Source organism: Phyllopteryx taeniolatus, chromosome 17, assembly GCF_024500385.1.
Source record: "Phyllopteryx taeniolatus isolate TA_2022b chromosome 17, UOR_Ptae_1.2, whole genome shotgun sequence".
Lineage (NCBI taxonomy): Eukaryota > Metazoa > Chordata > Actinopteri > Syngnathiformes > Syngnathidae > Phyllopteryx > Phyllopteryx taeniolatus.
The window spans coordinates 5,119,994-5,263,430 of record NC_084518.1 but is presented as its reverse complement, the minus strand read 5'-3'; the positions used below and the strand labels follow the sequence as shown (position 1 = coordinate 5,263,430).

Genomic DNA, 143,437 nt, shown 5'->3' with positions numbered 1-143,437 from the left:
CAGTGATGACGGAGAGCAGGGGGTTTAAATCTTTAAGGGAGCGAAGTAGCCTTAAGTGCAGCGTTATTGATCTGTTTGTATGAGTGCTGGTAATAATAGAGAATTCAGGAGGCCCTGCAATCACACGCAGATGAAAGTAAAAAAAGGTAAAAAAGGTGTGCAGTCAAAGGTGAGTTGCAGTCTGACTCCTATTTGACCCTTTTACCGCCACCAAGTGGAGAGGGAGGTTGGCTGGTTTTAGTTGGTTTGATTTAGTTTACACAGCTCTTTATGCAAGGCCGTTTTCTATTAAAAGATTTATATACATTATTTTGTAATCATGGCCTTAGTTAGCAAAATTATTATGTGATTGTTTTCCATTAACACACTGAACAGGAATGATGGCAGATTTTTGGTACACATTGAAAATAGTGAATAGAATTTGAATGTAACTTTGTAGAGAGTTCATTATTATTACATCTTGGTGAGGATATGTTCTTTTCTACCCTTTTACAATTTTACTATAGTAACCGTTTGCTTTACTACAAAGTTGTTACAGTGCTGTGTAGACTCTACGTCAGGGGTGTCAAACTCATTTTGTCGCGGGCCACATTGGAGTTACGGTTTCCCTTAGTGGGCCGTTATGACTGTGAAACCATAAATATCTTTCATCACCTCATCATTTTTTTGGGTCCTGTTCGGCTGTAACAGCCCTAACAGCCGAATCGCCTCCTCATATTATTACACCCGAAATTTATAAACTAGTTTTGGAATCAGAAATCAAGGGTAATTGTTTTTTTTGTTTTTTTGTTTTTTTGTTTTTTTTTGTGGGGTGAGTAAAGAGGTATTTTTCATCCCTGATCTGCTTGGAAATGGTGAGGGTTTGACAATTGTAAATGTTTCAGATGTTACAAAATCAGTATTTTAAATTTACTTATTCTTTTAAGTCACACCTTCTTGTCTGTTCACTCATCTCGTTATCAGCTTCAGCTGGTTTTGCTTATTCAAACCGCAGTCTTTAAATTTGGCGGAGGTCTGTGCTCTACTGAATGCCTTTCTACTTTCTGGATTATTTTTCGCCAGGTCACTTTAAGGTGAACCCATATCATATGAACACCTGTGTGATATGGGAGATTAGCGTTGACAATGATATCACTCATGTTTTGTATGACACATTACAGTCAGCGGCCAAAAGTGTTGGTACACCTTGACAATGTAGTGAGATCCAAAACAAGGGCTAATAGTGTGTATAATACATGTTAAAACTAGTTTGTATGCAATATATTTGACCTGTTTCATCATTGGTCACAATTTTCATTACTCTTCAAATTGTGACACAAATTTAGATTTCCTAAATTATTCATATTACAGTAATATTAATATCGAGTACAGGGATAGCCAGTGTTCTAAATTCATAGTTAATTGGAACGATTTTCTAGCTTCTGCTACAAATTTCAAGGATCCTTGGTGGTGTAAATATTTTCCATCCATCCATCCATTTTCTGTACCGCTTAAACTTGGAGGCTATCCCATCTGACTTTGGGGCGAGAGGCAGTGCGCCCCTTGGACTGGTTACCAGCCAATTGCAGACTAAAGATTTTCTTTGGTTTTTGCTGCATCTTGCGATGCACTCAAACACTACATCGGTGATGTATCATGGGATCACTGGGTGTTTCGGGTTTAAAACATAATACACCCCGTCGACATGTGTCTCAGTAGCACTCCACTGTTCATTCCTCCTTTGCCACACCCACCTTGAGGGCTTTTCTCATAAGATATAATATATGAAGATTAAAAGAAAAATAAATAAATAAAAAACTGAAAATTGTAAATATCTGTCATTAATAAAATCACTTTAACTTGGACTTATGCCAGGGTATTAATGATCTAAATCACTACACATTTGAATTAATATAATGGAAATTATAATAAAAGTACTGGTGTAATTTGTACTACCAAGAATGTCAGATATCCCACTAAAGACAGTTATAATTTGAGAAGAGCACGGTTAAGACAGTGGCACTGTAGAGCTGATGAAAACATTATGATCCAAAATTAAAACAGGGGAGAGTGAGTCAAAATGGCAAGTTAAATCTTCCAGAACATTAGCATGATCTACGATTCAACTGGAGAAGGTACCTGTACATTTTCTCTGAATGAATAGATGTGTTGAGTGTATTAATGACTTTCTATTCTCGACCTTTTTCTCTATTATCGGATATGCCCGACGCCATTCATTACCTGCCTGATTCCAATCTTATAAATCACTGTTCTCATCCACATCTTTTCTCCAACATTGCAATACGCTCAATGCTACCAATCTTGTTTGCTAAATCCAGATGAAGTCATTCCATCATTGTAGCTATAGAATTTATGAGGATTAATGGCTACTTTCATTATATATTAACATTAGAGTGCCCTTATGCTCTCTATTTGTGCTTGAAGGTGATACTCCCTACCCCAAGTTGTGCACAAATAAGCACAACACTAATAAACCAATATATATGATAGTCAGTTTGAAGATGTTGGCAGCTGATTGGACTTTGCGTACAGACAATGACACACACCTTTGGGGATGTCTCCTGTAGGACTCCCCCACACACATGACTTGAGAGGTCACGAGTGCAGATTCACTGAGGCGTAGCAAGGTAGAAGTCAGGGTAAAGTAGCCACGGGAGCTCATTTGCAACAGGACAAGTCTATTGTAACAGCAAATAAAACAATATTGATTTTCTTTTTTCTTTTTTTTTTTTGCAAGTGGCAATGGGTCTGTGCATCTTATTGATTAGGATCAAGCACTTATCACTCTCCAGACCTGGAGTTTGCCAATTTAAGCACAGGTCTCAGGTCTTAATTATTACTGTGGCCTGTACATGGTTCCGTGCCGTATGATGCTGAAGCAATCCACTTGCATTTGACCTTCTCTATTGGCTGGCTGGCTGGAAAAGAATGTTGACCCTCTAGCAAAGGATAATACTTTATTGTTCAATTATTTTATAGCAATGATTGACTGATAATGTTACGCTCTTGTCTTATGAAATCATCTTCTTCCTTGTTGCATTTGCAACGTTGGGCCCCATGACTCTTGTTGGTAAAGATCCAGTATGTGAACAAGAAAGGTGTCAGAATGACCTTGTGAACTTATGCTACTGCTATGTTAATGTTAATGGGAACCTACTGCTTGTGTGACACACTTCACGCTTCTTACGGCCATGTGCTCTACTCAAGTGTTGCATGTTATGTGACAAAACAAATATTGGAGGACAAAATATATCTTAGAAGAAGTACCAAAAATTCTAAGATACAATTGGCTTAATTTGGCCTGATTGTCAGTACGTGTGTAACCTGCTTAAGAACGACATCATTTATATAATGAACATAGATTAGTTCTGGTAAGGTCTTTTAAAGTTGGATTTCACAGTGTAAATGAAGCTTGTTTCAAGCATGATGTCAGAGTTGGCCGTCTCATCTTAAATCAGACAATTTCAAGTCTTTATTAGTTGTGCAACGTACAGAAGGAACGAGCAACATTTGTAGTTCCTGACTGGTTGTATGAATGCCGGGTGACACATTTCTGTGCTTCTTTCTTCACAGGCACACACTTTTTCAGCACAGATCACGGCACACACGCATGTTGATCTGTTGTTGTTCTTGTTTTTAGCCATTTTGACCACATTTTAGTTTCCAAAATGAGGGTGCTTGCGGGTGTGGGTGATATAAGTGTGTGACCACAATGTCAAAGCAGCACAAAACAAATAACTTCTCAACATCTTATTATGCCTAATTTATAACTGACTGTTTGCACATAATCTCTCAATCAAACGAAACCACTTTTTTGATTTAAATTAATACTGGCTTTAATTTCAAATTTAATTAAGGTCTTCCTGAAAATATGTATTGGTGAAATAACGTTAGTCTTTCTATGCAATAATTGTCTAACACATAAATAACTCATATATATATTTCTGCTTTTTTTGGGGGGGGGGGGGGGGGGGGGTCGTACGAACCTTGGAACCTTCCCACTGAAATGATTGGATTGGACAGTTGTGTTTACATTGTTTTAATCAGTGTGTAGTGAAAAATAAATACCGTACAATCTAGAAATATGGAGAAGCACTTTTTATTATGATGAAATAACAAAGTGTGTTCGCTAGCAAATCACTGTGAAATATCATAACCTTTTCGCATGCAGTACTATAGCCTCACTAACACTATCACCAGGTTGTGTTTTGTCTTTTTTCATTTATCTACATCAGCATGGGTTGTTCGCTGCACCGTGACTGAAAATGCAATCTGGGCAGTGTTTCACCTATTTCAGTGCGGTTAGCCCTTACTGGGTGAAACTACTCCCGACTTGAGCCAGCTCGCTTGCTACTGACTACCGCCCTTCAGCTTGTCTTCCCTTCTCTTCTCTTCAGCCTCTGCGGGTCTCATCGCCTCGCCATTGGTACTTCCTCCTTGTTATCTGTCCTGCAAACACCCATCCATCCATTTTCTGAGCCGCTTCTCCTCACTAGGGTCGCAGGCGTGCTGGAGCCTATCCCAGCTGTCATCGGGCAGGAGGTACACCCTGAACTGGTTGCCAGTCAATCGCAGGGCACATAGAAACAAACAACCATTCGCACTCACAGTCACGCCTACGGGCAATTTAGAGTCTCCAATTTATGCATGTTTTTGGGATGTGGAAGGAAACCGGAGTGCCCGGAGAAAACCCACGCAGGCACGGGGAGAACATGCAAACTCCACACAGGCGGGACCGGGGATTGAACCCCGCTCCTCAGAACTGTGAGGCTGACGCTCTAACCAGTCGTCCACTGTGCCACCCCTGCAAAAATGTTTTTTTTTTTTTTTTTTTTTTTACTTGTCCAGTTGTTTGTGTACACCTATGTAAAGCATCTTTGAGTGTTGTGAAAAGTGCTGTACAAATTTGATGAGATCACAAAGATGAACACCTTTCTCATATGTAGCTGTTATTTCCTTTTTTCAACAGTAGTCCTTATAAAATAAGGCTTCCTCATAAGTAATAGCACTATGCCTAGCAGTTTTCAATTTCCTTGGAGTCATACTGAGGGCTAATTTAAAGGGGGGAAAAAAGGATGCAAATTTCCGTTTTACACTATATGCTTGCTGTGGCTTGTGGCGCCAGACCAGCTGTGTGCTTAATCGACCAAGCAGTTCACATACAAACTCAGCATACATGAGCTATACTAGTGGTTTAAAGGAGTTTAAAGGTCCAATATTTTGGCTATTTAGACCTCCACAGAGTGACTCTAGCATGGACTTAGTATAAAAGTGTCAATTTCATTAAAAAAAAACACCTTGGTTTTGTCATATGAGTGTCCAAAAAACGCCCCTCTGAGCTACTTCTGTTTGATCTTAATTCCTATTTCACATGTTTATTGAGGCACCATAGAGACAATATTACATCCCAAATAGTAAAAATATTCAGTCTGGCAAAATATGTTTTCTTTAAGGATTGTGGTTTCGATTGTAAGACGATTGAGTCATGCTGTCTGGAAGGTGCCTGTGTTATTCAAAGATATCTTCCAAAGACAACACACCACCTTAATAAAGCTGAATATAACCATGCAAGAATGACTAAGACATCAAATTTGTTCTTACAACTATATTCAGTGTGACAGTGGCCACAAGCACAATCCATTTTTTTGCATGTCTCATCGTGTTTGGCTTGGAAAAGATTTGGCCTCTCTCTGTAAGGATTTATAAAACCATTGTCCCTGAATATACCGGGGCTCCGCCTCTCGCCCGAAGATAGCTGGGATAGGCTCCAGCACACCCGCGACCCTAGTGAGGATAAGCGGTACAGAAAATGGATGGATTTTGGTCATAGATTAACAGGCTAAAAGGGAGCCTTGCCACACAAGGTTCTGCTGTCAATCGATGAATCTTGGTACGTGGTCAATCAATGGTTCCCCTCAGTGCTCCCCCTCACTTGTTCTCTCTTTCCAGTGATCTTCTCAGATCAGCAGAGGAGGGACAAAAATCAATGAAGTAAAGTAATCACTTGGCGGAAGATACAGCAAAGACCCGAGGCCTGCCCAGCTACCTGAGTTCCATTTCACGCATCAGCAGCTACAGCACAAACACACAGCGCTTGCTTGGACTCCCAGCTTTAACAACATGAGCAGCCCCTGAACTCCACACCCCTTTGTGACCTATTCCTACGCAGAGGAAGCTCCCAGATTGCACTGCGGCACACTACACCGTCTACAGACTAGCGGGCTATTGATCTGCAGTCTAAGACCTGGCACAATTGGCCATACCACATTTCCAAAATGTCAATTGGCCACACCGCCACTGACATCATGTCTATATAGCTCCTGATTATTGATTATTCTGTGTAATAAGCCATTTTAAGAATTAAACTATATAAATCCTTTAGTCAAAGGCAGACAATATTCTGTACCGGTCAGCTAGTCAACCAGAAGGCAATTGTGAATAGGGGACTGGGTTGGAACTGATCCTACACCATCTTTGTGAAAGTCAGCTATGTGAACCACTACACTACCACACGAGTTTGTTTTAAGACAGTTTTTCTATCATTGCAATAGCAACCCTGGATCACTTGGTCTGATACAACCTGTACATTCATTGACTCAGGCAATTTGATAATGACAATGTCCAACCCATTTCCGTTTCCTTAATTTAAAATGGATTTTTTTGGTACATACTAACCAAATTAATAATTCGGTAAACTGTAAAATAAAGGTTTTGTGCCCTGAGAATTTCTATTAAAGGTATGTGAAGGTTTGCTTGTGGAACATTACCGACAATGGACTTGAGATCAGTGAGTATAACTGTTTTGCTTTGATTTGGGAAATTTTGTTTAACTTTTTTAATTATTTTTTTTTAATGATACTCATTCCATACTCATTGGCTGGTTTGGGGGGGAGGGGGGAGTATGGGATCGGGAGAGTGTGGGTGTCGGATCGGGTTTCAGCACATCTCAGCTGTTTCGCAAGCCGTGCAGGTTGGGGGGAGGCGTTTGGCTCTCCTGGGTGGGGGGGGCGTGCGGAGCAGTGGGTGGGGAGGAGGGTGGTTGGCTGGGGGGCTGGCATTGGGTCCCTGCGGCCCCCACCGGGTTGCCAGTTGTCGGGGCGCCTCGGTGGGGCCGGTGGACCGCCCTGGGTCCCTCGGTGTGGGATGTGTCCCATCCACTGGGCTACTCTCGGATAGACCCCGGGATCCGATCCTGCCCCTCGATTGATTGGGTGGGGTCCTCAGCCTCTGCGGTGCGGGCACAGCAATTACAGGACACTTCTGTCAGTCTTTGTGCATGTAAAACGATGTCATTTCACTTGCATGTGTCCGCAGACACCCATCCCTGGGACTCATTCACTGGGTGTGGGGACACGCACTTATTGCGACAAATAACTCATGAATATGCAAATCGCTTGTGTATTCCCTCCCTCATACTCTCGTCCTATAGACTTTTATAATTTACATAGTCAATCCCATCCCACTTCAGCTGTACAGCCGGATTCACGACCCTTGTCTTGCATGCTTCTTCTCCTGTCCTTGTCCTGTCCTTCCCTCAAGCGGTGTAGCACTACAGCCCCATGCAACACTCATATTTAATGTTTCATTGTTGTAGATAATGTTATGACTTACTTTTATCATCCTATTTACAATTAGTGCTTTGTCTTTTGTCTTCATTTCTCTCTCCCCTCTAGACATTTGTTCTGTTCGACTCTGATTCTCAATAAACTTCAACTATAATACTAAGAAACCACAGCGGAAGCTTAAAATCTCCACTGCGAACATGAAACATGAATTCTCACATTTGGAGCAGCCCAAACCACGCCACCTCCTCCCATTCATACAGTTCCTTACACCTTACCTCCGGGTGGCTTCAGAGAAGAGTGGGTGGAGGATCACAGTGGCCAGCAGGGAGAATAGCCATGGGTGGGTATTTGCTTTACGATTCTAAAATTCAAATTACTTTATAAACTGAGGAACTGCTGTACTAACAAAGGGCCTGAGGGAGAGGTCAATAATGATTCATAGAGGTCAGGTTAAGAAAGGGATGGCCGCTGCATTAAATCCTATCCAGACATATTTCAACATGTACTTAGGTCTCGGCAGCCATATGGGGTCAATATGGGCGAGTCATTTGGGGTGTGGTTATCAATTAATGCTGCACTTGCTCTGCTTTACGAGTTTACACACAAGCTGAGGGGAAGATATGGGGACTGTTCTACTGCATGAACTGTACTTTTTTTTTTTTTTTTTTTAAATGAGTCTCTTTTGTTATCAGACTCCATAAAATACAAGGCAGTAATGTTAAACAGGTACTCTTGGAAGTAGAATAAAAATGTTAACTGAATTCCAATAACTTGTGAGGTCCAGTAGAAGATGTTGAGTACTGTGTTAGGCTTTTAGTACATATGTTACAGAATGGTCTCCACACATGTTCGCTTTGGGTCGAAATTTAACAGTTTCTGGACCTGCTGACCTGACCCATATTGAAAAAAGGAAAGTAGAAAAGCAAGCAAATGGGGACGATGTATGCTGGAGAGACACCACTTTGCTTCCGGAACTGAGGTCCCTTTGAGCAAGACACAGAGCCTTCAATTGCTCAGGGTGTGACGCTTGCCTTCACTCTTCACTTCATCCATCTTGTGTGTGCACACAAGGCCTAATCAAACTGTATGTAGCATGTCAAAAAAAAAAAAAAAAAAATGTAAATTGATTTTGTGTTTTGGGGTATGATTTAAGTCTGATATTGCTTCAAGGTACCACCATGCATACAGTATGTGGCCTGTGCCTTTCAGACAGAACTCCTCCAAGCAGGATATAGCTGTTTCTGGCCATTCTTTCACACAGCTGATGTGTCTACGCTAAAACATATACAGCGGCTGAAATAAGCCATCTATACAAAGAAAGTAGATCAAACAAGCTCAGAAATTAAGTTGTGTGAAAAAATGTGAAATGACACAAGGAAAAAGTATTGAACACATGAAGAAAGGGAAGTGCAAAAAGGCATGGAAAGCCAAGACAACACCTAAAATCTATCAATAATCAAACAGCAATCCAGCCCCTTGTCAGTGCAAATGAATATCAGCTGGTTCAGTCCTAACTGATGGCCTACAAAAAGGTCTCATTGCCAAGGTGTGAGTCAAGACACATCTCATGATGGGTAAGATCGGAGAAGTGTCTCAAGACCATCGCAAACTAATTGTTGCAAAACATACCAATGGCATTGGTGACAGGCACATATCTAAGCTTCTGAATGTTCCAGTGAGCACGGTTGGGGAAAGCCAATTGTACCACCAAAAATTTGCCTCAATCAGGTGCTCCTCGCAGGATTTCTGACAGTGGAGTGCAAAGAATAATCAGAAGAGTCATGGACCACCTACGGAGAGTTTCAAAAAGACCTGGAATTAGTAGGTACTGTTGTCACAAGGAAAACATTGTGTAATGTACTCTGCCGCTACGGCCTGTACGCAAGCTCACCACGCAAGACCCCGTTGCTGAAAAAAAGCTCATTTAAAGTTTGCTGAACAACATTTGGACAAGCCATTTAAATACTGGGAGAATATAGTCTGGTCGGATGAGAGCAAAGTTGAACTGTTTGGATGCCATAACGCACACCACGTCTGGAGGAGAAATGGCACTGCACGACACCCTAAAAACACCATACCAACAGTGAAGTTTGGAGGTGGGAACATGATGGTATGGGGCTGCTTTTCAGCAAATCGTACTGGTAAACATCACAATATTGATGAAAGGATGAATGAGCAATTGTACCGAGACATTTTTGACAAAAATCTGCTGCCGTCTATGAGGATGATGAAAATGAAACGAGGGTGGACATTTCAGCTGGATAATGATCCGAAACATACTGCCAAGGAAACTTTCAATTGGTTAAAAAAAATAAAAATAAAGCTCCTAGAATGGCCAGCCAATCACCTGACTTGAATCCAATCGAAAATCTATGGAAAGAACTGAAACTCAAGGGCCAAAAGAAATGCCCACGCAACCGTCAAGATTTGAAGACTGCTTGTGTGGAGGAATGGGCCAAAATCACAACAGAGCAATGCAGGCAATTAGTTTCTCCATCCAGGCAGCATCTTGAACCTGTAATTGCAAACAATGGCTTTTGTACAAAGTATAAAATAAATGGCGTGAACAGTTGGCGTGTTCAATACTTTTTCCCTGTGTCATTTCACATTATTACACACTACTTAATTTCTGAGCTTATTCGTTCTACTTTCTTTGTATGTATGGCTTCCTTGGGTTGTTCCCAACATCTGGTGAAATTTTCAGGTCAATAGCACCTTTGAAATTATATTTAGTGAGAAAAACTCTGACGTGTTAAATAATTATTTCAGAAGAGCAACATGGGGAAAAAGTTGACTTTGACGGACATTATGAAAGTTGCTTGAGCACCTCTGAGTGCATTGGGGCACCTATCATGTCAGGATTGTAGTTGCATGATATTTTAGTTTGCGTGCAGACATGGATGAGAGTGAGTAGCGGTTCTCAACCAATTTTAGTAGGGGATGGGGAGTGGGTGGCGGTTTTGATTGAATGTTATGCCAAACAATACCAGTCGCAAAACAACTTGGGTGGTATATTTTTCATTTTTTTGGGGGGGAGCACAATGTTAAGTGGGCACTGCCCCTCCCCTGCCCCCCCCAGAACCGCCACTGATGAGAGAAATGTGCATTAAACATTTATTTTGATTTACTGAAACTCGACTAACCATTTCGCCCAAACATGCTCGAACCATGCCAGGTTTTTTTATTTCCGAGCAATGCGGCTCTACGACAACACGGCCAATGTCAAGGTTGAGTGACGTTAACAGAGGGGCAGATAACTCTGTCGCAAGCTGTTGAGTTTTCCTTTAGCTTATAGGCAGAACATGTTCCTGAGTGGCACAGGGTCACCCTGATCTCAGATGACTCCTGTCCTCCTCCCTCCTTTTCCCTCTCCTTGTCTCTCTTGTGCGTATGCGTGTGTGTGTGTGTGTGTTTTGTGATGTTATCTTAAACTTTCCTCCCACTCACTGCTGTTCCCTGAAGCTGTCTCAGGGATGAACGCCTCATTGTTTTTGTCCTAGCAGTGCTTTCTAAATCTGTATAACTGAATGTGGTTGCAGAAGCTTCACACTCTAGTTGACCTTTTTTTTTTTTTTTTTTTTTTTTTTTTTAAATATAAAAAGGACTTGGTTGTGATGTCTGGGCCAATTACGCTTAATGCAATTACACATCCAAAGTCAGTCTTTCATGTTATACCCACTTGTCCCAGTTTATACAGTATAATGATGTGTTCATGTATTACATGTTAACTTATAGCAGGGGTTCTCAAAGGTTTTACACCAAGTACCACCTCAAAAAATACTTTCTCTCCAAATATCACCATAATGACCAACATTAAAATATAGTAGCGTAGCATGTTCATAAAAAAAATAAATAAACGAGGCAGAGGCTTTATTCCTAAAAAGAATGTTTAATGTTTTTGTGAGCTACTGTAACATTATGCAGTTTGAACATCAATACTGCAATTAAATAGAGGAAAATAAAAAAAAACTGTACTCAATGATTCAATAAAATGTATTGCATATAAAGGGGAAATAAAAAACTTAAAAACTAACATCTGTAAATCACGAGATGTAAATGTATTAAAAGTTAAATACAGCTGAACTTTTCTTAACAAATGTGTACTGTACTGGATTCAAAAAAAGTTGAATCCACTGTAAAATTCTGCGCAGTTTGAACATTTAATTCAGTGATTCTTTTGCATATCACGAGAGCGATCTTGCATACCGCTTGTCATCTTGAACCACACTTGGAGAATCACTGTCTTACAGCTTCCAAGACTACCGACCTGTACTGTTACTTTTACAAAGAACAAAAAGTTTGACCCTCTTTTGTGACAATGGCCTTGCTTCCAACTGTCTGCCTTCCTATTGCTACACATTCTGGTGTCACATGTTGAGGTCCTATCCATCTGCCCCCCCCCTCCCCCCCCCCCCCCCCCCCCCCCCCTCCCTCCTGTTCGGTCTGTTTATTTTCTATTCTGATCATGCAGGGTACTAGGTTTCACACAAATCAAGTGCACCTTCAGATGTCGTTTCTCCGCAGGGGGCTAGTGATCGAGGAGAATATGTGGCGCCTCCTCACGAGGGCTCCAAAATTGATGTGCCCTTTTGGCTCTGGAGAGGGTGACCTTAAAAAAAATCAAAAACACTCAGCAAGCGACGCAGCCACTGTCTCACTGCTGATCAATCTCAATCTTAATCTTGCACTCAGCCTCCCTCAATGCTATTCAGACTCAGGAAGCTGTCAAAGACCAAGTGCTCTAGGGTTTAAATTCTTGATATGTGCGGGCAGGTAGAATGAATGCCACAGAGCTCTGCAGGCAGATAAAGTGCAATTCGTTGAATATTGAGAGAATGTCTAGTGCATAACTACATTTGAGTTAGATAGTGAGACAGCCCTGATGGAGAAAGAAAGCTATTAGAGAGGTATGAAGTGGTAGAACCCTCCAGAATTCAAATGCAGGCGAAATGTCTGACAAGCTAGTGGCATCTCATTTCACTTTTTATTTATTTTTGGCTTTTCAGGTGGCAAAGACACTGCAAAGAGATTCAAAAATAATAATTAAATGTATGACTGCCTCTTAAAGCCCTCTAAAACCCTCACTGTTCTTATAAGTTTGTTTTATATGTGAGTTATGTTATTAGCTTTATGTGTTTATAAACTCAATTTAGAGGTTTTATTTCTTAAACTATTTGTGGAATAGTGATTAGAATATCTCACTCTTTTCCTCGGGGTACATGTTCCCCAATAAACATGCGTGTTAGATGAATTGGAGACTAAAATGTCTGTAGGTGTAAATGTGAGTTTAAATGATTGGTTGTTTATATGTGGCCTGCGATTGGCTGGCGATCAATCTTGGGTGTACTCGGTCTCTTGTCCAAAGTCCGCCGGTATAGGCTCCAGCTCACCAGCAAACCTAATGAGAACAAGCACCCCAGAAAATTTATTAATGGATTTCAACTATACAAGATATCTATATATTTTTTTGCAATGGCATAAGGAAAACTTGTGAGCGAGGGTTCCTTTTAAGTGTTTCGACTAGGGGCTCTATTTTCATAGATGGCATAAATCTGGCGCGACGCGTGGTACAACTGCGCAGAGACGGGTTCGTTCCATCCATCTATCCATCCATTTTCTGAGGCGCTTCTCCTCACTAGGGTCGCGGCCGTGCTGGAGCCTATCCCAGCCATCATCGGGCAGGAGGCGGGGTACACCCCGAACTGGTTGCCAGCCAATCGCAGGGCACATACAAACAAACAACCATTCGCACTCACAGTCACACCTACGGGCAATTTAGAGTCTCCAATTAATGCATGTTTTTAGGATGTGGGAGAAAACCGGAGTGTCCGGAGAAAACCCACGCAGGCACGGGGAGAACATGCAAACTCCACACAGGCGGGGCTGGGGATTGAACCCCGCTCCTCAGAACTGTGAGGCTGACGCTCTAACCAGTCGTCCACCGTGCCGCCACGGGTTCGTTCCGGTGTTGGTAATTTCGTGGTCCAGTGCACCCTGGCGCAGAGACTGTGCTGACATCTGCATTGCTGTGGGCTTGATCACAGCTGACTTCAATCCTGTCCAATCAAAGCGGCTCCTCTCATTCCCTTTAAATGCTCGCAAAGTACGCAGACCTCCACGGGTGGACGATATGAAGTTGGCTCGGGAGGAGATTACAGACCTGCGCCGTGAAGTGGCCATTTGGATCCCCATCAAAGACCCCCTCCATCCAAACAACAGAAGGATTCTGTGCATCAGGTCGAACATATGTACATGGTTCCTATAGTCCATGACCTCAACCTGCATGCCTCTCCGCCTCAGCTTCCCCCTGTGACCCTGTCATCCTGTCCCCCTTTTACCAACTCATTACCTACTCTCCAACTACCTGCCACTGCTCACCATCCCTCCACCACTTCTTTCCCCTCATTCCATCTTCGCTCCTTCCCTGCAGCTCGGCTCCCCGATGATGTCAAGGTGGGCTGCGTGGTGAGTAATTCTCCCGGTGACACCGAATCCTGACCTTTCATTGCACCTTAAGGAAAGAAGGATTTTTCGCCCCTCTCACCAGCGTAACTCCTCATCGGCTGTCACGGCTCCCGGCGCATTCTGGGGCTTCAGCCTGGCCCTGGACCGGCAAGAATGAGTCGAGCGGGGCGTCGAGGGGGCTTGTGCTGTCAAGGCGCAGAGTGTCATGCCTGACCCCCAGGTGGCCCGCAGGCTGACAGGAGACAGAACTGCTATTTGTTGTCTGAAACACCTTTGAGGAAGATGTCAGGGAGCATCTTTGTGGCACATCGCCTGCCCCCGAGACCCCGCAACGCACTTCACCTTCACTTTTATGAACAGCCTCCATCCAAACAATGTACAAATGATATACTGTATATCACATCCATTTTGTCCACAGGCCTCAGAGCAGTGCACTTACTGGTTGTACAAGACATAGCTGATACAGCGTCTACAAACTCCTTCCCAGAATGCCGAACACTGAGATGATTTTCCACGTGACTGTGGTCATACATTCAGGTTGTTTGTATGACATTTTGTTTATAGAGAAAATATAATGATTGGGTTACTCTAACTGAAAAGACTCCCACATCCAAAATCAATTGTTGCAATAAAATTTTACAGTTCAAGTACAAATATTTTCTGGAAAGTAGGCATTAGAAGTCATACAAAAGCTTGGAGGTCAAACCGTCAACATACGAGATGTGACTCATAGAGTTCAGCAAAGACTTTAGCTCAGTGAGCATATGAAAGGATTAACTCCACAAGAGTGCATTTCCTTCTGGTTAAGGTTTGTAATCACCTTAAACATACATCACCTAAAAGTGAATTTTCAAATTAAGACTAGCAAGATTCCGTATTTAATTTTGGAAATCAAACTGCATTTTTAACTACTCTCTGGGAGAAATTGCAATTGAAATTCAGTCAGGCCAATGTGTCGAAGGGGTGGGAAAAAAAGAAGAAAACATTTTTACATGCCAAATTTCATGTATACACCCAAAAATTACATTCTCATCTCAAAGGTTATTTATATCAAACAACAAAGCTAACAGAAGTAGTGAAGCCACCCCGGACGGATATGGTACCCTAAGGTGAAATGATTTACTTTTTTCGTCATTGTGATCAAATATTTACTGCAGATTTTCCAATTTTGCACAGTAGCTAGTAAGATTAATGTGTAATGGTTGACCACAAAACATTCCCCCCACCCCCCGACTAAATCGTATTTAACAGTCTCTTCTATCTGGAGCAGACATCCAAAAGCTGCACAAATGTTCTGGGCTTGAAGGTTTGGAATTTGAGAAGTAAAAGCGGGATCGTGTTGGTGACAAGTGACAGATCCTTTCTTTCATTGTATTTATTTTTTATTTGGAATGTGTAGGTTGGTGCACAAGCGAGAGGAGTCCTACTTTCCACACGGCCTCACAATGACAAACCAGTGACAGGAGCTTTGTAGAGATTCACATGCCTATGGAGGGATTTTTTTAATTGACATTATCCAGAACAAGGGACCATGCTAGGGGACAGAAGTGGGTCACAAACGTATTATCTATTTTATGTTTTTGACAACACTTTTATTATATTCTATCTTTAGATGCAAAGGAAGCGTTTCATTATTTGTGCCTTTGATAAAGTGGTGGCTGCTTATGCAGCTGCCAAACACAGGACTGCTTTAAGTCATAACATAAAAAACATTTGTCTTGTTGTGCAAGTGAAGTACAGTAAAAGAAAAACTGGGACAAATCTTGTAAGCCAGGAACCATACTGCCTAAAGATACAGAATTAAACATATTAGAAAAACTTTATGCATGGAGAATGTGTTTGTTTTAAACTGTCGTATTTGTAGGACATTGTTTAACATTAATTTCAACCGTTAATATACCACAAACTTCCAAACGTATAAATGGCTTATAGCTAAGCACGTACGTACAATACAGCGTATGTACAGTACATTCCTCTCAACTTTATTACGATACTGTGATGAGAAGTTAAAAATTACGTTGCAATCAGTTGATGATGATGAATTAATGGTAAAGTCTGATACGGTACTCTCATTCATTCATACTGTTGCGCAACCTTTTCATTCTTTGAGCATATTTTAAACAAGAAAACTACGTACTGTATCGAGATTGATATTTTTCTGCATTTTTTTTTTCCCCCCCAATTTTATGTTCCATGATTAGAGAATTCGTAAACGATAATACAGTAGCGCCTTGAGATACGAGTGACCTGACTTACGGGGTTTTTCGGGATACATGCCGTCATTTAGCGCAAACGAGATACAAACACACACTTTACAATTGGCAGTAAAGTGACAAATAGTGAACAAGTCATCAAAAAAAGATGCTTCAAGCTCTGTAATGCCGCTCCGAGTTGAAGTTTACTTTCAAAATAAACAGAACACGAAGAGAAGTGTATTTGGAACAACCCCAGCTTGGCCAAAGGAAAGTCCGCTTAGCCTAATGCTAACAAAACAATACAAAACGCTATTGTCATGCTCACCGCTAGCATCGATATTGGCGGTTAATAATTGTGTGGACACGCACGGTGGTGCAGCACATGTAGACAGATAATATAACAATACTTGCATGCATATATTCTTTATCCTCTATGAAAAATGACAATAATACAGCATCTTACTCAGTCACTTACAGTAGTAATAGAAGAAGTTGAACTATTCTTCATTTGTATCTGCATGGCTGTGGCGACACTAGGAGGAGTGGCACAATAAATTGGATTGCAGAATTAAGTCATGCACAAACTGTTTAATTCTTTACATTTTATTTAATTATGTTATTATTTTATATTTCTATGAAGTACAATATTATAAAGGGCCATTTTTTTGTATTAAAAAATATATATTTTTTTGGGGTGATTTGCTGGAATGCATTAATGGAAATTCGCCACACCAGTGGTAATGAAAGCACGGATCGCGAACTCTGGGTCACGCTAGACCAAAGGCCATTCAGGACCAACAGTAGAAGCTGTGATCACATCACCATCAAGTGTGCACGGAGGGTCTCACAATCCAGCCGTGATCACACGCCCGCTGAGCCTCGTTACATTTCTCAGTGTGTCTATACATTTAACGGCCTACAGTGACACCATGAATTAGCTCAAAGAGGAGTAAACAAAGAGCAAGTGATGAGGCCTGACCATGAGTGTTTGTATAACCAATGGGGTCCCAGTACCATGAAGCCCCCCCCCCCAAAAAAAACAAAAAAAACAAAACAGGATGATGTATAACCAAATAAATACTTTATTAAAGCTACCGGGTCATCAATTTTCAACAAATGTTTGTCCTTTTTTTCAGCTTTGCGAGATAATTTGGGTTGAAAAAGCCCAGGATGCCCTTTTTCACTCGCTCTTCCAGCAGATGTGAAAGCTCATGTTTATGGACTCATCCTGTACAAAATGTGCTCGAACACAACACAATTCTGGTTCCAAGATGCTTAGGAATTTCTCCCCAACTAAGTTTGGCAGGCGATGCAAAGCTTTGCACAAGACGCAGCCGCGTTGCTGTTCAACCATTTTTTTTTCTGGGATGGATGAATGGGCGTGTACCGACCATGAAGTTGTCAGGTACTTGAATGATGAGTGTCAATTCTGCGTCACAATGACGGCGAATTCAAATCTTCCCCGTTTGACAAGTGGTTTGGTATTCAAAAACTATTGCGTTCAATCGACAAACTGCATCGATGTCAAACTGCATAAAACAGTTGAAAAAAATTGGATTTTGATGGAATAGGACTTTTAAAGAATCAATATAAACAGATCCAACTTAAAATCAACAAGCCCGCTGGTAGGGGGCCCCATTATGGAGATTCAGGAAACCCAACATGTCATGATTGCACTGTCCGCGGGGTTTCCAGTTGTATCGATGATATGGACCGATATGGAGGAATTGCCTGGGTTGCCCGCCCCGTTGCGGCATCTCTGGGTCTGAGTGCCATCTCCGCTTTGTGACATTACTCTAACCTCACGGTTGAAGGGTGAATATGGCCCCTGGGACACAACGCAGTAGAAGGCAACTGGCGTTTTGAGAGTGACATTTAGGATAGAAATGACTTGAAGAGTGACACTGCTGGGGCCTGTGGAAAGCCACCACATGGAGGCAATGTCAGCGTGATCTAACTTAGCCCTAAAATGCTGAGGACCCTACCCATCATTCACACTCACACATACACACGAATACCCACTAAAATCTTATACGTCAACCGGATCGCATGTCAAGTGACAGTTAACAAGAACTGCCACCCCACACATGTAAATGTGCCGTGTTTACCCCCAGGGCAGATTTAGCTGATGATGGTTTGTCTATTTTTAGGTATTTTTGTGGAGATATTTGTTTGGGAGCCATTTACAAGACACATTCACACTCCCACTTGGCATTTGAGGTCTAGTTGATTCGAACAACACGAGAGCACTAAGTTGATCCTAATCATTTGACAATTTAAAAACAATACAAAAGTAGTGAATATAATGTCGAAACACTTCTTACAGTCTTCTGCGTCTTTCTTTTTATTTCCAGCCAAAAGATCAAGATCAATGAAAAAAAAATACAAAATTCCCAGGGTATGAATATCCATCCATCCATTTTCTTGACCGCTTCTCAGGTTGAGAAGAGATGCAGTATGTATTTACAGTATCTTTGTATCTTATAAGCAGTGCTCCAGGAAATAGTATTCGTATGATATAGGTCATAACGGCCCTCAGTAGCAGTGTGCCACAAAATCCAATTATCTTACTCATACATGACATGCTGACCTTTGACTTAACATTCAGATGGTCGATTTTGGCGGTGCTCGTCGAGCTGCATGAAAAATAGAAATTTCCTTTTCCTATAAGCTTATCTTGAACCGGAGCTCTATTTATATAAGCTTTGTGTCGTGTCCTTCATCACTCATCGCAACTTCAAGTCCCAAGGAGAATGGAGATCAGATAGGGAGGTCCAGCATCAAGGAGAGGGAAGCCATTTAAAGGTGACATTTTAGTCAACACAGCAGATGCTGCCAATCTGTCTTTCCTTGGCTCCGTCTTCTGCACTGCTATCACTTTCTCTCTCTGCCTTCCCATCGCTCTTTCTCCTGCTTTGGCTCTCCTCCTCTTTCTCATTCCACTTCCCCTCCAACCTGCCCATTCCCTCCGTTCACCATCCCCCCCACCCTGGGCTGTGCTGACAAGGCAGAGAGGAACCGGCGTAATAAAAGGAAGCACTAATGAAAGGTTAGCGGGGTCATCCTACTCGCATACCTTTGACGGACAAGGGGACAAAAGGTCATTTACTGTATTCCAAGGGGACAGACTGTTTCACTTTTGACTGGGGGTGTGGAGAGTGTCAAAAGTTCAAAAGGTTGCAAGAAAGGTCACTAGGTCACCACCTCTGGGCTGAGATTCTGTACATCGCTGGGGTCACAGGTCAACACAGGAATGCCAGGGTAAACTAAAGGTTGGACACAAGGTCAGAGGTGTTGTCTCCATCCCCTATATGGAAGAAATGTCGGCATTTGGACTCAAACTAGAGGTCAAACTCTTAACTGCAGCAGGTATAGACCGAAGGTGTGACTGTGATTTAATATTATAATTTCACACATTGGAGGATCATATTTCATTCAGACTGTCGAAAAAAAGGAATTCCAGTGTTTAATTAAGCTTCTCAAGAATGACCGAATGAAATTTATGCAAGTAATATACAGCAAGATCCCATGGCAGCCATTCTTGCCAACACTCAAAAGTACAGTGCATTAGAAGTCATGGGCTGTAATAAAAAAAAACAATTAAAAAAAAGTTGAAATAAACACATTTAGAGCCTTGAGTAACCAAATAGATTAAAATTGCTGAACCGCATTACTTAAAAAGAGACACTAAAGCATTCATTTAACTCAATTGAATCTTGGAGTCAATCGTGAGAGATTGTGGAAATTCAAAAGGGGTGACACTGCCATCTCCAGGAGCAACGTAGAAATATGTAGAAATAAGACATTACTGTACTCACTGTACAGTATTTTTTGGTTTTTAGGTTAATTGAAGACTGTCAGTAGGTGTGAATATGAGTGTAAATGATTGTTTGTCTATGTGCCCTGTGATTGGCTGGGGACCAGTTCAGGGTTGATCCTGCCTCTCAAGCAATGTCACCAGGGATAGGTTGTTGCTTCCATCCTATTTTCTGTACGCTTGACCTCATTAGGGTCACGAGAGCCCACGCTGGTATGAAACATTCAGTTCAAATGGAAGGGGCTTCTTTAGACTGAGTAGATGTTTTAGGAGGATTTTAAGGGCAGTGAAGACAATGCAAACATTGTTAAAATCATTTCAAAATTAACTGGTTAGGGTTAGCTAACCCTAACCTGCTGCAAATGCTAGTTTTTTTTTTTAATTGTCTCTTTTTTAATTGTCTGACTGTATTTTTCTGTTCTGTTGATGTAAATTTTTTCCCCCACACAGGAATACAAGCTTCTACGATCCACTTTAGTCACCTTACTATGAGTTACTGAGGGCTTTATTGAGAGCAAATGAACTGAATATTAGACTACACAGATCTAATGGCTGGATTTCAGGGCAATTATATCATGCTTTTCCCATATTGGAGACAAACGGTGAACGTAGTAAGACCCACAAGCGAGCAAATGTGGCTACAATGAAGGCCTGGCAAAGCATTTCCATGTAGAAAACATTGGGCGGCATGACCTACAGCGTAAGCGTACGCCCTGCAACCAGAGGGTTGACAGCCGTGTCTCTGCCCGAGCACATGCCATCGTTGTGTTCCTCTACCACACTGCCTATGAATTCATTTGGTTGGACGGTCGGTGGTGGTCGGAGGGGCCATAGGTGCAGAATGGCAGCCACGCTTCCGACATTTGAAATAAAACTGCTTTAATTCCTGAATGGAAAATGCCATATTTTGTGCACATCTTTAGATGTGTCACATCTTTATTAGCTCATCTCAAATGGTGTGTAGAGGCAAAATCCACAAAAAAATACTTCCCACTCCAAATACTTCTGGACCTATGGGTCGCCATACCTTTACTGTCATGTTTAAGTCAATAAATCTGATAAATCTGACACAAACACACTTGACCTCATTGGGTATCTATGAAAAACAATGGAAAGCTCATTCCCAAATGCGTCGCGCTCCTCGTAAACACAGTCGCCCAAACTTGAACCTCGCTCGGAGATTTCTTGACCACCGTCATTGTAATTATTTCGGACACACGCCAAACAAAAGCCCATCTGCATGGTTGTTTATTGTCTTGTTGCAACGGGTGGCCTTGCCTGTGTTGGACAGTGACGGCTCACTGCATCTATTGGATTAGGAAAGGATTTTGAACCGGGATTAGGCTATTGGGCTGCAGGCAGCATGGTGCATGTGTGAGCCTTTACATCACTGGGGTGTGTGAGGGTGTGTGTCTGTGTGTGAAAGTAGTCGGACACCACAGTGTTTTTTTGTTTTTTTGTTTTTTTTTGTGCACTTGGCTTTACCGTCTTTGGCACAGAGCTTCAAACATGAACCTGTTTTGCTTCACTCTGGTAAGACCCATTTCTGCTCTTTGTGGCACACATGGTATAATTTAATAATAATCCATCCAGCAATATAACGGAGGTGCAGCATTGTTGTTGACGAGGATCTTTCGTTGCTTGATGTATTCGTTTTTTGTACGCGTATTAATCCAAATACAAAGACTGGGTGGAACATTATGATCACTTGCATAATCAAATGGGATCCAAAACGAGAGCATGTATCACATATTCTGTCTTTACAATAATACCCGTAATGCTCAGTTTTTCTTGTTTTATTTGGATGCATGAGAGAGCCAACATAATAGAAACACTTTCCGTATAATGCAATGCAGTTCCGCCCCACTGCAAATAAAACAAAAAAACCCCAATGTGAAACACATTGATAAGTACTTGTAGCGCCATTAAAAAATGGAGTATAATTATCTTTGCCAGGGCAGAATCTTTGAAACATCTCTTGTATTTGATCTCATTTGATTGTGTAAGGTGTCATAATGTTATGTGTGTGTTGTTGAAACGCATGAATGATCACGTTAAAATACAATGTAGCAAACTAGGGATGAGAGAGTATCGATACCAGGTATCTGTATCGGGGCGATATTGACCTTATTTCAAGGTATCATGTACTCGTGAAGGCAAAAAGAAATGACATCGAGTAGGTCCTCCTCGCCAGTAGTTGGCGCTACACTGCGGTGGTTTGACACATCGGCGAATCATCATGTGCCCCAGAAAGGAAGAAAGGTCTTTCTTCACAATTATGTCTTGGTGTTAACTGAAATTTTATGTATCAGTGCTCAGTATCGCTGACAGGTCTCTGTGAAATATATATTATCTCCTCATCTTGTTAGTTGGATACAATTTGCCCATGGTTTGAGATCGGGAAGTAGGGAAATTATTTAAGCTTCTAGAATTCTCCAAAGCATTTACCGATCATTTTTAAGTGAGTGTTTTAGCCATCGTTGCCAAAGTTTTCTGCGTGAATACTATTCCAAACAAACAAACTCACTTAAAAATGTGGTCAAACGTAACGCCAGGACAGAGGCCACGTAGTCATTTCAATGTTCAAAACTTCAACAATTCTCATAGCAGAATCGATGAATTGTTCTACAATGTATGAGAGTAATTGCCTAGAAAATGGATGGAGGGATAGTGTGAGAGTAACAATAAAATGTAAGTGTATGTAATACCTTACAAAACTCTTTGGCCAAGCCTCGCTTTGAAGTTGTGTCGTTAATTAGCTTTTTCGCAGCAGCCAGTTTGACAAGAACGCAGCCAATTCTAAGGAAGATACAATGAGAAGGATTATTCCAAAAACATAAACCAAAACTCTCATCAGTGCTTGTTACGCTGTGTTATTATGCTCGTTATTTCTAGTTGTATACGATCTTATAATACTGCTCAAACAACAAATTTAACATTTGCCAAAGATGTTTCCACAGAACTGAACATTAATCCACTGACTGTTTATTTACTGGTCATTCGTCTATATATATATATATATATATATATATATATTTGTATTTGTAGTGTTTGAAAATGTTTTCAATACCGTCACTTCCCTAGCACACGAACATGCATTTTGATGCAAGCAATGCCATCATTACAGCAGGCTAACCTATGGTGCGTATCCAAGTATGCTTGCTATTGATTAAACATACTGTATACAGTATAAGGGAGATTTTGCTCATGCAGCATAACTTTAGAACCAAATGATTTGTGTTTTTTTTCATAGATTTTTTGTCACACCGATGACTGGTTCCTCTTTGATGAACACTGACAACCTGCTTCCGTTTCAATTTGGAGTTGAGTTGATCATGAATGTGGTTTTTTGTTCTTTTTTTTTTCTTCTCATGTTTGGATCCAGCAGGATGGCTCCTCAGAGAGCATATATGAACCACCCAACGGCTCGTCACTGAAGGATGTGTTACCAAAATACCACTGCAGCCCTCTTCTAAGGCAGAGACCTCAATGGACTGGCTCAGATCCAAACCTTAGTTATGTAAGTTTATAATATTATTCACAAGTAAGCAAATCAAACATGACTATTGCACAGTAAGGGCAGATTCTAAACAGTCACATCAGTCGTAGCTAGTTAATAAATATTGTGTATTATTACTGTATATATCTAGATCAGCTAGCGCCAATCATCTTTATGGTAATATTTCATTGTTTAATCACTTTGTTTCTTTTCTTTTTATATTTAAAGTTCAGATTTATCTGTTTTTATTTTCCCAAGGTCCAAACACCAAATAATTTAAGATTAAAAAGAAACAATAGAAGGTATGTGCATCTTCTTATTTGGGTAAATACAAATTATTGTTCCGGGTAATACAATGATTTCTTTTTTCAGTTTTCTTTCTGATTTATTTATGTAAACAAATGTAATACTCTTTGTGATACAAAACATTATGATCATTATATGAGTATTTTCGGTGTCGCTCAATTTGCTTTGTCTGCCAGTTTTGCAGTCGCTTTGACATCTGAGCTGCGGCATGAAGAAACATGTGTCAAAGCATCCATCTCAACTGCATGAACTATGCAATTCATAGTTCATTATTCTATAATGGCTGAAAAAAAAAATGCCTACTACGCTCAGTGGTAAATTGCCCTTAACTAATTCACTGCAATATGAGTCGAATCATTACAAAACTCTGACGATATCTTCAGACCATTTCCAAAGCATTTTGAGGTCAACCCATATTGTACGGAGTGCCTTAAGTGCCAAAATTATCCATCCATCTGTCCATGCATCATCATTCAATCCATCCATCCATCATTCCATCCATTTTCGGCAGCTTATCATGTATTCATTCAATGGCGGGGTTTACCTAAGGCTACTCGCCAGTGAGTCCCAGCGCTAATACAAAAAGACAGCCTTAACATTTGAATTTAATCTTCCAATAGCCTATCATGCAGTCTGAAAACAAACCAAAAAAAACATGCAATTATTGTGAGAGCAGGCAAGCAAGTGTCAGTAGCTCATCCGTAAGGAAGTTGATGGTTTAAGTCTTGCTGTTGTAATTTCCAAAACAATTTACCATGATGATGAAAAAAAAAACGACGATATTTCTTGACACTTTTTTAGGTCTTGTATCCCAGTTTCAGCGATTGAAAAGGAAACATCAGGTTAGTGTAAGATTATCCTGATTTCAACACTTTCTATTATTCTCATTAATAATGTTTCTCATCTCAATCACTTGTTACATTTCAATGCGGCAGCGTCTTCTCTTCCAGAAACAGATTATACATGTTGGACAGCATCAGGTCTCAGGAAGGACATACATCAAGAGACAGAACTGAACATTGGTCAGTAAAATATTAAAATGCACTTACTGCAATTACACCAGCCTTGGTTACAACATTTAAGGAGATAAAAGAACTCGCAAAATACTGCAGAAAATGTTGACTCTGGATTTATATTTGTATTTTTTTTTGGCAGTATCCAAATTAGTGCCATTCTTACCTGGTTTTACAGGAACGTCAGAAGCAGCCTGTCATGACAACACAGAAGATCAAATGAAGGAGCTGAACACTGCAAAGACAAAAAATGGACCGCGAGTTCAAGTAAACCACATTGGCTTTTTGCTCTCATCTGGTTTAACTGCAGCAACAATATTTTATGATGGATTCATATTTACATTCCCCTAGTTTTATGATACATGAATATTCATGAAATAAAATGAAGACTACTACATGGATATATGTTGATTTTAGCCTTTACTGGGGCTAAGAAAGATATTTGGTAACTTTGGTAAAAGGAGAATCTTGTGATTTCTATAAACCAATCAGCATAGAAAGGTGTCAACGATAATTAAAATAGAAAAAATAAAAAAATAAAATAAAAATAAATAAATAAATATATATATATATATATATATATATATAATGTATCAAATACAATGAAAGAAGACTATTTTAGTATAAAGTTATTGTAAAGCGTAGTGTTTATCACATCTATCAGTTGAGAGGTTCTTGAGTTCTCCCCTTGTTTTAGTTTTTTTTTTTTTTTTTTCCCCCCTGGGTAAATATACACAATATATTGTATAGGGACATCACTTCTATCAAATAGTCACCATGCTACACTAGCAATTAAGACATGAGGTTTTACTTCAAATGTCATTTCAGTTTCTGAATGTTCTTTATCATTTGGATACTTTTTAATCCCACTATGTCCCAGAATTGAGTATAGTACTGTCATTTTCAAATTGTGGGGAGAAGATAAAAGTCCATTTTTCTAAAGACATTCAGTGTAGGCATTAGTACTTGAAGACAACAAATCACAATTATTTGCTTGGCTGAGGAGAGTTTAGCCTTCTGTAATCCTGTGCCCACATGACATTGTGTGCCAAGCATGCAGGCGGCATGCGTGCGTGGATGTCAGCGCACATGTCGGTGCACGTGTGTGCCCATGACCCTGGTTGTTTGTCTTTGTCCCATCCTCCGCGCATCAGAGTATTAGAAAAGAGCGCCCCCAAATTTGACTTTGCCGTCATTAATCTCATGATGTTTGGACACAACTGAGGCTACACGGGGTAAAGGCAGCATGTGAGTGATCGTCGGTTGTACTGTATGTCAGCCAAATCAGGTCCACTGTTCGCTTTAATCTGCTTTATTATCTTTAATCTTCTTTAATGGACCCTTTACACCTGCACCTAACACTGTTTCACATGGCCAACAGTCTTGAGGAAAATATAACGAGGCAATATTGTCCCATACGTCCCAATTGCTGCTTTTAAAAAAAAAAAAAGAAAAATGGCGGCGCAGTGGCTGGTGCTCAGGGAAATATCGATAATTTGCAATTACATTCCTGAATCACTTTAATATTTGTGGACCAGCCTGGACACCCATCACATTTTGTTAGCACTACCACCAGTGCTAAAATGTAAATTCTAAACTTTTTTTTTTTTTTTTTTTTTGTAAAGGTTTATAAGTGACTCTTTTGACCAATTTATATTTTCTGAAAAACTTGAATCAACTTTTTTTTTTTTTTTTTTTAATGCTCAGAAGTCAAAACAGTTATTCTAACAATGAAATGAATTCACAGGTGTTTCAGTACTGTGTATAATAGTTTCAGTAGTGTCCAACCAAGATAATAGTTAATAACTTTAGCTCTGCCTCACAGTTCTGAGGTTTAGTGTTTAGTTCGAACGTTCTCCCTGTGTTTGTCTGTTGGGTTAATTGCAGACTCAAAATTGTCCATTGGTGTGAATGTGAGTGTGTGAATGATGGCTTCTATATATAGTATGTGCCCTGCGTTTGACTGGTGAACAGTCCAGGGCGTACCCCACCTCTTACACAAAGTCAACTTGGATAAGCTCAAGCTCCTCTGTGAACCTGGAGGCTTTAGAGAACGTGTCTCTTTTGTATACAGTACATGAAAATAATAATGCAAAGTGCAGTAATGCTTTCTGGATTCTGTGCAATTGTGGGGTCCATTTGGTCAAGTAAGAACGTTATCATATTTTCAGAGTCGTAAAGATGTCGATGAGAACGATGGAGTGATGACTTCAACAGCAAGAAGACTGAAGATGTTACATGATTTTGTGCAAGCCAAAAAAGGACATCAGAGTTTTTCTGGAAAAGGAAAGAACCAGCCTAATAATTGCAGTGAGTATTGTGGTGATATACTTTCTATCTTCATTGCGAGGTGTACAGTACTGTGCAAAGGTATTTAATGACCCAGTGATTCTCAAATTGTGGTATGGGTACCACAAGTAAGCACGCTCCCTCTGGTGGTACGTGAAAGAATCACTGCCTAAGTACAGTTAAATCCGATCTACGCGGGACGTCGCGTGACCAATGCGCAACACGGAATAGCTGACTTCCTGTGTATGCTATGCTAACGATCATAACTAGGACTGATTACATGATTGTTTAAAGCCGAACTTGCTAAAATGAGTTTTCTTTATGACTGGTGTCTTGGGACAAAAGGGAAATACATGTCTTTTTGATATGGTATGATATCATACCTGTAAACATGAACGAAGACCGAACACCGTCTATTGTCATCTTTTGTCTCTGTGGTGATAGAGTCAATGTTCAAACTATGCATAATGTTACAGTGGCTTACAAGGATATTAAATTTCTTGTACTTCTTTTTGATAAACACTTCGGCTTTCTGCATTACTGTATTTACTGGATTACCGGATGATGATGTGAGATACTATTTCCAATTACTAGGCAGGGTTCTTTGGGGGCGTAAGCCACCGCTGGCTTTCCCTAGGTCAAGCAGAATCATAATTGCAGCATCATTCTAACAATTGTAACAATTGAAGCCACGGGTACATGACTGGACATTTTTCAAAGAAACACACATGCCACCATTAGCTTACCATATTGCCTGAGTGCTGATGCAGCATTATTATACTCCGCAGTCTCCATTTTGTTCCAGTCAATTTTCTTTAGCACCAATGGCTCAACTGTCATCCTCTATGAACCAGAAAGTAGCCTGCTAAAGCAACAAACAGAAGATTGTCTTTACTGAGCGATGTTGTACTTTGATATGGTCATTATACCATTCATAAACATATCTAAAGTCAGTTACTTTTGCACAGTACAGTATATTCAAGTCATTGTTGTTGTTTGTTACAAAAAAAAACTCATCAGATGTGTTAAGTAACAGCAACCCAGTGTTGACCTGCATCGGTCTCGGCAAAAGAACAGAGAAGACGACTTCTCGAACTGAACAGCAGCTGCAGCACGAAGAAGTAAAAAACCTCAATGAGGATTCAAAGAGGGAAGGTGTTTGGAGCCCAATTGACTGTTCTCAGCCCTGTTCGCCCTTCTATCACACTTGCCGCCAACCTGGACATGAGCTGTGGGTCTGCGGGGGCAACTTGTTGCTTCCTCGGGCTACAGAATGGGATCGCTTTGAGAGTCTGATTCAGGAACTGGACAGAAAAGAATCTGATCTTCCTCCTACCACAATTACAGACTCTGCCACATATATCCAATCCACAGAAGACAAAGTAAGAGTTCATGCTTCTCTGTTTCGGTTACATTAGATTCAATTTGACTGGCATTACACGTTACATATAGGATACACAGTATGCAAGGCAAGATATGATATATATGTTAACATGGGTTTTTCTTTTCTATAGGTATGTGTAGGCTGTAAACGGGCTGTAACTATGATTATAAGTGCTATAGTGTGTTCACAATAATGTATGTTACTGCAATTGACTGGCAAGCGGTCCAGAGTGTCCAGGGCATTTAGACCAAAGTCAGCTGGGATCGGCTCCAGCTCACCCACGACGCTAATGAGGACAAGTGCTAGAGAAAATGGCTCAGTGGACGAAAACTAGTGTCCGAACCGTCTAGGTCTGGTCTCTCTAACGACCCCCCCTCCCCCAAACATCTAACCAAGGCTGTTCCGCTGATGAGCTCATTTCTAATCCTATCCAACCTGGTCACTCCAAAAAACAATGGCTACCCTCATCAATGTCTTATAAACTTTGCCCTTCATCGTACCAGGAACTCTTTCTACCCTTGAACATACCTGACATCTTCCTTCACCCGTTCCAACCTGCTTTGATCCATTTCTTCTCCCTCCTTTCCACACGCCCATTGCTTTGGACTGTTGACCATTAGTATCTAAAGGCCTCCACCCCTGCTATCTGTTCTTCTTGTAGCCTCCCCCCCTCATTCATGCACATATATTCTTAGTCTTACTTCGGCTAATCTTCATTCCTCTCCTTCCCAGTGTGCATGCCTCGACCTATATAGCTTTTTCATAATCACCAAGTGAACAAACTCCCAAGCTTCATATGTTATGTTCCCAATATTCAAAGTCCCTACTTTCAGTTTTAGACTCAGTGCTTTCCTCTTATCTTTTTGTCTAAGGACACGCTTTTCTCTTCTCATTCATCTTTGACCCACAGTAGCAGAATTTCCACCGCCGCCCTGTAGGTGAACAACACCGATGGTGGTGGTTGTTTACCCGGTTCGCAACTGACTATTGTCAAAACAAAATAACGGCTCAATTCTGTAACCTATTTTGGGGGTACTAAGCACCATGAAACGGTACCCAAGGGTTTGATTTTGTTGTGCGTTTGGTATGGCACTATTATGTGAAGTCTGGGATCGAACAGGCTGAGACCACAATGGCATGTATACACGAGTAGTCAGACAGTGAGGTGTTAGGTCACTAACAGTCTGTGCTAGTAAATAAGCAAAAGGCCAAGAAAAACAGCAGTAGAAGACCATTAAACTGAAACCAATAGTCCTTTCAGAAGGGAGAGGCTGGTGCTTTCATAACACTTGTATAATTGGTGCTTAATGGTAGCGATGCAGGGAGATTTGGAAAAAGAGTCACACAATCGTAATCACTGGTGTCATTAACATATGGCATGGAGTTCGGACTGAAGTAATACACTTAATCTAAGAACTGCATGGCTTTTGGAGGTTGACCTAGTTTCATAACAGAAATAATAATAATAATAATAATATAAACACCAACTGTTAATGATATGTGGAGTCGCTAGAGGAATACAGCTTCTTGCCAGCTGTTGTCCATCTGTCATCATATAGCATTTTAATCTCCCTTTTACCCCGCAGTTGACCAATTTTGGAAAATCAGGCACCCCCACGGAGTTGTCGCCATTTATAAGACCACAGCATAATACAAGCTCTCTGGTAAGAGTTTAACCATCTTGACATTGTGCATTGTGACAATGAGCTCTCCTTTACAGTGTGCCTTGTGTTTAAAGCTGGAACAGAGTGGATCCAAACCTAGGCAGCGGGAGACTGAGGACTCACCACAGGCTGACACCAAGCCCATTGAAACCACAGCAGAGAAAAAGGTCGCAGCTGTCATTGTATGTCCACAAAGCTTGCTGCAATTGGAGCAATTGTAAAGATAGTCAGTAATATGTTGGCATCTTTACTTTTATTTTTTTTGATGGTACACTGGCTTTTATTATTATGAGGGAGTATTAGGGCCCAATACAAAAGTAATACCGCAAAAATAAATAGTGTACATACAATTATGCAAGCAAAGTCATAGAAGAATATAGTAAGAAAATTACAAGTATGAGGTTATAATTTTACGAGCATTAATGTATGCCTATATGTTTGGGCTGTGTACAGTTGAATATTTAGTTAAGTATACATTTGATTGTTGAAACATCTGTTCCCGAGAAAAGAACCACCCAGTGTGAAGTCACCTCTTTTGTGCTTAGTTTGTTTTTTCATTAATATTATAATAATACTATATAGCTTGAGGTATGGCAGGTTATTACAGGGAAACTGCTGGTCTGGATTGTTGTGTTTGCATGGGGATTTTGTCAATCACGACTTTATTTTTTTCTCTCGAAAAAATTATATTTTACTGCCGTAGCATTTCTTTCTTTAATTTTGATGTGGCTCTATTAACCTTTCATACAGTAATGGCAAAAGTGTCTCTGTAATTGCCAGACTGAGTGCAGGCACAAGTGAAAGGGGAGCGAGAGGTTATTCTGCAGAAATACTTAGCCTAAAGTCCGCTGCACACTGAGTGATGTGACCCAACGCAACTGAACTGCTAAGTCACGTCTTGCAGTGTTTGTGGTTCTGCAAGTAATTTTCATTAGTTGTTGACCACGTACAACCAGTTTGGCTGACGATTTCACTTCAAATCGCATGAAGTCAGTGTGCGAAGCACTACGCCACAATAGCAACAGCAACAGCACAGATGTTTGTAGCTAAACAAAATGCCATGTTATGTCACACGATCTTTCACAACAAAAATGGTGAACTGGACAAGAGAAAGCGAGGAAGAGTTGATGGAATGATGGGATGCACAGCCGTGTTTGTATGACTGTAGTACCGAGGCGTAGTCAGAGTAATGAAAAGCAATGTGATGGTGGAAATATTGTCATGTCTTCTTGGAGTCTGGTTGACCACTGCAGGATCAGGATTGTCTGCAAGTGTGCCAGGGTCAGTCGCGAACTGTGATTTTTTTTTTCAAGATTGTCCAGTTCCATCTCGTTCAGTCGCATCGCTCGATGTATGGCAGGTTTTTCACTTCTGTACAGTAATGGACGATTGAGAATTATGACTCTTGGTCCCCATTATTGGGCAAACCAGACAAAAGAGCTTGCATTACATGCTAAATGAACTACTTATTTGAAATACTGAATGCATTTAAATGTTTTTCATTGCAGACCAAGATACTACTATGCTTTAGGAGAATTACAGTATTTTAAGATCACACTGTACTACAAGACAAACAATCTAAAATGCATAAAGAAAATACATAATGCCAAGTAAGCCTGCTGGTCAAATGAGGAAGTTTAAAAAAAAGATGCGCATTATCCTGAGTGCACACCTCATAGGTCTCAGCTATATAAAGCAAGTAAAATCTTACAGGATTAAGTATTTGTCCTACATGACTTTACATAAACTTGGATGCTGCGATACTGTATTTCATCGCTCTAGAAGTCTAATACGGCAGCTTTGCGTCGTGATTTAGTTTTGTGACAGGCTCGTTTTATCTTCACTTCATGACATGACAAAAAGGGTGTTTCCTTTCATTGCAGTGTGTTGACAATCAAAATCGAGAAGCAAAGAAGAGGGAGTCTGGTGTCATGAGGATACTCACTGAAGGACGCAAGCTCTCCAGTACTTCAATGGAAAGCCTCTACAGCCTCAACAGTAGACAAAGTTCCTCAAGTAAGAACCGAAATGATAAGCCAATTTAAACTAGTGGCAATAAAAAAGTATAATGGGAACATAAACGTTATGAAAATCAAGTCATGCACCCATTTGCTATAGATCTCTTTCTCATTGTGGTCATTGGCGAGCTGCATCAGATCCCAGTTGAATTTGGGCGAGAGGCACGGTACACAATGGACTTGTCGCCAGCCAATTGCAGGGCACATATACTGTAGACAAACAAGCGTAAACACTCACGTTCACACCTCGTAGAAAGTTAAAAAACAAAAGGGATATTCAGAGAACAGAGAAAATGGGACAGACTCACCACCACGGGCGACATGACACGACACGACCGATGACAATGCAAAAAGGAAGAGTTAACGAAAAAAAGGAAAATAAATACAGACAGACTATAACGAAGCACACCTGGGCAAGACACGAGTGTCTGGAGACAGCTGATTGGAGGAGGCAAGGAGCAGAGCTGACGAGACCAGGTGGAGGCAATGAATTTAAAAAAAAACAGGAGAGTTTGTACAACACACTCAGTTTAAAACAATATAATGTTATTGTAATGTATTGATGTGTCTATTATTTATTTTGGAAGTTCCACCAGCTAATGTTGATCTCGTATGGTACGTTGTAATTATACATTCAATCGTAAACAATTTTAAAATTCCTATAGAGCAGTGTTTCTCAACCAGGGGGCTGTGGACCCTCTAGTGGTCTGTGGTGTGATTGTATGGGGTCCATGAAAATAAAATATCTTTTTAAAAATCCTATGACATTTACAGAAATAGGATATATATTTTTTTTTTACTCAGATATGACTGAGACCTTTATCTACTCATACTACAGAGGGTACCATGACTTCCCCCCCCCCCCCCCCCACCCTAATTTCATCAATTTCACTAGTGTAATTCATTGTATTTTAATAAGCGATCTTGCCCCTATTTGCATTGTTAAAGTTACTGCATGACGCTGTTTATACAACTTTAACACGATCTGCATTCTTTTTAAAATGATGAGCCCCTAGCGTTTCAGTGGGCATACACCATTTATTTCCTGATAATGCTTTTATAGTGAAATGCCAATAAGCTGCTGCACAGGTTTGTTGTTGTTGTTATGGAAGTTAAACCTGAAAGCTCATATTTGCCTCAGGCAGCTATTAAAAGCCATAATGCAATTTAAAATGCAGTTTGCCGCTTCCATCAAATTGCACCTAACTTTATTGCATGATAATTTCCACTGGCCACCGTCTCTCACAACAAAATAACAATTTTAGTCCAGCACGGACAGTTTGAGACTTGCATAATCACATTAAAGTACTCTTACGGATGATGGTCAACTTTATTCTCACTGTATTACATTTTATTTCTGTAGACCTTATTCTCAGAGTAAAGTAAAACTATAAGTGGTCTCCAATTTGGGGAACTAGGAGTTGAGTGAAAGAGAAAACACTTCAATAGATTCATTGTTTTGTCTTGTGTTTGCCAGGTGGAGTCACCAGTGATTGTTCCAGTAACAGAGGCAGTCTGAGGCTGGATGATGATGTCTTTTGCACAAGACACTTCTGCGGTCGAGCAAGAGTCCATACAGAGTTTATGCCGAGTCCATATGACACAGAATCTCTCAAACTCAAGGTATTCAACTCTGGGAAGTGCTATACTTGAACAAGAGTCAACTATTTCTTTAACATAATACGATTACATCAGTGGATCCGTGCCAACATTATCAAAGAGATTCCTTTTTTGTTCTGTGATTATGCAGTGGGTAAATAGTAATCATGTCAAAGAAAGAAAGAAAGAAATGGACCTTCCCCAAAACCTTTCCCACAAAACTGAAATAATTGAATTGACCTTAATATCTTTGTGTGTTGAGAAATCACTAGGAACTCAAGGGGTTACAGCCAGAGGCATGATGAATACAAGTATAAATAGGACAGTAGCTACTGTATAAAATTGCCAATATATAAAGAAATAAATGACTATATTATTTACTAGTGCAATATAAATATTATAGTGTGGTATGATAAATCAGTAGCGCAAGCGTGTGCAATGATAAACATTGTGATATAGATACAAAGGTGTCTAATTAATTAATGGGTAATGAAAATGTCAATATTCCTAATTGAATGACCACGTCATATTAAACCGCGTCATATTACAGAGTCATTATGTTTTTGTTGGCAATAAATATATCAGTAATTTCTATTCACACAACGTCACTTCTTATTCAGGTTGGTGACGTGATTGACATCATCCACAAGCGTCCTATGGGAATATGGACTGGGATGTTGAACAACAAAGTAGGCAACTTTAAATTCGTCTATGTGGATGAGCTTACAGAGGCAGGTCCTGAGACATGCAAGGAAGTGCAAAACCACAGAGCAAGCCAAAAATGTAGATCGACTGTCCATGAAGTATTGAGGCGCCTCAGTTTGGAGGTATTCGTTTGTTTTTTTTCTTAATGCCGAAAACATCGCCATTTTATATCACAGGGTTCTTTGCTGACTCGAACTTCTGTGCTTGTATTGCCAGGAATACTCAAGCTCTCTGCAGCAGAACGGTTACCAAACAGTAGATGACTTGATGAGGCTGAGGGAGCATCACCTGACAAAACTGAAAGTGACTGATCCAGAACACAGGCGTCGTCTCCTCGCTGCTGTCGAGTCCTTGCAACAACTGGGCTGTGAGTATTGGGAAACTCAGAAAAGCTCAGAAAGACAATGACTTTCATACATTTTGCGACCTGATTAGCTATAGAAAGACGATTCAAAATTTGATATGGCTTTTGAAATCTTTTTTCATGGGGTCTTGAATCTCTGGTGGGACCCCCGAGAGTTTTCAATTTGGCCTTTAGCTTTTTTGAGTTCTCTCTTGCGACCTCTGAAGGTCCAACTATACATTATTTCAGGTTCATTAAAAGGTCTAAATTGCCCATAGACATGGTGGCAATTAACCGTTAGAGGCAAGGGCGAGTGACGTATTTGTAGAGTTTATATTAAAAGTCAACACACCCCTGTTCAAATGCCAGGTTTATGTGATATGAAAAAAAGAGACAAGATAAATAATTTCCAAAATGTTTCCACATTTAATGTGGCTCATAACCTCATAACCTACTTACCGTGCAGCATGGTGGTGCTAACATCATGATTTGGGGTGGGTGGGGGGTTGGGTTGGTAAAAATCCCCCATAGTCATCAAGGATAGGTACAGGTTAACAAGTATGTATAGATTAAATGGGTGGCTGGATGATGGATAAGACATGGGAGAATTAATGGGGACATAGTGTCTAAAAATAGAATACAAAAAGACAGACAGAAAGACAGACATACTCAAGTCTTGACTCATTAACTCCCATGGACATTTATATTCGTCAATTGGAATACAACCGTTCACTACCACCACCACGAGTGTAAAGACGTCAAAGACGTTTTTCAATGGCGACGCGTGGAGTTGGACCTCGCCCAGTTTGTCAGTCAATGTCAAGTTTGTAAACCGCTGACGAACAGATGCCTCTAGATGGCAGCGTTGCATCGCTTTGGATTTGAGGTGAGCACAGCCTTTGAGTCGAACGTAATGATAGGGTGTGATATCGGCTTTTCCCAATGGTTATGGGAGGAAACATCCATCCATCCATCCATTTTCTGAGCCGCTTATCCTCACTAGGTTTGCGCGCGTGCTGGAGCCCATCCCAGCTGTCATCGGGCAGGAGGCGGGGTACACCCTGAACTGGTTGCCAGCCAATCACAGGGCACATACAAACAGACAACCATTCGCACTCACAATCACACCTACGGGCAATTTAGAGTCTCCAATTAATGCATGTTTTTGGGATGTGGGAGGAAACCGGAGTGCCCGGAGAAAACCCACGCAGGCACGGGGAGAACATGCAAACTCCACACAGTCGGGGTCGGGGATTGAATCCGGGACCTCAGAACTGTGAGGCTGACGCTCTAACCAGTCGGCCACCGTGCCGCTGGGAGGAAACAAATGCAGACAATTGCAGACAGTGCCTAACCTTACATTCAAACAGTAGAAAGTGTGTGAGAAAAGATAACACAGTTCATGGATTGAACGGCGAATGCGACGTAAAAATGGCCACTGACGTTGAGTCAGCCTCACTCAAGACACTTTTCATAGTTATCAAAAGCCCTTTCTTAGTCTCGTTTTTGTTGTTTCGCAGTTTAAGGTGTCAAAAAAGCAGAAAAAAAAAATTTGGGTCAAAGTCACAGTTCTGCTTGACGTGTTTTTTTTTTAGTTCGTTTTCTCCATTTGTTGGCCAAAAGCAGGTGTTTTGGGGGAAACCAATCAGGTTCTCCAGCTGATTTCGAAAGAACGAAAAAAGGTAGATACAAGCTTTTTTTCCCGGCAAAAGAAGAGAGTCTACTCTTTCTTTTGGTGCTTCTATTGTCGCAAAACACAATATTCTATGGGTTTTGAAAGATCAGTCAAAATGCTCTAATATCGGGAACTGCTTTGAACACAGCTGGTGGTGAATCAGTTGAACAGAGGAAGAAAAAAAGAATCACTTGCTCAGTTTAGCAACTGTTTGACTGACAGTTTGCAACACGCGCCCTTCTCTTCACCACAGCTAATTGTCACTTGGAGAAGGAGCCCAATCAAGAGGCCGAGACCCCCAGCGAGAACACGAATAACTGCCCGAGAGACTCAGGCTGCCACATGCCATCTGACAGCACCGACATCACTGGAGAGGACACAGACCTTCATTTTCCTTACCAACCCCCTCAACCTTCTAAGATGATGGCTTCATGAAATGATATTTGGCTTTTTAAGTGTTCCGTGGCCCAAATCAAATGTTTATGAGTCATTTTCATAGAATTTGATCAATAACAGTAAAGACTTACCCCACTGAATTTCCTTTTGGAATTGAATTCATTTGACAGGTATGAGCATTAAAACTAAAAAGTAAGTGCATTCCTTTACCGTTATTACAGTTGTATGAAGACAAAAGTGTAATGGGTTTAATGAGTAGTCAGGATCATTTAGGCACTTGTATTCGCAGAGTTGAAAGGGCATCCCATGTAAATTGTGCAACTCCTGGCATTTTTCACATTTTAAATCATACATAAGTTTAAAAAAAATAGGACTAAGCATGGTTGTTTCAGCATGGGAGACATTGATATCTGCACTATTGTCTCCGTTATTGATCAAATTATGTGAAAATGACCCTTAAATTATTTGGATCAACACAATTTTAAACATTGTACAGGGGGCATGCTCATGTTGAGCGTTGACTCGCAACACTAACAGTTTACTCTAGCAAATGTAAGATGTTTTTGGCTGAAATAAAATATGTATGTGGAAGTGATGGAGAACTATTAGTTTGTGAAAATTGCAAGAAAAATGCAAAATATGTATCCATCCATCCATTTTCTGTACCGCTTATCCTCACGAGACCACGAGGTCTGCTGGACCCTATCCCAGCTATCTTTGGGCGGGAGGCGGGGTACACCCTGAACCGGTCGCCAGCCAATCGCAGGGCACAGAGTCTTCAATCAACCTACCATGCATGTTTTTGGGATGTGGGAGGAAAGCGGTGTGCCCGGAGAAAACCCACGCAAGCACGGGATAAACTGCAAAGCCCACACAGGCGGGGCCGGGATTTGAACCCCGGTCCTCAGAACTGTGAGGCAGACGTGCTAACCAGTCGGGCAACGTGGCGGCGTAAAATATCTAAATAAGGAATAACATGAATTTAAGATACAGTCAAAGATAAGGAATCCACTTGACTTTCAATTAATAAAAAGTCTCTTTGTTGGTCTGATTGTTAGGGAAAACGTTTAGACATTGGAGTCATAATATATTTTGGGTTTATGTCTGTTATATATTGGAAGACTTTCCGCTCCAACCAGTCCTCGAGGTAGTCGTATTTAATTATTTTAATGAAATTTTATTTAATTTTCTTTTATTTTCACAAAATCTGCACAATTTCCAAATAATCATTTTTATTAATGAATATGCAGCTTAAAGTGACATAGGTGAAAATACAATCCCTTATTATTATACTGACAAAAATCCTTCCTCAATATTTGACTCATTTATCAGTTTCATAATAAGGCAGCCACGTGAAAGATTTCACTACTCAACATCTTGAAAACATTGTGGTATGGCAGAAACGATGCAGTAACTGCCACTGATAGTTTAGCGACTGTCAAAACTGTGCAAATGCTTGTCCTCGATATTTTCTGTAAAGTATTTCTAAACGATCTATTACAAGCGCAATGGACGAAAACAAAATCTCACACACTAAAAAGCATTTCACAATGGCAAAATATTTGAAATAAGTCCTATATACATCAGTGTATAATACACATATACATAGTCCATTTCTTAAAACATAGAAGATTATGAAAAAGACTTACAGTATAATACATTCAGCCTTAAATATGCGGTTTTTTTTTGTTTGTTTGTCTTGTTTTTGGCCTATTAAATAACATAATTTTGCTTGCATACATGCATACTGTCAATTTGAAAAAATTATTTCCAAGAGGTGTGCAATATACTGTATGTGTATTTGGTATTTGGTTGTATTTGGACTTTTCATTCAATATAAGCCATGAACAGTAATAGAAAAACACTTCCAGAAAAAAAAAATATATATATATATATCTACAATACAGTAGTCATCTAACATCCCATTTGTTCCGTGTGAAATGACGGTCTCATGTCTCCGTGAGAGTATCTTGCGTTGCCGTTCTCGGGATACAGTGACAGCTCCTCTGTACTGCTCAGCCCATTGTTGAGTTCTGGAAAACAGACACACATTATTGTTGATGATGCTTGAGATCATGGCAACCATGTCAACTATGAAATTACTAAATTTGTTTCCCTCTCAGAGTGATGTCTAAATTATATACAGAATGGAAACAGTGCTTGACAAATTTATTAGACCACCTGTCATGAAAACGATATCATGAAGCATCATGAATTTCTTGCGGATGCTTTCAATTTCAGTGATTTCGCTCATGTTTTACTATTTTTTTTTACAGAAATTGGCAATTTCCAACAGATTTCACGTTTTTAAAACCAAATTTCAGCCGGCACACTGACATTCTCTGAGAAGTCAGAAATTAATTAAGCACTGAAACTATTTTGGGGGGTTTTCAGGAACGCATGAAAAATACTGTAATTTGACATCTTAATCAAGAAATAGAACTTTTTTTTTTTCACATGAAAATTCATTGATAAAGATATTATTTTTCAACCAAAACTATAATTTTGGCTATAATTCTTTTTTTTTTTACGGAGCCACTAAAGGGACATGGAAAAAAATAGAAGAAAGTTGTTTCTCATTGTAACGAGAAACACGTTTCTTCCCCCCCCCCCCATGTCCCTTTAGGGGGTCCGTAGTTTTCAAATAAATGACTGTAAATTATTCTATGAGGTTGAGTCAGGAAACAGACGCTATTCGAGAAAATTCTGCACATAACCTGTAAAAAAAAATCTCAATCTTTATTTCCAGGTGTGAATGTGGTCAAAGTTGCACCTGACACAATGAGCTTCTCCTTCATGATGTTGACATCCCGATTAGATCGATGCGGCACAGCACTCAGCATGATCTGTTCAGGGTTACAGTTCTGCATCCCACTCATCCTCCACCTGTTCCATGTTTAAATAACACATAATTCAAGCACATCGCGGCAGTTCACCGAGCTGTGACATTCAAGCAAGTCACATGGAAATTGTGTAAGCCTGCTTTTAAATGTGCTGATGCACGCAGAATTCGTATCTATATTAAAGTACGGTAGATGCATAAGCAGGAGGTAAAACTGTTTAGCGAAAGACAGAAAGGAAACAACCTTGGGGTTCCAGGCAGAAAAAGCACAAGGAGGACAAACGAGGAGAAAGAAACAAAGGCTAAGGCAGCTGCAGCGGTTACCTGATCATATGATAGCTGACAGATGCCAGGGGGGCAGCGGAGGAAGGTTGCATGCAGATCAGACAGAGCACCAGACAAAATAAGGACATCAGAGGAGAAAGACAGACAGAGAGAGGACAAGGGGAAGAAGAGGTTAGAGCGCAGAGGTGAAACATAAAAACGGTGAGAGGATAAAAGAGGGGGAAAGTGAAGAAAGAAAAACAGCAGAGTGAACTAACAGTCAGTTTTGAAGCAGATAGTGTCTTCTCAAGTTCTTATCTTTTTCAATGAAATACGCTCAGTGGAGTCAGTTAGAAACAATATAGGAAGATACGGTTAGACTGAAAAAAAATGAAGATCAAGTCAGACATTCCTTCCAAAATCAAGGTTATTTGTGGATTGATTGATTCATTGATTGAAGTTTGGGAAATGCATTCCAGAAAACAAGAAGTGAAAAAAAAAAAAAATCGACACTATCAATTAAACATCATGTACTGCAAGCCCAAAAAGGAGCATGACGAGGTTAAACTTATTTAGATCCTACCCCTTCACCATTACCTAAAATAAATTAATAACCAAGAATTGCAGTCAGTCCAAAATACATACAAACATCCATACCCAAAATAAATACACACATATATCACATAAACATTTTTACATACATGTGAAATTTATACTTACACCCCCCCCCCCCCCCACATACCCAATTGTTTTCCCCTATTTACATAATTGTACATATAGAAACTGTACATCTATCCTCCCTATTAATAATGCATTTCCGCTAAGAGGATTTAACTTTGCAGAATAAAATATTCACTCTATGCTGATTAAGGTCCAATTAAATTCAAATTTAAAAAAATACTTGGATTGTACAACATCATCATCATGCCTTTTGTGTTTGTTTATTAATATTGAATTTTGTCATGTGTGTTACTGATCTTGAAGGAAGAATAGACAAAACTCGAGTTCAGCATATTCAACTGGCAGCCCGCGGGCCACATTCAGCCCGCAAAAGCTCTTCATCTGGCCAGCCAAACATCACCCAAATCTTCTTCTTTTCCTTTCGGCTTGTCCCGTTAGGGGTCATCCTTTTCCATGTAAACCTATCTCCTGCATTCTCCTCTCTACCACCAACTGCCCTCATGTCTTCCCTCACTACATCTATCAACCTTCTCTTTGGTCCTCCTCTAGCTTTCTTTCCTGGCAGCTCCATCCTCTTGCACTTCCTTACCACACTCACCACTTTTGACTCCCATGTATTTAAAGTCCTCCACTCTCGCTATCTCTGATCCCTGTAGCCTCACTCTTCCCCCTCCACCCCTCTCATTCATGCACATATATTCTGTTTTACTATGGCTAATCTTCATTCCTCTCCTTTCCAGTACATGCCTCCACCTTTCTAACTGTTCCTCCATCTGCTTCCTGCTTTTACTGCAGATCACAATGTCATCTCCATACATCATGGTCCACGGGGACCATGATGATGGGATCTATCCATCACCACTGCAAACAGGAAGGGGCTCAGGGTTGATTTGTGTTCCTCATTTTAAGTGCCTTTCTACCCCCCCCCTTAATAATCATTGCTACTTACCAGTCCACCACACTTGCCTCTTCTACTCTTCCTTCACTGTCATTTTCCTCATTCATCAACTCCTCAAAGTATTCTTTCCATCTATCCAGCACAACACATTTCCATCTCCATCCTTAATCACCCTAACCGGCTGCACATCTTTCCCAACTCTATCCTTGTGTCTGGCCAACCTGTATAGATTTTTTTCTCTCCTTCTTTAGTGTCCAACCTGGCATACATGTCATCATATGCCTCTTGTTTGGCTTTTGCCACCTCTACCTTTGCCCCACGTCGCATCTCCATGTATTCCTTCCTCCTCTCCTCAGTCCTCTCAGTGTCCCACTTCTTCTTAGTTAACCTCTTTCCTTGTATGAGTTATTGTACTTTGAGGTTGCACCACCAAGTCTCCTCCCTTTTCCTACCAGAAGATACACCAACTACTCTCCTGTCTGTCTCTCTGATAACCTTTGCTGTAGTGGTGCAGGCTTCTGAAAGCTCCTCCTGTCCACCGAGACCCTGTCTCACCTCTTCACAAAAAGCCCCACAACACTTGCTGCTCTTATGAAACCTACTTGCACTTTATATTTACTTGAAATGCTGCTGTGATGCAACTCATTTTTTTTAAAAATGCACGTTTAAGTACTGCTGTGAAACTAAAACAGCTTTGTTTAAATCGCCTAGTTCAATATCTAAGGGTGTGCTACAATGTATAAAAGTAGTGTAAAATAAAAGCTTTCAAAATGTGTCAAGTGAGTATAATGGGACAGCATTTGTCCGCCCTTGGGCCCTTACAATTTAAAAAAAATGTGGCCCTCTTCATTACGTAGTTGAATAGCTTTGCTCTAGTCTCTCAAAATGTACAGAAAAACTATTCCAATACTCTCATAAGTACACAGAAAATAATAATAGCATTATGCAGATTATGGTCATTTAGCATTGCTATAACAATAACATTACACAGTGCTGTATTTAAGCAATGGAGATGATTTTATTTACATCCGTGATTTTTGGCACTATCTCTACTTACTTCTGAAAACTGAAGATTCCTATGACTACAGCAAGTGAGACGAGATCTGAGGCGATCCAGATGAAGCTATAAGCATTCTGACTCTGAAAGAGAAGCAAAACAAAAAGCGGTTAACAGAAAACACCACTGGAGGGAGACGTCAACAAGCGGCTCTCGCGCACAAGCTGTCACCAGCTCCTATGAGTGCCGTTGTGTCAAGCTGCCACACTCCGCAGCTCTGCTGTCCCTCAGCACCATGCTGAGCTCAAGTCAGCTGCTGCGCTCCCACATATTTTCTCTACGTCCTTACTCCGACATGTTGCTGGGCCCTTGTCAGTCTCTGTCCTCTCCTGCTGTCTTCTCGCCTCAGTGTGTGACCTTGCTTTTGTATCAGTTTGTTTTGCATGTGGTGTCAGATCAGAGAAAGGCAGCGATGAGAGTTGTTTACCATGAGCCAGATGGGGTAAGGCACCTTTCGGAGGACCTGGGCGGCATCAGAGGACACGGAAGGCACCCCACTACACCACAGAACTGAGTAGAGCCACGGCTCATTCACTGGGTAGACTGTCACGCTCACATTGTTGGCCAGATACTCCCTGGGGGAAGGAAAATACATGTCTGCGAACACTGCAAAACATATTGCTTGATTTTTGACTATCATGTCAAGTGACTGGAAGACGGTCCTTAAAAACCCATCCATGAATTCATCCATTTTTCATGAATTAATGTACATGGGGTCCTCAGTTTACAATGGTAGCAGCACATGACGTTTCAAGGTTTTGAAATACAGTGGGTACGGAAAGTATTCAGACCCCCTTAAATTTTCACTCTTTTGTTTTATATATTGCAGCCATTTGCTAAAATCATTTAAGTTCATTCTTTCCTCATTAATGTACACACAGCACTCCATATTGAAAAAAAGGGAATTGTCGAAATTTTTGCAGATTTATTAAAAAAGGAAAACTGAAATATCACACAGCCATAAGTATTCTTCAGACCCTTTGCTGAGTATGTGGCACAAGCACCCTTTTGAGCTAATACAGCCATGAGTCTTTTTGGGAATGATGATGCAAGTTTTTCACACCTGGATTTGGGGATCCTCTGCCATTCCTCCTTGCAGATCCTTTCCAGTTCTGTCAGGTTGGATGGTGAACGTTGGTGGGCAGCCATTTTCAGGTCTTTCCAGAGATGCTCAATTGGGTTTAAGTCAGGGCTCTGGCTGGGCCATTCAAAAACCGTCACAGAGTTGTTCTGAAGCCACACCTTTGGTATTTTAGCTGCGTGCTTAGGGTCGTTGTCTTGTTTGAAGGTGAACCTTGGGCCCAGTCTGAGGTCCTGAGCACTCTGGAGAACGTTTTCATCCAGGATATTTGGCCGCATTCATCTTTCCTTTGATTGCAACCAGTCGTTGCACTGGGCTTTCATGTGTCTTGCACTGAGGAGAGGCTTCCGTAGGGTCAGTCTGCCATAAAGCCCCGACTGGTGGAGGGCTGCAGTGATGGTTGACTTTCTAGAACTTTCTCCCATCTCCCGACTGCATCTCTGGAGCTCAGCCACAGTGATCTGAGGCCAGCTCTATGAAGGGTTCTGGTCGTCCCAAACGTCTTCCATTTAAGGATTATGGAGGCCACTGTGCGCTTAGGAACCTTAAGTGCAGCAGAATTTTTCTTGTAACCTTGGCCAGATCTGTGCCTTGCCACAATTCTGTCTCTGAGCTCTTCAGGCAGTTCCTTTGAGCTCATGATTCTCATTTGCTCTGACATGCACTGTGAGCTGTCAGGTCTTATATAGACAGGGGTGTGGCTTTCCTAATCGAGTCCAATCAGTATTATCAAACACAGCTGGACTCCAATGAAGGTGGAGAACCATCTCATGGATGATCAGAAGAAATGGACAGCACCCGAGTTAAATATATGAGTGTCACGGAAAAGGGTCTGAATACTTATGGCTGTGGGATATTTCAGTTTTTCTTTTTTAATAAATCAGCAAAAATTTCAAGGATTCCGTTTTTTTTCTTCTGTCAATATGGGGTGCTGTGCGTACATGAATGAGTAAAAAAATGAACTTAAATGATTTTAACAAATGGCTGCAATATAACCAATAGGGAAAATTTTAAAGGGGTTCTGAAAACATTCCGTACCCACTGTAGTTTTCGCAGAGGCTAAAGAATACCTCATGCTGCACAAGAAGACATGTCCAGTTACTGTTTTAGATTTATTACTTATTTATTTTAATTATGACTTTACTACTGCGTTAGAGAAGGTTAGTGATAGACTACAGTGTGTGACAGCTTAAAGTACAAACGTTAAACTTAGTCGTAAACTGAAGACACCCTGTATCTATCCATGCACCTATCTAAAATGCATCTATACATTGTCAAAGAATCTGTCCAGCCATGCATCTATGGATCGAAAACTTCCTTGTCCTTCTCCTGTCTTTTTTTCCTTGCAATCATGTAACCATTAAGGAATCAATGTGTCTTTCGATCCAAAAATTCATCCAATCATCCACCCAAGCCGTCCAATGCCTTCCGAAAAGCATATTCCTGCCTAATTATTACATTCATAATCATTGTCATTGTTTCTTGATTGTGTGTTACATAATATTCTAGTTTCTAGAGGTAGTGAATTTGGGGTTTACGTTTGCTGTAAGCTATAATCATCAAAATTATACGTATATGAAAACTATCATGAAATATTTCACTCTGAATGTGTGTGGTGCATCTCTATAATATGAGTTTCACTTTTTGAATTGAACTACCTAACTAAATTCAGCTTTTGTCAGTTTTTGATTTTAAGGATCTGCCGATAAAGAGTACTCAGAGTCCGCTACTTCAGTAATGCATTAAAAAAGAGTGTCCATCCAAATGTTCTCAAATTAATATACATACATATGTGCATGTAGAGTATATAGTTAGACATAGATATACACATGCAAAAATAAAAATGGAAAAAAATGGGCCATTCATACACACAAGTGCTATCTTTTTTTTAGCTCTAAATTTGATGATACAGTTCACATATTGAACTACTCGATGTGTATTGGCCCAACTCAGGCAACTTAATTATAATAAACAAAAAAATAGGTTTTTCACATAATATTGACAAATATATGAAATATAACCAAATGATATTTATGTAATGGTTAACACTAAGCAACTACCTATGGATTATTTTGTCACTTTGTAATGTTTAAAGTTTCAGAAAATGGATAAAACTGATATTTTTCACCCAATCTCAATCATCTGAACATCGCTTCACTTCACCGGTGAAGAAAGCGGGAACTTAATACAAATTGATAAGACAAGACAGCTGGAAAAGAAACAAGATACAAGAACTGAGAGAACTGATTGGGTGACACGGGGAACAGGGCCGACGAGACCAGGTGAAAACAATTACTTGACGACCAGACGAGGAAGGCACAAACAGGACACAGGAAGACACGGAAGTCGTCCAGATAACACCAAACAAAACAAAACACAATGCATAGCAAATGCAAAAAGGTCAAAAACACTGTTCATGACACTTAAGCATCCATCCATCTGTGCATCATTGATCCATTTGTCTGTCTATCTACCCGTGCATCAAACACATCCACCTTTGCACAGCCCTTGTCTTATCCACGCATCACTCCTCCTACTATGAAATCAATACATCAATCTATCCAAACACAGATGCATACAGTACATCAGTACATCATCCAATTATTCATGCAGCCATCTCTCTATCTACAATGCATTCATTCATCTCTCCATTTTCACACATCTGTCCATCCATACAACCATCTGAGTCAAGGTGACCTGCAGCCCATTCCGACTGACTATAATTCAATCTGCAGGGTTGACAAAGACAGCCCTTCAAAATCACAGCTACATTATTTGGTCATGACCCCAAAGTCCCTAAAACAACCTAACATTTTATTATCCTGCTTTTCAACTCCTTTTTGACTAAATAAACATTTCTGTCAGTGTTACTGTAGAAACACGTCTTACTGTATATCTTTGTGGCTGGCCTTGCTGTAGTGAAGGGTCAGGCTCGTAATGCCCCTCTTCCTTATCTCTGCCACTGACAATTTCTCATTTGTGGTCTGCTGAAACCCCCGAACCCTCCCCCTGTCTGTGTCGGGGGTCCATGTCACCTGGCACAAACACATGTGAGACAGAACGAGACTAATCAGATGGAGTACATTGTTATTCGGAGTGAATGCAGTGATTGCACAGAAGAAAATGTTAACATGATGGAAATTAAGTACAGTACATATATATTGTAGATTTGATAGATTAGTGTAAGAGGGACCTCCAGTCCTCACCCTCTTCTGGGAAATCCCTGCTTTCTGCACAGCCCAGATCGTGTCCGTGAACCAACTTCGGTAGCGAGGGTGGCCTGCAGGGGGCCTGCGGACATTGAGCAGTGCGGAGCTGTTGGCTCTCACTACCAGACGAAGCATTTCCAACAGACTGCAAACCGTCTGGTTGCTTATTCTGCTCCGATCCCTCCCGGTCAATGTCTCTACTGTCCAGTAGGGATTCCTCTGGGAACAAAAGAAAGCAACAGATGCTGAGATGCTTTAGCCCCTCATGCTCATATGATGCTACCTGAGCAGGATGAAGGTGATCAGGGGCCTCCAGGCTCCATTGTCCGTGGGGCCCTGTAAAAGTGCCCCATAACTGTAATGATTTCATTAACTTGCCCTCTATCCTATATTTTTTTCGTACCCATGGCACCCAATCATCGAATGATAGCTTTATTGAAGATATATTCACACTAGTTCAATTGTTTCATATTGTGTGGTGGTCATTCCTCTGTCCACATCTTCAGAGGCGGCAGAACCGGGGGGGGGGGGGGGCGTTAGCTTTTTTTAAATCACATTTTCACACCTCTTATTTACTGTATTGCACTGAGTGTTTCCTATCTGAGCATGGTTAGTATGTTGCCTATCAGTAGAAGGCAACATATTTTCTGCTCATGAGTTTTCATGACCTGGTTGAAGTCAATGATATAGAATTGTTCTTCTCAATAGTTATGTACAATATAATGAAACCCATCCATTTTTGTTGGTGCTATATTTAGTTGTACCTGCTACATTTTGCTAATGGATTAAAGCATTCCTATCTTTGAAATCAATGATGTGTATTTAATTTTTGAGCATTGTTACCTTCTTTGTTGGAAGTGTCCCCTAAGCAATGTGCCCCCGTCACTCCATCAATTCTTCCGCCGCCTCAGTGAGTCTTGTTGCTTCACTCATCTGTGTTTCAGCAGACACTGCATTACTGCATTTTTCATAGTTTTGTGGCTTATTTTGAGCCGCATTATTTCTGTTATGCAAGGTGGTTATCAATAACCACTCGCAGGGAGAATGATATGGCTTTATTAGCTCAAAAGGGTGCTTCTACTAAATACTGAGCAAAGGGTCTGAATACTTATGTGTGATATTTCAGTTTTTCTTTTTTAATAAAACTGCAAAGATGTCAACAATTCTGTTCTTTTGTCTGTCAATATGGAGTGCTGTGTGTACATCAATGTGGAAAAGCATGAACTTAAATGATTTTATCAAATGGCTGCAAAAAAAAAAAAAAAAGTGAAAAATTGAAAGGGGTCTGAATACTTTCCGTACTCACTGATGGTGTACTGATACACTCGCCTGTCTTTGGTGCTGGTAGCGTGGGTTCAGTTCCCACTCAGTGATAGTGTGAATGGTTGTCTATGTCTATATGTGCCCTGTGACTGACTGGTTCGGAGTGTAGTCTGCCTTTCACCCGAAGTCAGCTGAGATGGGCTCCAGCGCCCTGCGACCCTACCCAGGATGAGCAGTATTGGGAATGGATGGATGGATGATTTTTTACGTCTTTATTTTGTGCTTGTGCACACACACGTGTATAAGCAACCATACTGCGAGCTTGACTAATATATAAACTGACAGTATTTCGAGTCAGTCTGATTGTATCACTTATGCAACATGGCTGTTATTAATAATTGGCGTGAGGAATGATCACATTGATTAAACAGCACAATAATGTTGCGTGTGCTTGAGTACTACGCAATCTGACCTCTTCCAGTTAAATACAGTATACCCTGTTTGGGCACACACTATAGACAATCGAACTGGGTTTTTGCGGTGAAGCATGCCTAAGTCCAGTGCACGTGATCGAGTCTCGGTGTGCTTTTATTTCGGGGCTCTGCAATATATGTGAGAGCAGAGGTCTCATGCATGGTAGGTTAATGGAAGACTAAAATTGCCCAAAGGTGTGAATGAGAGTGCAAATGGTTGTTTGCTTATATGTGCCCTGAGATTGCCTGGCGACCAGATCAGGGTCTACCCTGCCTCTCGCCCCAAGTCAGCAGATATAGGCGCCAGCACACCTGCAACCCTAGTGAGGACAAGTGGTTCAGAAAATTGATGGACATCTGAGACATGTCTGAGACCATTTAACATCAAAAAATACATTAATTCAAACTCTTTCAAATTCAGTGAACTCTCAACGTGGAATGAGTAATTTGAAACTGAATACCGTAATTTTTCGTGTATAATGCGCACCCCCAAAGTTGACCTCAAAATTCTGGAAAACCCTTCTGCCTATGTATAATGCATTCTTACAATGCATGATTTTGCTTCTACCCATATGATCAAACCACGAAGTATTATCTGTATTTTGTTCGGTTTTTTTCAAAGAATTATTCTGAAGTTAAGCACTTTATTTAAACACGTAATCCTTTTTTTTTTTAAATTTACTTGCTCTTATTTTGAAATTCACAGCTGTACTTTTATTTTCTAGATTAGAAAACACACAGTTGTGTTCATATGTTTGATTACCCAGGCAGAATTTGTAAGCTGGGCACAATTCTTTAAAGAAAACATAAAGGACCAGGTGAAACACATTTAATTTTATTTTAATTGGAGTCAAATAAAACGGTCAAGCATTTCAGAAAAGCATTATCATTAAACAAATCATAGTCATGAAGAAATTAACGATGGTTGTTCAGCCATCAGTGATATTTAAAAGAAAAACTATTTCACAAATTCTGCCAGGGTATGTAAACTTGTGAGCACAACTGTGCATATATGCAGTCACACGTACCCCTGTCGGCGGCACGGTGGTAGACTGTTTAGAGCGTCAGCCTCACAGTTCTGAGGACCGGGGTTCTGTGTGTGTGTGGAGTTTGCATGTTCTCCCCGTGCCTGCGTGGATTTTCTCCAGGCCCTCCGGTTTCCTCCCACATCCCAAAAACATGCATGAATTGGAGATTCTAAATTGCCCGTAGGTGTGAATGTGAGTGTGAATGGTTGTTTGTTTGTATGTGCCCTGCGATTGGCTGGCAACAAGTTCAGGGTGTACCCTGCCTCCTGCCCGATGATAGCTGGGATAGGCTCCAGCACGCCCGTGACCCTAGTGAGGAGAAGCGGCTCAGAAAATGGATGGATGGCCGTACCCCTGTCATATTGGAATGAAAGTGTAGGCTACACTTTTTTTTTATAACCACTCGGTGTCGGTGGCATTTTGGAACAGCTTTTTCATAACCACTAGATGGCGGCATAAATGTACCTATGTATAATGCTCACTATTGACTTTTGACATTTTTTTTTTTGGGGGGGGGGGAGGATTCCGCATTATACACGAGAAATTACAGTACACCTTTTAATACCCAATATTGAGCCGGCTTTCTGGGCTTGTATGAGGAGTCCGAAATTAAGTCGTACAGTAATTAACTTTACTTTCATATTATGTTCAAGTAATAATATTGTGATACTGCACACACAAAAATGAACAGCGATGTATAATGATTTTAGTAATACAGTAAAATAATCTCTTTTAGACTGGAAGTCATTATTTTTAAAGCAAATTCATAGTTTACTGCACTACTTGACCAGCATTTTGCAACTTAGCTAAAGGATTACCTGTTACAGATATACATATGTTATTAATTATCAGAATGGATTAGTGTAACATGGGTTTCTTTACCTCCAGAAACCAGCGACCTGCGTTGAGCGAACGTAACTCTGTCCAGTTGAAGAAAGCGGCATTGTCATGCTGTCTGTCAGGAAAAACCGTGCTAACATCTGTGGTTCGTCTCAAGGTTCGATCTCGCATGAGGAATGGAACCCCGTCCACACTAGAGATAGAAACGGAAACATATAGTTTATCTGTCAGATCTAAGGTACTGCTCATATGGAACTGGATTCATTAATTATGAACAAGCCTTGATGAAAATGTCAGAAATGGGTGGTTAATAACCTTAGAGTGACATCAGCCTCCAGGGAGCTGGCTCCATGGTGTAGGGCTCTGTTGAAGGACACCATGGTGTTTTCTGGGGCCAGCTGTAACAGAGGGAGCGTGAAATTAATGTCATTCACTGGCAACATTTCAATAAACAGACAACACACTGATTTCTTTAGATTTAGTTGACACTTTCAGAAAGATAAGTCCTTTTATTCTGCTAATTTAGACAGTGGCACTGGCAGGTTATTTACAGGGTTGCACTTAATCATTATTTGGATCTCACACTTCCAAGTGCATCACTGTACCTTTAGGGTTGGTGTTAGCCAAACCTCGGCATGTGGCTTAACCAATGACATGCCAGATGGTTTAAGGTAGTTGGCTACCTCCACCACTTGCTGTGATGGGTTTCTGACTGCATTTTACTGACTTCAGGTGGGAAAACCATCTGTAGTGTAACAATTGAATCCTGAAGCTCAGTTTTATTGTCATTGGCGCGCTTGTTAAGAGCAGTGTGCATTGTACAATCTGAATGATACATACTGTATACTGTAATTTTATACCATCCATCCAGCCATTTTCCGGACCACTTTTCCTCACTAGGGTCATGGGCATGCTGGAGCCTATCACAACTGACTATGGGCAAGAGGCAGGTACACACGGAACTGGTCGCCAGTTCCCAGAACTGTGAGGGAGATGTGCTAACCAGTCGCCCACCATGCCACCTTTGATACCAGAGGTAGTTAAACAAATATTAGTCCGGAGATTGACTTGGCCAGTCTACAAATATGCACTTCTTGCACCAGATAAACTCCTTTGTTGTTTTAACGCTGTTTTTCGGGTCATTATCTTGCAGATGATGAAGTCACTGAAGGAATAAATTTGGTTTCATCTATGTTTAAATTGGAAGATAAAATGTTTCTGTAGAAATCTGAGCTCATTTTTGCTGCTGCCATCATGTATTACATCAACGAAGATTAGTGAGCCTGTCACAGAAGATGCCACACGAGCCCGAGTGATGACATTACCTCCACCGTTTCATAGATGAACTTGTATGTTTGGGAACATGAGCAGATCCTTTCTTTATCCACATTTTAGCCTTTCCACCATTCTGGTAACGTTTGCCTCCTCAGTACATAAAACTTGGTACCAGAATTAAGTAATTTTTTTTGTCGCTGTTATTTTTAATGTGTGACATTTACAGTAGATCTGGCAGAGCGGAAGTCTTTGTGTGTGTAAGAGAAAGTGAGAGAGTGAGTGGAAGATTGGCAGTTTATCTGCCCCCCCATTAACAAAGAATTTGTGGAAAGAAATCTCTGATCACACCTTGTGTGTGCCCATGTGTATGATGGCTCTTTGCAGGAACAGAGTAAAAATGGTGGCTCTTAACCTCTGACTGGTTGGCCACCCCCGATATAGTGGGCTATTCAAAACTAGGTGGTGAGTTACTAGTAACTCACTAATTAACCATCAGAGACTCTTACTTCTGAGTACAATAGCTTGCCACTCGGGTGATACCCTCCAAGGTGCTTTTGTGCCAAGGAGATTTGAGAGAGCATTTGCCCAGCTCTGAGATGACACAGTACAGTGTAGACTCTAGTGCTCACAAACACACGTGTACTTCCCCATTGAGTCACTTGGACACTTTACTGGATTAGACAGTAAGGGCTGCCAATAGACCAACTCACCATAGGAGCTCCTCGTCGACCAATGACGTCTGGTCGAGGCTTGAGGCTGCGACTGTCCATTACGCAGGGGCAGGAGAATGAGAGCGGTGCCAAGTAAAGGGCCATGAGGATGATTATGTAGGTGATTAACACCATCATCTGGAAATCTAAGACAGAGAGTGAGCTTCAGCAACTGAACAAATGGATTTACTGGAGAGTTTTAGCATGTGTTGGCTGCAGGCATTGTCAATCTGTTGAATCCTACTGGAGTACAATTGTGGAGTTAACAGTGGATATGAAAGGTGAACACACACTTGTTGAAAGTTTTCTGATGTGAAAAAGAAAAAAAAAACATAATTATTTGATATAATTTAGTTTTAATAAACTAATGTGACCTTAACCCATATAACTCAAAATGTGAATTGCGTAGAATTGTTTGATGGATTATTTACAACCATCCATTATTTATACTGCTTGTCCTTATTAGGGTTGATGGCGAGCTGGAACCAGCCAATCGCAGGACAAGATTATTCACAGTAGGATGTCATTTCTGACTTCCACAATTTTGAAGAGGGGTGGTGCAGGGGCCAAGGAAGGACCCATCAAATTTTAACCTATATTTAATTGAATACACTACAAACATATTTAAGATATTTAATGTTCGAACTGATAAACTTGATTGATTTTCGCAAATAATAATTAACGTTGAATTTTATGGCTGCAACAAATTCCAAAAAAGCTGGGACAGGGTCATGTTTCCCACTGTGTTACATCACCTTTTCTTTTAACAACATTCAATAAACGTTTGGGAACTGAGGACACGAATTGTTGAAGCTTTGTAGGTAGAATTCTGTCCCATTCTTGCTCGATGTACAGCTTCAGCTGTTCAACAGTCCGGGGTCTCCGTTGTCGTATTTTACACTTCATAATGCGCCACACATTTTCAATGGGAGACAGGTCTGGATTGCAGGCAAGCCAGTATAGTACCCGTAGTCTTTTACGACGAAGCCACGCTGTTGTAAAACGTGCATAATGTTGTTTGGCATTGTCTTGCTGAAATAAGCAGGGGCGTCCATGAAAAAGACATCGCTTGGATGGCAGCATATGTTTCTCCAAAACCTGTATGTACCTTTTAGCATTAATGGTGCCTTCACAGATGTGTAAGTTACCCCTGCCATTGGTACTAACACAGCCTCATACCATCCCAGATGCTGGCTTTTCCTCTTTGGCCCAGAGGACATGACATCCACAATTTCCAAAAACAATTTGAAATGTGGACTCGTCGGACCACAGAACACTTTTCCACTTTGCATCAGTCCATCTTAGATGAGCTCGGGCCCAGACAAGACGGCGGCGTTTCTGGGTGTTGTTGAAAAATGGCTTTTGCTTTGCATAGTAGAGTTTCAAGTTGCACTTACGGGTGTAGCGCGGAACTGTATTTACTGACATTGGTTTTCTGAAGTGTCCCTGAGCCCACGTGGTGATATCCTTTACACATTGATGTCGGTTTTTGATGCAGTGCCGCCTGAGGGATCTAAGGTCACGGGCATTCAATGTTGGTTTTTGGCCTTGGCGCTTACATGCAGTGATTTCTCCAGATTCTCTGAAACTTTTGATGATATTATGGACCGTAGATGATGAAATCCCTAAATTCCTTGAAATTGTACGTTGAGGAACATTGTCCTTAAACTGTTCGAAGATTTTCTCACGCACTTGTTCACAAAGAGGTGAACCTCGCCCCATCTTTGCTTGTGAATGACTGAGCAATTCAGGGAAGCTCCTTTTCTACCCAATCATGGCACCCACCTCTTCCCAATTAGCCTGTTCACCTGTGGGATGTTCCAAACAGGTGTTTGATGAGCATTCCTCATCTTTCTCAGTCTTCTTTGCCACCTGTCCCACCTTTTTGTGGAACGTGTTGCAGCCATAAAATTCTAAGTTAATGATTATTTGCTAAAAACAATAAAGTTTATCAGTTTGAACATTAAATATCTCTGTAGTGTATTCAATTAAATATAAGTTGAACATGATTTGCAAATCATTGTATTGTGGTTTTATTTATGTTTAACACAACGTCCCAACTCCATTGGAATTGGGGTTGTACAATAGGAAGATATAAAGCTGTACAAGTACAACTAAAACTAAAGGCAGGTTCTATTGTATCGTTGTACTATTGAGGAATTGACAGCAGAGCAGTGATGGTGAAATTGAAGAGGACGCTTACTGGATCTCTCTCTGCGGACCACATAACCAGCGACCAGCCAGCTAAGAGCTGTGATTGTTGTCAGAGCGCCAATATGCAGGAATGGTGCTGTGGACTAACATTAGAACACAAATATAAAATGAGTGACAGTTATCTTCTTGTGGCCATAATAAATCATTCTGTTGACAATTAATATAAAAACTATTTATGAGTATGATAGGTGAAAATAAGTTCACAGGAAACAAAAAGATTTTTGTTGATCATTATTAGCCTCCTTGACTTGAAGTGCAAATTTGAAAACAGTGATGTACTGGTAAGCCCCCTATCCAACAAGGTGAAGGGTTAAAAATATGCTATTTGAGTTCAAGGGTTTAAGTGTGTATAATCTAACAGTGTTGTAGTTGGGGTATAAACAAACCTGCAGGGACACAAACACGACATCCCATTCATCTGCCCATATGTCATCGACAGAGACCACACCAGAGATAGTAGTAAGGAGCGTAGCCAGTACGCCGACCTGTGAAAATGAGATGTATCATGATGGCGTCGTTGGACAAACTTGCAAGAAGCAAAACTAAAGCAAAGCTGCAACTCACTGCACCTTGTGGAGCCAGTAGAGATTAAGCTGTTGTCCCAAGGATATGTGGAAACATGCCAAGATCTGATGGAGAATATGCAGTATGTACTTTTTAAAGGATCTTTTATTCAGTCTTAAACAGCACTCTTACCATCAAGACTGAAACGTAGCTGAATCCCACGGTGGTGCTTGCAAGGATGGGAATGGTCTCGTCCCTCCATTCTCCAGAGCGGTTATACACTGACCTGGAGTTGGAACAGGTTAACGGTTGATGCATCCAGATGCTGCTCATAAGACTAAAAGGGAACAATCATCACAGTGTAACTACAAATCAATCACACTCGGATCACAAACAGTAAATTGCAAAACAATTGTGAATCCGTTTCACATGTTGTTGTTCAAATGTGATAGATTAAACGTGGAAAGGCAAGACCACCGATACGGGAATGGTTTTGCAGGTGGTGGCCACAGATCCCTTTTTCCCCCTTGTCATCATGCTTTCTGAACTGATCCCTGACTAGTTTCTAACTTTTCCAGGGCCCCGCCACTGGTGGTAACCTGATGGACAACAAGTTATATTTTCAAACGACAAGAGGATCACACTGGCGGTCCAGAGAGGCACATCGTTGGAGGGCTGCACAGACAACGGGATGAAATCCTCAGACCTACTGTCAGACCATTTGCCAGCACAGTCGGCCGAGGGTTCCTTCTGGAGCATGTCAATGCCCAGCCTCATGTGGCTGGAGTATGTCAGCAGTTCCTGGATGACAAAGGAGGCCATTCGTCATCTCTGCAGTGTGTGGAGGCAACTGAGCCTTATTTCGAGTTGTCTTGAGATGTTGGATCATCCTATGATGTATTTCTTTTCCTTGGTCATACCAGCTTCCTCCCACATTCCAAATACACGCATGCTTGGTTAATTGAAGAGTAAGGCTCTCTTCAGATTCTTCAATCTCCTAACCTTTATTCCACCTTTCCTTAACCTTTTCTTTGGAATACATCATCAGGTCAAGGAGATGAAAAGGTGCCTCCTTTCGAACACAGGAAAGGACAGCCGTGTTTCAAATGAATTCGACTCCACTTTTCCTAACTGACGTCATCACGCGACGGCGAGTATTGCTGATGTGATGTCTCAAGCTTGCGGACTTTACCTGCTAAATGTTTTGCGCAGTAATAAAATAAAACGTCTAAAATGTCTTTTACCACAAGATGTCAGCACAGAGCAACCAAAAAAAATGCTACATTTAGGCTTTATTTGTGTTTACAGAATTATATCCTATTTATGAATGATATACATTTATTTTACGTTTTCGCAAAATATTTGCTGACTAATAAAATATTTTTAAATACTTCTCAGATTGTACCTATGTAAAGTGTTTCTACAATGATTAAAAATACTGTATATAGATACTAAAATTAAGTCAAACAATACATTAGGATCATTAAACACTGCAAAAGCTATTCAAACTTTCTGTTAATTTTTTTGCAGTACAATAATCTCCCTTTTTGCCACTGATTGTCACAATGGCAATTGTGTTTATATGTATATATTTATGAATACATATTAATGAAAAAAGGTCTCTAGCTTGCTTGCTTTTTTAATGTTCTTTTTCTCTCTCACATTGAAGTTTTATCCCTCATGCATGTCTCTGTATTTTATATTTTGGGTTTACAGTTGTTGTTTTTCTGTGTGGACAGTAATGTTAGTCTTACATTTCATACATACTTCTATCTCAAATTTTTATGTTTACATTTAATTATTTAATCATTATATTTGCATATTTGCCTTACTATCAATAGTCTCAACAATGTATAGGTCTCGACCTCAGATGAAAATAGTGTTGTCTTAATGCTCACCAGATGTACCATTAAAAGGTTGACTCACCAGTTGAAGTCGTCAAAATCATTTTGAGCCACCAACCAGAAGTAGGCCCAAAAAAGAAGCAGGAGAAAAGAGCTACACAAGATGATAAACCACGAACACTCCCACTGTAAAAAACAAAACAAAACAGAAGCGATAATTCACATAAATGCCATACATGAAGAGCTTTGTGCACACCCATTAAGAAAAACTCGGCAAAGCCTCGAAAAAGATTGCCAAATTCTTATTATTTGAAGATCAAAAGCGAATCATACACACTCATTAACATGTGGCTTCTTGTAATTTGGGTTGTCATGTTTTTGTTTGCAAGCAGGTCTTCTAAATCGACATGTGGGGCAAACGTATGAAGGAGAGCTTGTGCAACGCTCAAGGTCTCTCTCTCCCTCAGTAGTTAACAGGATCAGGAAATAATTCCACGTGACAGGAGACCAAGGCAATGATAGGCCACTCAACACATCGTGTTGACCATTGATCAGCTTTGGCACCTCACCATGCTTTGGATCACCATTTCCAGCAGCTTATATAAGAGGCTGGGAGATAATTAGAAGTGAGTGCAGGAAAAGAATAAAAGACAAGTTTATCAATGTTTGTGAAAGGTTTTGCCAAGGTGGTGTGCTGGTGGTGCTGTTGTGTGGCCTTGCAAACACAAAAACCTCAGGAAGACAATATAGAGTAAACAATCTTAGTTTAGCAGCTGACTCACAAGTCAGGTGACAGTGGTGGAGTCACTTACACCGGGTGATTGAAAAGTAACTCCTTGTAATTTATTTCTGAACTATAATTCTTACGAGACATGAACGTGTATTGGATGGCGTTTTATTTCAAATTGGATATGGGCGCCAGCATGAGCCAGCAGTTTCTCAGGCCGCCTGGGAACCGCATGAACTGATTTCACAAGGAACTCTTGTGGAATGCAAGATATAACTTCTCGGGTTCGCCCTTCAAGGTTTTCCAAAGTCGTTGGCTTGGTAGAATAGACTTGCTCCTTTAACTAGTTTCTTAAAATTTTTATATTTGAGAAACTTAAATTTCATTGCATCTTTAATGTAAGTTGCATGTTTAATTTCCCTTTCCGAGTTGTAGCTAATTTAAAATCCATCTGCATTACTGAAGTGTAAAGATCTGTGGTTAACATACATATAGTGTAAAAATGGGAAAATACATAAATAATGTAGAGAATGTATTTATTTTTCTAATTTTATTCATTTTTTGGCAGATGCGAGCGACTTTTAACAGAAGCAAACATGAATATAAAATCAACTGTGTCCATGACGCTGTGATCACAACATTATAATTTTAGACTTCAATCCTGTTCTTCTCTCTCATCTACTAACAACTTTACACAACATGTAGACTGTGCAACAAGAGGGAATAAAACTGGAACTCCTGTGGGCCAATGTGAAGGGATCATACCGCTCTTCTTCTCTCCCTCCACTAGGCAATCGGACCACAACTTCATACACCCTTGAGACCACCAACAGGCCATTGGTGGAACAACAGGCAGCTAACGTCAGCACTGTGACGCGGTGGAGGCGCTGCAGGAGTGGTTTTATGTTTTTAAAAGAGGTACATTTTTAACAAAAATTTATTATTATTATTATCCGCGACTCTAGTGAGGAGAAGCGGTACAGAAAATGGATGGATGGATATTATTATTATTAGCTAAATGCTGACAGCAAAAAAATTATTCATGAATTATTCTAAATAGAAACAGCTGCCTTGCCTTCAAAACATACAGTACATGCTTGTCGCTTACAATATCTCTGAAAATATTTGATTTTTAATGAAGTCTTTTAAAAGGGGGAAAATGGCACTCGGAACCTATTTATACCAGTAAACATGATTAGAATCACTTAAATAATACATTTATGAGCTGAAAAGAGAATGTACTAGGCGGTGTGGTCATTGGTGATAGAATCCTCCGTGGGCTTTTTAATCACATTAAACAGTCACTTGATTCAGTAATATGAAAATGTTCCATGTATTAGTGGAGGTTTAATTTGATATTCATGTACACAATCATTCTCTTGGATTAATGAAATGAACTTTGCTCTGAGACGCAATGGCAACTTCCCAAAGTGGCAAGAGGAGAAAGGCAGGGGCATGGAACACATCCATCCATCCAATAATTTTCTATACCGCTAATCCTCTTTAGGGTCACAGGTGAGCTTGAGCCTATCCCAGCAGACTTAGGGCGAGAGGCGGGGTACACACTGGACTGGTTGCCAGGCGACGGCATATAGAGCAACCAACCACTGACACTATCATTCACACCTTACGACAATTTACAGTCTTCGATCAAGCAAACTTGCATATTTTTGGAATGTGGCAGGAAGCCTGAGAGCAAGTTTTTGAGCGAGAGTGACCACCGCCAAGCCATACAAACACAGTATTTAGAAGCATATACAGTATGTGTTGTGGTTTACAACAATACTTAACAATACTAAATTTATCATTTTTATTGTAACTGTGGATACAATTACGAAAATTGAAGCCATTGTCGCCAAAATGCGCGCGAGCGATGTTATTTACATGGTGAATATTAATGGGAAACCCAGCTGTCTTAACTGCCAGGCAAAAAAGATGAACCAGAATAGCTTCAAAAGGGGCGTCCTGGGCATTTTCAATTATCTTGCAAAACTGATACAAGGACAAAAAATATTATTTTTAAAAAATGATGACATGGGACCTGTCTGACAAAGACTGAAAAGTTAAATCACACTTTACACAGGCTTTTTCACTGAAAGAGCGTGCCCTACAAGAGCTTTTCTTTAGCATGGTGACTAGGGCCACACAAACGGTTGGCTAATTGTTGAGCCCTGAGTCTAAAAAAGGGAACTGTGCCGCATACACAGCCCTCATGAAGTCAATTACAGCATTAATTGTATTATCACTCATGGAGACAGGATACCAAACCAGCAAATTCCACTTGTCACTTAACACGCAGATCAGTGTATGTAGCGGATGCAGAAGACACCGCTACACTACCACTACCTCACTCCAGACCCGTGTAGTCCAATGTTTGGCACTAGAGAAACGGGTCGCTTGTGTAAAGAGGAGCTAAATATGCTGCTTTCTCTCGACTGGTTGCCAGAGAATGATCACCTGTCCATGTGACAATGGAATGTCGAAAATTGCAATTGAACTCATCTTCCATTTTTAATTCATTTGAGTTCCACTGTCATGCTGCTATGACGTCACGCTTAAGTGATATATCTATTCAATGTCAGATCGAATTGTACTGTGGTGGCTGTAGCGTGACAGCCCAATACTGATTCAAAATAACAAATAACCGAGAACTATGATCTTACCCTGGAGCTGTCGTCTTGGGAGCGCTGGTAGCGTTTCCAACGGCAACCGTAAATGCCAGTGATAAAGGACACAAGCACTTGCTTCTCATAGACCTGCAAGGGTTGGTGTTTCACCATGCTCCTTCAGCCTGAACGTACCACCAGTTTCTTAGCATCCCACACGGGCCTTTGAACCCTAAAGAAGACAGATATGTTACCAAACAGTTCATCTGTTCAGTTTAAGTTTTGTAAGCATTGTAGTAGTTAGTAACAATTTGACAAATACTGTCACTTTTTAAAGGTTTGAAAGTCACATTTTGAAGCGGGATTTCCATCTTTGTGCATTGAAACAGTTTACATGGTGTTAAATTTCTCTTGAGCCTGAAAGTGATTCTGCAAAGTTTCATTTGTCTATTCTCTACATCACTTGTCCTGTTCATAGTTACGGGTATAGGCAGCCTATGCAGACTGAGCCCATTTACACCAAGCTTTTCATTCATGGCTGCAATATAACAAAGAGTGAAACATTTAAGGGGGGTTAAACTGTGCTGTACTGCTTGGTGGAAATGTGGTTGTTGTGGTAGTCTTGTGATTGACTAGTAGTCTAGGGCAGACCCCTCCTCTCTCGAAAGGATATTGTTGGGAGAAAATACCTTTTCTTTCTCGGGTTCAGAATGAGTTGATGTTGTTGTTGTTTTTTTTAATTACATGTTTGTATTCATTTAGAGTCCATATGCAGTAGAAACTAGATGACCTTGTGACCCCATGCTAAGAAAAGTTTGTTTATACAAAACAAGGCAGTTATGATGACAACACTAGACTTTGTTTGGGGTAAAAACTTTTGCGTGGGGAAGTCAAAATACTATTTAAAGGTGGGTGGGTCACGTCTGGTAAAATCGCATGAAAAGCAAACAAAATGAAGGAATAATAATGGGGTAAGAAATTTAATTTAATTTAATGCTGAGGGAGAGTGAGAAAACTACTACCGATCTTCACGGGATTAGCTCATAAAGAGGCCATCCATAAATAAATAGACTAATCTTAAAACATCATGTTTTAAAAGTCATCCCAGAGGGGAAATTAATTTTTTTACTGCACAGTATATGCATTTTTGTATACATCTGATTCACACAAAACCAGTGGTCAGGAATCAGGCAGGCTAAAGCTGCTTTAAAGCAACATACCTAAATTATTATTATACATTAGATGATGCAGCGAGTCAATCTTGATTGCTTGCACTTATAAAAAGAAAAAAAAAACTTTTCTTTTCAGTCCCACAATAACAGAAGCAATTACCAGCAATTAATTATTTGAACTAAAAAGCACAACCAACTCAAAAGAAATACTCCTTGGTCAACTGTCTCGACCAAAATAAAATTGTACTACTGGTATTGGTAATTGGTACTCGGTATCGGTGAGTACTCAAGAGTGAAAATTCATACTGGTATCGAGAGTGAATACTCATACGTACTGGTATCGGTCTAGAAAAAGTGGTATCGAACACTCCTACTGTGAACCGATATAAATGTATGATTACCTAATATTATTACATATACACAACAAATTGATGGATAACTAGCTTTGAAATCAGAATCCAGTAAAAAAAAAAAATAAATGTTGAACTATATTATTCAGCATCAGTTCAAGATTACTTAAAGTGAAGAAAATCTGCGATTTTGGTATTTTAGCAAGATACATGAAGTCGACGGTGAAGTCGAATGTGAGTGCGAATGGTTGTTTGTTTATACTGTATGTGCCCTGCGATAGGCTGGCGACCAGTTCACCATGTACTCCGATTTATGAATGTGTTTCTGTGCAGGCTATAATTGCTGATTTGATTCTGTACTAAAAGGAGCACTGCATGATTTCCTGTAATTTGCATACATCGTATATCATTCATAGAGCCTCATCAGCTTTTCCAAAGTGCTAATGACGCTGTTACTATTTGCAACCACATGAGCAGGAATCTTGCAGGAGCTGGAATAATGAAGTCAATGAATAATACTGAAATACAATAATCCACTAAGACTCAAAAAAATTTACTATATCTGTCTGGTCTTTTATCTCTGTCATCATCACTTCTTTTCACTCTTTAATCATTCACGCGATCATGAAAATTCTATATAATTGCATTAATAATATCCTAAATCTTTAAACCGATATAGTCTCCAATAGTGGAATATGCTGGTAAAAGAGGTTAAATGCATTGGTTTGTCACGGTAATTCCAATTTTCCCTCACATCTATCTGGTCTGATTCTTCAATAAGTGTAATGATGTGCTGTTCTGCTAGTTGTGAGGCATCCATCGATTCATTGATTTGATACTGTGAGGAAGGCTTGGTTAGACTGAGATTTAAAAAAAAAATAGAGACTAATTCTAGATTCTTCTATAATTCGAATAATAAAGACAGCTGTATTTACATTTTGATGATTATTTTTATGCATGCGTGATGATGTCATAATTATTCAAATATGTCTTTTGAATGATGATGTCATTTCTTTGGAAGCTTCTGATGGTTTATTAACAACATTTGAGTTAATTAGAGACACACCTGTGGATATATTTGAACTAGGCACAACTGAAACACACTCCTTCTTTATGTAACATCACGGGAAAGTCACAAGAAATCAGCCAAGATATCAGGAAGAGAATTGTGGGCTTGCACGAGTCTGCTTCATCCTTGGGTGCAATTTCCAGATGCCTGAAGTTGCCAAATTCATCTGTTCAAGCAATTATATGTAGTATAAACAAAATGGGAATGTTAAACCATCATGTGGCTCAGGAAGGAGACGGGTTCTATGTCCCAGATATGAACATGCTTGCGTCTGGAATGTGCATATCAACCCAAGAACAAAAGCAAAAGACCTTGTGTAGATGCTGGTTGAAGCTGGTAAGCATACCAATATCCACAGTGGACCAAGATGTACCGACATGGGCTAAAAGGCCATTACTCCAAAAGAAATGGAAACAAAAAACAAAAAAACCTGATTACAGTTTGCAAATGCACACAGGGGCAAATACCTTCAATTTTGGAAACATGTCCTGTGAACTGATGAAACTAAAATTGAACTGTTTGGCCATAATGAGCATCATTACATTTGGAGGAAAAAGAGGGAAGCTTGCAAACATGAGTCAATCATCCCAATTTTGAAATACGGTGGTAGTAGCATCATGTTGTGGGATTATTTCACCACAGGAGGTACTAGTGCACTTCACAGAATAGATGGCATCATGAGGAAAGAACTTTATGTGGACATACTGGAGCAACATCTTAAGATTTCAGCCAGGAAGTTCGAGCTGGGGCGCTAATGGGTCTTCCAAATGTGCAATGTCCCAAAGCCTATTGCCAAACTGCTCACGAAGTATCTTAAGAAAAACAAAGACAATGTTTCGGAGTAGCCATTGCACAGCCCTCATCTCAACCCAATTGAAAATTTATGGGCAGATCTGAAAAGGCAGGTGCGAGCAAGGCGGCCTACAAACTTGGCTCAATTATACATGTTTGACCCAAGTCACAAAGTATCCAGCCAATTGTTCCAAATGCCAATGCAATGTACAGTATGTAAACTTCTGACTTTGAAAAAAAGTAATGAAAAATTGTCTAAAAAAATCATTCTGGCATTAAGCATTTTGGCGTTCTGGCATTTAGTAAATAGAAATAATTTTAGTGATCCTACTTGACCTAGAAAGGGAAAAGTTTCATCTAATTTCATGTCAGTGAGGAAAAAAAAGCAAATGTGACTTTATATAGTGTCTGTAAATTTCTAGTTTCAACTGTATAGAGAAACCCACTCACATCACACCAATGGACAATTTATTTTAGTTAAAATAACATTCATGTTTGTGGAACATGCAAAATTCACTCAGGACGGTCTCAGCTTCAAACTCAGGACCTCTCAGACCGCGTGACCACTGTTCTGCCCTCTGTAGGTTCATCACTCATCCATCCATTTTCTGTACTACAAAAGCGCAGCGCTGCCAACCTTTCCTGACTTAAGCATACCGGAGAGTTTATGGCCCATATAGACAAATGACAATTCATAATTCCCCCCCCCTCCTACACCCCCCAAATTGGATTCCTGTTGCCACCATCCCCTCGCCGCACAACTCTGCATGCCACTGCTTCTTTATGACTATAACAAAGGCGTGCAATATCATTAGGAGAACCTATGATACAGCTGTCACAAACAAAACAAATACAGCATTACCCATGATTTTATTATCTATTTAACCACGCATGCATTTGCCTCTTTTCTGGAGCTCAATCTAACTCACTGACAAATTCAATCATGATCACTGATCACCTCACTTTAGTTCATTTTTGTGCAATATTGCCAATGCTGTGTCGGATGCAGAAAAACCGTAAGAGAGAACAGGTTACTACAAGATCTAATCCAAGGAAATAAACTCCACTTAAATCTGATTATAATTACACCGAGCAAAACCAATGAAAACAAAGTGACTGTCACTGATATTATAGAAGATAATCCGAAGTGAGAAACAATTTCCTTACCTCAACTCAGCCTTGATTTTCTTCGGGACGACCTGAATACATCAAAATGTCACATGACGTCGTTATTTCAAAGTACATTTCAAATCGGACACGTGAGACTGACAATTGTCACACATTAGTTGACCCTGAATATAAAAGAGTTAGAACCCGGCAGAGGAAGGGAAGCATTAAGTGTTCTAATCTTGAAAGTAGCTGTTGCTCTGGAGACAGACGCAAGTGCACTTGTCATTCGTGCGTCAGCCGCTCCTCAGTGTGTGGGAGGAGCTACGGCCCACAGTGTCAAAAGAAAAGGATCATAACATTTTCCAAAAAGGCTTGCATGTTACTGTTTCACAACCTTTACTGAGCCGAGGTATATATTTGACATTAAACTGTAGTTGTCGTGAGACAAAATGTGACTGGAGCTTCGCTAAAAGTGATTCCGAAATATTATTTAAAAATATAATATTGGGCAACTCCTAAAATGTGTGTGTTTTTTGTTTTTTTTGGTGCAATTTGATTTTGAGATTCTGAACAGCCTACAATAATAATAATAAAAATCAATTCTTTTTTTGAAACTGTTTTCAAAAAGGTTTGTTTGTTTTAGTGCACCATGACACCCCTTATGTCTTTTCGGATACCCATTGGCATCCGTTACTGTATATTTAGATTATAATAACTGTCCAAAGTCCAATTCCACTCATTGGAAAATGTTTTATTGTAATAGAGATAAAACAGGATAATATGTTAAGTGATTGGTGTCAAATTGAATGGTGTTTTGAGATGATGACAACCAAAGTTAAGTGTAGAGAATGGAATGTTTAAAGGGGAATAACAATGAAATAACTTCATTAAAGTTCACTGTGGGGGGAGGCTGTTACCAAGGAGTGTGGGCCCATCTATTCAAAATGTTAGCACTGCCTGGAATTCAGCAAGCAGAAAAGCAGTGGAGGCCAGGGTGAGATTAACGGGATACCACGAGAGCAGACACGGACACAAAAGGCTCGAAGAAACTTTTTGTTTAGTTTGGCGACACCACCGTGGAAGCGACACATGCCGAACAGGTAGAGATCTATTCCGAGCCGGGGAGTCGGAGATTAGCTGTGGATAATTATGTCAGATCCCTCTAAGCCCAAACAATGTACAGGCACTTCACTAGCAGAGCTAATACTGTGACTCAAGTATTTTAGAGTCAAGGTGGAGCAATTCAAGGAATATAATGTACATATAATATAATGTACATCCATCCGCTTGTCCTCATTAGGGTTGCAGGTAAACTGGAGCCTATAGGCAGCCGACGTTTGGGCGGAAAGCAGCGTGCACCCTGGAGTGGTGATCAGCCAAACACATTTAGGCGTTTATCGACAACCGTTTACACTCTCATTCACATGAACACTTATAGACAATTTGGAGCCTTTAATTAACCTAAAATGCAGGGGGGGTTTGAATCATAAATTAAAATTGAGCTATAATACAATATATTTACTGTATGTATACATTACTTGGTTGCTCTAAAAGTGGTTTATACCTCTCTATATATATAATTGCAACTGCAACGCAAGCCTATGACAGAGTACCCAGAGAGGAACTTTGGTACTGCATGTGGAAGTCTGGAGTGGCAGAGAAGTATGTTAGAATAATAGAGGACATGTACGAGGGCAGCAGAACAGCGGTGAGGTGTGCTGTATGTGTGACAGATGAATTTAAGGTGGAGGTAGGACTGCATCAGGGATAACACATAACACCCTTCCTGTTTGCAGTGGTGATGGATAGGCTGACAGGTGAGGTTAGACTGGAATCCCCGTGGACCATGATTTTTGCAGATGACATTGTGATCTGAAGTGAAAGCAGGGAGCAGGTGGAGGAACAGTTAGAAAGATGGAGGCGTGTACTGGAAAGCAAAGGAATGAAGATTAGCCGAAGTAAGACAGAATTTATGTGCATGAATGAGAAGGGTGGTGGGGGAAGAGTGAGGCTACAAGGAGAAGAGATAGCAAGGGTGGAGGACTTGAAATACTGGAGAGGTGCGGTGGCATAAATGAAGATGTTGAGATTCGCTCTCAGAGTGACCAGGTTGGATAGAATTAGAAATGAGCTCATCAGATGGACAGCCAAGGTTCGATGTTTTGGAGACAAAGTTAGAGAGTGCAGACTTCGATGGTTTGGACACGTCCAGAGGAGAAATAGTGAGTGTTTTGGTAGAAGGATGATGAGGATGGAGCTGCCAGGCAAGAGAGCTAGAGGAAGACCAAAGAGAAGGTTGATGGATGTCGCGAGGGAAGACATGAGGGCAGTTGGTGTTCGAGAGGAGGATGCAGGAGATGGGCTTACATGGAAAAGGATGACGCGCTGTGGCGACCCTTAAAGCAGACAGATCAAACAGAACAATGACTTTGACACCAATATTGATTTTCTATCGTGAAAATCTCAAATATCTGAACATAAAACAACACTGAGAAAGTACTTTTGACAGAAACGTGATTTATTTACAAGTACTGTAACTATGTATTGAATTTACATTAGACAAAACTGGATGAACAAATGGGGCTCCCACACTTGCACTTTCTTCCTCCTAATTCTCCTCCTCTACTGTTTGCTCAATAGTCCATGTTTTTATTACCTTGCGCATAAAATCTAGCAAGGTTTTATCCACATCTGAATTTTATTCTTTGGTGGCGGTGAATGGGATCTTGTGTGGTTGTCATTGTCCTTGAAACCAGTCCCTACTTCTCCTCGAAACACAACCTGTGCAGTTTAGAAATATAACTATAACTGCAAAAATACATTGTTAAAATTGCTGTAGCGGGAGGTGGAGGTGGAAAAAAAGCTTTCAATTATAATTTTTTTTTGTTTGCAGTGCATACTGGAATGGGAGTCGGACGTCTGCTGGATGCATACAACCTGCAAGTTTTAAAAAATTTATTACTAGCGGATACTTTTTATTATGTGTTTTGCAAGGGTAAAAAAAAACACACTTGTCTTCGTCGCAATCCTAAAAGACGTTCGACTCGTGGGTGTTGAGTCAAGATGGACGAGCTGGAAATGGAAAATTCTAATCAGTACTGGCAACAGATGTTGCATTGCAATGTGAACTAGTGGGACTAAATTATGTTTATGTAACAAGGAATGAAGGCGCGTTTGATTGCTAAATGTAGCTAACGCTAACTGGAAACGGGTTACGTTCGTCTCCATTATCATCCGGAGGATTTCGAGATGAAGTTCGGCTGCTTCCAGGCGATCCGGAGGGAGTTCACTCATCTGACGATTCCGGGTCCCAAATCAAACTCAAATCCTGGTCTGCAGACCTGGCAAGCGCCCGAGAGCATCTCGCCATATGTATGGGCTGGCATTTTCGGCGATAGCTTTGCAACAAAGGGATCGGCTCAGATTGCACGATCTAAGGCGTCATTCCTGTCGCAATAAATTTCGAGTACCAAAAGCTTTTTTTTTTGTTTGTTTTGTTTTGATTTTGTCTTCTCTCTTTTCCGCCATTATGCTTGCATCTTCTCATTGTCTCCTCGTCCCCGCCTCCACCTTCTTCATCTGAGAGAAGGACGTTCACCTCAAGGCATTGTTGCCCTCTGCAGGGTACCATTCCTCATTGCAGTCATCCAGAGGCTTGACGATCACACATAAACAGCACAAGACCCCCTCCTCCCCCATCCCTGTTAAAAAACGCCATTGACGTCTTTAGATGACATTGGCAGGGAATGAGTTGAAAAGGTTTCACAAAAGTGTGGCATTAATCAATGATTGACTGCCATCATATTTGTACAAATGACATAATTGTGAATGTAAGCAGACATTTGTAATACTGTACTTGGACGAAAATCATTGCCTGAAACCTGCGTGGAGCACACGGACATGACAAAATTACACCTCCATACTTTACTCTTCAAGTTAACCTTGGTTTACTTGTCCAAAATGATCTGATTAGTATTTGGTGGCTTTTTTATACTGTTTGCCAAATTATTACGTATGTATACAGTGTAGGATTTTGTGTTAAATAAACATTGAAGTTTTGAGTTTTTCTAGGGTGGTTTCCGCGTTTATTTTCGCATCTATTTAGATCACTTATATAAATCTTACACAGATTAGTTTTTTTTTTTTACTGTTGTAATGTTACTTCTGTTCAAATATCTAGACTGTCTCACTATTGTTCTGCTGTGGTTCTCACCCCTAGGCCCCTTGTTCACTCTATCCTTCTGCCTGTCGCCTAAACCCCTTTTCTGTCTGGCTGCATTTTCAATAAACATCAGAATAGGAAAAAAAATGTAAAAAAATAATAATAATAATAAGCAGAGGGAGTATTTCAAACTCCCCTGTTAAACAGCAAAACTGTTCCAGCACAAAGGCATACAGATCCACCTTTCTGCAAGGCCATGCAGCCGAACAGGACAGATTAAAAAAAAACAAAAAAGGCATACAGGAAGAAACAATGGACTTAAATGGATGAGAGAGTAAGGGTTAAGGTGATATTGAAGAGGGGCTCCACAAGAGGAATTTCTCAAAACGATTTAAAACCCGTTTTGTGTCTACGCCCAATGTGCAAAGCTACACAAATAAGCTTAGAGAACAGTTATAGGCTACTGGACACACATCCGCTTCTTAACTTCCTGCATGTCCTGCTTGAAAACCCCCCGAGCGACTCCTGTGGTCGGGGGATGGGCACAGAATTCATCAGGACAGAGAGGGCGGAGAATACATGGGAAAAATGCAACGAGAATGTGCAGGGCATTTTGTTTGAACCTTACCATTACTAGTTGGGAAGCTACGACAGTTACCATCACTTTCCCACTTTTAAGTGTTTAATTGTCTAGGGCAGGGGTTTTCAAAAGTAAGCTTCACATGAGAAAATTAATGGCTTGGTCAACAAAATTGGGATCTGCTCTCATAATGACACCTAAAAAAAAATATATCTAACTTTCAAAAATCGTGCCCCTGTGGGGACAAAGACATATATCACTTTGGCTTTTAACATACTGTAAATGAAATGATCATAGCAGATGTAAAATTGTTTCCTTTCAGATCTCATGGCCTGCATTTTTTTTAATTTAGTACAGGCAGATGAGTAAATCCACAAGGGAACTGTGTTTCAGTAGACTCATCATCAGTAAGCAATGGGAGGTGACTTTTATTATAGATCACAGAGTGTCTGGATGCTTTTACAGGGCTACAATTTCAGGATTTAGGGCCTAGCAGGGGGAGGATTCTTTTCCCACTGGCCTTGGCTACATGGGCGGGACATCCTGGAAACAAGACTCCAGTGCAGAGATTTTTGTTCACGGAAAACTGAGCTTGAATCCTGCAATTCTTTCACAAAACTCGTGCCCGCAGCCATCAGAAAGGCATAAACCACTGAAAACAGTCCAAGTTGTATTTGGAAAAAGATCTAACACAAGCGTTGGAATTACTGAGCCTAATAAGGTAAGAGACAAGTAGAAATAGGGGGGAGTCGTGTGAGGAGTGTTCAACTGCTGATTATTGCCCAGGCATGTGAAGAGATCACAAGTTTAGATTTAGGATATGCACGAGTGATGCCATTGTAGGTCTAAAACATTCTTGTCTTCTCCTTTTAATAGTTTTTTTTTTTTTTTTTTTTTAGATTCTTTTGTTCAGACAGACACTTTTTTCCGGTCAATAGGAAATCTCTGACCTTGCTGAAGAAGAAAAAAAAATCGATTAAAAGATGCCATTGTTGATGGAAGAATGTGGCATTATATGCATTGAAAAAAAGATTACACAGATTATGCACAACACAATCAGAATTTTTAGTCCATCTGACTCAATTTAAAACGCATTGCACATATTCTGTCTTCATATTACTGTCAAAAATGTTTTTTTTAGAAATCCGATTATCGTTTTTGTAAGTTGAGAAGTCTGAGTTGTGGCAGCTAGTTATCAGTCATCGACACCATTATGATACATAGACCCTGCATTTCAAACGGACTACCCTTATATCACATATTATCTAAGCCTTATCGAAATAATAATTCATGTTCTCAGCCAATAATAAAGACAAACAAATCTCATACGTCGTAGATATAAGCATCTCAGATCTAAATTGACCACTCTTTTGGCCAGGATACACTTAGCTGCTGTCTACGTGGCTGTTGTGTAATACTTCTACCTTGAATCGCATGCCTAACCCAGTATCCTAGATAATACTTTCTAAATATGTCACAAAGAAAAATTTGCAGTCGCTAGAGTGCATCGGAACAACCATATTTTTTAGCTTCTTACTATACCATATTTTGTGATGGCAGTGTGTCATGTTGTCTTCTTCATTGTCTTTTCCCTTATAGACTCTGCACCATGTGGCTAAATGTGATAGCTCTGGGCCTCCTGGTTACCGCGGCATCGGCTGCCACGGCTGCTTCCGCCGACAAAGTCCTCAGTAAACACGCCACTGCGCTGGCTGACAACAGTGCCAACTTGGCTTTCAGTCTTTATCAAAACATGGCAAAGGAGAAGAACGTCGAAAACATCCTCATTTCTCCTGTGGTGGTGGCCTCCTCACTGGGTCTGGTGGCTCTTGGGGGAAAGGCCTCAACTGCCTCTCAGGTCAAAACTATTTTGAACGCAGCTAAAGTGACAGACGAGCAACTACATTCTGGCTTGGCCGAGCTCCTGACTGAGGTGAGCGACCCCGAGACGCGTAACGTCACCTGGAAGATAAGCAACCGTCTGTATGGACCCAGCACTGTCAACTTTGTGGATGATTTTGTGAAGAGCAGCAAAAAACACTACAAGTGTGACCACTCAAAAATTAATTTCAAAGATAAGAAAAGTGCTCTGAATTCCATCAACGAATGGGTTGCTAAGTCCACTGATGGCAAAGTGCCTGAGATCACAAAGGATGTACAAAAGTCGGATGGCGCAATGATAATCAACGCTATGTTTTTCAAACGTGAGTATGAATATAACTTATAGTATCATCCATCTATCTTCCATGCTGCTTATCCTCACTTGGGTCACCAGTGTGCAGTAGCCTAACCCAGGTGACTTCAGGTGAGGGGCAGCGTGCACCCTGGACTGTACAACCTCAGTACCAGTATCAAATAAATTCACTATATCGTTAGCCTGATAGCATAATTGCCTAGGTCATTTTTTAACTTTTTCGGAAATGAATAAAAAACACACGAAATTCGACCAACAAGAAGAGTCTGGTTGCCCTTATTCAACTTTTGACCTGGATGATTAAGGCTATGTTCACACTGCAGGTCAATTCCGTATTTTTTTTGCCCAATGTGACAGATATCTGATTTGTTTCTGATTTTTTCCTATCCGACCCAGGCCTGTTTTGTATGCGGCTATAAATCGGATATGTATACGACGTGAGTGCAATATAGATGCTCACGGCGTGCTCGTTCGACATATACGTCATCGAATGGCGACAAACGTCACAACTGTTCGACAAAACAGACACGCGACAAAACTAAACGGTAGACAAAAGAGCAGAACACAGTCTGTGGCGAAAAGAAGATGCACTAGAAGTGATAAATATAAGAACATGTTGGCTCCGGTTGCACAAAATCCTTGAAATGACCACAAATGCATCATGACGAGACCTACGCGAGGCGACATATTTACTTCCGTCAACACTGAGTCTTGTGTGTGTGCATCGATACGTCCTTTTTTTTGTCTGCATGAGGTCATCTCTCGTGATTGGTCCGTTTTAGTCACATGCTGTGATGATGTAATCAGCGTTCCTCCCGGTTCCACATAGCACCTTTGGATGGATTGATGGATTTTAGACCATATATCGTTTTTCCACAGCTCACTGGGATGAACAATTCCACCATAAGATGGTGGACACCCGTGGATTCATGGTCTCCCATAGCTACACTGTCTCAATAGAGATGATGCATCGCACAGGTAGGTGCTGGTCTTCTGTGAGACATTTAGAATTCTGGAAGTACAAGTATATAACTATAACTAATGAATTAAAATAAATAATAGTATGCCTTCCTTTTTTTGGATACAGTGAATTTAAAAAGTATTGGATAACCATACAAATTACATTTTAGCAATAAAAATATGATTTCAGTGAAAAATCTTTTACATCCTGGTGTTTTACATTTTGCAGAAAAATCCCCAACACTGTTCATTTAAGTTGCTTCACATACAATTGACAATGAACTGCTCCTATAGGTACATCTTCAGGGGGTTGCAAAATTCACAGTAGAAATATTAATGACAAAATATTTGTAAATTATTTTGATCATTGAAAATAAATGTAATGACTTTGTTTTATTTGTGAATAGTACTGCAATTAGTTTATTGAATAACACAAATGTGAATGAACATTTATGACACGGTGTCATAAATTCACACAATTTCCTGTATATGTATTAGTATGATGAACCAGTTAAACATTCCTATGCTTTCACCGTCATAACGGACCTCTGAGGGAAACCGTAACTAGAATGTGGACCGCAACAAAAAAATAGTTTGACACCCCTGTGTATTGGATTTCATTGGGTGTACCTAATATTCTGTCAATGGTGTATAAGCACTGCTGCCAAAATATTAACTGCATGCAATTCTAAACACCAATTATGACACAGCAGTGTGGTAAACCTTGTGTAGTAAAGCAGTAAAGCAAATGATATCCATCAAGAGATAGCAAACCGTGTGCTGTATGGAGGACAATATTTATACCATACTAATTTGCTTTATTAGGTATTTATGCCTTCTATGACGATGCAAGCAATAAGTTGTCCATTCTGAGCATGCCGCTAGCTCATAAGAAGTCTAGTGTGGTGTTCATCATGCCGTACCAAGTGGACAGTTTGGACAGAGTGGAGCAGATGTTGAACAAGAAGCAGCTGGATACTTGGATGAGTAAGCTGCAGCAGACAGCTGTGGCTGTATCTCTGCCCAAAGTCAGCATGGAAGTCAGTCACAACCTGCAGGTAAAAGTCAACGTATTGAACTACAACTGCAGTATTTCATTGTTCATCATGCATGATCTGTCTATTCACCCTTAGAAACATCTTGAGAAATTGGGCCTGACTGAGGCAGTGAACAAATCTAAAGCAGACCTGTCCAACATGTCTGGGAAAAAGGACCTCTACTTAGCCAGTGTCTTCCATGCAGCAGCCATGGAGTTGGCCACGGAAGGAAATGAGATGGACACTACCGTCTTTGGCACTGACAAGCTGAAATCCCCCAAACTGTTCTATGCAGACCACCCTTTCATCTTCTTGGTGAAGGACCAGAAGACGAACTCCATCCTGTTCATTGGCAGGATGGTCAGGCCAAAGGGTGAAAAGATGAGAGATGAATTATAGCCACATATTGACTTGTCTGTGTTTTTGCCCGTGTGTGTGTGTGTGTGTGTGTGTATGTACGTGTCAAAGAGAAAAAAGAGAGCAAATGTTAGATTGTTTTATAAGTACATTCCTGTCACACACTGATACCATTCCTCATTCCTCTTTATTCAGACCATCAATTAAGACTGTATCATTTGTAAAATGACAAATTACTTGAATCTAAGGATAACAGGGAGAGGCTGTGTCAATATGCCAGACAAATATGGTTTCTGACATGGTCATAACTATTGTAGGTTTTACAAAACTATGAAAAGTGTACAGTGTCCAGGATGACTGTTCTTACTTTTGCCCCTTTTCAATTTGATTTGGTCAACACTGTTTTGATGAGCTATCCCTGCCAAATACAATTTGAATTTTAAAAATATAATGATGAGTTGTCTGTTGTTTTTCTTGAGCTTTCAATTACCATTTAAAAAAAAAAGGAAAAAAAAGATACTGTATTGAAGATATTTGTCCTTACTGCTTATTCATCCAAGATTTCTGTGTTTGTCGTGGAGGTTTAGCCTTGGCCATGTCTTGTGGAATGCAGGTTTGGGAATTTGAATAAGACCCTGAAATACCAGTGAGGGGATTGTGTGCCCTTTGGGATGTTTCTACATGCTTTTTTTTATTTTTTTATTTTTTGTGACCGTACGCACCCATATTACTTAATGTACAATGCAAAATTACTGTTTTGTAGATTTTTGTTATGGCCTAAAACACCCAGTACACTACAAAGTTATTGTAAATAAATGTAAAAAAAAAAAAAAAGTTTCAAATTGTATCCACTAAATTTGAAATTCCTTCCTTTTTCGTGTCATCGGTGTACCAGGAAATCGTACTGCAGCGCCAACGTTTGTCCCGCCATTGGGACGTGGGTCACGTAAAGCGTCGAAGAGTGACGGGAACGTGTGACGGAAAACAAACGTTCCGCTTGCTTGTGTGTGACTTCTTTTTTTTTTTTTTTTTGTAGCTCAGTGACATCAGTGAGAGGAGAACGCCACGGATGGCACTGCAAATCCGTTAGCGGCCACACAACCTCCTCCGCTTCCATCATGGCTCCCTCGTCGGACAGGCAGGGATACTGGGGCCGGCCCACTTCCACGCTCGACTGGTGCGAGGAGAATTATGTCGTCTCATACTACATCGCCGAATTCTGTGAGTAAAACGCCACCATTCAGACGACATGTAACATTCCGGAGTCGGAGCATACAAAATGAGTCCGTCCCACGCCGAAACATGCTGTGCTTATATTTCTTTCCCATGATAACGATATTATTCCATATACTAGCACAACTGGTGTTCCACGACACAAAGAAAGAAACAAAACCTTCCTCCAAAAACAAAAAACTGGTTTGTCAAGAAACATTAGCTTCAAAACAGATTTGCTCTGGACTGGATGTTCACATTGATAGCAACCCATTCTTTGCACGTGAATGGGCATAAACGTGCAAAGAATGGTATACATACGCGTGTACTCTTTGTTTACAATCACTTTATTAGATGCACCTCTGTGCCAATGTCAATAAGGTAATTATGATGCAGTGCAGATCTACGCCACTGCAAACTACAACTACAATAATGCATCAATAAGTGCGTCCTACCCTCATTCAACTCTGCAGGTGTCAAGTCACTCATGTGACTGGTGAGTGTAGGATCTGTCATGTTTTTATTCATAAGCCTACTCAAGGTACTATTTTTACTCAAGGTAAAAATCATAGATTTTAAAATAAATAAATGTTCTCAAAACCCATGCATCCCCATACTGACAGTTGGAGCTTTTGTTTATACCAACGACACAGGGAGCTTTGGCATTGTAACAGTCATTCAGGTAACAGTGGCTGTCCGGAATGCAGTTTAAACAATGCTGAAATCGTCTTCAACGAATATACTTCAAATCCATCTCTCAATTTAAAAAATGTTTTTTTGTGTGCTCTTTCTGCATTGTTCATTGCAAACGTGCAAAGTAATCAAGGAGTAGTCATTTTATACAGATTATAAAAGTGACAGTGACCAAAGTCTATCCATTATCAGCGTCTTCATCAGACACCACCTGCAGTTAAATAGAATGTGTGTCCGTTGAGAAAATACTGCTAAGTTGTTCTAGTTTAAAAACTGATAAGGTCTTTTGCGTGTTTGCACATCACCGCACCCAGGCAGAAGTGTTGATAACTTTTGAGCTCTCCACTACACGGACTCATGTAGTAATAAATCAAATAACTGATCTAGCCAAAAGTTGCGCTATACCTCTTAATTCCCCCTTCAATATTATTTTCTTTAGCATACAAAAAGATTTGGGGAAAAAAAAACATTGGGAGCCTTTCTGACATCTAAAGTGATGATAACACTGCATATATTGTTTTTTTCCCTCCCAACTATATGTATAATAAACTATTGTGTGTTCACTGTGCACTGTGAATGAACTACCGGTGAGAATGCACTTTTTTTTATTTCTGTATGAAACAAAAACACTTGAAAAAGATGCTTGGTTGAAGCTTACTGTCAAATTAAATATTCACTGTCTATTTGAGTCCCCTTTATATTCATGAAATTAAAGCCTCACTTAAAATTATCACCAGCAGTGAACCAAAAATACCATCTGGTGTTGTGGTCCATCAGCATTGGATCACATGCGTGGGTTTTCTCCAGGTACTGCGGTTTCCTCCCACATCCCACAAACATGCATGGTAGATTAATTGAAAACTCAAAGTTGCCCGTAGGTGTGAATGTGAGTGCGGATGGTTGTTTGTTTATACAGCATGTGCCGTGTGATTGGCTGGCGACCAGTTCGGCATGTAACCCGCCTCTCACCCAGAGTCAACTGGGATAGGCTCCAACACGCATGCGACCCTATTTCAGTACATTTCAAAACCACACATAGCAATAATAATTATATTTTAACATTAAAACTATCCATCCATCCATCCATCCATTTTCTGAGCCGCTTCTCCTCACTAGGGTCGCGGGCGTGCTGGAGCCTATCCCAGCTGTCATCGGGCAGGAGGCGGGGTACACCCTGAACTGGTTGCCAGCCAATCGCAGGGCACATCGAAACAAACAACCATTCGCACTCACAGTCATGCCTACGGGCAATTTAGAGTCTCCAATTAATGCATGTTTTTGGGATGTGGGAGGAAACCGGAGTCCCCGGAGAAAACCCACGCAGGCACGGGGAGAACATGCAAACTCCACACAGGCAGGGACGGGGATTGAACCCCGCACCTCAGAACTGTGAGGCTGACGCTCTAACCAGTCGGCCACCGTGCCGCTAACATTAAAACTACTAAAAAAAAAAATACTAAACAATACTACTACTAATAATAATAATTTCACATAAATAACCTCGACATACTGGTGTAGTAACCGTTTACAGAAACATACATAATGTTTTGGGTAATTATCAATACTGTGGCATAAACCTAACATTGGGCTGGGGTCTAATAAATGAGTAAAGTACTGTTGTAAATCATAAAACTGATCATTATGTAAGATAAATATTCTAAAATGTGTACATGTCTGAGTAGTAAGAGAAAATCCATCCAAAGCTTTTGCACATGACCCGCTGGTGCAGTGATTGGGTTTCAGCAATAAGATACCAAGGCTGTTTGTGGTGCTCCAAGAGGACGGCTTACCATGTCCTTGAACTCTCACAATCTTCTGCTGCCCAATAACAGATGCACGGTGCTCGTCTCATCTGACTGTAATGCGCCTGTTTGCTGGCCTGTGCAGGGAACACTGTCAGCAACCTGATTATGATTCTTCCTCCCATTTGTGGGGCCATCCAGACATTCCGTGATGGCCTTGAGCTCTGCTACATCTGCTCTTTCCTTGGACTTGCAGGTTAACTCAATCAATTTCCTTTTTTCCCAGTATCATTGTTATTACAACAGCTGCTAGTGTTAGAGTCAATGTCACAGCAGTCAAAACATTCTTACGTCATAACGTTTCATAAAGACGAGTGACATTTTTTTTTAAAATTGTGTGTCACCCAGCTGTTGGCGTTGGTTCCTGGTGCTTCCACATGACACTGCTCTATGAGATGCAGGTATGCTGAATGAAATAAAGTGAAACCCTATACTGTAGTTATATGAAAGTGACTAGTGATGACGAGGCAAATTATTTTTTCTAATGTGCCAGTTCCTCATTGGTCCTCATTCGCCAGTGCATTCTTATAATTTTTGTGACAATATTGTTCATAAAAGTGTACGAGAGAAAACTGAAGAGTTCCTAAAAGGTAGGATTGTTTGCACTCATGTTATACTCCCTTTAAGCTGATTTTGGTATTCAACATTTATTTTCTTATTTGTTTAAGCATGTCACATAAAGGCATATAAGTACAGGGGGTCCTCGGTTTACCATGGAAAGAAACGATTTGGGCACGATACCTGTTGCAGGTCTGTAACCCGCATTTGTGAAAGATTTATTGCGTGTCGGGCATGCCTAGTCTAACTATTTAAACTTAAAAAATTATACTTTGACTTCAACACAATGGAGTCTTAAAGCAGTTCAACTTGGGAAGACTGTTGCAAACATGGGTTTGGGGTTCAAAGCTGGGCTGCGGCCTTTCTGTGTGGAATTTGCATGTTCTCTTTGTGCTTGTGTGAGTTTTCTTCCAGGTGCTCTGGCTTCCTACAACATTCCAAAAACACGCATGTTAGGTTCATTGAAGGCTCTAAATTGCCCTTAGACATGGGTGTAAAGTGAATGGTTGTTTGTTTAATGTGCTCCTGCAAAGCAGTTCAAAATGAGCTAGGATAGACTCCACCTTACCCATTATTAAAGATTGTCCTTACATGTGTTAATGTCTGTTTACCTGTGATTGGCAGGCAACCAGTCCAAAGTCAGCTAGGATAGGCTCCAGCTCACCGGTGACCCCAATGATAATCCCCGCATACTTGCTCATTGCTGCTGTGTTCACTTATCTAAGATTTCTTGATAGCACAATCACTTTCTTGGTAGCCATACTCCGGGTTTGTTACACCGAACATGACAGCAAGGGGCTGTGCCATGTGACAGGTGGTTGGCTTTTGGCTGCACCTGCCAAACATGTGTATATTAAAATAACACAGAATGTCTTGCCATTTTGTATGTATTTTTACTGAGAACGTGCACTTCGAACAATTTGCTCTGGTGTAAACTATTTGAGATATTAATTACACGTAACACGTTTGTGAGCAAGTGTTTTTTTTTTCCAGACAATAAGGTAAAGCTCACAAGTTTGTCAACAAAATAAGACAAAAAAAACATTTGCTTGTCAGTTCCTGTATGCCACAGCATCATGCCTGGGAAAAAGAGAGTCGCGGTCACTCTTTCGACGGCTCCCCATTCATTTACAATGGGAATGTATTCTTAGCTTTTGGGGATTTGCATCGCCACGGTAACACAAAAATTTAACATTAAATCACACCTGGCACCATGAAGACTCATCTTTTGATGCCTCATTTGTGTAAAAATGAAAAACTAAAATTATATAAAATAAGTATGAGCTGTAAAGAACTGCTTTAACTACTCAGCAGCACTTGGAGACTACACTCCACAGCTCCGCAAGCAGGCTCATAATCACTGCAGATATTTGTATAAAAGCACTTCTTAGGTCATGAATTTAAAAGAATCAAATGAAAAACAAGTACTGCGGTAACCGAGTGTGCCTTCTTGTCCCGTGTGACGCCTCCGTGCCAACTACCGGTACTACCAATGTGTCACAAACTATTAGTCGCATTTAAAAACTGTCAGTGAATGTGAATACATTGTTGTCTAATGCATTCATGCTGAAGAAATTCGGCATTGATGACACAAATATATGCTTTGTCATCTGCAGCTACTGGATGAGTTGCCAATGATTTACAGCACGTGTGTCTTTGTCTACTGTCTGTAAGTGGCTACAGCATTTGGTTTTTGTGCTTTGAAAGATTCTGAATACATTGGACACCTAACCCTTAAATCAAAGGCCCTTGGTATCAGTATAATTTGAAATCAAGCCCTCATTTCAGGAAAATAAACTTTAAAATTTGTGTTCGCCTTGAGTTTGACCATCGGGTACCATACATATTGGGACATATGGTACGAGAACTAGCTTAAGCTATGTTCACACTGCAGGTCAATTCCGATTTTTTTCCCCAATGTGACATGCATCTGATTTTTTCATGTCAATGTGTTTTTCATATCCGACCCAGGCCTTATTCATATGTGGATATAAATCAAATATGGATCCAATACAAGTGCAGTATGCAGTAAACACGGCCACTCGCAGTTGTGCGCATGCTCAATGTGACGTCTGGCTTTGTGCGCATGCGTGTGATGTCACAGACGTGTTCCTTCCATAATTGAAACCACATTTGTTTCTGTAATGTGAACGACTGCATAAAAAAATTGTATTTAACAAAAAAATCTGAATTCGGCAGCATGCCCTGCAGTGTGAACGTAGCCTTATATATATCATGAAGTTACTAGTAGCTTTTTATTGTTCGTTATGAGTGATTAGTAGACTTTACGCCGATCTGATCGGTGTTATCGGTATCGGCCGATAATTAGCATTTTATGCCGATCGGCTTTTATGTCATAAGTCGCCAATCCGATCAATGACGTCATCGATGGGCTGCGCACAAGACATTTAACTCCGCGTCTTCGTCGCGTATGAATCCAAAAGCTAGTTTATTTTTAGCCTTGTCACGTGTCTTGTTGCACGCAGCGTGGGGGGGAAAAAAATGTCAAACTGACTCACACTCTGGACAACAGCCGTCCATATAGCTGGGACAATGAGAAAGTTTGAGTAAGCATGTCATTAACAGTATTTATTAATGTAATTTAATTGCAGTAAGTTAGCGCCCATTATTTCTGTCATGTAATGTTGATTTGACCTAAACTTATGTCAGTGGCCAATCCTTGAATGCCCCCGAGAGGTCATTGGTGTTTTAACTTTTGTCTAAAATGCTAGAGAATAATTTGAGCTGGGATGGGCTCCAGCACGCCCGTGACCCTTGTGAGGATAAGCGGTACAGAAAATGGATGGATACAGTATACACTACACAAGTATATACAATAAATGAACAAGTCACGTAAATAGACACATTGCTCCATCGTGTGATCGGATATCGTTTTGTTTTTTTTAAACTTGCTGATCGGCTCCGAAAATCCTGATCGTGTAAAGCCTAGTGATTAGGTTAAACATATTTTCTGTTTCTTTCTGACTAAATAACTTCATATCTGCATTGTCAGCTGACAGTTATCCTTGCTAATTTGTGAAGCGCTCAGCCTGCAGCACAAGCTTCTGAAAATTTAAGTCATGATTCCACCGATCTCATCATTTTGTGTTGACAACATTTGACTACAATTAATAATGATTTTTTTTTAAATCAGCATGTTATGTACTGTGTCGAGATGAACATTCAAGAAAAAAAACAAAAACTTTTTTCAGATATGAGTGCTTCAAACAAGGGAACAGCATCAGTTGGTTTCCTGTAGCGTTATTATTCATCTTCAGCATCACAGTAACTGTGGTGAGTACTCACCATCAATTCGTTGCTCATTATGTACATGGCCCTTGTTGCAAATTACACATTTTCATATTCTGATGTGATTTTGTGTTGAAGGTCTACTTACAGTGGAAAGAACCAGTGTTTCACCAGGTAAGTTTGTGTTCTGCTCTATGATCTTGCTTGTTGTTTGCTTTTGGGGCTCAGTGTGCCTTTGGTTTTATGTAGCTTGAGTAAACATTGGGTTTGCTGCGTGCCGCATGTAACGCCTGGCCAACGTCATGCTTGCTAAACATGACAGAACATTTCAAGCTAATGCGCTTCGTGCAAATAGAACTAAACAACAAGAAACACCGGGCAGTGTGACACAATGGAGCGCAATGCAATGCACCTCCACAAACTATGGACACATTACATTTTCTAGCAATCAAACATGAGCATCGTTATCTTTATAAAAGCTTAAATTCTCTTATTGTAGAATTGCGCGTGTGGACCTACGGGGGGTGGCCAGCCATGAGAAAACCAGCAACAAGTCTAACATATAATGTACCATCTGGCGGCGGCACCAAGCCTTGCAAATGCAGGAAATACAGTATATATACAGGCATGTCACTATAATTACTATATCGATGTATCATATAATGGACATGATAGTTTTTCCAGACCCAGCGAGCTAAGGAGCTAAATAGCTAGCTTCACTGCGGCGATGTTGTTTAAAATGTCAGCACCTCGTTCCAAGTTGTTGTGTGTGTGTCAGTCACCAATTAACACACACGGGGAAGTTAACTGTTTATTAAGCATCATCTCAGCGGGCGCATTCTTATTATTCAGCCAGTGAATGTGTTTGATTGACAGGTGAAGAGCCTTCAGAGGACCAACCGCACAATCCCGCAGCTAATTTTTTCATGATTTCAGAGGCATAAAAAGAAACAAACGTTTATCGTGATAGTTTTTGAGAAATATATCATCCTAAAAAATGTTTTATCTTGATGGTAGTATTTCAGCGCGTATTTCAAATTGTTAAGTCATTATTTTGAGGTGTGCTGTAATACAGACATTCAATTTAAAATGAGTACAAGTTACAAAAAAAAAAATTAATAGACTTTACAAATACAACGCATTTAACCACTGCTTGCTGTTCAAAATGGGTTGTCTTTTTTTAGGTCATGTATGGCGCTTTAGTTGCTTGTCTCGTGATGCGATCTGTCTTCATTGTTACATGGTAAGTTTGCCAAGAGAAACATTCATATTGGAATTCGCTGCTCCTCATCAATATTCAATAAAAAATAACAACTTGACTGTTACCTTTGTCTGATTATTATTTTTTTTTTAGGGTTTACCCATGGTTACGGCCTTTGTGTTACACCTCCTTAGGTGTATTCATGTTAGGCTTTCTTCTGTGGAACATTGACAATATCTTCTGTGACTCATTAAGGTAAATTTTTACAAAGGGATTAGCAATTAATGGATTGGCCAGGGCATACTCGATTCTGATTGGCTCAGAAAATTCCACCGGTGATAATGTACACCCTTCGAATGTCTCAAGTAGTTCCTGACAAAAAAAAAAAATCATTCCAGTGTTCCAAATTAATATGCAGAACCCTTAGCCGTTAGATTATACAAGCAAACATAGCAACGTGACACAATCAGATTTTCTGATAAGTCAATGTAAAGTACACTGAGGACAAAAATGAGTGAAACAATAGAGCGTGATTTAATCATTTACTTTATTTGGTGATTCCAACACATTTGGTGACTACAACACATTTGATTAGAGGGATGCTGCTGAGGAATTGGGGAGGAAGGGGTGGCAATAAAGAGACACAAGTGGCACAAAGAGTTTAGTCTTTAAGAAAGAAATGATTAAATCAACGCGAAGAAAACAAAATGGGCGATTAAAACGCAGAGACACTGTCAATTTCTTTATTGAGAAGTCTGGAAATTAGCATCTGGAAAATCTCAAATGTGTAGAAACCCTGAAATGCCCTCCCAATTGTTACGAAGTGGCTCATTTATAGTGTTGTTCCTGCATTGTAGAGCCAGTAGACAAACATTGCCACCTGGTGTCGGAGTGGTGACACAGTTCCATGCCTGGTGGCACATCTTCACAGGCTTGGGCTCCTACCTGCACATACTTCTCAGGTGAAGGCCCCCATTCAGATTACAGTTGTGATGAGACACGTTCAAGCATGTTTTCTTTTTATTTTTGTTCCCTTTAGTTTGCAAATCAGAACAACCTACCTCAAGTACAGACCAAAAGTAAAGGTACGTTGATTATGGTTACCGTTGATAGTCCCTTTATATAGTACTGCATTTTCAGTTTTGACACAGACAAACCGTGCCTTTATCCATTTCCCAATGTCACCTTTATTTAGTTTTTATGCGGAGTTTGGCCCACTCTGCATCTTGAACCGCAAAAGACGAGCTGATATTATGGGACGCCTGAAAGATGTCGACCAAGCGTAAGGACCGGCCAGTGCCCCATTCAACTGCTGGGAGCTCTGCCCACAGCAAGGGGGCAGTGTATACCCCTAAGAAACTACACTAAGGCGCACCGAGAATTAGCTGAGTACAGTTTAGCGCTGAGATCAGAAGCCTTTTTTTTTTAAACCCATAATAATTTATTAGATTTGCTTTCCTGCAATATTTATGATGTGTAATGTGTTTAATTGTTAATTCATTATTCAATATGATGTTTAGCAGACTGAAAATGGGAATAGTTTTAGGACTTATGGATGCTCAAAATGTTGAATGCAAGGTTTGTGAAAACAAGGGAATCAGTGGCATGAATTGTGAATTTCCATTATTTCATTAAAATTATTCCAAACCCCATACATATTGAAATAACTCGCTAAAGAAGGAACAAGATGATACTTTATTTCTTGTTTCACGTGTACATGGGAGAATGCCAGTTAAAGCAGTGTTGCCATAACATTTTTAAGACAGACCGACATGTTGTTCTGCTGCATTCTTAATACGGAATCGTCTCATTTCGTTGACAACAGACTTCAACTTTCTTGAAAACATCGAAGACTAGTGTGTTTATTATTATTATTTTTAAACGTCTTAAGAATTATAACATTTTAATTCCCATAGTTGCTTTTTCATTAGAAGTAGTCCAGTACAATATACAATATGAATAAATTATTGCACCATGATAAAAGGGCTTATTAGTTAGGTACATTTGTGTCTTTGCCACACTTAAAACGATTCATGCTACAACGTCTTAGTGGTTTACATTCCTGCTTTGGACTTTGTCAAGCTTTCCCTAGTGCAGGTTTCCCAAACCTTTCCAGCTCGAGACCCAAATGAGTACCCAGTACCTAAACTTAGCAGCATACATTATGAATTGTCATAACATTGACATATGACGGGTACATTGACGGGTGTCAAACTTTTTTATGTGGGCTGGTTTTCCTTCAGAGGCCTGTTATGACTCTGACACCATATAAATGTATAATTGCCTCATCGTATTTACATATAGTGTATGTAAAATAATAATAATTTAACTAGTGATCAGTTCAGGGTGTACCCCACCTACCTATAGTACAAGACTTATCCTCCTTTTTCCATGTACCTTCAATTTCAACTGTGAAGGTTTGTTTTGATTTGAATGTCTGTATTGCTGCGCCTGTGCAGCGACCCTGTAAAGGAAATTGTAACCCGGGCCATGAAGTAAATTAGGAATACTTCAATGCACAACATCCATTAAAGTAATTGTACATGCTGGAGGTTTCGAGAGAGTGCCACTGACTCATATGAACACGCTTTTGCAAACATGAGCACAATGTAGGAAATATTCAGTTCGTGCCTATATTCCTCACTGGGATGCGTCGACTTTCACTTCTAGTAATGGGAAATGATTTAGTTAAGTATACAGGTTGGTAAATTAGGGGCCTTATGACATGGGTGCGCAGGTTGAGCCACGCTGCCTTTGGCTGTTCACATCCAAATATTTTACGTGTCCCTAATTTCTTGGTCATGAAAAGAAAATATGTATATCTTGAGGTTGTACCTCACTCTACGTCTTCTACTACTGATCACATGTTACACTGATGTTAATAGTAACATGATGCCTGTGACCAGAAAAGCATTCTCACTCTTTGCGGCAGTATTTAATGTTGTCCAGTGTTGTCAAATAAAAACAATAAATGTCACTGATAATTGTCTGGTCTTTGGAAACCTGAAGTTCTAGCGAACACTCTGGGTGCTTTGTATATAACGCTGTGACTTTCGGAGCACTACAGGTCATCAAATCTTCGGTGAGGGTTGCAAATCAGTCACTGTAAAGACATACCCCCACGGAATTTCGAAATTATTTTGAAATGAAATTGAATTAGTGGCAGTTATCATTGAAAAAGGTAATTGTTTCTAAGAATTATTATTATTTTTTTAATGCACAGACCACGTTAGATGCACCGACAAACGCTAATCAGGTCCAGTACAGGTTGTATCAATCAGAAGAAAGCAAATATTACGATGCCTGTGAAGATTCTCATTCAAATATTACAACGATCTACTATACTGCTTGTCCACGTTGATTTGGAACTGTTCATAATTCTCTCATTTTCTATAAATACATGCGGTATATAGACAGTATAATTTCTATTAATTAGAACATTTGTCAGTGTCACATCATTAACACTTAATTAACAGAAGACTTCTTCGACACTTCATCAAATAGATACAATATTTGTATCGTTATCGTGTGTTGGCAAATACGTGACATTTGCATGGGTGGGCCGTTTTACCGGAATCGTGACTCGTGACAATTGCCTACAGGGGTGCTGAGATGAATATCACGAGGTACTAGAAAAACATTGAGCTTAATGCAAGTCTTTACTCATTAACTCGAGTGAATCAACTTTTTTATTGTATACACAAGCACCGGAACACGTCAGTGAATTTTGCAGGCGTAAACATTTCGGTCCTGCAAATCAGACAATAATCCCACGTTAAATCTCTTTTGACGTGCGACGTTGACTCATTCTGGGAATCCCAAAATGCCCAAGAGGTTTTCTGAGCAGTCGTAGGGACGGATGAAAACGGATGACCCGTTTGAACATTTACAATATTAATTTGTGTAGCTTACCTTCTCCACTTCTTGGCTGAATTGAACTCACTCCAAATCTGCAGCCATGATTAAAAATGGAATGAGTAAGAAATTTATAAATTGTATTAAAAAGAGGATTAGTGATGTCCCAATATTATTTATTTCTAATATTTTCTATCCTTTTTGTGGTATTTGTTTGAACTAGTTTTGTGAAACCGTTTCATGTTTCATTGCCTCATCATAGTATTACATAGTCGCAACAAATTGATAGATGACTACTTTTGGAATCGGAAGTCAAGGATACGCGTTTGTTCAATTATCGCTCAAGTGACTGTGACAAGGGAATTGGTAACAAAAAAATGCCTGCAATATCTCAGTGTTATTATTCATTACATGACAATTTTCATGGAGGTTGACACAAATGATTTGCTTTTGCGGGCCACAAAAAAATTACGTGGCGGGCCCGACGTCTACCCCGGGACCTTGAGTTTGACACCTGCGTGTTCCATTATTGTATGGAAAAAAATGGTTCTCCTTCCAGATTATTGAAAGGCACTTTACGTATACAGTATTTCCCGAACTCCAGATATATTCATATACGTATTCAACCACAGCGGTATTCCAGTTACTGTACTCTTACTTCTAATTATTACTAATAGTGTTGCATTGAACGTTTAGTTTATTCCCGCAGTATAAATCACGCAGTTGTAGATTTAAAAAAAAAAAAATGTAAATAAAAAATAATGGAGAATGTGCAGGAATTTCCCCCTCCGCGCATCGAAAATCCTGACGCCTGACACGTGGGACGTCATAATGACATGACGCGCTCTTGCACAGTTTAAACGTGTGCGTAGGTGGACGTGTCACGGAATACGTTTCAATTAAGTGAAAGTTGATGTTATCGCCTACAAAACTGTGTCAATTCCGTCATCGCGTCCGCGCGCGCTACGTGAAGATGTGCATGCATGCGCCGCGGGGGGCGAGAGCGACAAACGCGACAAAAAAATAATAATATGGATCAGATGTGGCCAAGTTGTGATCCGAGAGACGTGCGCTTCAATTACCAGGCCTTGCCTCGCTTTGCCGAGCAAGGGCCGGACATGTTCAGCGGGCCGCAGCCGGTCATGCCGCAGGTTTACATGAACAGCACTGCGGGCTTTTACAGTCACGGCCAGGTAAGAAAGCAGGGTCCGTTTCACTTGAGCTGAGTTTAACAAGTAAACATAGTTCTACATCATATTTGTGAGCGTGTTGTTCTCCACAAACTGAAACCTACGGATGTTTACATTAAGCATTTATTATTATCATTCCCACAAAAAAAGCAAAACCATCTTAATCTTACTACCACCTGACAGTGTCCATCAAAATGTTGCATTATTTGTCAAGACAATATGTTTGTGCAAATGTTTGGTCGGTGGATCCTTTCTACTTTATATACTAGCGCATCTCAAACTGTTTTCAGATCAAGTCTGATTGCAGGGTAGACCCTGAGAATGTGAATGGTTTGGAAGATCCGCCTAGAATTTCAAGGTCCCTTGCACCCCATTTTGTACTTTTCAGTGTTTTCCTGTGCTTTCTTTGGCTGTTTTTTTTTTTTTTTTGGTCGATATTTAAACTATATACTTTTCAAAGGGCTAAAAGGAAAACGGTAATGGTGGCAATAGAACTTAAAAAAAGTGAAAGAAATAGATGTTTAGTTGAAAAATTACCAGTGTAACCTTTTTTTGGTTTGTTAACTACTTATCGGCCACATTATCATGGCGAGTGGGTGTTCTGCAGACCACACTTTAAGAAACAGTGATCTACAGTATGCTACATACACTTACATCGTTAACGTTTTGCTTCAATTCATTTTTAGAAGAGAAATGTAGAGGTGCAACAATCGATTAATTGGCGACTAATCGATTATAAAATGAATCAACTGTTTGGATAATAGATTGTTTAGAGACCGTCTTTAACTTACATTTGTCCAAATCCCTTGCACCTCTCTATCGGAAATATTCTTAGATTTCTGTAGTCTTCCATGAAAGCAGACTCATTATCTTTGTGTTTCATCAAAATAAGATATTTGCAAACATTTGCTTTTACTTTAGAAAATAATGATCAAGATTTTGGCCTAATATCTAACAGTAACGGACCAAGCCAGTAACTGTATCATAATCAATAAATGTGCATTTTCTGCCCGACATGGTTTTATGGAGAAAAGTGGTTTCCCCAGACGGCTAGAAGTATTTTCCAAACCAAGTCGTTTTTTGAGAACATCGCCGTTTTACAACCTTCGGGAACACTCGGGAAACATTGACACGTATTTGGAAGTGTTTCTTCTTCTTCGGTTTTGTGAGATCACATGTGATCCCGCGAGACTTCGAGATCGGCTGTACAATAACATCTTTATTTGTGCGGTCTGCTGTGTTGAGATTCTCGGTGTACACCGCATATAACGACCAAAACTGTTGAATGCTCGATTTAAAAAAAAAACATTTTTTTATCTTTATTTGTGCGGTCTGTAGCAGATAAAAAAAAATAAAAAAATGTTTTAAGTGTGGAAAAATCTTTGCTTGTACCAGGCCTTAGTTCATGTATCATAGGTATGGATGGATAGCTGGCTGGCTGGCTAGATCTAGATAGATAGATAGATAGGTAGGTAAGTAGATAGGAGGTATATAATAGGTAGACAAATAGATTAGGTAGATAGGTAGATACTGTAGATGCGTCTAAGATTAATGCAGTTTTATGTAATGTTGTGACGATCCCATAATATGGTCGGTTAACCCCTCATGTCTTTTTTTTTTACAGCAGGTGCCATATTGGTGGCCTGTGCAAAACTTCGTTCCACCAGCATCAGTAAATTTTGCTGCTGCTCCTCCACAAATGGTAAAACCTTGATGACCAACAACAACAACAACAACAACAACAAACATCTAGCTACACAAGTTTTTGGTTCAACCATTTCAGCTTTTGGTCTTTTTTCCTGTTTTTTTTTTCAGATGGGGGGCACAACAATGATGATGCCTGGGAACCCAAATCTCACTCCTGGTGTGTTTCTGTAAGTGAAAAACATATCGAACAGCAGTACTGTATTGATATACAGCGAAACCTCAAAAGCGGAACACCCTTATTGAGATATCAACCAATTTTCAGGAAAAAATATTTCCCCTAATATCGTGGTGTTCAAATCCCCATCATGCACAATGTCACGTAAGACCTCTACGTATCTCACTTGGGCAAATCTTGTGACACTTCAGCTCAGTGAACAAATGGGTCCTGCTTTTTCTTTGTTTTTTTGTTTTTTGGGTGGGGGGGGGGGGGATGCCACAACAAAAGGGTGCCTGTGGAACACGATGACAAGAACTGAAAATGGAACCTATGCAGTTTGGGAAGTAGTACACAACTACACGCGTCTCTTCAGGCTGTTTACTTCAATATGGCTAAAGCAAAGTAAAAAAAAAAAAAAAAAAAAAGGTTACAATTTAATAGTCTGCTGTTAATCTCTCAGTTGTTGGCGGCACAGTGGTGGGCTTGGGAGCTGGATGCATATACAGTACAGCTTGTCAACTTGTTTTTACACTTGAATGACAATTTCTAAAATGTTCCTTAAAACATTGCCCATACATACAGTTAATCAAGGATTTGAGATGAATTTAAAATGTATATTCATTTCCTATGAGAAAATGTATTTTAAACATGAACAAATAAGGTTGATGAGCTACCCGTTGGTGATTGTGTTCGACCGTTGAGGTTCCTCTATCTATGTCCTGCTGTAATCTCCATGTAGTCTTAATTATTATCATAAAGTATGTGAAAACCCTAAAAACTATCTTTTGATTCACTTGAACGAAAGTAAACCGTAGCTCTCGTTTTAGACTTCTGATGTTTTTTTTTTAATAAATTTTTATTTTACCAGTTTCACAGGGTAAAAACTAACTTTTGTCTTCACTCGTTAATAGGAGAGATGTAGACGATGAGGTGGAGCATCAGTACATAAAGAAGCCACCGAATGCCTTCATGGTGTTTGCCAGGAAGCATCGCAAAGCACTCATGGGAAAACTGGACAAGAAAGACAGCGCGTCAGTAAATGTCATCCTGGGAGAAATGGTAAGTGTGCGCTCCAATCACAAAATATACACTCACCGGCCACAACCTTTAATACAGTACGCCCGAATAAGGTAATGAGATCAAATATAGCAGGGTTATTCAACTGAAACTTAGAGGTTCGGTTTAAGAAAGTTTCTTGACGCAAAGGCCCAGATGATCATAATGTCTAACTATTTATTGTGATACAGGGTTAACTTGCCTGGTTAAGGTTAGGGTTCTCAAAGTATTTTTTTATTTTATTTTTTGCATAGTTTCCCCACTTTAATGTTTAAGAGCATCAAACAAATAAATATCAGACAAAGATAAAGATACAAATGCAGTTTTTAAATGTGGTTTTATTTATTAAGGCAAAACAATATTAAAAGCTACCTTGCTCTGTGTAAAAAAAAAAGAACAGAAAAATCATGAATTAACTGCGGCTGATTAAATTTTTGGGAAAGCTGGGTTCATTTTCACTGACCACACCCAAGCCTGATTATCTCCAGACCTGTTCAATCAAAAAATTACTTAAATAGAACCTTTCCGACAAAATAAAGTCAGTGAAAAAGATCTCAAAAAGCTACAACTAAATATCACGGTCCAAAGAAATTCAAGACTCGATAAGAAATAAAGTAATTGACATCTATCTGTCTGGAAAGGGTTACAAAGGCATTTCTAAAGCTTTAGGACTCCAGCAAACCACAGTGAGAGGTATTATCCACAAATTGAGAAAACATGGAACAGTGGTGAACCTTCCAAGGAGTGGCCAGCCTACAAAAATGACCCCAAGAGCACAGAGAACTCTCATCCAGGAGGTCACAAAGAAACTCAAAACAACATCTAAAGAACTGCAGGCCTCCCTTGTTTCAGTTAAGGTCAGTATTCATGACTCAACAATAAGGAAGAAACTGGGAAAAAATGGCATCCATGGCAGAGTTCCAAGACGAAAACTACTGCTGACAAAAAAGAACATAAATCTCCTCTTATGTTTGCAAAAAAAAAAAAAAAAATAATAATAATAAAATAAAAAAACACCAGAATCATCCCCAACACTTTTGGGAGAATATTCTATGATGTGGTGAGATGAAAGTTGAACTTTATGGAAGGTGTTTGTTTCATTACATTTGGCATAAATGTAACACAGCGTTCCAGGAAAAGAACATACCAACGTCAAACATGGTGGTGATAGTGTGATGGTCTGGGGCTGCTTCTTACTTCAGGAACTGGATGATTTGCTGTGACTGATGGAACCAGGAATTCTGCTCTTTACTAAAAAATTTGGAAGGAGAAAGTTTGGCCCTCAGTTTGTGACCTCAAGTTGACACGCATTTGGGTTCTGCAGCAGGACAACAATCCAAACACCAGCAAGTCAACTTCTGAATGGCTAAAAAAAAAAAAAATTGTAAAAATGAAGGTTTTGGAGTTGCATAGTCAACGTTGGGATTTGAATCCTATTGAAATGCTGTGGCATGACCTTAAAAAGGTCGTTCCTGCTCGAAAACCCCCCAGTGTTGCAGAATTAAAACAATTATTTATAGTTCCATTGTTGTTGCTGAGCGTTGCCCAACCACTTGTTAGATTTATGGATGCGTGACCTTTTCACATAGGGCCAGGTAGCTTAGATTTTTTTCCCCCCTCAAAAAATGCAATCACCATTTTAAAACTACGTTTTATCTACTCTGGTTACCTTTGATTATTTCACGGCACTGTACTTCTGCACGTAATCACTACCTCAGTCAAATCAAATTAATTCAGTCCAATTCAAAAACCTTTTTTTGAGGTTTTTTACTATCAAGTGACACAGAATTGAACACGTTTGTATGACTGCCGAAATCTACAGTTCTGCTCATAAGCCTCATCACCCTGACAGAATTTGTGAGATATAAGCAATTTGTTTAAAAAATATGACTGATGACTGAACAGGGATCATCTCATTATTTTCTTTATTGGTATGTTTTGTTTGATGATTCTACAATTGGCTGGCGACCAGTTCAGGGTGCACCCTGCCTATTGCCCGAAGTCAGCTCACCTGCAACCCTCGTGAGGATGAGTGGTTCACAAAATGGATAGATTGATGGATGTTTCATGATTGTGCTTTTCTGAAATGCTTTATAGTTTAATTTGAATCCCATCAAATGTGTTTTGAATGATCATTCATGTCTTTAAAGAATGGCACACATCAGAATCAGAATACATTTTCTTGGCAATGTTGCAGGACACAAGGAATTTGTCTCACGTAGTTGGAGTATAACAACAGAGTATAATATAACAACAAACAGACATGATGATGAAATATACATTTAGGATATAAAAAACACGTGGAGTGTCATTGAGCAGTGAAAGTGTACCACTAGTGTGTCCTGATATATTGGCAATTGTGCAAATGATGCAGACTAACAGTGCGATAGTCTGGTACAGTGACGATTGTGCAAATGGTGCAGAGAGTTCTCAAACAGGAGTGGCCAGTAGTAATCAACCACAGTATGCAAATAGGGCAGTGTGATAAAACACTGAGTGTATGAACATGGAGATCTTATGCCTAGCTTAAACTACAGGATTTTAGCCCCGATATTGGGCCAGTTAGCTATCACGAGCGAGTTCCCAGATATTTTGTTGGGAACGACAAAACTTCTTGTAGTGTGAGATAACCTACGACCAACTATTTGGACATTCGATAGCCCTACAACGCCAAAATGTGAAGTCTAGCATGTTTGATTTTTTTGAATATCTTCCGTGTGTGTGACATCCATCAATCCATTTCCCGTACCGCTTATCGTCACTAGGGTCGGGGCCGTGCTGGAGCCTATCCCAGCTGACTCTGGGCGAGAGGCAGGGTACACCCTGAACTGGTCGCCACCCAATCGCAGGTAGTGTGACATCGACGACAAATCTCCGACAGCGCACCTTGACGTCGACCGATAGGATTGCATATTGTGACCGGCGCGACGCCACGCGCGCTTGCCGTTGTCAACGTACTCGGTCGCTGTTGTCCACATTTATTCACACCCACAAACCAATGTTCACTGAAGCTTTAGAGCGTGATTCGACAGAACGCAGGCATGTCTACATACAAACGTTAGTGCTAGCACTAGCTTGCTAGGCTGCATATGTTCTATTGCCTGCTTGCGAGCCGTATCATGTCAAAAGTACATGAACATACGTCAAGCAATCCTTGAATGGATAGCCCAAAACGTCATCGCCCGAGCACCCGGTGACACAGCACGTTTTTTCCCCCACCATTGCCGCAGCGATCCATTGTTTGACAACAACTTGTTGTCGCCTTGGTAACGGTTGTATCCGGTTGCAGTGAAAGGTGACATGTTTTGTGGTCATGCTTCCCCAACAGTGTTTGATTTGACAAGATAAAGCCCAGTGATCGCAAAAGATGGGATACGGTCATATCGGAATACATGTCATGCAGTGTTGACACTGTCTGACTGAGATACAGCAAGATTTGCAAATTTGTCTTGTAGCCAGGCATTACCAATTCTGCCAGGGTAATCAAACTTATGAGCGCAACTGTGTAATGTTCTCTCATTCACCAAATAAAAATAAAGCTGAATTTCAAAATAAGAGCAAGTCAATAAGTGAAAATAGTTCAAACGCTGTGACGTTTTAGTTTCCACTTTTCTGTTCACCATCTCGATACACCAAGTTTCAACCAATTTTACATACATATGTTAGTTTAACATGTCTTAATAATTGAACAGTTTTAGAGGTTCACTTTCCTCCCCTCTTAAATTCCATCACGCCCATTTTTTGCTCAGTGGTAAAATTCAGCTATAATGCAGTATCAAAACAATAGTCTTCGTTTAACTCCATATGTTTGTCATTGTGGTTGTAGTTTGCAGTAGTGTCTTACTGCATTACATCACACTGAGATAGATACTAAAATAACTGCAGTAACAAAATATATTTATGTATTTTTATTTAAACTTTGTTTTTTTATCCAGCTAAAGCAATTGAGAACAGATTCTCACTTCCGATGCCCTCCTGGCTGCCGAGAGCAGAGTAAAACATCGGAAAATAAAAAAAAATACATTAAAAAAAATATATCAAATATCAATCAATATCAATTAAAAATACCAATAAAATATAATACAAAATACTGTATCACAAAACATCTGAATCATGTTTGTCATATTGTCCTGGGCCAATCCTGCACGTTGAGCAAATACGCTCCATTTGGTGTATATGTTCAACTATTTGTACTTGTGTATGTTTACACTAACACTGTTTATATGTGTCCACAGTGGAATTCACTACCGCAGCAAGACCAGGCCAAATACTATGAGGAAGCAGATGTTGAGAGGCGACGTCATGCCCAGTTGTATCCCAACTGGTCAATGTGTGACAACTATGTATGTTCAATATGTCGCGTAACGTGTCAACCGTACACCAAATGAGATACATGAAATATATTGTTTGCATTTCCTAATGTCTGATTGCAATTCTTATTGTGTAGGGCAAAAAGAGGAAGAGGATGAGGGGTACTGTTACAGGTAATCCTTTGTTTAGATTACATACTGTACATCATCACACAGGTTAATAATTAACAATATCATTTACATTTGGGTCGGTATGTTTCCCCAATTCAGGGAGTAAACATTACATGATTACATGATTCTCCCCTTGCAGAGGTTTTTTGTTTTTATTGTAGGTTTGTTCAAATTATCTTGGATTTGTCAGTATAAATCCCACAATTACTCGACAGAATACTGTTGGACATTTGAGTGCCAACATGGTTATTAAAAGATATTTGCTTCCTGAATTTTCTTTATTCTACACTTGCTATATGTAGTATTTCTTTTAAATGACATGAATTATTTTATGTTTTAGTAATGGATCTGGATGGTGTTACATCAAGGAAAAAGATTATAGAATTATAGAATTACCCCCCAAAAAAAAGAACAGATTTCAATCATGTTGCAGTCAAATGGGCTTAAAATGTTAGCATGGGTGAGCAGTCTTAGTACAATTTATTTCGCCACAGTATGGTTCAGATCAGTAAATCCTGATCAAATTTCCATCTCGCAAGTGGGATGGCAAAGACGGTACTTGTTACGTAAATAGTGTGACATACCAGCCGGGAAAAAGAAGAAAGCTGTACAACCCCATGTGTTGAAATTATTTTTGGGTTTGGTTCCCGACTGGACGACAGTTTAACATTCCATTTTTAAAACTCAAACTCTGTTGACTAATCAAACAACAACAGTATGTCTAGTTCCACCTACATAAATGAATCGTACAATGCTACTTCACTGGGTAATCCACTCAGTTTTGAAAAGTGAAATGTATGGCTTTGATATTTTTTAATTTGGGGATTTTTTTGAAACGCAGAACAACGCGTACTGAACTAGCGCACGTAACCATTAGGTTGTTCTGGGTGGGTTTCTTTAGCCTTAAACGCTGACAATGACTATAGAAAAAGAATGTTTTCAAAGTAATGTTGTGGTCTAATTGATATATTTCTTGTTCAACAAGATCCTGAAGCTCCACAGCCCACAAGGATGTGTGTGGCTCCGGTCCAGACGGGCATGATGGGGCCTGAACGATACCCTACACAAGGAGAATCGCAGTCTGTGAGCAACATTGCATGTTTACAACAGCAGCAGCCTAAAGCCAGCCTTCCTGCTTTTGTGCATAACTTCATGCCTCCAGCTGCTCCGACTTCATCCGGGATGGCGTTTTCACAGCTTCTGAGTGGCGTAAATTACATGCCCCTGGCCCATGACAAACACACCCGACCGTTGACTGTGAATTCTACTGAGCCTCAGAGCTTAGAGGAAGAGCTCCACGTAATACTGGAGCGATTTGAGGAAGAATCCTCCACTACACAGACAGAGCAGTCATCTGCGGCCCTGAATTTAGAAGAAGAGCTCCAAAGCTTACTGGAGCGTTTTCAGAACAAGCCCTCGACTGCACAGTTAGGCACAGACAGGCTCCACTGCGTCTTTGAGGGTTTAGGAATCACTGCTGCTGATACGGGAGGTTGTTGAGAGTCCTGCAAGGGCTGGGATGGTGGAGCCAACCTGTGAAGACAAAGGAAGTACTATTGGAGCATTTTGAAACCGCACAACAGACTTTACTGTTTGTGGTTCATAGTCACAATTGTTAATGAATCGTCAAAAGTTTACAACCTGTTTTTTGTTGTTGTTGGTTTTTTTTTTTTTTTTTTAAATCAAGGGCAATAACATGGCTCAGCACTTTATTTCATGATGAGATGCCACTGGTTTCTCATGAGAACGGACACAAAGGGAGCGGCTCAAATGCAATAACTGAACTTGTGTTTAAAGCCTGTGCGTATGGACATTATTCATCTCTTCATCTAGTATCTCCCACCACTCCTGTTGGATTTCATCCAACGGCTATCACCTCGGTTCGTGCTTCAAGACATTGGTACTGCCTGTTGCCTTACACCTAGCCGTAGTAAGGATGCATACACAATATATTATTCAAGTGACCCAATCCAGTTTTTTCCCCCCCCCCTCCTGTGTAGTGAAGTTCAGACATTAATTCATCTCCAAAAGTATTTGAACAGTGAGGCAAACGTCTTTCATTTTTGCTGTAGACTGAAAACATTTGGGTTTGACGTCAAAAGAGGAATAGAGACAAGAACTTAATGTTATGGCTTTTAAGACTTCTTATTTAGGTGAGCAAAAGTATTGGAACAGATGGGCTTTCAAATGAGTGAATGAGACTGGTTGATATTTAGTTGCAAATCCTTTCATCAATAAGCATTGTTTTGTAATAACTACACCACAGACTCAGTTGTTTTGGGGGGTTTACTCCTTCCAGTCTCTTTAGCAGGTAAAATACATCCTCTACAGGCTTTAAGTCTGGAGATTGACTTGGCCAGTCTAAAACCTACTTCTTGCCCCTGATGAACTCTTTTGTTTTGGGAGTCTTTAGTTGTGCCCGCAGATGTAATATTTTTTTTAGAGTATTTACTTACAGCTCGCAATGTTTCAGCCAACTGCTGTTTTCCTTGATCTACCAGCGAATGTCTGCGTCTCTTTCCATATGGTTGAATTGGCTATTTAGCCAACGTTTTGTGCAATGGCTATGATTCATTTTCCATCTATCATCTTCACAATCAAGACGAAAAATGGGCGTTAGGGTAGATACGACATACAGTAAGTACCCTGTCGTTACGTCGTTTTACTTTTTTCTGTCATCGAAATACAGTACATCGGCCAATGACAAAGTAGTAATGTGTGAAAAGTATAATACTAGGGCCAAACTAAACAGTAATATTTATCTTATCTAATGTTGATCTTGTCAAACTTCTCAACTGCACTATAGCATCATTGCACTCTTTGACCAAGTACTTTAATGAACTTGATATTTGCGCTATTATATGCTGCACAGACTTAACCTCCTAAATTGTTAATTGCCACTGTATATAATCTGTAAATATGTTTTTATCCTATACACATGTAGACATACTATATAATATATGAAACGTGTATATTGTAACTTCACTGTTTATCATTGTACATAACAGATGATCCATCACTTATGCTGCAGTATGTAATTATTTATTTTTGCACTTCTGATTTGATGCCAGCTGCATTTCATTGGCTACAGTATGTACCTCTACTCTGCACAATGACAATAAAACAATATATCAGTCTTTCTGATTCTGATTCTACAATATAACACATTTGTGTTTTAACAGTCATCATTTAGAACTAAATAAATGACTATATGCCTCTATATATGATCTATATATACTTGTGACCAGTCAAGGGGGTGGTCCGACTTTAGCTCAAACTCAGCTATTATTAGCTGAATAGCTTGGTAAAGGCAGAAGCATTTTGTAGCATTTCCGGCACTTTCTGTCTGTCTTTTTCAATAACATCCTTTTTTTTTTTTACTATCCACATAATAGCAGACTGCTGCAACAAGTATGTGCCTGTTGTCCTCTAAGGTGTTTTTGTGGTGTGATGTGCCCAAACACACATTTTGGACTGTGGGAGGTGCACCCAAAGGAAAGGCAAGCACAGGAAAGTCCTCTGCTCCTTTCTGGCCTATTCCTCCTCCTTCCAACCCCGCATGCTTTCTCCTTTTTCTATGGCTCAGTCGTCCTGCGCGCTGTACATATACGGTCCTGTCTGTTCGTAGGCAAAATACGTAATTTCCGCTACGTCATTACCGCTACGTCATTACAGAGCACTACCAAGTGATCCAGCGCGGGAATGTATAGGATAGTCACTAAATATTCAAACATAAATATTGAAAAATATAGCCAGTCACTGACGGTGTAGTGGTACATTCACCTGACTTTGGTGTAGGGAGCATGAGTTCTGTTCCCATTCAGTGACAGTGTTGAGTGTGACAGGTTGTCTGTGTCCCCTGCGACTGACTGGCGACCACTTCAGGGTGTAGTCTCCCTATCGCCCAAAGTAAGCTGGGCTCAAGCGCCCCGTGACCCTGAATAGGATAAGCGGTGTACAGAATGGATGGATGAATGGATGGGAAAATATAGCAAGATGTGTCAGAAGCTGATAAGCTTAATCAGCATTCTGTCACCCACTCTTGTGGGTTGGCTGAAAATTACTTTCTTTTTAACAAAAAATTGGTCTGGATTATAGCTTTAATATTAGTTGCAAATTATTTGTTTGCTATATATGTATCAAGCGTGTGACCCATTGATACCGTCAAGCTTTTGCGTTCTTTGTGATGCTGTTCAAGGCTTTCACTTTCACTTCCACTTACCCTTAAGTGTCCTCTTTAGCAGGTAAAATGCATGCTCTGTAGGGTATAAGTCTGGTGTGTCACGTTTCGGTGCAGGAAGGAGGACCCAAGAGCATACATGGGACGAAGGTAGATTTACGTGATGGATTTGTACGTATTAACTCGGTTAAGGAATGGACCAGGAGATTGAGGAGGAATGTTGATTTCTTGTCTGATATTCATCTTTTGATGTTAAACTCGGTGATAAATTGTTTCAACAAAGTGTATACTAGTTTGTGAATGTTATAGATGAACTGAATGCAACCCAATAGTTTTGTATTTCCATTCTGAATAGCATACATCACACATAACTATATCATAAAGGTTTTCAGCATTCCGTGACTGAAGAAATCAAACTAGCACTAATATCAAATGTGGAACTTTATATCATGCCAGCCAAACGTTCATAGTGTGCCTTCGAAATTGGACTCAAAAGCCTCAAAGAAAATTTTAGGTATGGCCAAAATTGATCATCATTGTTGATATAAAAATATATGTTGTTTTTCCAGCGAACGATATCATATCAGTCTGAGACTACACAACACAATAGATGACACACGATGAGACAGCAGACGCAAGTGACGTAACCAAATAGTCTTTTTTACATTCATGTGACGTAAACATCAGTGGTTTGTTGAAACAGGAACTGATGGAATGATTTCTTGGTTACATTTAGTCACTACAAGATTTGAGATTTACATTCAAATATCCATTTCATCATCTACTAAAGAGGAAATAAAATTTAGATGACGTTGTGCACCACCACACAAATGCAGAGCACATACGTTTCGAATATTTGACCCCGCTCAACGCGGATGAAGGTAAATAAAGTTAACCAAAACATTAGCATTATCTTTGCAAAGATTGATTTTGGGTTGATTGTGCACATTTGCTTAATATTGTGGCCAGTGAGTGTTTCTTTATTTATTACATACAGTATAGTTGGGCAAATTGCATTAGTTCCCTTTGGGGATTGTCGAAACTAGAATTTACACATTTCCTGAGTGGCTAAAGCAGAACGTCTTGTGCGGGTTCTTAGCTGATTCATATTGATGACATGGAGCTGGTCTTGTGAGAAGTATTACTGTTAAGTATTTTTTTTCATCATATTCCACATTCATGTTCAAAGCCGAAGCCATTTTCTGTGTTCACCGTGCACAACATCCGTATGCAATAAGCGTCTTAAAACAATGACGTGATCATCATTACTTCATAGTTGCTGCTGTCATCCATCAGAGCAGTTTCATCACCTTCCTTGTCTTGCCTTACATATTTTGTACCACATTGAAAAGCTTTTTAGGCAATATGCATTTCACATAATGCATCATCACTATGTTTGCTTGCACCAAGTTATTTCTTTGGTTAGAAATGAGCATAGTAATCTTTTTGTCTCGTATTCGATGATTAGCAACTCTGTTTATGTGTGGAATGGAGCGGATTGATGCAAAAGATGTTGCTCCCCCTAAATTATCATAATAAATCAGGATCCTAACAGGATTCATGGTCTTTAATGCACGTTTGACTCCAAATCAACTTATTTGACTAAATAATTTTAGTAAGGTAAGCACAATAAAAACAAACAGGTGAAGGGTAAAAATATGTAAAAGTGGGATGAGTCCTGGTAGTCCACCTACTCAAAGACCTCAAATCTTTCTTCTCTAATCCTGATCTTGTGCTATCTAGATCAAATTGCTCCTATCTGAAAGTTCTTTGAAACACCAGGACAAAAATTATTAAATTCAATATGATGGAGAATAGGAGAAAATGGGATTACAAAATCATTCAATCATTAAATACTGGGCCTAGTAGATCTGCTAATGCAATGCTGGAATTTATATGGATTTAAAGCAATAAAGCACACAAAAAAAGCCATGAAACATCCAAGAACATGGGCCTACAGGTTCGTAATAATGCTGCTGCTGCTGCTGTCTTTCTGTGTTACACTCAGCAGGTCCATATTCGGCAAGAACTGCAGTGTAGCAAACTAGAATGTGGAAATGGACGGTTAAGCCAAGGGAGTGGTTTTGTTTTGTTTGTATGTAATACGATGTTGTAATAATGGGATTTTCCCCCATGACAATTTTCAGCTGTTTGTGTTGTGTTTTAGTCATACAGTTGATTAATGCTTCAATATAAACTTTTTGTTGAAGTACTGTTATTTTTATATTATTCCACTTGAAAATACTTTTTTGCCAGATAGATTTAAAGCCGCCGATCCAGATGTGGATTATTATTTTTCTTGGGGGGTGGGGGGTTTAGCTTCACAGACTGCCACATTCAAATAAGAGTAAAATGTGATAATTATTTATCATACAATGCATAATTTAGGCTACTGACCAATTTGCGTGAGAAGATGCTGATTGCACAAGAGGATATTCCAGTTTCAAAACGATCATCTTGGCCAAACTGCTTCCCATGCATGCCCACAGATTATTACGGCATGAGAAAGAACAAATCCTGACAATGAGGTGCCCTAACACAGGAACATACAAGAGCTCACAAGTTGTACTGTATTCATTCAAATTATTATTAAACTGAGTTCAAATGAAAATTATGTTCTTATGAAAAAAAAGAAAATAATTTTTTTGGCTTTCGTCTGGTAATCCTATTCAATAATTGTGTACATTTGTGTCCATAGCTAATTAATGCATTGTTGCACATATTAAAGCACATTTTCAAAATTATTATTTTATTTCATAATGTTAGACTCATTACAATACTGTTATATTAATTTGATTGTAAATCTGCCCAAGCCTAATTTTTCAAATCATAATTACAGAGTTGTTATGGGTGAGTTGTTATGGGTGAGTAATCAAACCCAACTTCCTCTTCATCCATATTTGGAGAATTGGGGTTTCTCAACAAAGAGACATTTAGACTATATAAGAGCTGTGAAGAGCACAGAAGCACAAGTTGAATCGATCGAAGAAGCATGGGCACGCTTAATGTGTACATTTTACTCTGCCTAGCAGCTGCAGTTTACTGTGGGCCTGTGTCATATATGACAGCGCAAGATGAGAATTTTGCAGAGGTATGTTTTTTTTTATTGCTTTCCATTTGCTTCAAACATGAGCGTGCTAGCCATCTCATGTTTGACAATCTGTCTAATCAAGAGTGCACATATGCTCTGTACCATATTTTTGATGGTAAAATTGCCTTCTTTTACAGAGCTACTTGAAAAAATTCTATGACCTAAAGGACGAAACTGGCCCATCTGTCAGACGTGGGATCAGTCCACTCAACAAAAAGCTGAGTGACATGCAGAGATTCTTCGGTTTAAAAATCACAGGAACACTGGATGCTGACACATTGGAGATGATGAAGAAGCCCCGCTGTGGTGTTCCAGACAACAAAGTAGCCGATTTCTCCACTTTTCAAAACAACCTCAAGTGGCAGAAAAATAGTCTGACATACAGGTAAATGATTTTCTATAGGACGACAGCGTCAAACTAAAAATGTTGTGTTTATTTATCAACGTGGTTCATATTCTGCATTTTTGTCAATCTGCAGGATAGAGAACTACACACCAGACATGTCCCAGTCAGAAGTCGATGACTCTATTGAAAAAGCCTTGGACGTTTGGGCCAAAGTTACTCCTCTTAGATTCACTAGAATCTATAGTGGGACAGCGGACATCATGATTTCATTTGGTCGCCAGTGTAAGTAAGACTTACTGCATTTTAAAAGGCTTCTTTGTGAGACTTTCGGCGTATTTTATTGTCGATGATTAGTTGTGGGCACCCCACCACCCATCGACGAATGGCTTTGGTCACCCCACCCAAACATTTCTGGATGCGCCCCTGATTGGCACTCAAAATGATGGCTATCCCAAAACGATATTTGACCTGTCTTATAAGGCCAGGTGCATGTTTTGAGTGACAGTCGTGTTTTCGAATCATGTAAAACATCAGTACATAACATACTGTATCACTCAACAAAAAGACAACAAAGCTGGTGGCAAGTTAGTGCAGGCATTATCTGAAAGCTATTTCCCATGTTTTCCTGATCATGACGACAAGGAAGGTCACATGGTGAACTTGTGATATGCACACTTCTAATGTTGTGAAATATGTTTTTTTCTGACCAGCACATGGGGATTTTTACCCCTTTGACGGCCCTGATGGAACTCTAGCCCACGCCTTCGCTCCTTCCTCTGGCATTGGAGGAGACGCTCACTTTGATGAGGACGAGACCTTCACCTTTCGTTCAAATTCTGGTGAGTTTTTGAAGTTGAGTGTGCAATTATACTGTACATGTTAATTTAGAAAATGCCTTGGAATATACTGATAATAATAATGATCATTTTCTGACTGATTTTGTGCAGGTTATGTTCTCTTCCTGGTGGCAGCCCATGAGTTTGGTCACTCACTGGGATTGTCTCATTCTAATGACCCTGGCGCCCTCATGTACCCTGTGTACTCATACACAAACCCTTCCAACTTTCGTCTGCCGCAAGATGACGTCAATGGCATCCAGTCTCTTTATGGTACGTAATAGCGGGCTACTTTACAAAAAAATAATGCACAGTCTGATATTTTTTTCCACAAATCACTGAAACAATACTACATAATCTCCAGGTCCCAATCCTGATGTGGATCCTGATACAAATCCTGACAAGCCTCAGCCGCCTACCACTCCTGATGCTTGTGACGCAACCATGGTGCTGGATGCTGTGGCCACCCTGCGAGGAGAGATGCTTTTCTTCAAAGACAGGTATCACAGGAATCGAATAGCTAAACCAAATCATATTACTAATAAGATAACAGATATAGCAGATTCACGTTTTCTGTGGTTTCAGGTTCTTTTGGCGAGTCTACCCTCAGAGCAGAACCCCTCAGCAAAGTTTCATCACAAACCTCTGGCCCAATGCCCCCAGAAAAATTGATGCTGCTTACGAAAGCCAACTGTCGGGGAATGTTTTTCTCTTTAAAGGTATGCCTCATTGGTCTCTATCTTAGGGTGCACTGACACTGGGCTATTTACACACATTAGGGTCATGGCTGAGCTGGAGCCTACCCTGGTTGACTTTGGGTGACACATCAGATACCAGCCAATAACAGCGCACATATAGACAAACAACCATTGCCACTCACAATACAATTTATGGACCATTTAGACTGACTGAACATGCATTTTTTTGAAGAAGCTGCAGTACCTGGGCAAAACTCACGCAAGCAAGGGGAAAACATGAAACCTCAACATAGGAAGGCCAGACTGAGTTTCGAACTCCCAACCTCAGAACTATGAGGCAGACGTGCTAACCAGCCGATGCCAAACTTGTCCAATCATGCGGGGGCCCAGGGAAGACCACAGTGCTGCAGCACAGACTGAAGCTCACTAGTCAAGATGACAGAATTAAAGCAGCAAAGCACGCCCTAGTCCCTAATGAATTGCCAAGTGTGAATGTACCCTTCATCTCCCGATGCAACATGTTTTAAATCCACAAAACATCATCTCTGATATCCATCCACTAAAAGGCTTTTCTTGCCGCAGGTCGTCGAGTTTGGGCTTTTCGTGGCTATGACCTTGTTCAAGGATATCCTAAGGCACTAACAACCTTTGGTTTGCCCAAAGAAGTGAAAAAAATTGATGCTGCTCTGTATGATGTGGAATCAAGGAAGACGCTATTCTTCGTTGGTAAATCTTACTACAGGTATGTTCTAATGGTATGATCAGGCCATCGAATGGGCAGGGGACTGTTTACAAATGGGTCTAATTATTGTTTTTGTCAAAAGCTATGATGAAGCCAGTAAGACAAGGGACAAGGGATTCCCCAAACGTGTCGATGAGACCTTTTCTGGCCTAACCGGGAAGGTGACAGCAGCGTTACAGTACAAAGGTGAGTAAAACAATCGATCCTAATCAATTTATCAGTCAATGTCACCGTTGTGAATAATTCCATTTCTTTACCTAACTAAGGAAAAATAAAACTGAGCCTCTCTTCTCCAGGTTTTACCTACATGTACAGTGGACTCCAGATGTTTGAGTACAGCCTGAGCACTGGGACGTTTTTCCGTGTGTTGGGAAACAACTACTTTTTGCCCTGCACTAACTTCTAGATCATCTTACGTTGTTCATGTGAAGGAACCGAGAATCAACACGAGTGGACACAAATTGAAATTGGTTCCATAGCCTCTTGAATTGTTTGATACTTTCTTTAATTATCCATATTTTAACATCTTTTTCATCATAATATTAATCATTATTTTTGGTTGTTTTTGTCACTTTTTGTTTTTATCAAGTTAAAAGTAAGTTAAATGGTGGCTCACAGGAGGAAGTGATATTGTATTTATTGTACATGTTTTGTATTGTATGTCACACTACAGTGACCACAGTTTTGAATGTACAGATGCAAAGACTGTGAAAAAATGAAAAAAAAGATAGAATAAATACAATTCTAGTCATTTCCTTGTTGTCAGCTCATTTTTAGCACAAACTAATGCACTATGTGGAGTAAATCCCCATAGAGTCAAATGTCTTCATCTCGACCACTTCTTTTATCTTTATCACAATTTAGGCCCCAATCTGGTGATGCAGATGGTATAAATAAAGTCAGATTAGATGATTTTATTAGTCCCGAAATGGGGAAAATTTGATCGTTCCAGCAGCAAGCTTGCGTCCCAGGAATCCCTCTCATGTCAGTGCCGTTAACTTGTCCATCTTATTGGGAAGAAATCTAACATTTTCCATGATAACAGACATGCCTCCTCCTTGCTTGATGCTCTGCCCTGGCACGACAGCTTCCTGAGGGGCAATGTTGGGTCACGTTACGGAAGCCGTTGTAGTGTTAGCACGGAGTGCCTCACAGCTGACCCTGACTGTAAACAAGACAACAGTGTTGTTCAAAGAGGAAAGTGGCCCAGACTGTAATCAGAATGTTCTGTTCTCCAGCACGCCCGCGACCCTCGTGAGGATGAGCGGTAAAGAAAATGGATGGATGGATGGTTACTTTTGAGACATAAAAACACACTACGGAGAGTCACTTAGCAATAAAAGGTTACCGGTAATGTGATAATGCTGATACAATTACAGTTGTGCAAATGATGCAGAGTCCTCTAGCAATAAAATGGCAAGAGGGAAGAAGCTGTCTGCTTGTTTTAGTTTAGTTTAGTTAGCTCAAAATTCTGCCAGCTCACTGGAACTTGAGATAGTCCACAAAATAACTTGGCTAAAGTCCCATTGGTATTGTAGTGATTCACAAAGCAGAATTCTGTGCAGCTGGCATGGGAATAATTCCTACTCGATGCATTGTTCACAATTGGCCCACAAACTGCATGGTGACCAGTTCAGGGTTTCGTGCAACTTTCGTTCTATGTCAACTGGGGTCAGTAACATAGAGAAGCTCACATCTGACTCAAATGATGACAAGCACTATGGAAAATGGATGGATCGATGGATTTTGATACCAATGCCAATGCATTGTTTTGAGTTTGCCAAATCTGACGGGAGTCTGTTCTCATTACCAGCCCACGGTGATTATTATCCCTGATTATACCTGATGAATATATTAATGATGGCAATTTCAATAAAAAGCAAAAAAAAATCATGACATTTTGCATTGTTAACTTAAAGAATTGCCACAAAAAAAGAAGGAAACAGAGAAACTTTGGAAATGTATTGTACTACTACAAATCCTGTAGAGGAAATTCAGTTTTCTCTTTGGTGTATATATTATAAGAGTTTACTCAATAATGAAAAGAGGATTCCATGAATTAACATTAAACCTCTGTTTACCAGGTTTTACCTACATCTACAGTGGACCTTACATGCCTGAGTTTGACTTGGCGAACGGAAGATTGTTCCGTGTACCGAGGAACAGATATTTCCTACGTTGCACTAACTTCTAGACCAGTTGAACCCCAAGTTTTTTTTAATATAACTAACACGTGTCAGAAATGTTTCAGGACTGGTATCACGACATATATATTTCAAATCCAAACTACAAACTACCAGTGTTCCCCTTTGAAGTCACTCCCTTGGAGTCAAATGGACTTTGCCAGCCTTCTCCGCCATGCCATCGTGCATTGCTGGAAGGATTCTTCAGTGATCCATCTTGATGTTGTCCACATCTTTAAAACAGGTCCCCTTGATAAAGAAAGAAAAATCACACGGTGTCAAGTCGGGCGAGAAGGGAGGTTGCTCCAGCACTGCACGTTCCTCTCGGCCTGGAACCGTCGACTGCTCAGGGCATTGTGAACTGGTGTGTTGTCATGGTGAAGCAGCCACGATCCTTCCACAACTCTCGCCTCTTCTCACACATTGAATGACGCAAACGACACGGAGTCTTTTTGCAGACGTGCTGGTTGATCATCTGGCCCAAAGTGAAAGGGAAAATTCATAGTTTGGAGTTTGGGTTTGAAATATACAGGAGCTTTCGTGACACCAGTCCTGGATGTTTACTGACACATCTCGTATTTCTAATTGTATTACATTAATACAGTACACTGTATCAATAAAATGTTATAATATTCGTATGCCTGCCTTCATTTCTGGGTGACTTGTTGCAAATACTTTTGAGCTACTGAAACCCGAATGGATGTACAGGAGGTCCTTATTGACAATGGCGTTATAAGTTTCGACATAACCCGAATTTGTATGCAAGTCAGAACTGCACTTACACAGTAGTAAACTTAGAATAGTTTTATGGAAAAAAAACACTTTGAGGCCATAAATATAAACCAACCAAATGGAAAATCAGGAAGTACGGTGTTCAGTGAGCAAGCCTTCTTGTACCTTTAACGTCGTATTGCTACACCGCGGCGCAAACTTACCTAATGCGCGCCGTTCATAACCTCACTGTATGTCAATATTGCCGTTAACTGAGGAGCCCTGTACTCTGCATAATATAATATAATTGCAAGTACACACCTCGTGTGTTTCGTTCAACAATCTAAATGCCTAATTTGTTTGATTTCATTTTTTAAAATACCCCAAACGGACCAAATATGTGGGGCGTCAGATAAAGCAAATTTTAGAAAACATACAGTTAAGGTAGTTACAAAGCAAATATGGAGGAAGCCCGTTAGCGCTTCTGTCAAAACAGGCTCGGAAGATGTCATGCTTCCCTCGATTATGTTCTTATTAAAAGCACAAGCTCGTTGAGCAGTTAACCACATCTTAAAAATGTCTTTTCAAACACAACACAACAGTTTGTACTTGTCTAATTCACAGCAACATACTCTCGCAAAGGGGCCTGTTCTGACAGTCACAGGAATGTTTCATTGCCCAGTCTTGCATCTTTCTCTGCTCTTAACCTCATCTCCCAAACACTATCTCAGGAAATCACCAAGGGCTTTACGAGTGTGCGGAGCACGAGAAGAAGAATTTATGCATGCACTTAGTCTCTATCTGCAGCAGGATAATTAGCATGGAAGGTCCATCACTTGTCAAAGTATTGTTGGTGATGGTGACAATCTCACTCGGTGGAGCTCTGCCGACCATCCTAACCAGCGAAGAAGAGCTGGCTAAAGCTCAGGTAACTACCGCTGCAACTGCTGATCTGTTTAACTTAATAGTACCCAATATTTTTTTATATAGAAGACACTCGTGTTAGGGAACACTTTGATTAGATTAGATTGATTTGTTAGATTAGGGGTAGGAGGGTTGGTTGATTGGTTGATTGGTTGACTGACTGACTGACTTGTCTTGTTTCTGTTATGCTATCAATGTAACCGTTTTAACTGGATTGGTAGATACAAATTAGGGGATTTTCTCCATCGCTGTTGGACTCTCATATCATCGTAAGAAGGTGCATGAGCAAAGGTTTACAATCCCTGACTTTCCAATATGCAGTACTACGATTAGATGACCTTAAAATAATGATCTATCTTGTTTGTGTTTCCTTTGTCTAGGATTACCTTTCTCAGTATTTCTCTGAAGTGGGCGTCACCACTGGTAGCGAGATATGGCGCGGCGGTCTTGATTCCTTTACAGACACTCTGAAAATAATGCAAGAGTTTTTCGGACTGGAGGTGACAGGAGAGTTGGACTCCAACACCATGGAAGTGATGTCACAACCACGATGCGGTTTCACAGACTTAAATAGATTCAGGTTTGCCCACTTTGATGGGCAACCGAAGTGGGACAAGAATGTGATCACATACAGGTTGGGCAATTTTCTATTGAAACATATTGCAGTAAGTCATCACTGAATCAATTGGTTAAGCCTACAATTGGTCAAGTGTTTGTCAAACATTCCTAGGATAACTGAATATACCCAGGACTTGAGTCAAAGTCTCGTAGATGCCACACTTGCCAAGGCCCTACAGGTCTACAGTGATGTCATTCCTTTGGATTTCAAGCAGATTAAAACCGGCACTGCAGACATAATGGTCAAGTTCAAGGCTCGTAGTAAGTGACCTCTCTTCCTGTGACAAACTTTTGATTGCGTACTACAGGATACCAACTTGAAGTCTCTTTCAAAACCAGACCATGAGGATTTTGCACCCTTTGATGGAAAGGGTGGGGTCTTGGCTCATGCCTTTTCCCCTGGTGGGGGCAGAGGCGGCGACACCCATTTTGATGAAGATGAAACCTGGAGTCTTACCTCATTAGGTGAAGCCATGAATGAATGATTATAATTCCAAATCATATTTTGCCAAAGCTAAGCATGTACCCATTGTTCCCATGGTTTGCAGGAGCCAACCTGTTCTTGGTGGCAGCCCATGAGTTTGGACATGCACTTGGATTATCCCACTCTAAACTTCCATCAGCTCTAATGTACCCCAACTATCAGTACGTGAACACAGAGGGCTATGTGCTACCAGACGATGACCGACGGGGAGTGCAGACACTATACGGTGAGAGTTTGGCCTCATTTCAGCGATAAGATGATGCCACGACATTAGATACACCTGGATAATATAATGACATCAACAAGGTTGTTGTTTTTCTTTTTAATTTAAATTCTGTTTGCCTTTTTTAGTACAACTGTGTTTTTTTATATGACTAATTGGTGATAGGTGGATTGAAGACTCTAAATTGCCCGTAGGTGTGAATGTGAGTGCGAATGGTTGTTTGTTTGTGCGGTGCCATTGGCTGACGACCAGTTCAGGGTGTAACCCGCCTCTCGCCCGAAGATAGCACGCCTGCGACCCTTGTGAGCATAAGCGGGACTGAAAATGTTTGGATGGATTTTACAAATTGGGTTTTCGTGGTGTTGAGGCAAAGCACAGAGAAGCAGGAGTGCAGGGGTCTCAAAAATGTGTTTCATTTCAAAAATGGAAGACAAGACGTAGTTCACAAGAAAAGACGACATGAAACAAAACTAAATATAATCTCGACGACAAAAAAGACTGTTTTGCATGTATCCCAGTTGTATTTTGCGGTGAGTACTTTGTCTTTCAGAAACCAAACAACAATTCACTGTAACAATTAGTTTCAACTATGTTCTTTGAGTCCGTGACTCTGAACAGGATTATCAGTCTAGAAAACCGATGGATGGATGTTCTATTATTCTTTTCTTTCATTTGCATTTGCACCATCTACATTTGCAGAAGCATCCTTGGGTACCTTATAAGCTGCAGTATAAATCGAAGCTATTATTTCTCTCTTCCAGGAGTCAGATCATCAACTCAACCAACAATTAACCCTGCACCAAAACCTGAACCTGAACCAGAGCCTGGACCTGCGCCAGACCCAGACAGGTGTAGCCGCAATCTAGTTTTTGATGCTGCAACCTCCATACAGGGTTCTCTTTATTTCTTCAAAGGCAGGTAAGACAAGTATATTTAGATTTTTTAAAAATGTGCGATCAATATCTACTCATATGTGAAATGTTGTACATGTTTTCAAGCCATTTTTGGAAGAGGCGCACCAACTGGGATGGCGTCACTATGAGGACAATTAATTCCGTCTGGTCTGGAATCAACAAAGTCGATGCTGCTTATGAGAAAACGAAACGCAACATTGTTGTTTTATTTGAAGGTACAAATTAGTTCCACGAGAGATACATACTGAACCTATAGATGGAATAGAAAGTAGGAACCGGTCTACAATTACAAGATATTAATTCCACTTTTTCATGACAAAGGGGACCACTACTGGCAAGTTCGAAGAAACACTGTCTTACCGGGGTTTCCCAAACCTATCAGCGACTTTGGCTTGCCTTCAACCGTCACCAAAGTAGATGCCGCTGTCCACGTTGCATTCACAGGAAGGACCCTCCTTTTTGTTGGCAACAAATACTGGAGGTGGGTGTTCTGGAAAGCTTTGAATCAGAGACATACTGCTTAAACAATTGGTTTCGTATCGGGGTTGTATTTTCCTGCGGCGTATTAAAAGAGATCAACTGTAGAGCAGAATCAAGTGTCTGCTGATACAATATAATTCAGCTGTTAATGTTGGTTATCGTATGCATATAGCTACAATGAAAGGTGGGGCAGAATGGATCGTAGGAACCCGAAATTGATTCGCACAGAGCTCCCGGGGATTGGCTACAGAGTTGATGCTGCGTTTGCGTATAGAGGTAGGTCATTGTCCAAGATTATTCTCTCTGCAACATTACGTTGTCTGGGTGTATGCAAACGGGACATCCCGTTTTGCAGGTTACCTGTACTTTTCCTATGGATCCAGACAGACAAAATACGATTATCTGAGAAGAAGAACGGTTCGCACTCTGATGAGCAGTGACTGGATGGACTGTGACTGAACACTCAGCCAAATCTCCCATCAACATGAGCATTGAATTGTAGTATTTATCATTTATCTATGGTTCATACCATTTCTCATCCATCCATTGGTCATAGGGGATTTATCTTCTTGGAAAATTATAATCTGACGGTAGTTATCAGCACGGCCGAAAACAGTGCATATTACAGAGCACTTTCATCTTTACGAAAACTTTGGAAGCAAATTACAACAACATGTATGTGATCACTTATTTTTCTGTCACAAACAATAAATATATCTGTAAATATATGTGTTTCACTGTCATTGATATACGACCTCAATTTTGCCACAAGAGGAAAAGCAAGCTCAACAATGTTTTATTGTTAGCCTTGTATAGCCTTCTTTTGGCTAATGTACAGTAGTACTACCCCCACTCTGAATTTCTCCACCCAGATAAACTGCTGCTTTACTGATGAGCAAATTGGACCTTCTTCAGTGCTCACGTTGTCTTTTGTAAAACCAGCGTGGGATCGATCGCCCGCTCTTTAAAATTGAGAATTCATGATTGTCTTTTTCTATTGTTTTCATTAGTTTACAGCTATCAACTTGCGCAACGTTGTTACAGTGATTGTAAACATTGAAATATCCATCCGTCCATCGCATCCATATCCTATAGTGCTTGGCCTCAATAGGGTCACATGTGAGCTGGAGCCTGTTCCAGCTGACTTTGGGCAAGATGATGACAAAGTGCTACTGACAAGCTAACTGTCTAAATGCCCGTGAACTTTATAACTCCTATGAGGGCACACAGAGAGAGGGAAAAGCAAGGAGAGGATTTCATATATTAGTTTTCAAAGTATGCACAAAAGTCCATTTCTGTTCCTGTGTTTTACATGGTATGCATTACATTTCGTAAAAATGAGTCCAAGCTGGTCCATCCATCCATCCATCCATCCATTTTCTGAGCCGCTTCTCCTCACTCGGGTCGCGGGCATGCTGGAGCCTATCCCAGCTGTCATTGGGCAGGAGGCGGGGTACACCCTGAACTGGTTGCCAGCCAATCGCAGGGCACATAGAAACTAACAACCATTCGCACTCACAGTCATGCCTACGGGCAATTTAGAGTCTCCAATTAATGCATGTCTTTGGGATGTGGGAGGAAACCGGAGTGCCCGGAGAAAACCCACGCAGGTACGGGGAGAACATGCAAACTCCACACAGGCGGGGACGGGGATTGAACCCCACACCTTAGAACTGTGAGGCTGACGCTCTAACCAGTCGTCCACCGTGCCGCCCCCAAGCTGGTCCATTTTTGTTAATTTTAGTACTCACTAGAGGGGGCTGGTTGGTTTACTGTGGACTAGAAATGGCCTACTGGTAACGTGTATGTAGAGGTGCTGCTGTATCAAAAGGAGTTGTCTTTCCCTTGAAATATGTTTGTTGAATAAATCCAATCCATTCCTCTTTTGCTGTGTCTCAACATTCAAATAACTTTTATCAAGTGTAATGGTTCAGTCGCAGAGCTTTTTATAAAGTGTTATGATTCTCTTTCATAAAAAAAATAAAAAAAAATAAAAAAAAATGCGTTAAAATGTACAAATGTATCTTGCCTGGCTCTTGGAGCGCAGGACCCCTAAACCTCTGATGCTGGAATCGCCCCCTGGCGGCGTCTATGCGCATAACAGTGCAGAGAAATAACAACCGTGACGTCATATGAACGCGCCTCTCACTGTGATTGGCTGGATGTGTCCCTGTGCTGTCAGTGCCCAGCTGAAGGTGAAGTGGCCCCAAACGTGTCTCACCGAGTTCCAAAATGTTATCCAGTGGACTTTTGACCATACGCGCTCGAACATGCAAGCGCCTGGTAAGTGAGGGTTGTGTTCAGCTCTCGTCATGTGCTGCATTAGCCCGTGTGACTCAGGCCCTTGCAGTTGTAAACACTATCTGCTAAGCTAGCTATTGTGATTGCTTTCGCCCTTGGTTGCGAACATAAATGATTGTCACAAGACCAACATGACGCTTTAATAAGCCCAACGTAAATGGCCCTTGCAGTTGTAAACACTATCTGCTAAGCTAGCTATTGTGATTGCTTTCGCCCTTGGTTGCGAACATAAATGATTGTCACAAGACCAACATGACGCTTTAATAAGCCCAACGTAAATGGTTTCTAGCTAACTACCTGTCGTTGTTTGTTACGAGGACATTCACTTGACACCAATTAGCATATATGGCGCCTTCAACTTTGTACCCACTCCAAGGTAGCAAAGATCCAGTGTCCTTTATTACGCTGCTTTTAACTAAACTAGCTATTCCAAAGTCTGGCTTGTGAACTTTGGTTATGTTTGGATTAATGTGCATCACTGTCTTCCTTTTTTGATTCAGAAATACCTCTCAAGAACCTACACGTCTCGTCCATCTCTCAATGTGAGTTTGGAACTTTTCTGTCCGTCCTCCGTGTTTGGACTGTACACTTTACGCAGAATGCATTGTGACGATTGTTTCAGGAAGTGTTCATTGTCAGTTCAGTCCGCACTCCAATGGGCTCCTTCAGGGGCAGTCTGGCAGCTCTTCCGGCTACAAAACTGGGTTCTGTTGCCATAAAGGGAGCAATAGATAAAGCAGGTACAGTTTATTCCAAACATTTTAGGTGGAAGAGTTTCTTATTTCCCTGATTGCTTCGTGCATTTGTATTCATATCCAATGATAAATCTAGCATCAAATAAAACTTACACAATTCTTGTGCAAAAAAAGTGTTTTCAAGCAAGCATACCCGTTTAAGAATAACTTTTTTGTTTTGTTTTTAATAACCTGTATGTTGCTCTTGTATATACATTAATTGTGATATCAGAAAACGCCATTGTATGAATTTAGGAATAAAGCCTGAAGATGTGAATGAAGTCTACATGGGCAATGTGCTCCAAGCAGGAGAAGGACAGGCTCCCACCAGACAAGCCTTGCTTGGAGCAGGTATGACAATGGAGTATTTGAATGTTTGTACACCTCCTCACTAGGGTCAATTCATCAGAATCATCTTTATTTGCCAAGTATGTCAAAAACATACAGACAATTGACAGAGAATACTTTTGAGGCATAAAAAAAACCCAAAAAAAAACACTGAGCAATAAAATGTTACCACCAGTAATATGGTAATGCTGGTATACATTTTTTATTTTTTAAACAATTGTGTAAAAAAATGCAGAGTCCTCTAGCAATTACAGCAGTCTGAAATGACTAATAGACCTATAGTCCAGTGCAAATTGTGCAATGGGCGCAGATACTTCAAGAAATCGATGCAGTTTAAAGTAACTAGTAGTGAGATAATCTGCGATGATGTCAGTTGTGCAAATGGTGCAGATGCTACTCAAGCACATGAGTGGCCAGTATTGGTCAACAACCGATATGCAAATAGTGCAGAGTGGCAAGACTACTACAGTGAGTGCACGAGTAATGTATAATTGGCCCGACAGAGAAGTGACAACAATCTCAAGACAAAATTGGCAGCATGTTGCAATGGAATTTGTTAATGGAAAGAGGGAAGAAGCTGTTGGAATGTCTGGTAGTTTTAGTTTCCATTGTTCAGTAGCGCCTACCTGAGGGAAGGAGCTGGAAGAGCTGGTGACCAGGATGTGGAGGGTCCAAGAGGATTTTGCGTGCTCTTGTCTTACTTCTGGCAGCGTGCAAGTCCACAAGGGCGGGTAGGGGGGTACCGACAATCTTTTCAGCAGTTTTGATGGTCCGTTGCAGTCATAGTTTGTCCTTTTTTGTAGCAGCACAAAACCAGACTGAGATGGAAGAACACAGGACTGATTCGATGACTGCTGTGTAGAACTGCCTCAACTGCTCCTGTGGCAGGCCGTTCTTCTTCAGAAGCCGCAGGAAGTACATCCTCTGCTGGGCCTTTTTGAGGATGGAGTTGATTTTGATCTCCCACTTCAGGTCCTGAGAGACTGCAATTCCTAGGAACTTGAAGGTCTCGACGGTTGACACAGGGCAGTTGGACAGCCTGAAGGGCAGCTGTGGCGAAGGATGCCTCCTGAAGTCCACGATCATTTCTATAGTCTTGAGCGTGTTCCGCTCCAGGTTGTGTCGGCCGCACCACAGCTCCAGCCGCTCCACTTCCTGTCGATGCGCAGACTCGTCACCGTCTTTGATGAGGCCGATGACTGTGGTGTCGTTTGAAAACTTCAGGAGTTTGACAGACGGGTGGGTTGAGGTGCAGTTGTTCAACTAGAGAGAGAAGAGCAGCGGACACAACCTTGGGGCGCCCTGGTGCTGGTGGTGCATGTAGATGAAGGGGTGTCCCCCAGCCCCACCTACTGTGTCCTGCCCATCAGGAAGCTGTAAATCCTCTGGCAGATGGCAGGCGAGATGCTGAGCTGGAGAAGCTTGGAGGAGAGAAGTTCGAGAATGATGGTGTTGAACGTAGAGCTGAAGTCCACGAAAAGGATCCTCGCGAAGGTCCCCGCGCTGTCGAGGTGTTCTTGGATGAAGTGCAGTCCCGTGTTGTCTGCATCATCTGCGGACCTGCTTGCTCGATAGGCAAACTGCAGGGGGTCCAGCAGGTGACCTGCGACGCTCTTGAGGTGGTCCAGCACGAGACGTTCAAAGGACTTCAAGGCGACAGGCCTGTAGTTATTTAGACCCTAGATTGTAGGTTTCTTGGGGACTGGAATGAGCATTTGAAACTGGATGGTACTTCACACAGTTCCAGAGATCTAGAAAATTATTTGTATGATTTAAATGGACTCTTACGGGGTCTTAATTAACACGATAGCACTATACTACAGTAAGTGATAAATGCTGCCCACTCGACATCCATTGCAGCCTGGTCATCTTGAAAGGGCAAACCCTCCATCTGCGGTCCCTTGTCAAGGGGATGTCGTCAAGCGTTGTCAACTGTGGGCCTGTGAAGCCCTTTGAGACTTTTTGGGTGATTAAGGGCTATGCAATTAAACTTGTCTATTTTCGAAGTTTGCCCTCTTCCAGTTAAGTCAGATGCCTCTATTTTATCGTAGATGTTATTTTAACATTGGCCCCTCAATGCTGGGAATATTTTCTGTCGACATCAGGTTTCCAGGGATGTGCTGTCCTTTGTATCAGGTTTCCCCAACAGTGGTAAAATAGCATCAAGTGGCACTGCTCCAGGCTGTTACCAACTGATTTAAAATGCACTGTATGAAGAATTAAAAAGTTGCAAGTTTGACATAATGTTTGTATCACAGTGGAAGCATCATTTCTATTGCTCCTGATAATAAAAGAATACAGGTCAGAGATTATTACATCTGTGGTAATTCCAAGCATTTCATTAACTAATAGCTTTGAAAAACATGCTTGCAATGGCACAGCATCCACCACAACAGTGAATTGTCAGTGGTTGATTTTGAGAGATGATGTACTTTTTCTGTTCATTACTTTTAGGTTTGACACTTGGCACTCCAGCAACAACCATCAATAAAGTTTGTGCCTCTGGGATGAAGTCAATCATGATGGCAGCCCAAAGTCTAATGTGTGGACACCAGGTAGCTAAAGCCCTTGTTTGTTTTTTCCTGCTCAACATGAATGCGTGCACTCCATTTGAAAAGTAAGCTTTTGTATCTATCTCTCGGTGTACACGATTAGACTCCTCTGTGATAGAATTCTTGTGAATTAGAAAGCTTTTGAAATTTAGTTTTTAATCTTTCAAACCGTAGCTTTGCTATGTTGTTTTTGTACATTGACAAATCTCATTTGCAATCAATGGCCTGCATTTGTGGGATAATTATTTGTATAGTATGTCAGAGGGGAGAAAAAATAATATTCTGAATAGGACCTCAAAAATATACCGTGTATACTGTATTATTTTTGTGTTTTTAATCGTTGTTAAGGATGTGATGGTGGCAGGAGGTATGGAGAGCATGTCCAATGTGCCTTATGTGATGGCAAGAGAAACACCATCCTACGGTGGGGTTAAAATGGAAGACCTCATTGTGAAGGATGGTCTCACTGATGTCTACAATAAATTCCACATGGTAACTGCCTATTGCTAAGTATTAAAACAATGGAAAATGTTTTTTTTTTAAAGCAGAATGCATACAATATTGAAGTATAAAATTATCCACAGTTGAGAGAACATTTAGTCAAACTAAAGGAGGTTTTGGGCTTGATATGAGAATTTTCACTGTGTCAGATTTGAATTCCATGTGAGCGGTCATCTTTGATGTGTTCCCCAAATAGGGCAACTGTGCAGAGAACACCGCTAAGAAGAGCAACATCACCAGGGAGGAGCAAGACAGCTATGCAATCAGCTCATACTCGCGCAGTAAAGCCGCATTCGAGTCAGGAGTGTTGGCCAAGGAGATTGTTCCAGTTAGCATCCCACAGAGAGGTTGATAGGGGGGGATTTTTTTTTTTTTTTTTTTTTTCAAATACATATCTCGCTCTGTTACATTTTCATGCCGTATAAAATTGTCTCATGATTTTCAGGCAAACCTGATGTGGTCGTGTCTGAGGATGAGGAGTGGAGGAGGGTGGACTTCAGCAAAGTTCCCAAACTCAAGGCAGTGTTTCAGAAAGAGGAGGGTAATTATCAACTTGTTTTCTCTTTGTTCTTTGTCCATTCATGTTACGTGATGTGCGGAGGCTTCTAAGCGTGTCGAGTAATGGGCTGGGGGGGGGGGGCATTTCCGCAAAGTGTGAATCGAGGCTTGTTTTGTTTAGGGGAGGAGACAAAATTGATGATGTCTGAAGGCTCGCTGGCTGGTTGTACCACATGAATGCTTCGGGAGTTGCTTCAGATTTTGCCGCCAGGGTAGACAGCCACAAAAACTCCTCAGGCACCATTCAAATTATTATTATTTGTTGATAAAGTTGCGGTTAGAGTTGGGCGATTAATCAAAATTTAATAGTGATTTTGCTGCTCACCGTCATAAATATATAATTGAAAAACAATTAATGTGCCAAACGGCGCGGTGTGTATATGCAAGTTCCTGCAGGTGTGTGTGACATATGTTATTATGCTCTCTGAGTGTGCTTTAAACTGTTTATTGAACTCCAGTTAGTTTACAGTAAAACTAAGATAATTACACACCTTTCATATGTAAATACAACAAATACCGTAATTTCCCGTGTATAATGCGCATTTTCCCCCCAAAAAATTGTCAACTCAATAGTGCGCATTATACATAGGTATACCGGCAAATGGAAAAGAACTTTCACATTTTATAAATGTATGCCGCCATCTAGTGGTTATGAAAATGATGTACCCTTTCATTAAAAAATGCCACCGCCACCTAGTGGTTATAAAAAAAGGTGTCGCCTACACTTTCATTCCAATATGACAGGGGGTACGTATGACTGCATATATGTACAGTTATGCTCATAAGTTTACATACCCTGGCAGAATTTGTGAAATGTTGTTGTTTTTTTTTTTTTTTTTTTTATATGACTACTGAATGAACAACAACCATCATTAATTTCTTTATGCTTATGTTTTGTTTAACGATAATACTTTCTGAAACTGTTTAATTTGAATCCCGTTAAAATACAATTAAATGTGTTTCGCCTGGTCCTTCATGTTTTCTTTCAAGAATTGTACCCATCTTACAAATTCTGCCCGGGTAATGAAACATATGAGCACAACTTGTTTTCTAATTTACTAAATAAAAGTAGGGCTGTGAATTTAAAAATACGAGCTAGTTAATTACGGAAGGATTACGTGTTCAAATAAAGTGCTTAACTTAAAAAAAATTATTTGAAAAAAAACTAACAAAATACAGATAATACTTGGTTTTGTCATATTGAGTAGAAGCAAAATCATTCATTGTAAAAATGCGCTATATATAGGTAGAAGGATTTTTCCTAAATTTTGAGGTCACCTTTGGGGGTGCGTATTATACATGGATGCGCATCATAGACGATAAATTCCGGTACTTTGTTTTAGCTTTGTTCCTCAAAATCGCCAGCTTAATACCAACAATGAAACACCCTATTGATGGACTAACAACAATTTGCATAAGAAGTAACAGTTTACGGGAGGGATGAACCCTTTCTCGGACCAAATGGCTCAAGCGATTCGATGCCTCATGAGGCTTCATCTCACAATCACTAGGGTTATTTATTGACTTTATTATAGATTACCTTATGTAGTGTGTCCTTTTTATTTTTAGGCACAGTGACTGCAGCCAATGCTAGCACTCTGAACGATGGGGCTGCTGCCCTTGTATTAATGACAGCGGAGGCTGCAAAAAGACTTAATGTCACTCCACTGGCCAGGATTGTATGTAAGTACAATTTATGATCAAATGTAATTCTGAAAATAAATATACTTGTGAAGCTAGTTGCCTCATCCCATCAGAAAATGGTTGCTAATTCATTTCCCCCCCCCCCTTGTTTGGCAAAAAGCATCTTTGTCTTGACAGGCCTACAGTCAATAGCTTTGCACGCGCATGTTTATTTTAATAATTTTTTTAAATTTTGTTTTTTTTAACCAAATTGACTATGTAATTTGTACTAATTAGGCATGGGCCGATTACCGTGTTGAAGGTATACTGCGGTTTTGAAATGTCACGGTTTCAAATACCAACTTTGTCAATTACCAGTAATTTGCTTTTTTGTGTGTGTGTGGGGGGGCTCGGCTCGGCTGAGGAGAGCCTTAGACACACTGCCCAATGGAACTGTTGCTAACGAGGCCCTTCTGAGAGAGTCTTCTCCAAAACAGGACAGATCATTTCCAGACAGACAGAAGAAACCGGATCAGCTCCTCAAAGCTTGTGGCGCTTAGTGTTTCCTAATACCAGTCTTTACTGGCAACTGTAGACACGCTATCTGGATGGAGATTTTTTTTTCTTTTGTTTTTACGTAATGTTACTTATTAATTTACTTATTTTTTTGCCACTTTAAATGTGTTTAGTAGAAAAAAAAAGTTACAATCCTAAAATAGTCAAAAGTAAACTGTAAATACGTTTGTTTTTGTATTAACCATCCATCCATTTTCTGTACCGCTTATCCTCACAAGGGTCGCGGGCGTGCTGGAGCCTATCCCAGCTAAGTTGGGGCGAGAGGCGGGATGCACCCTGATTGCCAGCCAATCGCAGGGCACATATACACAAACAACCATTCGCGCACACATTCACACCTTGCCCTTAGGTGTGAATGTGTGCGCGAATGGTTGGTATATATATTTAGATATATATAGTAGCAATATGTAAGAGCAGGGATCACCAACATGGTATGTTTCTGTTTGAAACCAAAGCTTTAATTTTGGTCTTTTCTTTCTGCTACCTAGCCTTTGCTGATGCAGCTGTTGCACCAATTGATTTCCCCATTGCTCCTGCATTTGCTGTACCAAAAGTATGTTCACTCAATCAAAATGTTGAGTTAACTTAATTGACTAATTAGTGAAATATGTAATTCCAATTCAAATATATTGTTGAATCAAAAATGTGTGGCTGTTAGGTTCTGGATGCAGCTGGGCTAACCAAAAATGATATTGCCATGTGGGAGATCAACGAGGCCTTCAGTGTGGTCGTTCTGGCCAACACTAAAATGCTGGACATTGATCCCGCTAAAGTGAACGTCAACGGGGGAGCCGTGTCACTGGGACACCCCATTGGGTAAGCAGCAGGCAGTGTTCCTAATAGGGAATACCCAAAGGAATGTGTTGCTCGATTTAAAGTCATTGTGATGAAAAACCTTTTTAGTTCCTAATAATGTCCCTTTTCTCACCTGTTAGGATGTCAGGAGCAAGAATAGTAGGTCATATGGTGCACAACCTGAAGTCTGGCCAGTACGGTCTGGCAGGCATCTGCAATGGAGGTGGTGGAGCCTCTTCTATTATTATCCAAAAGTTTTAGAGGGGGGATGCTTCCCCCTCCTTTAATACCTTCTTTGAAATGTGTGTGATGAGGCCTTGTAGAGTCCAGATTGTTTGCTCAGCTCCCTTTTTCTATGAGGAATTGAATGCAGGTGACCTATCTACACAGCAAACAAGGACTCAACTCCTATGACATCATAACTCCAATGTTACACTCCTTTGTTAAACAATTAGGTGGATGAAAAAAGGAGTTAATATTTAACTCTGACTTGAAATAGCTAAATAAATAGTTTTTATAAAAGCAATGTTGTATCCATGTATTTTTTGACAGTGGTTGAATAGTTGAAGTATTTAAGTTTTGGACTGTATATATCATTACATACAAACAGGAATGACTGCAGCCACTTTGAAAGTAAGCTTTTTATCAATTTCTGATGGAAAAAAAATATATATTATCGCATACAAACACATTGTTGCTGTAAGTGCATTAAGATGATAGCACCCTTGTTCACCGGAAATAAGAGCAGTTTGGAAAAGTACTACAAGGGTACAAAGTTACAAAGATAAGCCCTGACTCAGGTTGTGTTTTTGTGTCTCCTGTCTCCTTTTGATGCATGCTAAATTGAGAATATCTGTAGATTTACAGAATAATTGACAATTTCTCAGTGAACACAAACATTGTTCAGAATGTTGATGATTATTAGACTCGCCTGCGGTTGAATTCTTCTTTCATATCTTAAAATTTGTTCATTTGTGGTTATTTATTTTTGCATCATTAAATACTTTTTAGATTTTTGGTGTCTGCACATTAACAAATGTCATTTGCAATCCATATCCTGTATTTTCGAGAGTGTGCTGGCCACAGGATGGTGCCATTTAGTTGCCATGATTTTGTTTCAGACGGGGTCTCACTAGTGCACTTGTAGGTTTTACGCATATTTAAATTTAAGTATATTTTAGCTGCTGTTTGTTGACGCTAATCTATGAGTACATATAAAAACAAAATATGCCATTGTCTGCATACAGCCATGTAGACATTTCGCTGTTGTTTCAAGTATACAGTACAATGGCCTACTCATAGAGCCGGGTGCCGGCGTGGCAAAAGTACTCACACCGTACATTAAAAGTACAGACTTAATGTACTGGTACTTTAGTGCAGAAGTAAAAATAAATATTTACTGTTAGTTATAGTCAATACCCGTTTTGATAACTTTGCACAACAAAAACTTCTCTGCACACAAAATAGTTGCCCTCTTTCATTAACTTCCTCATGCTCAAACTGCAAAGGAAAAAAAGCTCTTGGCTCAGACTTTTATTCTCACAAAATGCTTTGAAAGCATTGTGAACTGACAAAATAAATGCTAAATTACCTAATGATAATAACTTAAAAAATAGAGCAGTTTGAAATGACTAATAGAACAATAGTCTGGTGCGGTGACCATTGTGCAAATGGTGCAGAGACAACACAATTCTTTTAAATAAGGACATGGATGGGGAATATCTTGCTACTCAGCATCACTTGCTGTCATCGTTCATGCTTTATTTTACTACACGTATGCTGTCATCTTGTGACTCGACACCACACCCCAGACATGCAGATAGGAGATTGTTGTCACATATACTAAACAGTCAATACCTGCCAGAAATTTCTGCAGCTCCTTCAATGTTGCTGTCAGCTTTTTGGGAGCCTCTGTAATCTTTTTTTTTTTTTTGACTTCCAGTTCTTTGTAATATTTCTGCAGACCATGGCTTGTGCTGTAAAATGTCACTCCAAAATGTCAGAAAAAGCATAGTAGAACAATCTGAACTTTATTTGAGATTAATCAGAAACACTTGATTGTAGCAGATGTGTGCTGACTCCCATTTAACATGAGTTTGGTTCATTCTGAATATTCTTTTCTAATTCCAATAATAATATACAAGAGCTCCCTAGAATTTGATGACCGGGACGCTAGAATTGTAATCTCGCGTAAGTATTGTAACACCTCGTGATGAGCAAATGAAGCTTTTGTGAAGCACTGAACCACTTGGACGAATTGTTTGCAATATGGGTTCATTTCTTGAAGCTGCAGTTACAGTGACCTTTCCTGGCGAAAAGTATGCCTGCAGTGGGATATGTTTGCCTTAAAAAAATATGTACACAAACACTGAGACTGAAAATCGTTTTTAAATTATTTTTTTACAAATAAAATATATTTTTTGTGTTACTGATTAGACAGTTATGGGGGAAAAACGTCGTTTTTTTTTTGGCTGTGCTTGTGTGCTTATAACCATTATGTAGAACAGGGAACATTCAAATGAAGCACACTTTTTGAATTGAGCTGGTTTCTTTTTTTTTTTCTTTTTTTTTTTTTTTTTGCTCACAATTTCTCCAACTTTGGAAAATAATCACTCGCAAGGAACAGATGCTGCTTGTGTGTATAAAAAATAGTTTTGCTACTTGGAACAGATGAGCGTAACAGATTAAGGTTAAATTAACTATGTTTATTTTGATATAAATGAGTAACAAAACAAAACAAAAAAAAGTTTGGCAATTGAACCAAAGACCCTGAAGTTAGAAGACCACTATGCTGCTGACTAAACTATCCAATGTAAAGGCACATTTTTGTCATGTCATAATGTAGTGAAGAATCAACAGTTCTAAATTCCATTCAGTCTTAGTACAAAACCTTCAGGCTTCTGCTAAGAAAAAAAAAAAAAGCACTGAAATGTCAGGAAAAGACTACTAGAACAGCTGGAGCTTATTTTTAAATGGTGACAAGTGTGTGCTGACTCCCATTAACACGAGTTTGAATGTGACTGATTCATTCATTGTGAACGCAGCCACATCCCCAGTTATACGAGGGCGCGCCCACTTGTGCACCCATATTATCTCAGTTTATTTGTACTTTCTCTCTCAAACATTTGTACAGGTTGTAGGTCACAATGGTAGAAAAAAAAGTTTGAAAATGATTCATTTTTGTCCTTTTTTTTTTTTTTATTATCCCCGAAACTTGGCTTTTGAACAAGGGTATGTAGTGTACTTTTTATGTAGTACAAAAAGCTGACATCCTTACAAAACAATAAATACTTCTTATTGTGTAACTAGGTTTTTACATCTTTTGTCAATGATTAAAAAAAAAAAGTACTTTGGCTTCTTCGGAACTGTATGTGGTGTTTGTTTAGTACAATGCTGGTTGAAGGTGCTGAGCTGATATTAGTAACTAGAACATAATGTTCCTTAAGCTCTTACTGGAAGAGTTTCATCTCTTAATTATTTTCCTTTTTCTGACAGTCAACACAGTCAAACATTAAGCTAAATATTAACAGGGTCTCAGTCCTTTGGCCACAAGTATTTTCTAGAGTTGACTTTCCCATTTGTTTAGACGTTAGTGATTGAAAAAAAATTCAAATAAAAATCAGCTGATCACTAACTTCAAGAAGATGGGCCAAAACATATGTAATGTAAGTGTTTCATATTATTATATGTATTTGACTCCTGCTTCCGGTTGTTATAGGTCACGGGGGGAAAAAAATTCAATACATTTGTTTTAAATGTTTGGGTGAATGAAAGAATAACACTTGTTTGGAGACATAATACGCGGATACAATAAGATTAACGACTGGAATTGATTACATATCAAATGCCCAGATGAATGGATTTTAACTAAAAAAAAAATACTGGTAAACAGAATGAATTGACTCTATTAATCTCGTCGGTATTGTGGGTTCTAATGAGAGAATTATGTCTATCAATAGCCGGCCTCAATGACTGTTTGTGCGTGCCATTTTGGAAGAGACGCATGAATCAAGGCTTGTGCACACAGTGAAAAAAAGGAAAGGTGTGGTCACGGCTGTTGATGACTTGCTCTGAGGTGCGTATGAGACAGAACAGGAGTGAGACGGAACACGGAAAAACCTGTCTTGGAGAAATTAAGATCGCAAGGTAGGTCTGCGGAGGATAAATATGCTTGTACTGTATGTACACTAAGTGTGCTTCGGTAACACAAATAATTACCATTTATTGTTAATAAGTGAAACTTATCGAAAATAAGCTTTTAGGATGATGAAGGAAAAAAAGGGAATTTTTATTATATATACCATACATGTGAAATCTAGCCTACTAAATATGATGGCCTGTCGGATTTTTTCCCCTTAATATATTGAGTTTACATTTAAAGCATGTTTGAGTTCAGATTATAGCAAAAAAAAGAAAGAAACCTGAAAGAGCAATTTTGTAGAATTGTTGCCGTATGATTTTCTAGTGTTTCTATATTAAACAACTACTATGCTACAGTTTGCCGGACCTCCTTAAGGAGCTGTGTGACCAGTTTCACCATGAATTTTAATCAGGTAGGTCCTTTTAAAAAGCAACTTTCAGTAATGCTTTTACATACAGTAGTGTCATCTGCTTCCTATTTTTATATTATTATTGGTATTGTTTCATGGCACATTTTCTTGTTTCTTCTACAGTTAAACGGTCCCACGTATGAAAACCGCGGCTTTCAGCTTCAGGAAAATAGACCACCGCCTTACGCCCCGCAGCAAGAGCTCTATCCTTCCCTCCCTCAAGCAACTCCAAGCTATATTGCCTTCGCTCCCAAACCTGTCAACACCCACCAAACTACAGCAACTGCTGTGCCACAAAATACTGCAGAAAAGAAAGGTATTCACTAAATATTGGTTTATGCACTGTATTTTTGCTAACTTACTCACTTGTTCTAGCATCTCTGCATACGTTGAAGGTCCAGGTGAAACTACAGTATGTAGTTGTAAGGGCTTACAATTTAAGTTTTTATGTAACTGCATTTACCTTGACTCGTCAGGCTCGTCATGTTTACATCGCGACATAACTCAAAAACTATTTTTTTTTCTGGCCTCATAGGAATAAAGAGGTGTCCATGGAAACGTATCCTGTGTGCATCCATATGTGTTGCTCTTGTCCTGGTGGTGCTCACCCTCCTATTGTGGTACTTCCGTAAGTCACAAGTTTATTATACCTTTCGGACTGTAAACCACAACTCAACTGCAGCTTCAACAAAGATAAGTCTTCAGGTTCAGGTTTTTCCTGAGCATAGGAGCACCCCATTTTTTGTCAATTCTTAGCTTTTCTTTAACCCTCTTTAACAAAAATCATGTTTACTGTTCAGGAATTTGAGTTCCATGTAAAAGTGTTAAGTGTTCACATTTGAAATTAAATTTGCACTCGTATTTATATGTAATCTATTCTGTTCGGAATATAGCTAACAGTTCTCTAAATGAGAGACAGTGTTCTTGCTTTGGACTGATTATCTGTTATCTGCTGGTGTTGGGCGGAATCCTCGCATCTCCAAAACGGACAGACCAAAAAAAAAAAGAAAAAAAAAGAAAAGAAAAAAAAACGCTTTACAAAAAGATCGTCAAACAGAGCTAGCCATTTCTAACACATGGAATTTGTCAATAGTTTGTAAAAATACCGATATACCATGACCCATAGGATAGATTTTTGAAAAAATATGAAATTTATCCAAATTGGAAAGAGGAGGTTTCTGCCCGACACTGACGATATGTTCATTCAAAGTATCGTATTTTCAACGCAGCATCGGCTGACAATACTCACAGGCTCTGTGAAAAAAAATAGAACTGCTGCAGTTTAAATGTAGATTACTTTGCTGCCTGTTTACGTATTGATATCAACCATCAATTCCACCTGTGACACACGACTCCCTCATTATATGCGGCTGATAAACCTTTTGTGCGCCTTATCAGTGAAACAAGTTCCGATTTTTTTTCAATGTATTTATTTATTTCTTCACATTTAGTGGGTGCGGCTTACATAGAGATGTGCTCAATAGGGTGAATTTGAAAGTAATTTATTTCTTGTTTCGATCTATTACTCTTTATTTGTGTGTGTGTGTGTAATTGCAGTCTACTACCAGTGTGCACTGGGGAAGTCATGCAGATACAGTGGGAAGTGTCTACGTTCCTCCCAGTGGTGTGATGGAGTCAGAGACTGTGCCCATGGAGAGGATGAGTCCCATTGCTGTAAAAACATTGAAATCCCTTCAGTCTTGGACACACAAACCGTGCATTTGCTTTGTTTGGCTAAATGGTATTCGCTCCATTTTACAGTTCGTCTTCACGGAAGCAAATTCATGTTGGAGAGTTTCTCATCACACAAGCAATTGTGGGTGCCTGTATGCAGTGACAGATGGGATGACAACTATGGGAAAGCTGTGTGCGAGTTGATGGGTTACAAGAGGTGAGCGTTGCCCTTCTCTATTATATTTTACCCCCAGTTCTTCAGTTTAGCTACAGTACATGAGTTTCCAAAACAACACCCATACAGAAAGCAAAATATTTAGCCGGTACCACCTAAGATTGGTCCCAATTATTACATACATACATATTACATACTATACAAACTCAGCTTTGATGCATTGTAACTACCCTTCACATAACCTCCCATAATCCCAAAATTCGTTGTGCCCCACATTTTTGGGGTTTTGATGAATATGGCAGCACAAGTGGAAGTACTGAATGTGTATGCCAGGTTCGGGTTTTCAAGGTGTTGGAGGCAAGAGAGTGGAGGACCCCATTGCAGGGAAGCACGGCGGGAGTGCTAGAATCTCAAAAAAGGATTTATTTACAAAATCACAAGAGGCAACCAAAGATCATTGAGGCAAAAAGCTAAAAAAATCCAAAATCTAAACACAAAGTCACAAAGAAACAAAGAACTAACCACCAGAGAAACATGACAGGACTAGGAAGACATGACAACAGATGACAAATGACCAACAACAATGCAGCAACACAGACTGAACGAAAGCAGCGAGACAACAAGGAGCACCTGGACAAGACACGAGGGGCTGGAGAGAGCTGATTGGTTGACGAGAACAGGTGGACACAATAACCAAACGAAAACACAAGACGAACAGCGTGGCACATGAAACAAAACAATATACTAACTAAATTAAAACACATATACACATATATTTTTTTGTTATTTTGTTTTTTTGTTTTTTTGTTTTTTTTGCAAAATGACTCAAAATATATTTTTCCCAATTACAGTATTATGCGCAGTAGCGTCTGAGTATCATGAAAAGCGCTATGTGTGTAATAATAACCATTATTATTACAACTGTTGGAAAAAATCTAAATAAAAACAAATAGGTTGTACAAAACTCTGAAACAAATCTGCTATTTCTGTCATTACTGTCATTTGTCTGATTGACAAGATTCCACACAATTGACATATTTCATTCATGTGCACCCGATATGACACATGATCTCATGAGAACAATGTGACTGGAAATTTTGCATTTGTTTCCAAATGTCTGTGTATGTTATTTGTGTTAAAGTATGTTTGTCCAACGTTGGTCGATTGTGTTCTTGTGTTTGGCCCGCAGGCAGGATTACGTAACCTACAGTCGAACAAACGCAGGTTCTTTAGCCTCGAGAGGATTCATGAAGCTGATGCCTGAGAGTGATCACAAATCGCAAATACACTCGCAGCTATTTTACAGGTTTGTCAACTAGCTAATGCACAAACATAGCTAAAATAAATTCTTCTAGCTTACTGTAAGTGGCACAGTGAATAAAGGCGGATACCGCTGTAATTGGGAAACCAGGAACAATACAGTACACCCCTTACCGTGTACTACTGTAGTGTAAATGACTTGGCGGTCTTGGGCCATCATATCTACAGTATCATCTATTTCTTAATTTTTGTATCCTATTTTATGAATAAACATTTTTTTACGTTTCTTATGTATGTATATTGTATATTAACACAGACATGTATATAGTATATGATTTGATATGTTCACTGAAATACTTTTTACATTCTCACCCTTTGCAGTCCAATTTGCAAAGAGAGTTCTGTCGGCCTCCACTGTATGGGTAAGTTATCAGAATCAGAATCAGAATCAGCTATAGCTAATATGAAAGTTGTACTACCCAAAGACCACATAGAAAACTGATCTATTGTACAAGTAACACAAATATCAGAAAGTATCTGCAAAATCTTCCTGAAATCACTTGTTACCCAGGCCATGTACTAGTGGTGAGCCGTCAGGGCTGGAAAAGCTTACTCTGCTAGCTTAAATGCTATCAGAAGCACCGACCTACATTTACAACCTCCTCCACTTGAAGCAGGATCTCATCCCCGACCCGAAGTGCCCTCTCGCTTCCTTTTTCAACCTTGGCTCCTCCAAGGAATTCTGTCCATGTAAGTTTTGAACAGAATAGGTGACAAAGGCAAGCCTTGGCAAGAGCCCAACTCTTACTGGAAAGGAATGTGCCAGCAATGAGGGCCAAACTCTCACACAGGTCATACAGGGACTCGACAGCTCTTATTAGGTAGTCCGGTTCTCCGTACTCCCAGAGAAACCCCCACTAGGCCCCGCAAGGGAAACAGTCAAACACCTTCTCCAAGTACACAAAGCATCTGTAGACAGGTAGCCGAACTCCCATGAACCTTCCAGGACCCTGCTGAGGGTGTAGAGCTGGTCCACTGCTTCATGGCCATACGAAAACCACACTACTCCTCCTGAATCTAAGATTAGACGTCCGACTGACCCTCCAGAACCACTGAAGAAACCGTACCAGGTATTCGTAAGAGTATCATCCCTCTGTAGTTGGAACACAACCTCCTCCTCCCACCTCCTAAAAAGTGGGGACCATCACCCTGGTCTGCCTATCAAGAGTCACTGTTCCCGATGTCCACACGAGGCATGCCACAGGACAGCCAGGACAGCCCCACAACATCCAGAGCCTTTAGCAACTCCGGGCAGATCTCATCTACTTTAGGGGCTGCCACCGAGGAGCTTTTTAACCACCTCTGTCATCTCAATCCCAGAAATAGGAGAGCCCACCTCAGAGTCCCCAGACTCTGCTTCCTCATATAAAGCATGTCAGTGGAATTGAGGAGGTGTTCAAAGTATTCTCCCCACCAACTCACAACGTCCCAAGTCAAGGTCAGCAACGCACTATCCCCACTATAAAGTGTTGATGTTCCACTGCTCCTCCCTCCTGAGATGCCGGATGATGGACCAGAATTTCCTCGAAGCTGTCCAGAAGTTGTTCTCCATGGCGTCCCTGAATTCCTCCCATGCCCAAATTCTTCCCTCAGCCACCATGACAGCTGCATTCCGCTTGGCTTGCCGGTACCCATCAGCTGTCTCTGGAGTCCCTCAGGCAAATAAAGCCCGGTAAGCCTTCTTCTTCAGCTTGACAGCACCCCTCACCAATGGTGTCCACCAACGGGTTCGTGGATTACCACCATCACAGGCACCAACCACCTTAAAGCCGCAGCGCCAATCAGCCGATCTCAGTGTGGTAACTCCAGAGTGTAATAGAGTCCAGCTCTCAAGAGGACAGGTTCCGGAGCCCGAGCTGTGTATTGAGGCCGACTATATCTAATCGGAACCTCTCAACCTCGCACAGCAGCTCAGGATCCTTCCCTGCCAGACAGGTGCCATTCCTTGGGCTAGAGCCAACTTCTATAGCAGGTGATTGGACCGCCAAAGTCCCAGCCTTTGGCCGCTCACACGGCACCCAACCCCCTTGGCCACTCCTACAGGTGGTGAGCCTATAGAGAGGTGGACCCACGTAGCCTCTTTGGGCTGTACCCAGCTAGGCACCATGGGTGCAGGCTCGGCCGGCCACCAGGCACTCGCCATAGAGCGCTAACTCCAGTCCTGACTTCGGTGACCTGATTTGTCATTAGCGGTTCTGTGCTTTGTCTGGTCCCTCACCTAGGATCTGTTTGCCTTAGGTGACCCTACCAGGGGGGAAAAAAGGTTAGGGTTAAAATGTAGCTTCTGTGATTAGTAGGACACACAAACCCCTCCACGTTAGGGTAACAGCTCAAGGAGGAATGACTCGCACATTAACTAGTTAATAGACAGAAATGATTGTGGTGATAAAAAACATTTTACCTGCTTGCGTATTTCAGCCTTATTTCAAATATTCCCATTCTTAGGAAAAAAGTTTGGTTTGAAAGTGACAAATGTTGACCTGTAAAACAAATTATTATTTCTATCTTCAGACTGTGGAGAGAGTGTTGCATCCCCTAGCAGTCGCATTGTAGGGGGTACAGAGGCTTCAAATGGAGTCTGGCCATGGCAAGTCAGTCTCCAGGTTTTTGGTCACACTTGCGGAGGCTCCATTATCAGCCCGTACTGGATTGTATCTGCTGCGCATTGCTTCCAAATGTGAGTTTTTACTCCCATGCTTTCTCTCTCTAATTGATAATCCTATTGTGTTTAAAAGTTCAGTTTTGGAATGAATGTAGTCATTGCCATATTGAACAAGACCTATGCAAGTAGATTACATTCTGAATAAATGGTAATGAAAAACGTTCAGATAGGTAATTCGATTATTTTTCCTCAAATTGCAGGTACTCCATACCATCAATGTGGACAGTGTACTCCGGCGACATAAGCTTGTTTCGAATGAGTTCTTATGGCGGCAACAAAATTGACAAAATCATTAGTCATGAGAAGTACGACTCAGACACTAACGACAATGACATCGCTCTTCTGAAGCTTAAAACACCCTTGAGATTTTCAAGTAAATACTACAACGAAATTCTTCCATTGGTTCGTCGATTTCATTTCAATAAATCATAAAATGAATTGTGTCTCCAACAGGGACGGTAAAGCCAGTGTGCTTGCCAAACGTCGGCATGCAATTCTCAGATGGACATCCAGCTTGGATTACAGGATGGGGAGCTTTACAACCATCTGGTACGACAAACGTTATTATGTTTTTATTCAAATGTATATTGAAATGAATCATAATACTGTACAAGAATTCACCAGAAAGAAGGTTGGTTAATTTGGTACTATTCTATTTGAAATGTGATTATGTGGTAAGGCGTGATGCGGGCCACGGTAATATAGCATAATAGTGTTATTATTAGACAAGTAAAGCCTTTACTTGAAAACATTTTAAGTTTTCTCTTAATTATTATTTTTTTTAATTTGGCTTGATTTAATTGATGATTTTTCTTTTCTTTTTTTTTTTTTTTTACGTGAATCATGATTTAAAAATCATGATTCACGTAAATAAATTTAAAAAAAGCTCTTGTTTCCATCATGTTTGAGCCAAGATACAGTACATTGAAGCGCATGCTTTAATTCTCCTCAGGCCCATCGCCTGACAAACTCAACCAGGCCGAGGTGACCATTTACAGCAGAGAGGACTGTAACAAACATGCGATTTTGAATGGGGCAGTTACTGAATCGATGATTTGTGCTGGCAAACTAAACGGAGGCGTAGATTCATGTCAGGTGAGTTTGGCTTTGCTGTATTTGTCACTTTAACAATCCCACACTGACTTGACATATTTTGGCATAATTCTTATATACTGCAGGGTGACAGTGGAGGGCCCTTGGTGGTCAGAGAGGCAGACTTGTGGTGGCTGGCAGGGGACACTAGCTGGGGGATTGGATGTGCTCTGAAGAACAAGCCAGGGGTCTATGGCAATGTGACCCACTTTCTTGACTGGATATATTGGCAGATGCAGGTACAGTAGCTGAATGGATCAGTCATGAAGTCTTGAAGAACAGCACATAATTGCAGTTAAATTAGACTGCTGGAAATCTTTGTTATAAGTAAATGAAAAATCAAATGGATGGTGCACAGCAAGAAGTATGATAAATATGCTAAATATGAAATGACTAAGTGTTTTACATTTCATAGTAAGGCTCCCTTTTTAAAGTCGTGCATTGTAGGAACCCATGACGACTGTATTAACTGGCAACATAAGTAGTTTTATTTTTTTTGTTCAAATAATGAGGCAACACATTGTGTAAAGTCTGTAATTATTATTTACATATGTATTAATGAGAGAGTTCATATCATGACTGGCCTATTCATGAACAATTCATAAAATATTTCTCAGGGCACCCCATTGTGAAGTAGTAAACTGCAAGTATCCTTAATGCTGTGGTTGGTGTGAACAAACTTTTACTTTGATGTGATTTGAACCAATGTAAATAGATACAGCTAGGAGCTAGGACTCTGAGTTAGTGAGTAAAATGGGAATGTAGGATTTCTGTTACTGACTGGATGAGAAGGAAATGATCTCATTAAACCATCGTTTGGACATTTCTTTGTTCTCTCAACAGAATGACTGATGGGGATACTGGCGAACAGCAACACATTGCTTGGCGTACTTAATACAAAAACATTGCACTTTGGAATGGAAATATTGGTGAACACTGTATGTTTCTATTTGAACAAATGTACATAAATAAAGACTTTCTTTTTTTTTTGCACAAAGAGCAAGTGTTACGTGAGTTAGAACGCTGCAAGACGCCTATTTATACCTCAAAATGTCTTGGTTCGTTGTGTGAGCAGCTGAAACGGGTGGACCATTTGTGTGCCATTTCTTATATCCCTTTTAGAGTAATGTTCCCAATATCTACCGGTATGCATTTGATTTGGGCATGTCAGTATCTCACAATAATAATAATAATAATTATTATTATTATTGTTGTTATTATTATTATTATTATTATAAGTCAATACAAGAACCCAACCTGTCTAACTGAGACCATGGGGTTGATTAAGAAGGGTAAAAGTAGATAAATAAATACATTTAAAAACACAAAGACAAAAAGATCATATCAAGTTCATTTATCAATCAATCAAAAATAAAATGGACACAATAAAAATGAATAAAAAATTAAATTCATTTGAATGAATACACAATAAATACAAACGGGGAGAAGACAACATCGCATAAAAAAGTCTGTAAAAGTGTATTTTAAGAAGTGATTTAAAAGATGTGCACCAGTTTTGCGTGTCTCATCTCCTCAGGCAAGGTCATTCCAAAGTCGAGGCACTCTGATGACAAATGCTCCATCCTCTTTAGTTTTAAGCCTTGACTTTGGAACAACCGGAAGGCCTTCACCCGAGGATCTGAGGCCGTGGGCTGGCTCGTAAGGGGTTACAAGTTCGCTAATGTAACTCGGCGCCAGGCCCGTAAGAGCTTTAAAAGTAGCCAGTTAAATCTTAAAATCCATTCTAAAACAAACGGGAAGCCAATGAAGTGATGCTAAAATTGGAGCGATATGATGCTGCCTATTTGATTCAGTGAGAAGCCGAGCTGCTGCATTTTGAACCAGCTGGAGGCGAGAGGGGGAATTTTCAACTCATTAGGTTCTATAGTTTTTGCTGGAGCCTTTTCACCTTCAACCTCCATCACCACCCACTGTTTGTACTGCAAAAAGTCAAACAAAGCTGTCATTTGTTTCATTTATTTATATTTTAAATTCAAATTGTTGATACGGTTTCGTGTGTGATTTAATTTTATTTATTTATTTTTTTTGTCTTTACTGCAATTTCAATTTACAGCTTGTCACCAAACTGAAATATTTCATGATGACCACAAGGATTTAATGTCATTGAATTTGAATAGGATTTGTACAAGCACTGTGGAGTTGGACGGAAGGAGCGATGTTGACATTGGTAAGAAAAATGAATAAACTTTGCATTTGGGTAACATTACAGTTAGTTTAAAGTCATTTATATTTTGAAACATGTATCTGTTCATACTCCGACGCACTATTGTCTGGCCGGGTTAGACGGTAGCCTAGTGGGGACCGCAGGAGCTGCGGCTTAAACCTATACACTTCTCTCAGGTGAACCAGAAAGACAGCGTCAAACATTGTGAAATGACAATGGCAAACGGCCTGTGTCTTGTGTGAAGCTTGCACGAGTGTGTATGAGCACTGAACATCGCTGCTGTGCTTCTAAACATAACTAGGCTAGCTTAGCAAGAGCTAACATTTTGGCTAACACAGGTAATGTTTATTCCGACATCCAAACGTGGTTTACATGAAATAAAAATTCTTTTTTTTTTTTTTTACATCCAGATTCAAAACTGTCCAATAGCTTTCTCCAGTGAACTATGCATCCATCCGTCCCATCCATCAATTTTCTCCTTTTTTTTTTTCAGGGTCATGGTGAGCTGGAGCCTATCCCAGCTGACTTTGGGCAAAAGGCAGACGACACCCAAGACTGGGCGCCACTCAGTCATAGTGAGTCATCATACATTCTCTACTTAACCTAATCTGTTTGAAAATGTTTTACCTAATATTACTCAATTTCAAACATACCCCATAAGAGTAAATGATCTGTTTGAAAGTTATACAGTACATTACAAACGCTGTACAAATAATTGTTTTCTGAAATGTTCAACTTATACTTCTAGACTGCAGTTACATTTTTGGCTAGTGTTTTTTTTTTTTTTTGGTACATCAGAATAAAGGGGTTTTGAAAGGCTATCTGATCTGTCAGGACTGAGGTCATTTCAGGAACTATTTGTCATTGTCAAACAAAGGGTGAGTGAGGCATCGGAGGTCAAAGGTGAAGTATCTGGTTAATCAGTACATGTCTTGTCACTTTTCCACCAGGAAGTGATCAGTTCACAGTGACTGTGCACTGTTTTGTTTAGAACACCTAGATTTTTTCGCATGTGGTCTTTCTCATGTCGACGTTGCACTTTATACCGTTGGTTGTATTTGCATCATGCGTATAAAGGGAGTACATCTTTTTAGTTTGTAAATAAAGCACTTTAATTTGCTGGATGATATGAGCGTCTCTTCTGTTTTCGTCTGTTCTCCCGTGTCTCCTTTGCCTCCGTCAACCCGGGTGTGGTTGTGGCTCACAACTGGCAGATGCTCAATCCCGGAGCCTACATTTGCTATCTGTTTGTACCAATTAATGGACCCGTGATCGTTCACTGACTCCGTTTCAATGACTGAACAGATGCCACAATTAGCCACTCATTGCAATTGCCGCCTGCTTTGTGTGAGGAGGCCTTGTTGCGTCATCTCCAACTGTGCGAAACTGTCTTTTATGTGTCGCTCTTTTCTTGTTGCCCCTCGAATGATGCGTGGGAAGAGCGGGACGCTCCGGTGTGTTGATCACTCGAGATCACACTGATCCTAAGTGAACTCTCCTGTTAATTCAGAGGGCAGTGTAGCCCAGCCTTGAGGGTTTGAAGCGGCCTCTAGTATAAGTGTTGAGGAGAGATGGAAATGATGCTCACTTTCAGTTAATTGCGTGTGTAGACTGTGCATGCAGGTCTACTGTACTGAATATAAACTTCTCGCTATATCTATACATATCCATATATACTATAGCTCTCTTTCTAAATATCTCTATATATAAAATCTCTCTCTCTCTCGCTTTATATATATATATATATATATCCAGTATAAGGACACATATAAGCAAACAACCATTCACACTGTGCGTCTTCAACAAACACTTGTGTGTGTCATTTTGCCCAAAGACGATCATCACTGCAACATTGTTGAGTAGCCAATGAGCGGCGAGTCCTTGTTACTGGGCAGCTGTGTGTTTATTCCCCCCCCCCTCTGTTCTTTCGTGAGGTCGATGTCACGCGTCAAGCCTCATAGAATCTCAAATCAACATGAGTTTTTACGACACTCCAGGGTACTGCAGTTGTGATGAACATCAGCTCTCTCACTGGTTTTTTGTAGGTCAACCAGTATTAAGCTACGGGTGCGGGCCAGCTCATAACACATGTGGTGTCCTTGTGGCTTTGACTGTGCAGTGCTAACATCAAATAGATGATTTTATTGTAAAAATCTAAACAGGTCTTTTTGAATAAAAAATAATAAGCATTTTTAATATTTTTCCTTTTTTTTTTTTTTTAAAGCTTACTTGTGTTGATTATACTGGCTACAACTAGATTAGCTATAGATTAAAGATGTCAACTCAAGGCCAAATCCGGCCCGCCGCATCATTTTTTATTTTATTTTTGTGGCCCACTAAAGCAAATAAAAAATTTTTACTTCATGTTTCTTTCTAAATGGATTTGTTCTTTTCATTTTGGTAGAAAAGCTGTACCAACCTTTTTTGAATTATTCCAAGCATTTTTTTCAACACTTCCCTATTAAACATAATTGAAAAGTAGTTATATACTTATTTGGTTGTCACTTTTTTTCAATGACTTAACTAAGACCATGATGAAAATGTGTTTTACACGTCGAACTGACATTGAGGAGAAAATGAATAAGCTCCAATCTTAATGCATTCTCAAAAATTTCAATGCTCAATTTTTTTTATTTACATGCCTGAGAAGTATAATTGATTGTTTATTATTTTATTTGTACTTTGCAGTACATGGTAGAATTGTGCTTCATGATATGGTGTCTCCAATACTTGGAGCCCACAACGTTTCCAAGAAACTAACCAAATAATTAGAAACATCTCAGTGTGCATTTCAAAATGAAAACACATTTTGCTTAATGAATATCTCTCTGATAGTGTCAATCAAAACTAAGTATTATTCAGTAAGCTTACAATAATCATCATCATCGTATACAGATTACATATATATGATTAATGTTATACATTCAACATATGTACTATATACTGTACTGTTTAAATTTTTATTCAAATTTATATCTCTCAATTATTACCCATTTTACTATGCATCCATATTCATACACTGTGCATATTTGTTGTGTAATAATTCATTACTCTATCTATCTATCTATCTATCTATCTATCTATCTCTCTATCTATCTATCTATCTATCTATCTATCTATCTATCTATCTATCTATCTGCTCATATACACCTAGGAATACCACATTTGACCACATGATGGCAGCACTTGTATCTGATTTAGCTCTACTGGTGAGAAGAGAGCAATTCCCTTTCAGGGAAGGGGTTTATTCGTATCCATGTGTTTTACCCTCTCCATTTAAAAACAAACTCGATACATAAATACCTATACGGGGCAAAAATTTGCTTGAGAATGATTAAACGTACATTTCCAAATTAGCCAGCTAGTCATTAGTAATAACCGAATAGTTCTGTAGCGTATATACTGAGTTGCAGACAAGAAGCATCATCCTAATTTGATAGTGTTGAGTTGCCCGACGGGGGAGAAGTTGGTCCGACACAACACTGTTCTACAACAACTGCTCTCTTTACAGAGGTAAATGTTTGTTTCCCGGGTGTTCTCTTTTGGTTGGTGACTGTAAAAATTGCTGTTGACAATTTTGTATTTAGGTCAGTGTGGACCCCTCGGGGCCTGTCAAACCACTTTCTCCTAGAGTCCCCATGATTGACACGTTTTCTTACAACAAATGAAGTCTTGCTCCTCTGCTTTTGAATTCTTGATGAGTAACATGTTATAAAATACAACACTAAATGCTGCTGTTGATGCATTTACGGTACATTTAGCTTCCTGTGTAGTTATTATTACACATCCCATTTAATGGCTGATACCAACAACGACTGTTGTACAGCTAATTTTAATTTGTATTGTAGCGCTTGTATTTTAATCCCATTCCATGTTATGTACTACAAAACAAGACATTTGTCCCCTGTGGCTCTTCAGGCTCTTGTTTTGCATCACGTGACACGTTCAGCAGCATGGCTACCTGTTTGCTTATGATGCTTCGTGCTCACTTCTTTGCCTCTTTGAGACAGTGTGGTGATAATCGGCATCTTGTGCAAAAAAAGAAAAAACAGAATTACCAGGACATCCTCTAAGAACATAATGCCTGTCTTAGACACTGGGCATCTGTTGGCATTTCCTCATGATATATGGGATACAAGGTTGGGGGGTGACGTGAGGAGTAGGACGAGGGACGGAAGGAGAGGGAGGGGAAGGAGCTTCAGGGGAGGATTATGGGGGAGCAATGAAGGCGGGGGGGAGAGATGACCTGAATGCTCCATCCGTAAAGCGATTTTCATCTGTACTGGCCCTCTGCCTTGGACAGCCAGTCCATGTCACACCAACTGGGTGATGTTCCCTTCTGTCTGTAATTTTGGTCGAAAGAGTTGCATTTAATTATTTTTTTACCTGCTTAAATCGCCTTCATTCTAAAAGGTTTGATGATCAAAATCAATCCGTCAAACCCAAACAGAATTAATACAATACGGAAAGCATTTTTCTTCCTTTTCTTTTATTTCAGAAGTATAAACATACACTGTCGCCAGAAACATAATTGCGATGTGTTATAAAACCTGCATTTCAGAGGAAAAGTCCAAAATGACGAGTTGTGCATAAGTATTGATTTAAAACTCAAACTGAACTTGAATTTAAAGGGACAGTTTGCAGTTAAAAAAACAAACAAACAAAAAAAAACTTTTTGTAGTATTTGCAAAAACTGTATGACCTGACAGTAGAATATTATTAAAATAATCTTTTGAAAAATCACCCCTCTCCGGCCCCATCTAATGCCTCTAATTTAGTTGTAATCATTATTTTACAACTGGGCATGGCAGGACAAGAATAGCCAATCAGAGAGTGTGACAGGAGGCGTGACCAAAGAGTCTGTCAATCATTTGCAAACGCCCACCGCGCACACGAAGGCTTGTGGGGATGTATTACAGTCTCTTGCAGGGTAGACTATTATAGTTTTTTTGCCGGATTATTTAACTCCGGTTCCCCCAAAAAGTGCAAAAGAAGGAATTGGTGAGCTCTCTACTTCAAATCTTGGGTAAATATATATAACAGTGGTGTGTGTCCTATCCGCTGACGAGTGCATGGCTGAGCTTTGAAAGCCACTGTGTATGTCCAGGGGCGCCATCAGGGGGTGGCCAGTGGTGGCTATGAATTTGTTGACCAACCCACTGGTCACCCAACTCGCCAGTCAGTCACATAGATCTGAGCGAAAGTTATATTAAATGGCGGAAAAGTTCTCGCCATACCCATCACGGCAGGGAAAAAATCAATCATTCCCCCCGCTCCTCCATCGACGATCACATCACTGTTCTCACCGAGTTGTCTGGTAAGTTGATCGCATCTCTTATATTTCTATTTGATTGTACATTCCAAAAAAAGGCAACATCAAACCAGTAACATTTCGTGTAACTTAGCGCCCCCGCGGCCGATTCCGAAGTGTACTCTGAGGCGGTCGCGGGCGAGCAGGACGCAGCGGTCAGCTAACCAAGTCGGCGCAGTTCTCTTGGGCAGTGCTCCTCAATCTTTTTGTACCATGGACTCGTTTCATGTAGAGACATGTTTTGACAGACTGTCGAAGCCGGTGCACATGAAGACCAAGGTACCCACCAAACCAGTCACCTCATAGGTAGCCCTCCACACTCAGCCACCATCAACACCCGGAGAGTGGCGTTGTTTACGGGGGAATTTCTTGTGTGGCACATGCTCGAGTTTGAGCTCAATTGAACTGGGAAAGGAACAAATCAGTCTGCCTTGATCTGCATGCACATATTTTAATGTGCTTTTCCTGTGTCAGACTGATTTATGTATTTTATGTGCTATGTATGCTTTTTTTTTTTTTTCATCTGTGCTTTGGCATCTGCTTTTTATGCATGAGTCTAACAAAACAGTACAATGTTGTTTTAATCCATAAAATATATGAAAATACAGTATACCTCTTTTAAAATCGCGAGATTGAAACTGTCACAGTCGTTATGTTGCCTGCTTGTTGTTCCAGCTGCGGCCTGTTGATGGTCTCAAGAATATGACGTTGTAGTAAGATTACCTAGAGGAGGGAGAGAAGAAGAGCTGTATTCTCCCTTCATGGCTGGCGACCCGTTCAGGGTGTACTCCACCTCTCGCCCAGAGTCAGCTGGGATGGGCTCCAGCACAACCGGATGGATGGCTGGATGGATGGAAGAATAGTCCTATCCAGACTGTTACCAAACAGTTCAAAAGTCTTTGTCATAGTTGATGTTGTGTCAACTGTCCTTGGAAAAGCTTTTGAGTGCACCAAAAATGTGGAAAAAGAATTTAATGCACATAAACTGACTTTGTCTTTATTGCTTTTGCTAGGATGGCCTTGCATATTTCAACAGTTATGCCATATATGTTCATATAAAGCAATCACTGAAGAAGATGATGCATAGTCCATACTGTATTCTCTATACTTTCTAGCATGTGGCAGTGAAAGAGATGAGAATGGGTGCTAGGCTGTATAATTGTTTTGCTTTATTTAATGCAAAATATGATTAATTAAGATCTTACTGCGACTTCATAGGAGTAAAGGATTTTATTATACATGAACACTTTTAAGACCCCTATGATTACATCGAGAAGTGGCCTGGCCTCACAGCCTGAAGAGGCAACATGGGTTCCCAAATAGTCAAGGGGGTCGGTTGTAATGCAACTTGGGTTGTTGACAAAGATGTGGACCCTGGCGGTCTGATCCCTGGCTGGAGAATCTGTCTATAGATGTGGAATTTCACCTCTCTGCCAGGGAAGTTAGCCTGAGCTGGTGTGTGTGGTTGAGGCATTATTAGGATTCCCACGTAGTTTCCAGGCAGGAACATGATTGGCTCCTGCATCGCAGGGAGGGCAGGCTACACAGATGTAAGGAGATGACCAGCCCAAACATGTATCACATTTGTACGAAATCAAAACAAAGAAGTTTGTTATGGTTAGGTTTAGGGCTAGGGTTGGGGCTAAAGGCGGTTAAGTTTGGGTTAAGGTTAGGATTAGGGTGGTTTAGCGTTAGTGGGGAACATATTAACACTGCCACACTTAAATTACAAATACATCTTTTCCCATCTGGAAGCAGTAGGGTGTGTTCTACAGCGATACAACAGCCAATCACAGTGCAGCGGCGTGTGTCCTGGAGCCAGTAATATTGGAGCAGGGCGTGTCCTGCCTTCGAACTTTGTGGGAATCCTAATATCGCGTGGTTGAGAGGTTCCAGCTACATGTAGTCAGGCCGTCAACAACAACAACAACAACAGCAGTGGATGATAACCTTGTCGGAGGGTCTTTACTTTGGCGATGATCAACTTTAAAAAATTTTTTATCAGAGATTCTACATCGTTGTTAGTCATCACAAGTGTCTCCTTTCTTGCTTGTGTCCTATTCTCCGCCATTGTTGAGTAGATAGCATGGATTTCTTATTCCTAGTTTTTGTTGACTCGCTGTTGCAGTGTTACAGCGCCACTTCAGGCCTGGCATATAAATTACATCTTTTCAGTGCCTTCGTATGGATACACACATTTTTGGAAACGATTCGGTGTTTACAGCACATTTTAAAAACATTAAGAAAAAGATTGTTTCCGTTTCCATACGGATGGGCCTTAGTTCCTATTATTTCCTTCCCACTTGCCATTAGCTGATACAGTACATTGTTGCTTTCCTCTTTCTCACCACCACCCTCTTTAATTACAGTGCAATGTTTTGCACAAGGTGACTTCTATCTCCTGACAGGCTTTCTGTTAAGCACACACTTAAGATTCTGTGGGGCAAAGTGCCAGCACTGAGGCCAGATGGGAGCTCCAGTCTCTACCTGCCACCCGGTGCCAGTCCCCTGACACTCCACTCTTGCCATCTGTGCCGACCTGCCCCTAGCTGTCAACAGTTCAAAAGCAGGCTGTGGCATACCCGCCTGTTTTGTGACAAGTGACAGCCCAGCTGTGCAGAGCGCTAAAATGGTGACACCAGCAACAGCGAGGCTAA

At 40.2% G+C, this 143,437-nt stretch overlaps 8 protein-coding genes and 1 long non-coding RNA gene across 23 annotated transcripts; 7 read left to right on the top strand and 2 right to left on the bottom strand.

The window, feature by feature from the left end:
- Positions 1–11,997: 11,997 nt before the first annotated feature.
- On the bottom strand, positions 11,998–32,645 carry LOC133467540 (uncharacterized). Of its 2 annotated transcripts, none has more exons than XR_009785242.1 (5): positions 32,524–32,645; positions 27,896–28,011; positions 25,027–25,095; positions 22,751–22,841; positions 11,998–12,174 (listed from the first exon to the last, which is right to left on the bottom strand). It is a non-coding gene; the product is annotated as an uncharacterized LOC133467540 (long non-coding RNA). The 2 variants fall into 2 exon arrangements; XR_009785243.1 differs by having other exon boundaries at positions 27,896–28,014; positions 32,524–32,570.
- Positions 21,404–37,521, top strand: samsn1b (SAM domain, SH3 domain and nuclear localisation signals 1b). Of its 9 annotated transcripts, none has more exons than XM_061752506.1 (15): positions 21,404–21,575; positions 23,431–23,562; positions 23,800–23,843; positions 24,649–24,689; positions 24,783–24,869; positions 25,039–25,127; positions 27,032–27,170; positions 28,170–28,531; positions 30,120–30,197; positions 30,272–30,379; positions 32,081–32,213; positions 33,693–33,838; positions 34,435–34,641; positions 34,736–34,886; positions 36,791–37,521. In XM_061752506.1, the coding sequence occupies exons 1-15, from the start codon at positions 21,552–21,554 to the stop codon at positions 36,970–36,972; spliced, it is 1,923 nt and encodes a 640-aa protein (XP_061608490.1). In that variant the 5' UTR covers positions 21,404–21,551; the 3' UTR covers positions 36,973–37,521. The 9 variants fall into 9 exon arrangements, with proteins under 9 accessions (XP_061608490.1, XP_061608493.1, XP_061608492.1 ...); XM_061752509.1 differs by having other exon boundaries at positions 23,428–23,562; positions 24,804–24,869; XM_061752508.1 differs by having other exon boundaries at positions 23,428–23,562; positions 24,798–24,869.
- Positions 37,522–38,148: 627 nt separating this feature from the next.
- Positions 38,149–65,231, bottom strand: gdpd5a (glycerophosphodiester phosphodiesterase domain containing 5a). 3 transcript variants are annotated; one of them, XM_061750704.1, is made up of 17 exons: positions 65,000–65,231; positions 60,507–60,681; positions 57,199–57,302; positions 55,465–55,609; positions 55,338–55,397; positions 55,155–55,253; positions 54,758–54,851; positions 52,555–52,700; positions 50,885–50,967; positions 50,612–50,762; positions 46,963–47,184; positions 46,646–46,791; positions 43,103–43,250; positions 42,676–42,758; positions 40,100–40,114; positions 39,707–39,819; positions 38,149–38,966 (listed from the first exon to the last, which is right to left on the bottom strand). In XM_061750704.1, exons 2-17 carry the CDS (start codon positions 60,621–60,623, stop codon positions 38,848–38,850), a joined length of 1,845 nt encoding a protein of 614 aa, XP_061606688.1. In that variant the 5' UTR covers positions 60,624–60,681; positions 65,000–65,231; the 3' UTR covers positions 38,149–38,847. The 3 variants fall into 3 exon arrangements, with proteins under 3 accessions (XP_061606688.1, XP_061606690.1, XP_061606689.1); XM_061750706.1 differs by having other exon boundaries at positions 55,465–55,558; XM_061750705.1 differs by lacking the exon at positions 40,100–40,114.
- Positions 65,232–70,189: 4,958 nt separating this feature from the next.
- Positions 70,190–74,683, top strand: serpinh1a (serpin peptidase inhibitor, clade H (heat shock protein 47), member 1a). Its single transcript, XM_061751912.1, has 5 exons — positions 70,190–70,405; positions 71,284–71,888; positions 72,758–72,856; positions 73,664–73,896; positions 73,972–74,683. Exons 2-5 carry the CDS (start codon positions 71,294–71,296, stop codon positions 74,272–74,274), a joined length of 1,230 nt encoding a protein of 409 aa, XP_061607896.1. The 5' UTR covers positions 70,190–70,405; positions 71,284–71,293; the 3' UTR covers positions 74,275–74,683.
- Positions 74,119–85,924, top strand: acer3 (alkaline ceramidase 3). 3 transcript variants are annotated; one of them, XM_061751913.1, is made up of 12 exons: positions 74,119–74,248; positions 75,269–75,453; positions 78,025–78,135; positions 78,288–78,340; positions 80,114–80,166; positions 81,710–81,791; positions 81,885–81,920; positions 82,931–82,989; positions 83,101–83,202; positions 83,805–83,909; positions 83,987–84,032; positions 84,143–85,924. In XM_061751913.1, the coding sequence occupies exons 2-12, from the start codon at positions 75,351–75,353 to the stop codon at positions 84,194–84,196; spliced, it is 804 nt and encodes a 267-aa protein (XP_061607897.1). In that variant the 5' UTR covers positions 74,119–74,248; positions 75,269–75,350; the 3' UTR covers positions 84,197–85,924. The 3 variants fall into 3 exon arrangements, with proteins under 3 accessions (XP_061607897.1, XP_061607898.1, XP_061607899.1); XM_061751914.1 differs by lacking the exon at positions 74,119–74,248 and having other exon boundaries at positions 75,321–75,453; positions 77,970–78,135; XM_061751915.1 differs by lacking the exons at positions 74,119–74,248; positions 75,269–75,453; positions 80,114–80,166 and adding an exon at positions 78,608–78,689 and having other exon boundaries at positions 78,040–78,135; positions 78,288–78,529.
- Positions 85,925–89,611: 3,687 nt separating this feature from the next.
- On the top strand, positions 89,612–98,488 carry LOC133467026 (transcription factor 7-like 1-A). Its single transcript, XM_061751418.1, has 6 exons — positions 89,612–89,694; positions 89,808–89,866; positions 90,768–90,915; positions 95,148–95,255; positions 95,360–95,396; positions 96,379–98,488. Exons 1-6 carry the CDS (start codon positions 89,692–89,694, stop codon positions 96,891–96,893), a joined length of 870 nt encoding a protein of 289 aa, XP_061607402.1. The 5' UTR covers positions 89,612–89,691; the 3' UTR covers positions 96,894–98,488.
- Positions 98,489–102,505: 4,017 nt separating this feature from the next.
- LOC133467023 (collagenase 3-like) lies at positions 102,506–106,037 on the top strand. Its single transcript, XM_061751416.1, has 10 exons — positions 102,506–102,664; positions 102,802–103,049; positions 103,144–103,292; positions 103,721–103,849; positions 103,958–104,119; positions 104,211–104,346; positions 104,432–104,565; positions 105,127–105,286; positions 105,369–105,472; positions 105,583–106,037. Exons 1-10 carry the CDS (start codon positions 102,566–102,568, stop codon positions 105,690–105,692), a joined length of 1,431 nt encoding a protein of 476 aa, XP_061607400.1. The 5' UTR covers positions 102,506–102,565; the 3' UTR covers positions 105,693–106,037.
- Positions 106,038–113,951: 7,914 nt separating this feature from the next.
- On the top strand, positions 113,952–122,826 carry acat1 (acetyl-CoA acetyltransferase 1). The gene is made up of 12 exons (XM_061751417.1): positions 113,952–114,106; positions 114,625–114,666; positions 114,747–114,864; positions 115,114–115,209; positions 117,661–117,761; positions 118,107–118,250; positions 118,456–118,606; positions 118,705–118,800; positions 120,387–120,500; positions 121,505–121,569; positions 121,675–121,832; positions 121,952–122,826. Exons 1-12 carry the CDS (start codon positions 114,056–114,058, stop codon positions 122,070–122,072), a joined length of 1,257 nt encoding a protein of 418 aa, XP_061607401.1. The 5' UTR covers positions 113,952–114,055; the 3' UTR covers positions 122,073–122,826.
- Positions 122,827–125,341: 2,515 nt separating this feature from the next.
- tmprss2 (transmembrane serine protease 2) lies at positions 125,342–134,283 on the top strand. Of its 2 annotated transcripts, XM_061752431.1 has the most exons (15): positions 125,342–125,476; positions 125,771–125,957; positions 126,309–126,364; positions 126,485–126,677; positions 126,897–126,989; positions 127,919–128,035; positions 128,123–128,252; positions 129,400–129,516; positions 129,852–129,892; positions 132,042–132,207; positions 132,393–132,565; positions 132,646–132,741; positions 133,145–133,287; positions 133,371–133,523; positions 134,128–134,283. In XM_061752431.1, exons 3-15 carry the CDS (start codon positions 126,350–126,352, stop codon positions 134,134–134,136), a joined length of 1,446 nt encoding a protein of 481 aa, XP_061608415.1. In that variant the 5' UTR covers positions 125,342–125,476; positions 125,771–125,957; positions 126,309–126,349; the 3' UTR covers positions 134,137–134,283. The 2 variants fall into 2 exon arrangements, with proteins under 2 accessions (XP_061608415.1, XP_061608416.1); XM_061752432.1 differs by lacking the exon at positions 134,128–134,283 and having other exon boundaries at positions 125,346–125,476; positions 133,371–133,532.
- The last annotated feature ends 9,154 nt before the right edge of the window (positions 134,284–143,437 follow it).

Excerpts from the sequence above, each read along its gene's own strand:
- LOC133467023 (XM_061751416.1), top strand. The coding sequence starts at position 102,566 with ATGGGCACGCTTAATGTGTACATTTTACTCTGCCTAGCAGCTGCAGTT. Across the intron at positions 103,850-103,957 it reads CACCTTTCGTTCAAATTCTG|GTTATGTTCTCTTCCTGGTG; the intron begins GTGAGTTTTTGA and ends GATTTTGTGCAG. Across the intron at positions 104,347-104,431 it reads ATGCTTTTCTTCAAAGACAG|GTTCTTTTGGCGAGTCTACC; the intron begins GTATCACAGGAA and ends CTGTGGTTTCAG.
- LOC133467026 (XM_061751418.1), top strand. Across the intron at positions 89,867-90,767 it reads CTCACTCCTGGTGTGTTTCT|GAGAGATGTAGACGATGAGG; the intron begins GTAAGTGAAAAA and ends ACTCGTTAATAG. Across the intron at positions 95,256-95,359 it reads GGTCAATGTGTGACAACTAT|GGCAAAAAGAGGAAGAGGAT; the intron begins GTATGTTCAATA and ends CTTATTGTGTAG.
- acat1 (XM_061751417.1), top strand. The coding sequence starts at position 114,056 with ATGTTATCCAGTGGACTTTTGACCATACGCGCTCGAACATGCAAGCGC. Across the intron at positions 118,801-120,386 it reads AGTGTTTCAGAAAGAGGAGG|GCACAGTGACTGCAGCCAAT; the intron begins GTAATTATCAAC and ends TTTTATTTTTAG. Across the intron at positions 121,570-121,674 it reads CTGCATTTGCTGTACCAAAA|GTTCTGGATGCAGCTGGGCT; the intron begins GTATGTTCACTC and ends TGTGGCTGTTAG.
- tmprss2 (XM_061752431.1), top strand. Across the intron at positions 128,036-128,122 it reads AGAGGATGAGTCCCATTGCT|TTCGTCTTCACGGAAGCAAA; the intron begins GTAAAAACATTG and ends TCCATTTTACAG. Across the intron at positions 129,517-129,851 it reads CACTCGCAGCTATTTTACAG|TCCAATTTGCAAAGAGAGTT; the intron begins GTTTGTCAACTA and ends CACCCTTTGCAG.
- gdpd5a (XM_061750704.1), bottom strand. The coding sequence starts at position 60,623 with ATGGTGAAACACCAACCCTTGCAGGTCTATGAGAAGCAAGTGCTTGTG. Across the intron at positions 55,610-57,198 it reads GATTTTGACGACTTCAACTG|TCTTATGAGCAGCATCTGGA; the intron begins GTGAGTCAACCT and ends GTTCCCTTTTAG. Across the intron at positions 47,185-50,611 it reads CAGGTCGCTGGTTTCTGGAG|AGGAATCCCTACTGGACAGT; the intron begins GTAAAGAAACCC and ends TTTTGTTCCCAG.
- serpinh1a (XM_061751912.1), top strand. The coding sequence starts at position 71,294 with ATGTGGCTAAATGTGATAGCTCTGGGCCTCCTGGTTACCGCGGCATCG. Across the intron at positions 71,889-72,757 it reads CAACGCTATGTTTTTCAAAC|CTCACTGGGATGAACAATTC; the intron begins GTGAGTATGAAT and ends GTTTTTCCACAG. Across the intron at positions 73,897-73,971 it reads AAGTCAGTCACAACCTGCAG|AAACATCTTGAGAAATTGGG; the intron begins GTAAAAGTCAAC and ends ATTCACCCTTAG.
- samsn1b (XM_061752505.1), top strand. The coding sequence starts at position 21,552 with ATGAACCTGTTTTGCTTCACTCTG. Across the intron at positions 25,128-27,031 it reads AAAATGGACCGCGAGTTCAA|AGTCGTAAAGATGTCGATGA; the intron begins GTAAACCACATT and ends TCATATTTTCAG. Across the intron at positions 34,887-36,790 it reads GTCCTTGCAACAACTGGGCT|CTAATTGTCACTTGGAGAAG; the intron begins GTGAGTATTGGG and ends TCTTCACCACAG.
- acer3 (XM_061751913.1), top strand. The coding sequence starts at position 75,351 with ATGGCTCCCTCGTCGGACAGGCAGGGATACTGGGGCCGGCCCACTTCC. Across the intron at positions 78,136-78,287 it reads CTCTTTCCTTGGACTTGCAG|CTGTTGGCGTTGGTTCCTGG; the intron begins GTTAACTCAATC and ends TGTGTCACCCAG. Across the intron at positions 84,033-84,142 it reads AGTACAGACCAAAAGTAAAG|TTTTTATGCGGAGTTTGGCC; the intron begins GTACGTTGATTA and ends ACCTTTATTTAG.